Source organism: Hippichthys cyanospilos, chromosome 12 (assembly GCF_059441005.1).
Source record: "Hippichthys cyanospilos isolate Australia breed blue-spotted pipefish chromosome 12, RoL_Hcya_1.0, whole genome shotgun sequence".
In the NCBI taxonomy this organism is placed as follows: Eukaryota; Metazoa; Chordata; class Actinopteri; order Syngnathiformes; family Syngnathidae; genus Hippichthys; species Hippichthys cyanospilos.
The window spans coordinates 13727686-13829671 of record NC_142380.1 but is presented as its reverse complement, the minus strand read 5'-3'; the positions used below and the strand labels follow the sequence as shown (position 1 = coordinate 13829671).

The 101986-nt window shown below is 39.5% G+C and overlaps 5 protein-coding genes across 10 annotated transcripts; 4 read left to right on the top strand and 1 right to left on the bottom strand.

The window, feature by feature from the left end:
* The first annotated feature begins 10084 nt into the window (after positions 1–10084).
* On the top strand, positions 10085–56594 carry dab1b (DAB adaptor protein 1b). 2 transcript variants are annotated; one of them, XM_088429212.1, is made up of 15 exons: positions 10085–10359; positions 32793–33396; positions 40891–41030; positions 43840–43938; positions 45927–46058; positions 46527–46646; positions 47012–47050; positions 48234–48299; positions 49262–49321; positions 50841–50888; positions 52098–52212; positions 52608–53228; positions 54416–54543; positions 54864–54968; positions 55288–56594. In XM_088429212.1, exons 2-14 carry the CDS (start codon positions 33327–33329, stop codon positions 54951–54953), a joined length of 1728 nt encoding a protein of 575 aa, XP_088285338.1. In that variant the 5' UTR covers positions 10085–10359; positions 32793–33326; the 3' UTR covers positions 54954–54968; positions 55288–56594. The 2 variants fall into 2 exon arrangements, with proteins under 2 accessions (XP_088285338.1, XP_088285339.1); XM_088429213.1 differs by lacking the exons at positions 48234–48299; positions 49262–49321.
* A 1663-nt stretch (positions 56595–58257) lies between these two features.
* c8b (complement C8 beta chain) lies at positions 58258–63582 on the top strand. The gene is made up of 13 exons (XM_088429211.1): positions 58258–58276; positions 58462–58581; positions 58772–58919; positions 59690–59837; positions 60571–60712; positions 60781–60913; positions 61277–61474; positions 61545–61785; positions 61944–62072; positions 62149–62312; positions 62787–62940; positions 63233–63304; positions 63380–63582. The coding sequence occupies exons 2-13, from the start codon at positions 58511–58513 to the stop codon at positions 63532–63534; spliced, it is 1755 nt and encodes a 584-aa protein (XP_088285337.1). The 5' UTR covers positions 58258–58276; positions 58462–58510; the 3' UTR covers positions 63535–63582.
* Positions 63583–65179: 1597 nt separating this feature from the next.
* Positions 65180–70167, bottom strand: c8a (complement C8 alpha chain). The gene is made up of 11 exons (XM_088430228.1): positions 69957–70167; positions 69729–69843; positions 68344–68491; positions 67911–68058; positions 67309–67498; positions 67060–67242; positions 66707–66947; positions 66476–66607; positions 66032–66189; positions 65528–65753; positions 65180–65392 (listed from the first exon to the last, which is right to left on the bottom strand). Exons 1-11 carry the CDS (start codon positions 70061–70063, stop codon positions 65241–65243), a joined length of 1800 nt encoding a protein of 599 aa, XP_088286354.1. The 5' UTR covers positions 70064–70167; the 3' UTR covers positions 65180–65240.
* Positions 70168–70607: 440 nt separating this feature from the next.
* Positions 70608–81999, top strand: LOC148414983 (uncharacterized). 4 transcript variants are annotated; one of them, XM_088430226.1, is made up of 20 exons: positions 70608–70745; positions 71261–71867; positions 71934–72194; positions 72287–72475; positions 72608–73145; positions 73209–73309; positions 73385–73413; positions 74601–74641; positions 74729–74773; positions 74960–75092; positions 75541–75700; positions 75790–75913; positions 75980–76011; positions 77451–77514; positions 78313–78347; positions 78579–78651; positions 79974–80072; positions 80228–80241; positions 81261–81294; positions 81407–81999. In XM_088430226.1, the coding sequence occupies exons 1-20, from the start codon at positions 70737–70739 to the stop codon at positions 81474–81476; spliced, it is 2658 nt and encodes an 885-aa protein (XP_088286352.1). In that variant the 5' UTR covers positions 70608–70736; the 3' UTR covers positions 81477–81999. The 4 variants fall into 4 exon arrangements, with proteins under 4 accessions (XP_088286352.1, XP_088286351.1, XP_088286350.1 ...); XM_088430225.1 differs by having other exon boundaries at positions 71261–72194; positions 78582–78651; XM_088430224.1 differs by having other exon boundaries at positions 71261–72194.
* A 515-nt stretch (positions 82000–82514) lies between these two features.
* On the top strand, positions 82515–96328 carry LOC148414982 (phospholipid phosphatase 3-like). 2 transcript variants are annotated; one of them, XM_088429729.1, is made up of 6 exons: positions 82515–82816; positions 89547–89704; positions 92658–92938; positions 93032–93089; positions 93267–93443; positions 94637–96328. In XM_088429729.1, the coding sequence occupies exons 1-6, from the start codon at positions 82684–82686 to the stop codon at positions 94763–94765; spliced, it is 936 nt and encodes a 311-aa protein (XP_088285855.1). In that variant the 5' UTR covers positions 82515–82683; the 3' UTR covers positions 94766–96328. The 2 variants fall into 2 exon arrangements, with proteins under 2 accessions (XP_088285855.1, XP_088285856.1); XM_088429730.1 differs by lacking the exon at positions 89547–89704 and adding an exon at positions 88943–89097.
* The last annotated feature ends 5658 nt before the right edge of the window (positions 96329–101986 follow it).

The following is a 101986-nucleotide window of genomic DNA, read 5'->3' as shown; positions in this document are numbered from 1 at the left end:
TCTTCCTTATCATTGTCGCAGTATTTTAGCCGAGGGAGGACACACTCCTGGTGATAACTCCCACTCTGATAACTAAGTAGACATGCCATGTGAAAATTTGAACTGCTGTCACCATCTGGGTGAAATTTCAGCTCCCTAATGTCCTCTTTCGATGCTTTCCCTTTGATGTGATATGACTTTGATATAAAGATGAAAAGATTGGACAAATACCACACAAGGATTAGTAACTACATATTTATTTTGGCTTTAAAAAAGTACATTACTTTATTTTTTTTTACACAAATGCAGTTGAAAAATATTTCTAAGAAACCCTTATTGTAAAGAAAAGTATCCTACGTAAGCAAATTCAATTTACGGTCATGACACTTTCATTCTGATTTTCACATTGACACATTCATATTATCATATTATTTATGAAATGTAAATATTGACTGTAGATATTTTAAACTTGGGTTAAACTAGAAATAATACAAGATAACAGATTACAAGCATAAATACAATTGTTAAGGGTTGGGTGCACTGCAAATAAGATCCTTCAGGTGTCCCATTGAAGTGACACAGTCCAACAGAGTATCAATGGAATTTCCCCACAGTTTCCTCTACATGTTGATATGATACGGACATCATGAACATATAATTAGGCCATAAATGGATGAAAGAATGCGAGGATAAGCGACTATAGAAATAGGATGGATGGATGGATGGATGGATGGACGAATGCCGCCAGACATCAACCCTATATGACATATTAAAGCAAACCAAAGGACCATAGCAACTGCATGGCAACAGATACATCAAGGAACAAACCAGTCACAACAGTAAATACAAGACCCTATTATTGCATGCAGAGACAGGCAAGGGCGGTGAGCAAATGCTTTTTTTTTTTTATTTGTGTGAAAGAGTGCCTGTCCCATTACAGGCTGTAAGTATATATGTTTTTTTTTCCAAATCATTTGTGCTACCACTAAGCAGTGAAAAGAAATATACTTTTAAAAATGTACACCGAGTACCTCCAACAATATGTCAACCTCCCCTCCATCCCAAGATTAGAGCTAACAACTAACATTGTGTCATCCGAATCTACTTGCGTTAAGATAAAATGATTTGAAAACACATACATCTGCCTGTTCTAAACAAACAAACACAAAATTCTCATTTTGCTACTGGAAAAGATTGCCAGCGTTTCTCAGACTCTAGCCTCAGTCCAAATAAGCGCATTTCTGAAAATGGACAGGCTCCCTCCCTTGTTGTCCTGCATATATATTTATCCCTTTGTCCTTCTCTTTGTGGCCGTTCTTGAACGCCTCATTCAGGGAAATCCAGCTCTCTCTCTCCCGCTCCCTCTGGATTCATTTGACACGTGTGTGTGTGTGTCTTGGGATTTCATGCTTTGAAATGCGCAATACGCTCCCACGCGACACATTGAAAAACACACTAACACACGCCATGGAAAACTGTGTAATACACTCGCAAATACACACACACACATATGCACACGAACACAAACAGACACTCACAAACTATGCAGTGCAGTAAATACAATGATAGTATTTTGACAACCCCTTTTCTCCAGAGTGGTGACAAGTCTTTTTTTTCCCTCCTCTCACATGGTTGAAATGAAATCCAATTATATGTGTAATGGCTCTCCAACTCCTCTTCTGCTGCTCTGAAGGAATCATCTTGCTTGAGTCACCACTGCTCTACCCAAATGTGCTCAGTAAATCAGTGATGTGCAATGGAGACAGATGTAGTGTGTGTCTGTGTGTGAGTTGGTGTCTGTCTGTCCTGGTTTTACTGCGGTTGTGTGGTCTTAAATACAGAAAGCCTGTTTAAGGGTTGGTAAGCTTGATGAGGCCCAAATGCTGCCACCAACACTCCCCTCCAAAAGTATTGGAACTATGTCTTGAGTCTATAGCCTTTTAGTGCATATATATATATGTATGTATATATATATATATATATATATATATATATATATATATATATATATATATATATATATATATATATATATATGTATATATATATATATATATATATATATATATATATATATATATATATATATATATATATATATATATATATATATATATATTTATATATATATATATCATATGTCATCAGACCATGTTTTTTTTAAATGGGTCTTACATTCTCTACATTTGTTCTGCAGACAGAACAAATATAAAGACATAAAGCAATAACCTAGACCACCCCAGAAAATGAAAGAAACAAAAGATAACAATTTTAGGTACTTAAAAAGCTCTTGAAATGTGCATGACTGGTTCAGTTCTTGAGCAGATTTTTCACGGTTCTACTGGATCTTGCCAATGTTTGTGCTGTGGTTCTGACTGATTTTCAGTCATTTCTTCATAGACATCTGTTTTTTGTTTTTGTTATGCCTCTAATTTGTATAAATGTAGCCTGTAGGCCAGGTGTGTTTTCCAGGCTTCTTCCCCCCAAATCGCCTGATTCAAATGATATCAGGCTTCTGCTGAGCTTTCTCATGAGCTGATCATTTGAATCAGGTGTATTGATAAAACATGCAGGATACCAGACTTTGACGACCCAGTTCAGACACGCCTGCTATAGGCAAACCCAAATCTGAAACTCTGTGATGATGGTTTGTATTTTTTATGGGAAGAAACATATATTTTTTCCAATTCAGGATGCAGTACAAAGTTGTTAAGTAAGTTATGTTACTGTCACTTCATAGATATTAACACAAATGTGGGTGTGTGGTCTCTGTCAGAAGTTCATGTTAAGTGGCAAAATGTCCCTCAAACTTTCTCTCCCTGCTACATTATGACTCATGCGTTATGGCTGAATATTTGCATATTTTAATTAAATAGCTTGAATTTAGAATTAATCACTTCCCAAGTTTATTGGGTAATTACATGCTGGTTGTCCTTGACTTGGCAACATCGCCCACCCATGAATATATTCATCGTCGTCTTTTGATGGCAGCAAAAGTTACGCTGACACTTGCAAACTTTGTCTCCTCCACTAACCCCTCAATTACCCCCCTTTTCCTTCCTTTCTGACATCATAAATCACATCCTGTCACATTATCTATGGCATCAGGTCCTTGTGACAAATTTATCACAGTGGTGTGTGGGTGGAATCAGTGTACATTGTCTGTGCATGTGTGTGTGTATGTGGGACTTGGGATTTCAGAGTACTCAGTGCACTTACCAAAATGAACAGGCTGTTTGTCAAACTGGACACTCGCGAGATGCATTTCGTTTCCATGGTAGCTTAATAGAAGTGAAGACTATCATTCTGCAATGACAGTTTCACGGTGGGCACATTACAGTGTATCGTAGTGAAAATGCACAAAAACCATGAATGTCATGAATGCAGAATATAAAACTGTGGATGGAGAATCCATTTTGTGTTTCACTCTTAGGCAGTCTACACACCAATACGACAACGGGCTGTCGTGGCCACCTGCGAACGTCACCCTGTTACTCAGGCAGATCGGATAAAAAAAATCACAATGAAAACACTGCAGCGACGTCAACTACGACCTAACGTACGCATAAAGTAGTAGTCCTCCGTTCCATAGTCGGCGATGGTCACTGTCTCTACTACTCTGTGGTGTGCATGTCACACAATGCATTGCGGGATGGCACGTCTGTAGCTTTATTTATATGCAAATAAACAGACCGCTTTCATTTTCACTCACGATGCTCTTCATGCTCTTTTGTCCAGGTAGCTATTATGTCAAAGTTGGGGTGTGAAAAAAAAAAAAAAAGGAAATTATGCTGTTCTTGATGAAGGTTTCCAAAAGGGTAGAGGTTCTAACCAGAATTGTTTGATTCTGACAAACCTTACGGATTCTTCAAGGGTTCTTTGTAACTAAGGATTCCTGTAAGACCCATTTTTTTCCACAATAATTCCTTATTCCAAAAGACAGTTCTTTGGGGGGAATTGAACACATGGGTTATTAAAAGATCCTCACCATCACATTTGAAAGTTTTCACGTTTCTGTATTTTATTGCAGATGTATTCGAAATCCCTTCAGAATTTATCGTACTTGGTCTGATACAGAAATCAAAAGTTTTTTTTTTTTTTTTTTTTTACCTCATTTCATGCCATTCATCACTTTTCTTTATCCATCAAGTCAAGTCAAGTTTATTGGATAGCCCTGGATCACCGCAGTCCGAAGTCCTTCACAGGTGAAGAGAACATCATAAATACACAACAGCATCCCCTGAACCAGTGGTCCCCAACCTTTTGATCACCACGGACCGGTGGTTAGATTGCAGACCGGTGGTGGTGGTGGCGCCAAATAAAGATCAGAAGGTAAGAACTGTTAAACTAAATCATCTCCAAAACATTATTTCGGGTGCAGCCCACGCAAAAACAGTTGATCCACGGATCGGGTTGGGACCACTGCCCTGAACAAAGCTCCCCGAAGGGGAGGGAAAAATTCACAACCCCATCTGGAAAAAATAGGGACTGCAGGGGGGAGGAGCCCCTTTCCAGACTCAACAGGTTGTAATGGATGCTAAGTGCTAAAAAAACAAAAACAAAACAAAAAAAAACAATCTCAATCAAAATAATAGTGTTTGAAGATTTTTTTTTAATACAAAAACAATCCTCATTAAAATAGTCAGCTAGAATGATTGAACAGACACCTTGTCTGTTTCTTTATATAACCAAGAGAGGAAAGGACGTTTATTTGAGGAAACTAATAAATTATGAATTTGTGGGGGTTCTTGAGAAGAATAATTAAATCATAAAAATAAAATAATAATAATTTAACAAAAGGTTATTAGTGACCCTTCCTGTGTTGGTTCTACATGAACCCCTTGAAATTCATTATATTACAGTAATGCTAAATGATATTTTCTTCCATAAATATTACATTTTTGTATAAATAATGTGGAATGGTAAGAAAAGTTAAGCATCAACTATGGTAGACAAATGTTCTTGAACATTAGGCAGTTATGCTAAAAACGACCACCGTGCTTCCAGGAAGTTTGATGCGTCTGATTTCTTCTGAATATCGGTGACCTTGACAGGACATCTGTGACTGCATGCGATTAATGAGCGGCTGTTTGGCTTTCTCACAAGTCATAACAATGGAAGAAATCTGCAGCACAAAGGTAAAAAGGAAACACAACAATCCAGTCTTTGGTCCTTGATCAGTGACTTTTTTGATAACTTATTCACTACCTGCTCACTTTTTAGAGTTCTTTTTTGAGGTAATATGACTGTATATCACGAGCAAAATGAATGGATGATAGGAGCTAACATTTGCTTCAAAGTGAAAAGATGCTTAGAATAAATTATGAATAAGGAAATTTTATTATAAATAAGAAATTACATCATCCATTTATTTTCCATAACTCCTTACTCTGTTAAGGTTTTCAGTGAGCTGGATGCCATCCTCGCTGACTGAGCCAAAGGCAGATGCGAGTCTGTAATGATCACCCATCAATCACATTGTACACATAGCGACAGATAGCCGTTCATATTCACAGAATCACTGAGTGGGAAATGAACTCAAGCTGCATGGAAGTCAGAAGAGTGAAGCGCGACACCACTCTAAAAGATTGGGCTAAATTTGCTGCACATTTAGTCAGCTGCTGCTCACAATAAGGTAATGGGCCCTATTTTTTGTAGATAGGTGCCTGTGAGGCGGGTGTAAAAAATGGGCACATTCTCGTTAGCGTGTTTGTGAATTTGCTTCTACTGCGCTGTGCCTTGATTGGCATTTTGGCATATTCAATGGCCGGGACCTGTCACATCTGGAAATTTTATGCCCAAAGGTAGACTAGATTTTAGACTAGGTATAGGACAATACCTGACTTCACGATTTATTATACAGTATTACAACTCATGTTTGACTTTTGTATTTTGGTAATTTTAAAACATCTGAATTGAACTAAGTAATTGAATTTAGATTTCATTCGCACATTTTTTCATGGTAAATGTTTTGTTATCGTAACAAATGCTTTATTGTATATTTTGTTCAAAACTAAAAAAGTGTTTCTTAACATTAAAATACGGCTATTTAGTATATAAATATACTAAAATATATTATTATATGATTTAAAAATGAAAACCTCAGAGATGTAATTTCAATACCGTGACGCCGTGAGTTTTTGCTCAAGGTTATCAGATCATCAGCCTATTATAGACTCGCTAAAACCAGGTCCAATTTGTGGTTTAACATGTTGTTTTGATGGATTTCATAATTCAAACAGATTCAGAGCACTGTGTGGAACGTATGTGGAAATGTTAGTCTACATTTTATGTAAGTCTGGTGCATTTCTCTCTCAACTGTTCCATCTCGCAACAATGCAAACACCCTCTTCTAAATGTGCCCATATTAAAATACAAAAAAAAGTAAAAGTCATTGAAAATATATATATATATATATATATATATAAAAAAAACAAACTCCACCCATATGCACAGTTAGCCTGCGCCTCATGCTAACCCTACACTGGACCCGAAAAAAATGCCTATTTTTGTTTTATGTGTCTTATTAAACTGATTATTGATGCTATAATTGTGGAAGGTTCGACCTTGGCTTGGCCCCAAAGGAGGGCCCCCATGGACCCCCTCAACAGCTTTTTGATAGGATTTAGTTCCTAGACCAGAAATAGCCGATAAAACGGAAGGTAACTTCAATAGCCCCAGCAGTGCGTGTCAAGGGTCATGTGTCATTTATCGATGTCGGGCTTCTCCCTGCAGAGCTTTTGTGAATGCTAATCACCAGGCGTGGCCATTTTACTTTTTTTTCTTGCTGGTCGGTCAGTTACAGTCCACTCCGTATGTGGACCCGTCATCGGTCCATCATTTTTATACGTTTACCCGAACTGTAATCGTCGGTTCGTCAGCCAATTTTTAACAGCACTTCCGTCATCGCTTGCATCACCAAAATCCACAACCAGAAAAAAAAAAACTTGCCCAAGAAAATACCAAACGTCCATCATCCTTTACCAAAAGCCAAAGCTGAACTTTACAATCTTCTCTTCAATTACGCGATTATCCTAATGAGCCCTTTGGCTAACGTCACCCTCTTGCAAATCCCAGAATCATGTGCAAGTGATTTAGTTATTCAAATCACATTTAAAAAGAAAACTAACACAAACATCTCTGAGAGCCTATATCATGGTATTTCAAGATTTCCATAATTAAATATATGCATTTAATGTATTGAATTTGACCTTTAGCCCATTGGATATTCCATTTTTTAATCAAATAGGAGTTTATTGTGGCTACATTTCTAACCAATAAATAAATCAACCTGTTCCCTGAAACCTACCTCTCACCATGTGGGTGCCGCACCCTCCTCTAAAGCCAACCGCCATAACGAAGCAACAACCAAAAAGCAAACGTTACCATAATGTAACACAACGACAAACTGCTCACCTCTGCGAATCGCTTTTATTAATACAGCTATATGACTCGAGGACCTATTATCATAGAAGTCGTCGGAGGCAATGCACATTCCTATCTTGATGATCTGGAACCAAAACGGGGTTATTGGTCCACTGGGGTCCACCAGTTAACCATCCATCTCTCTTCTGGGAGCCCACTAAGCATTCATGGTACAGCAATGGAAATTTTGACTGCACTAATCTCTGGATTGGAGGGAGATTAACCACCATGTGGGGGTGATGACTTTTCTCTTTATTGTGTGTATGCGTGCGGGTGTGTGTGTGAGAGTGTCTGGGGATCTGCTGGCCGTATCTTATCACGCTGCCTCATTTTTTCAGGGCAGCCATTATCATCGGCGTTATCACCACGCAAATCAAAGCCTTTGCAGAAGGAGAACATGATTAGCGATGGAGGGTGCATCGAATGTTACCCCTCCTAATTCATGCTAATATACGCAGTTGCAATGAATGAAGACGAAGAAGGGAGAAAACAGTGAGGAGGCGAAAGGATTTATGAACAAGGTGGCACAACTTGTCACAATGTGTCCTGTGTCTCTTCCAACATTTCATCTGCAAGGCTTCCTTTTATCTCTGGGCCTTGAAAATGAGGATTAGCACTCGCCTCAAAGGACCCAGCTGCCTGATTCCGCTACTGACACTGACCTCTTTTGTTTTGTTTTTTCTTTGTTTTTTTTCTAATGACCAGATTTGATGTCTACTTTTACTTGTGCTAGTGTGTGTGTCTGTTTATGTACAGTATGTGGCAGGAGTGGTGGCCACTACAGGGAGGGCGAGGGGGTTACAGAAGGGATTAGAACCCACACAACAACCCCCATTCGCTAGTAAACTGAAGTAAAAGGTACTGTATGTGTGTGTGTGCGCGCGCTTAAATGTATAACATGCTGGTGACATTACACAAAAGAGGGAAGAGGAAGACCGAGTCCATCTGTGAACGCAGTGGGATTAAAGCTTTGCTCAAACCAAGAGCTGCATGTCAATCATCAACAAAGTGTATGTGACTGTGTGTACTTTACCGTCTGTGTGTGTGGAAGTGTGTGTGTCACATCCAGTTTTTGCTGTTCCGTGGGGGAAGGGAGGACCCCAACAATGTTGTTTTTATCCGTAATCTGATGGGATGGAGAAAAGCCAGCAATGAATTTATCACACTCGGTGGATGTAAAAGTTGTCTTTTATGCTTCTTTGTAATTACGATATATATATATATTTTTTTTTTACTAAAGTGACTCATAATTGACTGACTCCTTATGTATGTAGCTACAGTTCACAGATGCATATACATAAATTAAATGTCTGTTGTCTTGCGAGCTGGCCGAGACTCCATTTTTGCATGGGTTACAGTTATTCATTTGACCAAAACAATTCTTAAGTTTTGAAGACAGTATCAAGTGAGTGAGAATCTTTGGTTGTCTCATTATTCAATTCTGACTTCTTGGACGCATGAGTCGACTCAAAATGACTTGATGGCAATCTGTAAATGTGCAAAGAATCATCACGATGTACTCCAGTCTACTTTGCATAACAAAATGACTAATTGAGGCCCTGTTTTGTCTTTTTTTTTATACATATATTATTTTATGAACTGTAAAAAAAAAAAAACGTTTTTTTTTTTCCCCACAAAAACAAAACAAAAATATAACTGCTACTCTATTGTTTTGACAGAAAGAAAGAGTAAGGGAGAGAGAGAGAGAGAGAGAGAGAGAGAGAGAGAGAGAGAGAGAGAGAACTGCCTATCTTACAGTAAATTTTGTTGACGATTTTTTTTCCTTAAAATTTCAAGTTGTCTCGAATTTTGTTTTATTTTACAGTGTTTATAATCCAAGTGTGGGGCCTGAAAATGACGTAACACATGATGAGTTTTTGATGATTTTATTGTCCAAGAACCTGAGAGTCCTGACCTTAAACCCACCAACCCAAGGGGCTCTTTCATCCACCATATATCAAGCACCATGTACATATTAGAGGATGGATATGGCAGTGAGAGATTTGCAAGTTGATCACCCAGCTATCATGATTTATTTTCGCATTTGAAGCTGGCTTGCTCTCCTACACCTTTTACCCCGCTATAGGGGGGGAAATTGAAATCAATAATGCTTATGACGAGACGACTGGACTGGGACAGCAGAGAGAAGAGACAGGAAGCGAGTGGTGGTGGCGGAGGGGACTGTGGTGGGTTGGTTTGATGGATGACTAGTTAAAAAAAAGGGGGGGGGTAATCAATTACCCTGATTGATTGGTTTTTGGAGATTTGAGAAATGAGATGGATAAATGTAATTTAAAGACCAACTGAGGGAAATATTAGGGATGAAAGGAGCGCTCCACAGTTTGTAAACATGCTGCAAGGGTGGAATCTTGTGACAAGTGGCAACTGTTCGACCCCTCCCTCTCGAGTCCTTTTATTTTTCTAAAATGTTTAATCCCCACCATCCCTTAAGGAGCCACCTTCGAGCCCCCCCACCCCCCCACCCCCCCCCCCCCACACACACACACATTATTCCCCATGCATTTTAATTTTTCTCCTGTCACCGGGGGCCAAAATTCCCCGCCCACTCCCCCTCATTTTAGCCTGAAACTAGAATAGTGAAGCCAAGAAATAGTTAATCTCTCCGGCTGCCGCTATGATTGGCCGCTGCACGCAGCGCCTCAGCCTCCTTGAATGGGAAACAGGGGTAACCAGGCAACTTCAGAGCTGCAACGGGAGAGAGAGGGAGAGAGCGAGCTAGGAAAGAAGATAAGCTTTACGCAAATTTAGATTTGAACAATAAATTAGTTTTAAAACAGCGCGGTAATGTGATTCCACCTTGTGTGCCCAGAAAATGGAATTACCAAATGGATTTTCTTGAGCACGCTCTCTGCATGCTCTTCTGTTGGTGCGCTCACATGAAGGGGACACACATATGGATTAAAACGCATACATGGGACACTCCGCTGCGAAAAGGTGAGTGACTTCCCACAATCTTTTTCCTATAAGTTATTGTCACAGTGCTTCAGGACGCATAGCACCTCTGCAACGTGTCAAGATTTATGGACAGTTGGCCGCTGAATAAAAATGGGCTGCGGGTCGATCTTCTGTAGTATGCATCATTTAGAGGCAGAAGTAAAAATACAAATCCAACCATCCAGGCTATCTGATAAATGTTCTTACTCTTTCGGATCTCTGATGTTGGATGTGTCAAGTTAAACGTCGTTCATGTGCATAAAAGCTATCCCACTTTAGTAGCCTATATACAGTAGTACATATCTTAAACATGGCCTACTGTAAGCCGTTTAATTCAGACTGTAGCTGTGTGAAATGAATAGCTACATCACGCAGATAAGATGCAAACGATTAAAGCATTTCTAAACTCCAAACACTCCTGTCCTGAAATTGAAATGAAGCGAGGTGCTACTGAACTGCGCGCAAGTATCTCAGTCACCGGTTTAGCAGGTTGAACGTGTACGATGTGAAGAAGTCACAACTTGATGTGAGGATCGACGCACGTACGCGCACAGCGGGTGAGAAAAGCTGTGTGCTCGACGACCTGTGGGTGCATGGATGCATGAATGGATGCGCGCAGCACCGCGCAGTCGTGGTGCTGTTTCGCTCAACTATGCGCAAGGCAAAGTCTTCATTGAACTGCGCAGCTGTCTGGCTCCTCTTCCTCTCTGCATTCAGGGTCATGGGTCTCGAGCGGGATAGACACCATCGTGTAGTGGAGGCGCGGGGGCGAGCAAATCAGGTCAGAGTGTCAGCTGGCGCTCATATTTGGACACACAACATTTGCTCGTGATCGAGAGTGATGTCATGCCCCCTCATGCGGCTAAATTTGACTTCTAAAGACTGGAGACGTGTGGTCACATTAAATGGCCGCTTATGTGGTGTTTAGAAATATACATTAATAAAGTATAACAGGTGATGTGCACCCCTGCTGAAATGTCACATGTCTGCAGTTGTATCCCGAGGAAGCCCTGCAAATGTCCACAACCCACCTAAATTGGATCTCTCTTTGAGCTCCTGACCCATTTGCCACTGCTTGCTGGTGCCATGTTAGGCTCATCTGCCCAAGGCCTTCAGAAACATGCCCGCTGATTGTATGTTATCCATGGGAGCGATAGGACTGTTTAATTAGCCAATCCGGGTTTCAAAATGGCCTTAGAGGGTGAAAGTAACTGCAATTGGACTGGCAACCTGTCCAGGGTGCCCCCCGCCTACTGCCCAAAGGATGGATGGATGGATGGATGGATGGATGGATGGACGAATGGGTGAGAGTACTGGCCCGCAATTACATCAACATTTATTCATCCTCTGACTGCTCCGTTAGCAAGTCAATCCCTTGTAAAGGGTTGGCTTGTTGATAAAACCACATTTTCAAAATTCATTGTTTTTATTGTATTTCTCTTATTTTGATCCTGAAATCCCGCAGCCAATCCGTCACACTTGCTAATTGCAAAATTGTATTCTTAGTTTTGATAACTGCGGCGTAATAGGTAGTGGCATTAAAGGGCAGAGTAAGTTGAATAAACCCAAGACAAATAAAGCCATGACTGGCCTGTAACAGCAGTATAACACAGCTAAAATTTGAGGTATGATTACTCAGTCCATTGGGCCAGTGATAGAAAAATTTCTTTTGAAATGATGTGAACCACTGCACTTTTGTCATCCATTCATCCATTTTCTTTAGTCGCTTCTTTACAATGGGTTGACTGCACTTTTGTCATCCATTTATCCATTTTCTTTAGTCGCTTATGTTGTCAGATAATAGATATGTCTTGGTACGGTGCAGTCAAGCTGTACACGCCTGCTAAATACATAGATTAAAATAATAACATTGTCAAATCAATACCTTTCTGACACTGAGTATTCCCATCTGCGCAAGGCAGACTTGTTGACGTAGCACTTGTATTCGATGTAACAGTTGGCAGTGACTATACACGGTAACAATTAATATCCAACAAATCTACAAAAAACTATAACACTCTTGCTGAAATATTTACAAATAGATCAACACTGACCTGACTGATATTGTTGCCCTCGTGGGTGTTATTGTATCATAGTGTTAAACCTAACCCCCGGGGCTAATACTCAATGAGAGGCAGAATGACCAGTTGAAATGCACAATTCATTACTGGACCATATGTCTATCACATGCATTGTTTGTGCTTGAGAGCTCATGGAAGAAAATGGACCATGGCCTTGACATTTACTGTGGACGTTCTTGAAGAAAACAGAGGGGCTATTAAAGGGACTGTTACTGGAATTTTGTGCTTCACTGCAGTGTTGTTGGAGCTTGGCGTGATATAATACGAGGCAAAAAAAAAAAAAAAAGATAAAACAACGTTGGCGTCAGCATTGAGAATCCGGTAACAGAGTTTATTGGTGACTTGTGCCAAACAGCCCTAAGTAATCTCCTTATTGAGGATGTTTTGCAACAGATCTTAAGCTGGACTCCCTGACTTGATTGGAGGACAATCGGCGATTGTACAATCCCCCCCCTCCGTCAGCACACAAACACACTCACATATTTTTCTGTTGTTGTCCAAGCCTGGTCTTTGCCGCATGGTGTGATTTGTGACGCTTAAGACAGGTCTGGACAAAAAAAACAGCGAGCATCACTTTTCCAGTAAGAAGGCCTTTGTCGGGTCTCCCAGTGGAAACACGTCTCTTAATTTAGCTGCTGACAGCAAAGGCTGAGAGTGGTTTGGGGAGCTATAGCTTACCCGATTAAGCCCATAATGGCTTTTTCACTTAGACACAAGAATTATAGACAAAATGGGGACAGAGAGTTTGACATTTTCTTTTCATCATGCACTTTTGGGATACTTGGCTTTTACACAGAGGATGAACATGGTAACGAAATGTTAACACTTTTCTATAAAAATGATCAAAGTTTTTCTGTCAGGTTTTTTGTACATTCATTCAGAAGAACATTTGGCTGATGAAATGGTAGCTCTGTGTGTGTTTCCTCTCCAGAAGATCTCCAGAAGATAGACAGATAGACAATAAAAAAAAAAAATGCCCATCTTTACAGAACTTAACAAAATAAAGGCATGGAATATATTGCAAAACAGGCACTGTCAAACCCTTTTGAGTTGCCTAATGTTCCATATAATTTGCTCTTAATTTGAAAAGAAAACTCTTTTGGTCATGGCAACATCACGCATTCCATAAGATGCGCTGATACTTACCCCTGTAAAATCTTATGTACACCTTGGAGTGCCTTCACGTACCCCCATTTAAGAACATTTAAAATGTATTTTACATAAAACTAAGGACTTTGCATGCAGCCACCAAAAATGAATCATAAAAGGCGCTCTCTATTTATTTTCCAAATTGTCTTGTTTATATAAACAATATTGAATACACAACATGTAAATTGTGAATGATCCAGTAATCCAGGTCCAGTAATTAGAGTCTGATAATTAAGTGATTAGGAGGCACTGCAATCTGCCATTATGTTGGGTCATGTTTTGCCGAAAGCCTCCTGTGCAGCTGCCTTGTTGTTTCCTTACTGATCACTATTTGTGCATTAACTCCACTTGAACTAGGGTCCTCTGAGATAATGTGTCTGACTAACAAGGTTACATAGGCGTGGAAAAAGCATTCGTATTAGAAAACCAGTTTTCAATGTGTCCTGACTCTTTTATAAAAGCGTTAATAACAAGCGAGATTGCGCCCGAGTTCTCATTTTCCAGTGGCCTTATCACATTTATTTAATGTATTAATGAAGATATGGCCTGTGGCGGAGGCAGGTCAGAGGTGATTGGACCTGCCCCAGAGAAACAAAAAAAGGAGATTGCTCAGATAGTGTTGCATTGGGGACTGTTGAATGCTTCTCATGGTGCAGGGGGTTGTGTAATCAACTTGACAGCTGCGTTGTAAGTTGACTATTTATCAAAAGGGTTTTTCATGGCAAAGACACAAACACCATATGCTTTGAAAGTGGCTAACCAAAAAATAAGAACAAGACACGATGAAGTTGACATACTTAAACTGCAAGCTAATTGTTGTGGGGGAAATGACAATGGCTTATTTATCGCACACAGAAGTGGCCTTGTACATTTAAAAAACTTTTAAATGAATATTTAATCTATCAGGTTGTTTGGACTGTCCTGACTCATTGATGGGGTATGGCCACAGGGCAAAATATGCAAAAATATTTCATTGTAATATTGCACACGCACACGAACAGTATACTATGATTTACGTACTATGTGCCAAGTACTTCGCATATACGTACAGTATGTGATGCGTTTTCACAAAAGTCTTGTCGTGGAGACTCATTTTGAGTAGACAAAAACAAATTTTTGACAGAGATGTCCAGTTTAGGATTTCTATAAAAACAACCTGCTTAAGTTCTCGACTTTCATTTCCAGGTAGACAAAAGGTTCAAATTGTGAGAAAGTTTATGAAAATAAGGGAATAGTAGATGATGCATACTGAAAAAAGAATGTGTCAAATTGTAAACAGGTTTGTCTCAAAACTAAGTATATCAACTTGTCAACATTCAAATGGCTGTAACTGTCAATTTTCCACATATCAATGTCTCAGTTTTCATTTTCAGATATAAGCCCCTCACTCTTTTCTACTTATTAGCAATGAAGCCCAACTTGACCAAACACTAATTTCAATGGTATATTCAACATGACACATTTATTCTGTTTTGTAATATTGAAAGAGTTAGCTCATTCTATTCGTATCAAGAATGACTTTCTCCTTTGACTTTTTTTAAAGCCTCCTTAGTTAACGACTGAACATGATTTCAGGATGCTGTTGTGCGGATATGAGGGCAACAAATAGTGACAACATCTTGTAAACAGGCTCCAATTACAGCTGAGAAGACGAGTCAGGACTTTCGACAGGCGTCAATCATGTCGCACAGCCTAAACTGGAGTCAGTGTCTTAGAAATACCAACACAAACACTGTCGAGTATTCGATAAAACATACAAAAGCCAAAAGCAATTAGCTACTTCTATTGTGTTGTTAGATTGCCAGTGATATCTGTCCCTTGTCCCGCAACATCTGGTGTGTCAGTAAAGTATCGAGCGTGAGGCCAACGGTGTCCAAATGTTGAGCATGTTGGGAGTCAGAGCCTGTCTCGCTTCCAAAGGACATCTCCAATGCATCAATGACATGAATCATCACAAGGGACATGTAACATGCCAAACCAGTGATTCATTAGGACTCAATTAGCTGGGAGGCATGAGTCGCCACACCATATGCCTTGAGCTGCCACGACAATCTGTAGCCGCTCTCCGTACATTTACGCTAGGTTCTGCTTGGCCCTGTGCAATTTTGCATCAGTGGTGTGTAGAGGCAACCCCGTCGGGTTACCGGTGCTGGGTCGTCATCTTTGTTCTATTAACACAAATCAGTAACGGACATTAAGCAGTGCGGTTTCCAGCTACCCTGCCTCCAATCCGGAAATGAGTCAAGATGACCTTCAGCTCAACTCATATTATGCCAGTTGGCACCCTGCGAAAGTCTTGAAATATTAGGCAGCTGAGCCCCACATATTAGAGATGTAAGAAACACCCTGCTCAATATCGACTAAGCACAGCATGCACTGTCAACAAAATCTATCTGTCTTCAAACCTCGTTTGTCTTCTTGTCTGTGCCAAGGTAAAAGGACCTTCTCATCGCGTTCTCACACTCGCCTTCCAGTCAGTCTTCCACAGTCTAACGTCTCCCAATTTAGATCAATGCTCTGCTTAGAACATGGAAGGCAAACACTGAGATCAATGCCTGCTGTACACATTAATATCAGTGACTTGATACATGTATTTCTTAAATTTCAAATTTCAAATTCACTCAATCACTCAGTTATCCTAATGAGGTACGGTAGACAAGCTTTATACAAAAAAACCAAAAAAAACACTAAACCAACACAACTATTTGTCCATTGTTTTTTAAATGTTTTCGTCATTCCGGGGGCTGTCAGAAAAAACTGGCAGGCGAACTGCCCACCAATACAAAACACCATATGCCATTGCTGCTGTAAATTGTGAATAGTGTGGACACACGTCATCTCTCACCCACAACCAAGCACACAGTGGGCTTCTAAGTGTATTTTTATTTTATATACTTTTTTAATTATCTTATTTGTGCATCCTGGGTGTTCCATGAAATCAGTTATCATGTCTGTGGTACAGACAGAAGCCAATGGGCGTTACGCATGTTAAACCATGCATGCTTCCAATAGGCATGTCATTTTATTAAAAAATGAAACAAAGAAGGTAATTATCACATAGAGAAGTGGTGTGTTCTCACATCTATAAACAAATGATCAAAATTTCACCCTGTCATAATGCATATTTTTTCCATTGTGTGGTTCCACTTGAATGTGAAGTGGCAAATTATCGGATTACTTTTTTAACCTCTTTTAACAATTAACCTTTTGACAACTATGATAATGAAAGTGTAAGGACAAATATGACCACAACTATTACACACAATGACCCCAAGTTTGCCAGCTTGCTCACACTTCTCTACCTTGCCACTCAACTTCTGTTGAAAATTAATTTATCATTACTCCACAGCTTAGCATTGATAGTATACCAAATTCATCCCATTAATTTATTTCAAGTAATCATTTAGTAAATCTAAATATAAATTAAACAAATTTCAATGGTAAACAGACCATTCCTAATTTATAACGAATGAAGAAAAGTAAACAAAAACACAACTTGTCCAAAAGTTAGATGAGTTGGGTCATTTAGTAATGCCTGTATCCCACACTGCAGGTATGACCAACTGGTGGGACAGAAATCAGCGATGCATAACGTCACGTGCTTCATTTCGCGCATTTGCATACCTTACTAACGTGCACCCATGACAACAACCGAGCCTGAGCTGAACTCCTTTTTCTACCCCGAAAAGTGGCTCCAAGATGTTCTGTGGCTTGAAGCATATTTAAATGTGGCCTCGAGAGTTACTGTTCATTTCCCAAGCTAGCAGACAAAACTGATGGGTTTGATACAAAGTTGAACATTTTCAGTCATTCTTTGTTTGACAAGTATGAAAAGAGCACATGAATGTAGTGCAATTTATACCTTACAAACAAGCTAATTGTGAAGCAATAGCTAATGGCCCTCTTGTTGGGTGGCGAGACAAAGTGCATAAAAAATGCAGTGGATTCCACTTGCCCCGCTTATTCCACAAACTGCGTATCCACCCCGTCGCGCTGTGCTACACCATGCCGTGTCACCACAATGACATTGCACACCGACTCTCTGCTGCGCGCCACGGAGTCCCTGGGAGGTCAGACTGCCCTTGTTCGGGACTACCAACTCACGTGAAATTAAAAAATAAAAAGTTTTCTAAATTTCCATAAACTAATATTAATCATTTGAACTTTAAGTGAATTGATAGAATCCTGACTCAAACAGTGATATCTACTTGTACATGGTTTACGGTACCAATTAACAGTAGGAAAGCATTAGCTTTTTTTGTCTTTATGTCAATGACAGAGAGAAGGAGAACCACTCGCTTTTGGGTTCATCCAATCAATCAAGGATAATACAATCTTATCAATGTGGAGTGAATTTTCTTTGTAAATATGGATGTTTTTTTTCTTGTTTGGTGCTGAATTGTGGAATTGACCAAGGCGGCAGAGCAGCTCTTTCAAGTCCATCTTATGCACATCCCATGTCTTCCTATTCTGAGGGTATTTGTTTGTTTACCGAAGCGGCTCGGACTGGCTCTTGGTTGCATATTTAGCGGAGTTTAGGCATGGGCAACAGTTGTCGCCCCGAATACTCAGTTTGCCACCTATTGATTTGCATATATAATATGTTTCAATCATCAAATTCACTTTTGATTTCTTTAAGATATTTTCCACAATTTTTCATGGAAAACTCACAGTGAAAGTTCATTATTATTATTTTTTTTTGCAATGCATTTCAAAGGCAACCGTTTTACGTGCATTCCTGGCAAGTCCATATCCCTCATGCATAGTGAGGTTTCACTGTATATGTGGGCCGGTATCATCCCATGCAGACCGTACTGAATAGTGCGCTGTAAAACTGAATATATAGACCCAAAGCAGTGGCCTAATACGTTTTGCGCGTATGTTTGATTTAACAATCTTGCCCGTGTGGATTTTCATGAATTGCTATTTGCTTGTTTCTAGACAAACCTTATGGTGTTTAAAAACAACAGAACAAAGTTGCCCTGCCAAGTGTGTTTTACTTTCATTTCTAGTGAAAGCGGAGCCTTCCTCGCTAAAATGAAATACCTCTCCTGTCACATGTGAGGAGAGCAGGAGGAGCCAAATAAGGAAATCAAGTCATGTTAGTGAAGCTCTGCCCTAGTACTAGACACGTGCAACCACCCAACTGCACTCCTCCAGCGTTTTCAGCACATTACGCCGAAATGCTCGGTTCGTGTGACCCAATTCATCAGCCTCTCCTCCCCATTCATCTGCTCTCACAGATGCACTCCACGAGGCCCCACGAGCAGCGCAGCATCCATCACCTTTGAGTGGTGAGGCCCTTTGGTTGCATCTGGTTGGCCCTTCATCCAATCCTGTTCCCCGCAGGCGGGACCGCAGCTCCATATGTGGTTGATGATTGTCATGTGGCGGGCTGGCGGCAGAAGCTGGCGCTGCGGCGGATGACACACGTTGGCTTTTTTGTGTTTTACAAAATACGTCATCAAAACCAACCTCAGACGTTTGTTTTTTCGTTGACAGCCAATTTAAATATTGGCTCTGTACAGTCTTTTTACCGCCTTACTTTTTCATCTTCACCCAGGAGGTAATTGAGGCGCTTAGTTTAGCCTGGAGGAGCTATCCAACTCAATTCTCCGCGATTCGTTGTCATGTTTACTTTTTCTCTTTGAGCAAAGTGTGTCTCTTCTTATTTGACTATTTAAAGTTTGATCATTTAAAAATGAGAGATCATTTGTGCATCTGTCCAAGAAAAATCCTCTTTCATCCTTGATGTACAAAAATATGCAGCACTACAAAAAAAGAGTGGACCAATATTCTGGACATATATTTTTTGGACAATAATGTTATGGTCTGTGGGTATTTGTTGTCTATAGGTTGGTAACAGCGTTTTCTGTTTTGGCCTTTTATTGATTTGTATTTGTCTTGTCGAGTTGTGGGCTTTTGTCCATTTAAGTTCATGTTTTTTGTTTGCCTCTTGTCAGTGTCTCATCAGTGTGAATGCATTCACCTGTACTCATGAACATGCTTTCCTCGTGTCTGCCAATCATCTCCCTGCTCCCTTGTCTCGTCAATTTTGAGTCTATTTATTTTCCTGTTTTCTTTGAGTTCTTGTCGGGTCAAGTTTATTTCAGTTTTTTTATTTTTTTTTTTAGTTTGTTACTTTTTATGCAATTTTTGATCTAGGTTTTTTTTTTTTTGCTCATCTTCATTAAAAAAAAAAAAAAATATATATATATATATATATATATATATATATATATATATATATATATATATATATATATATATATATATATATATATATATATTATTTCAAGCACACCCACCTCTCTCCCTCCCTGCATTCCGTGTCCATATCCTCTCACATCATGTCCACACCTAAGAAATAAGGTGAAATTGAAATTCTTTTGTTTTTTTCAAAACAGACAGTGTGCCTTCTAATCAGTTTCACCTCATGTATGGATGTCATACTTATTTAAAGTTAAATAAATGGTGTGCTACCCGTTGCTCAGGGTTAGAGTTTACTCCATTGTCCTTTGATTGATAATTAGTTAGCTCTACATCTTTAGTTTTCTCTATTACAGTACAGTATATCATATGGAATTGATTTTGCCAGTATTTAAGGCCAGGATCTCAGTGACATATTGTCAGGACATCACGTCATTTTGTGTTAAAAGGACATTTTGCAAATCAATACAATTGGTAATGGATTTGATCAGATTGTGTTGTTTCAAATTGTGTAAGAAATGTGTGCATTATACCATTTAGTATGTTTTTAATCTTGACTTAACAACCGTTCTAGATTTACTTTCTCGTGTCATCTTGCCTCATTTTTTGAGATGATAAATTCCCATTCAGGAATTTGTAATCAACCCTGTGATTAACATTAAACTCAGATTAAAGTAAAACGCTGATGCCTTTTCCACTCTTGATGATGGATGACATTTGATTCCCCTAGACATCTGTTCTGGCTGGATAATTTGAGCAATTTTGACACGGAACCTTCTTAATTAAGTTGAAATCACTTTTGTAGTGGCACCTGCGGGGAGAACGCTCTGTGTTTCTTGCTGTGGCGTTGCGGTGAGCGGCGAGCATCTGGAATTACGACAGCAGCCAGCATGACGTCTTCTGACAAGACCCTTTAGATCACTTCTCAGCAGAGCACCGCAGTGGGGAAACCACACTGGTGTTTTGCTCTAATCAAACATCAAGCGTGTCGTGACTCCGAAGCTTCACTCGAGCTTGTATCGGCTCATTCTTTTAGATTTATTCAATAGGATGACTTCGAGTGAAGTTCTGCAGAGACTTGTCCAATACAGCACGTGCGAGATCTTCACCTTGCCATTCTTGGGTAACTGGAAGATATGGAATATTTAATTGATCATTAGCTGCATGATTAGCTGCCAATGAGCTGTGGCCGGCGTGATTTAATCCCCCCAGTCTCGAGAGTGCGATAACATATGAGATGACAACAGTTTCACAGCCAGTTTCACGCCTCCCATGGCTCCATACGTCGCCGCAGCATAATCGCTCAAGTGAGATTAATGAGAGATGTTGAGGTGTGTTGGAATACTTACTAATGACATGCACGCCATACTGTTGTACAGTCGGATGAACACACAGAATTATACATTCATGTGGGGTAAATCCAAATAAAATTTTGTAATATGAAGGGAGTAATGCTTTACTAAAGTAATGTAAATCTGTAATGCATTACTTTTTGCTGTAATTTGGTAGTGTAATATATTACTTAGAAAAAATAGTAATATTGCACTCATGTAATGAGCGACATTCCATAATCACAATCCATATTTCCAGTGTGTTGGTGAGAGTAATATAGTAATAGTGATGTAATGCATTACATTTGAAATAAAGTAATATTGTAACGTCACTAATTACTTTGAAATGACAGTAATAAGTGATGAATTATGCATTCGAGTTTTGAAGTAACTTGCCCAACACTGGTCGCTAGTGACAATGTGTTTCTGTATAAAATTAAACACAATTTAGCAATAAAGTTCTCCACGTTCCACTTAATTTGCCCCCAATTTGAAAAGGTACTACTACTCAAGTCAAGGCATTAAAAACTTGAAATTAGGTCCGCTGATACCAGCAGAGACCCTGAAATGCCTTCAATTGAGAACCACTGCACAGAAGTACTGTACGCCATTTGGTAGACTATTACTGTCCCGTGCACTTTAAATAACCCTCATACACTTGGCTTTATATCATAAACTTGCTTATACAACAACAACAACAACAAAAAAGCAAATAACTTATGAAAAGTCTTGTTAGACATGCTAACTTTTCTTTTTATGTAGTGTCTGTCACTCCTATTTCGATCGCAGGCTCTTTCTGCCAAAAGCTGCAATCTGGAAGGAACCCAAACTGAATGTGGAATTTTCATCGCTTGTGAAATATGCTTCATAAAAGGAGGATTTCAAAGATGTGACTTCTGTGGACGTTTGATAAATAAATGAGTCGCAGCGAAGATAATCACTTTTCACTTGCAATCAAACTTGTTTGGGACTCAGGGGCTGCAGGAAATAATTAATGTAGGGAGGGTGCCTAAAAGCTTTTGGAATTTTTTGCAGTTTCATTAAAAATATCCAATAGATGTGCTGCTTAACTCGGGAAACAAACTGATAATGCTCAATAGGTATTACAATTTTCTGAAAAAGTATCCCTCATAATCCAAACCAAGTTCTGGAGTTCAAACTATGATTACATGTCAAATACTGTGTAGCGAGGATATTGTATCGTTTTCATTTTATCTTTAAATGATTTTTAAAGCCAGAGGACACTAAAATCAGAAATGATACGTTCAGCAACATATTAAAGGCTCTGTAGAGCTAAATAAGTTGCAAGCCTTTTACCAATTAGAAAAATGACTGCTTCACTTTTAATTGAATGCAACAAAATATTTTTTTTTTCTAAAATTAGCCATATAAAGTCTAGTATAACATAACTTGGTAAAAATCTTTTCAGCAGAAGTCTTCTCTGTCAGGTGTATTCACATAGTACAATAGCTAATTTAACAAGCACCGCAGCACATGCATACATTTTATTAAACTAGCTCAGCTGCACCTAATGTTTGTGTTTATTTTTGCATGTTGAATATTGTATTTTCTTGCAGTCTGCTCATTAAAAAGAAAATTGTGAAGGTGGAAAATTTGTATTGGGCATGGTTTTCTAGAACAAATGTTGCCCAAATCTCATCTCCTTCTCATGGACACAGCCTAGCGCGACATCACGTCTTGGCGGATTTGTGTCTCGTCCCATCACTCGTTGGGGGGAGTGTATCGGTATATGTGACTTCAGTCTTAATTGTACTTCCATTTTATATGACTTGTTTGCAACAACATTTTTAAGCGAGTTAGACATAAAGCATAAAAGCGTAGGAGTTGCTGTGTTTTTGAGAGTCTGCTTGGCGCTTCATTAACATTGTTTTCTAGACTGCTTTGGAGCATGTAGTTTCATATTGACTATAAAAGAACTTTTTTTTTTCCTGGCAGCATACGTGTATAATGAATGATCAAAACACAGAAAAAACGTATTAAAAAAGGGCTTTGATAGTTAATCAAGAGGTAACTTAATTCTACCTCAATAAAATGGGACAACTTTTGACTAAGCTCAAAAGGAACAGTGGATGAATGAGCGAAAAGAGAGAGGACGGGGGGCATTTCCTTCATTAATTGCTTTTAGAAAATGAAGTAATGACCCAGGCTATGTAGCTATAGTCTTTTGTAACTCATGAAAGAAAGCACGGGTGGGGGTGGCAGTTAAATAAACATGCTTCGGCCTCTTTTCACAAACAGCCATTCTGTTTGCCGGTGAGAGAGACAAAGAAAATGAGGACAGATGAGAACCGGCTCGAGCGGGGAGGGAAACATATGAGCAAAGATAAAAATGAAAGATGCTGGAGAGTCAAATCAAAAGATTACAATGATAATGAAACAAAGGGAAACAAATGAGGAAGGGCACAGTGGCTTGTGTGGTGTTTGTAGAAAGCTTCTGGAGTCCATCCAGCTGTCTTCATCTCAGCATGATAAATAGCTTGTTTCAACACACAACAAACCTAATCAACGCTGTACTAAAGACGCCGCAGGGAAGACACATCTCATCAGGTGTTTGGACAATTGGATAAAGTATTTCATGGTTATGACAGGAGTCCAGGAGTTTTGCTTTCATGGGTGTGTTTCCAGAACTTGAGTGGAATCAAATTTGAACCAAAAATAAGGCTTGAGTGCTACTGTTTCATTTTGCTATTTGCAACATAGCTCAATTCAATTTTTTTGGTGTACCAATTTTCTTCATTAAAAAAAAAAAAAAAAACTTTCACTGGAACATCACAACACCATCCATCCATCCATCCATCCATCCATCCATCCATCCATCCATCCATCCATCCATCAAAAATGTCTTCGGGCAGCAGGCGTACACTCTGAACTGATTGCCAGCCAATCACAGGGCACACATTGACGATTAATGCTTCACATTCACAAACACACTTAAGGGCAATTTAGAGTGTACATACCTACCCTGCAAGGCGGGCCGAAATCGGAGTACCCAAAGAAAACTCATGCGAGCATGGGGAGAACATGCAAACATGTGAGGTGACGGTGTGAGCCAGTCTGCCACCATGCTGCTTTATGAAAAAAACTTGTACTTCAACCAGCCACTTTTTTAAATGAAAGAATTTGCTTCATGGGATTTCTTTATACCTTTTTAGTAGAAATCTAAATCTTTTTTTTTTTTGTTGAACAAATCAACCACTGTCATTGTAAGGTCCAATTAGGCCTGTAACGTTTACATCCTGTTCATTTTCCATGCCCACACATTATATTCCATGTATGGTGTGTGTGACCTGGCTCTTCCCGTCATCATTTTTTCAAGCCACACAAAATTATAATGATCAGTAGTCTATGTGTATTTGTTAAAACTTCCCAAATTTACTAGAGGGCGACATTTTCAAACATTTTTTCTGGTCTATTATTATTTAGGCGCTGGTCTACTTTTGTCTGCACTCATACTAATTATTTTTTTCTGTTTTAGTACTCACACTTAAAGTTAACACCATGTCTGTGGTTTCTACAGTTACACTGCAATTGAAACATAACAGTAATATAAATGTAACACGAAAACATCCAGCTGCGGGGTTTTGCCCAAGGCTAAAATACAACATCATACCTAATACAAGGGTCGAGAGTGCAATTAGCAAATGCGTCCACTGGATGGCATTATCGTGCTTTACATGACTCTCAAATAGTGGATGTTGGTTCTCATTTATAACTGCATGCCTTACAAAGATAGATGATGGTTTCATTAACATTTGTCTAAATTTGACTTTCATCTCTCACACACATTACAAGTGAAACCAAGTATTGCTGAGATTGAAATTGCAAAAAAAAATCTTTAATTAGGGAATTAAAAAACTTCTATCTTGCATTTCCTGGTCAAGAGCCAATCAGAGCAAGAATGCAAATTTGGTCTGCGTTCATTGGTTATTTGAAACGCTTCCCAGAATGCTCTCATCTGCAAGAAACCTGAAACCCGGACTAAGAAAGGGACCAAGTCCTAATAAATTTCTGTATATACATATATATATATATATATATATATATATATATATATATATATATATATATATATATATATATATATATATATATATATATATATATATATATATATATATATATATATATATATATATAGGTGTATGTATGCATGATCTGATTTTGGTTTGTGCTTAGTCATTCATCTGAAACAGAATGCACTGTACTCCAGCAGTATACTTACAGACAAGCTGCTTAAAAGGGTAATGGAGTGGCCAACACAAGGGGCAGCACATTACTGCCCTCTGCACTGCTGTGGCCGAATGGGTTAACCATGCCCAAGTCTGTGCGAAGCTCCAAGGCTCCAACACTGACACAAATCTGCACAGCCAAGCAACTGTGCGGCAATGATTATTTAGCTTTCCAGCTACAGCTGCTCACCCCGAAGCAATGGGGCATCACTCTTCAATAAAAAGCAAATGAGTATGCTCCAAACATCCAAATAGATTTTTTTTTCCTCAGAGTTTTCCTCATCACCTTTTACACTCTTGACACTTGACTGTTCCATCTGAGTCAGTGACCCTCCGTCTTGTCAGAATGAGGTCAACCAATGAGCCGTGGTTAAACAAAGTGAGCTCAGATGTTGGCTGTTCCCCTACCTTCGGAGGCAAGAAAGACGGGGGAAGAAAGAACTAGGATGCATTTTGGTTTTGATTTAGTGTATAGCGCCAATCTATTGTGCATGTCTCAACTTTTCTGCTTCCAAGTCATGTTTATTTTTTCCCACTGTCATTCATCCCTCCGTTTTCAGCTCACGTGACCATGCTCTGTCCAAATTGGAATAGTCTAAAATTTGCATGGGTCACTATGAAATTTGACACAATTGAGCAGAGACACTGTGCCTTCAGCATGAACACAAATCACTTTGCTTGACTTTTCCCCTAGCGCCGCCATCTCATCAGTGTGGTAATTAGCCCATGTTAATGAAGCAGAAATGTTTTCATGCTATCATTCCACACTGTTGTTGTAAAGATGACATATTGCACATGCTTCATAGTTCTACCTATATTTAAAATTAGACATTTTATGGAAGGATTCCTAGTATTTGTCGAGCAAGAGTGGGTGAGCCAAATGAAACATTGATTCGGAGCATGTCTCACATTCAAGAAAATAATTTGAAGAATAGATGGTCTGGAGAAGTAGTTGTGTACTACAGTGGCAACTGTGTATCAGTAATTTTGCTTGCTGCAGAACGGCATGCTCTGCCAGTATTGTGTGTCACAGTTTTGAGAATTATAAACTCATAAGTAGGTCGTATTTATACTCATAAACATTGAACTTAAAATTTCTTACTTCTGCCATCCACACTTTAGCCTACTGTACTATCTTATATCTTCCATTCCGTAGAGGGGTTATACAAAAGTACCAATTTAACTACAAACATTAGAAATACATGAATATAAGTTATGACAAATTATGGTTCATGACATATAACAATATCAAACATTGTCACTTCCCTTCAATTTATCATCCTTCCTTCAACATATATCACGAATTCTATAAACGTGAAACTACTATTTATTTATTTTTTACCATCTTGTAACTTACAAATTGGTCTTCCTGACCATTTGATGGCGATATAAAGCAAATGAAGCTTTGAGGTTTGTGCATCAAATTGGTTGGATAGCTTCACTGCATTGCGAAGCTTCATTTCGCTACTTCTATTCAAAGTTTAAGTGTACTAATCTAAAACAATAATGATGTTACCAATACTGTCAAGGCAAGGAAGGAGTACTCTCAGGAATTCAATCTATTTTAAAAGAACCAAACAGCAAACAATGCACTGGTAGGAATCAAAGCCCAAAAGTGAGATTCAAGGTAACAAACCTCAGATGGGCATAAATTAATCAGCAAATAAAATAATACATGAGTAACACTAACAGAAGCAGCAAACGCAATAAACCAACAAGGACAGACAGAAAACAGGGAACAAAATATTGTGGAAGCGAAGTGACAAGACTACGAGGAGCACCTGGACAAAATAGGAGTGGCTAACAAAGCTAATTGAAAGCTAATTTATATGTATTGTATGTTTATAAGTATATACGTATAGTACTTGACATATATTTTATATTTACCATATAGCTAAATTCCAGGAAAATGTGCAAGTCTAAAAATTCTGAAGTTCCTACATGTTCATGATATCGATGTTTCAGGTTGAACATGTAACATTCTGCGACGCTAATTGATGTCCAAATTATCCAAATTTCATCTTCCAGCAAATAAAGTAAACTGCGCTAGCCCGAAAAACTCTATCTGTTACTATCATTAAACGTCACCAAAATCATCAAATGTTTTAAAATGTACAGGTTCTTTTTAAGGAAAATACGTACCTTACTTTTTAAAAATCGAAGTTGAGCATAGTCCAAAAAAATGATAAATTGACATTACAGTGTGATAAAGACTGCAATCATTTTGTAGATTGTTTATCCTTTATCACACATTGCTTAAACTTTGCTTAAAACACAACCACCATTGCATCTTTGCAACATATGACATTTTGACATTTTGTCAAACCAGGAAATTAGAAGTAAAACATTTCCAACAGTATATCTGTAAATCAGTGAATCAGCCTGTAAAGTCTGTCCTGTTATTTAAAAAAAAAAAAAACTTTTAGTTTCTCCCATTTGTGAAGCTGTCAAAATCATTTTGCTTGCATGAAACCCGATTAACCCTTTGAATCAGATGGTCACGCATGTTAATGAACTGCACATTTACGTAAAGACCCTTGTGCCAGTCCTCCACTCTTTGTCAGAAATCTAATTAGCCCAACAAAGAAAATTAACCTCAATTTTTAATCAAGGCCTCATAGAAGCTTGTAAAGGCCACAGGAGACCACCTGATTGTTGATTGTAAGGCAATGATAAGGACTAATTTCGACAGAGGAAAAAAAAAAAAATCACACACATTTGGCCTGGATATAACACTCGAGAGTGGGCCTTTGACATCATAGGTGACATAAAGTTACACAATGGGGAGAGCTACTCAGCTTGGTTGTGACAGTCATGTCCTGCTCCGTAGGCTGGGGGGCGTTTTTAAACAAAAATGACCGGCGCAAGGTGCCAAGGTCGCTCTGTTGAACAAATGTTTCATCGGCCCTTGGCTATACTAATCCTTGGCCTGGAAGTCATAATGGCCGTCACTCGGGCGGGGGCTCACCCTTCCACACAATTCAAGTGGTAGAGCACAGACGGTGCCTTGCACTGTGGCGGATGGAAGCGGAATTGACCATATGTAGAGGTAAAAAGTTCATCCTTTGCTTCTTATTGGTGACAAAATTCACAGAGGCTGAGTATAAAATCTCACTAGGAGATGGTGCAGTCTATTAAAAGGATTTTCTTTGTTAGTTCTTTCATCTTAACCCAATTTAGGGGTCATCACAGCTAATCCTCCTCCTCTATCTCATCCTCGTCTTCCGCTTATTCTATTCTAATTCCAGCTATCTGCAAGTCTTCTGTCACAATATCCAGAAATCTCTTCTTCAATCTATCTACCTGGAGTTGCATTTCGGTTAAATATGATATAAAAGACCTTTATATACAGAAGGTACTCTCGCCAGCAACGGCACCATTTAATCCCCCATGACAGCATCTCAATGAGCAGTAGTCTACTACTACTGATGAGTACACTTGTCAATGATGTTTTTCATTGGGGTGGGCCTTATGCTATTCCTATGTAAATATCAAGTTTCTGAACAATTTTACAACACCGCAACGACTCGTAGATGGAATAACAAATGTTGTTAACTTACGCACTGCCATTGCCATTGTTCTATGCCTGATAAAAAAAAAAGAATGGAAACTTCCACATTTTCTGGACTATAAGGCGCACTGATATATAAGCCGCAGCAGCAAAATATGAGCAAAAAATTGATTGTTATGGATAAGCCGCACTTCCATTTGATAGTTGTTCCATAAATTGACACCTCAAAAAGATACACACATTTGCTTGTTGGTGGCATCACATCTGGTGGCTAGCAAAACAAAAACAAATCACGGATAAGCCGCATTGGACTATAAGCATCAGGGCTCAAAACATGAGGAAAAAGTTGTGGCTTAGAGTCCGAAAAAATTGGTTATTATATATTTTTAAGTTTTCTTTTCTTGTGAAAAGACAGAATCTATTATTTCATTTGCCTGTGTATTTATTAATATTTAACTTAATATGCCATGGGTCTAGAATATGTTAAAATGCTGTAAAATTTCTGAAAAGGACTGCGAATAGACACTTGATGACACTAAGCTAATTGAGGAATGCAGTAATCTTGTACTCTTGATAGTCAATACGTAAACACTATGTATAAGTCTGTTTGGCCCAGTGGAGGTACACAAATTCGTCCCCAAATCATGAAGTGCATGACTGATGACTGTCTAATGTTAAGAATAAGGTTGGCCCCGGTCTTCCTCACAACAGGCCTGTTTCCATTCAACAGTCACGTTACGGTGTATAGATTCTGACACAGGCAGGAAATAAACATCTCCAAGAGATGGTTTGCGAAATGCACATAGACCGATAAAGACAGCGATAGGTTGATGGAGGCAAATATTGAAATGCTAGCAAACCTGAAATTGACTTCCATCATTTTTTTTTTTTACCCCTTCAGTCACGAGAGCAATGGCACTAAAATGAGCAAAAATATAAATAAGAGATGCCTTTTGTCGAGGGCTTTTGACATCCTGTAACAGTCGGGAGTAGCTGGAGGAACGAGCGATGCTCGTTAACTCTGACCCAAATCATACAAGGCAGTGGGAGCTGTTAAAACACAGAGAACATGGTGGAGTGTGGGTGACCTAGATAGCATTGGTTTTTAAAAAAAGCAGCTGTACATCACATTAAATCTCTTTCATCAAATACAATGAGGCGTGCCTTTTCCATTGGTAATGGAAACTGTTTTCTGATAAGGTTTTGTGTGACAAGAAAATACTTCTCCCATCACTCAACAACCTAATCTAAGAGTCATTTCAAGACCGACCCGTTTGCCTCCACCCGACTAACATTAGCTGTCTATTCTGAGTACGCATGGGGGGAGGCACATGGTCGAGATGCATGAGGAATACTGGTGCTGATGAGGCAACTGCAATGAGCTGTTCAAGGAAATGAAAAGAGAAGACAAGAAGATAAAAAGGCGCTGGTGTGTCTCCATTTGTGCCTCCGTATACGCGAAGCTATGCATATGTTCACTGAGTAATGGGGAGAGGGGCAAACAAACATCACGTGCACATCAGGGCTCTGTGCCCGTTTCTTATACCAGAGTAACATTTTCAATAGATGCAGACTTTCAGGAAGTGTTGAGTTCCTAATGTGTGCCTTTCATGATTGGCTTAACGTGTCAAATAAATAAGCATGCCCAGTGGAATTGAATTCATATCTGCGTCAAAACTGAGCCAAATGGCAGCTATAAAAGTGGATTCAATTTACTTGGGTTCTGGTTTTGAAATATCAAAAACTGAGTGCAGTATTTATTGGGGAGAAAGGGCTCTTTTTTGTTTTTAAGGGCGGTAGAGGATAGGACTAGGTTTTATGTTCTGTTTTGTCTTTTTTTTTTAAATGTTGTTTATTTGATGGTTGGCCTTTTGCAAGAACATACAAAAGCTGCACAACTGATTTCCAGTTTAAGAGCCTGGTTGTGAATTTGTGATCGCTTGTTATATAGTGCCGTGGTTAGATTTACCATTTAACTGCAAATAATGAAAAGACATGGCTACTAAGCCCCTACGCTACTGAGAAACAAATGTAATTGAAAGCAGCGGCTGTTTCGATCTTGTCGTCCAAGGTTACAAAGGTTTACAAACATTCACCAAACGTTCGACAGACTAACGCCTGACATTGCAACTTTGAACGAACACTATCGAATTTAATAGTTACTGCGGTTAGAAGTCGTGCATTTTCTCACCCATTATCAGAGACCTGGCCCAAATTAAAGAGAAATTATATGTTTACCTAAGACGGATCGCCAACAAAACTGTTACAAGAAATACCAACTTAGACTGTCTTTATATGCGGAGTTTAACAAGTGTACAAAGGTCAGAATCCTGGGCCACTTTGTCTTCTAAAAGAACACCAGGAACTTCCTCAAGCAGCCAAGTAGATGAGACAAAAATGATGTTGACTTTTTCTTGGTCCTGTATGATCTCCTCTTCAAATGTCCAAATTGTAGTTATCATCGTCTTCGGCTTCAGGCCGCATTGAAAGATGGATAGGCCATCCAGGGTCCTTCTTTGGTCTCCGTTTCCTTTTTGTCATGTAAACAACTGACATCAGCCTAAACCAAGACCTGTTTGTAAAAGTGTTATGGCTGAAAAATATGTTCTCTCTAAAAGAAAATGCTTCAAAAATACAGGTTAAATGTAATGTATGAGTGTGAACTTTAAAATGTGAAAATGATGTCTACAAATGATGTTCAAAACGCACAAATGTGAAATCCAAATGATTATTTTTGTTAGTGATGCCGACGCATCACTTTATCTAGTAAATATAGTAATACTACACAATGTAATTCTTATTCTGCTCACTGTAGTACTAGGTTGATGCTTTTGCTTTGCATTCAAGATTTTGAAAAGGAAAAATTTGAGTTCCACATAACTGTGTCGAATTGTGGCATGTCAACCTCACAGTTTCTGAAGTTTGAATCTCAGCTCCGTTCCACAAGTTCCATCCAGTTTAGTTCATTAATCCAAAAACATGCTGGGTTAATTCAAGACTAAACAAGGAGTGTCAAACAATTGACCTGTGTGCCCGAACAGACCAATTAGCGCTCATTCAATTTATTAAAAGTAACCTTGGTTGCTACTTTTGTCTCAAGGAGGTAAAACTGAGAACCACTTAAATGACAATTTACCACCAATTTATGACAGCCTGAAATTGTGTACTACTCAGGATTTCACACCTGATTTTGATGCACATGTTGAAGGCTTAAATATCCCATGTTTCAAGAGCCTGTTGTGAGACGATGAATATTTACAGTAGATTCATTTCAAGACACTGCAATGTCAGTAAACCCCTTCATTTCAAAATAAGAAGCTTTTTCTCACGGTAATAAACTATACTACAGAATGAATATCAGGACTCTTTGGGCCTGGTTATGCTGAAGAACCTGCTCTCCAACAAAGACGTCGTCACCATGCCAACAGAAGTAGTGACAGCTGTAGTGGCAGTTTGGCTTTGCGCCATTGTTAGCAGTGGATGATTCAAGGGCATTAAAGCGAAACGTAGGGACTCCGATTTTAAGACGGCCTTGCCAGATTCTCTGATATTTCCTTTCCTCGTGTGCTGTAGGCCTGATCTTTTAAAGAAATAAATAAGTCTTGGCCTGCACAGAAGCACCAGTCATGCTATAATGTTCAGTATTTACTCACTTACTTACAAGAAGCACGTAAAAATGTTTCACCATCGCTTTCCTGAGCAACATGCACTTGCAAATCTTTCATTAAGGATTGATGATCCAGTAGAGTTAATAACATCTTTGTTGATTTGTTAAATGGTTGCTCGTCATGTGTCATGTTAAATTAATCTCATCATCAAGAATCGAGTGGCAGGTGGCAGTTGAATTTTGAACCACCTCCACTCCGACGTTCACATTGTCTCCTCCTTCATCTCCTTGCAGGGTTCAGAGCCAGTGACTGTGAGAGGCTGTCGGATCACATCTGATGTTCTCTCTGAGGGAATAATAGCCACTCCTGACCTACTGTGAAGAACAATCTTTGATTCAATCAATGCCGCCGCCGCCTCCCTTGGGGGGAATTATTCCTGAGCAATAGGTGAACATTCAGAAAAGAGCAACAGTCGACCATGTGATACTTGACCTTCAAGGAGGCTTACTCCAGAGGATGTCGAATCAGATCTGAAGCTTTTCTCGAGAGGATCACCAAGCTCATCAAGCTCTTCATGTGTTGTTTGCTAATGCACACACATCATGGCCAAGTGAACAGGGCTATTTATCAATGCTGGATCTTCATTTGCAGAGGAGTACCAGGCATCACAGCATGAATATGAAATTGATTTTTCCAACTGTGAAGTGCACGTAAGATTGACGGAAGAAAAGGAATTCAGCTCTGGGAGTTGGCGTTGAATTAATTAGCGTGACCGCGAACCCATGGTGGACTTGCTGTGAGTCGGACGAGGGACTCAGCAGTGGAGGATGTCAGCAGAGGCCGAGCTCCAGCCGGGTGTCAAAACCATCCAGAGAAAGGAGTCGAGGAGGATCAAAGGTAAATCTTACTCGTTACTAAACCAGAACGCACTGATAACACATTGAAACAATTAAAAGGGAATATTTTTGACATATGGGGTGACAAAATCCAATTTTGATGTGTGGAGTTCAATCTCAAAGATGGTTCAATTTGAAAATGAAACGATTTGATTCAATATGATTCAGTTCATCTCGAGAGGGTATCGTGCAATGCCGTTTGTTTTCCTCTGAACGTGTGCCGGAGAAATCCATATAGAAGATTAAGACAAGCCCAAACTAGACTGTAAAATAGCAAACTCAGACCAGCCAAGAATGACTCTTCTTGCTAGCAAGGGACAAGTAAGTTCCAGTCTCGTGTTCACATTCGCTTCAGAGCTGTCAGAGCTCATCCACACCTGCTTGCATTTTTAGTCAGCAAAGCATTACACAATCCAAGGCATAACAAAAAGCCCAACTGCAGATAGTCAGGCGCTGTTGATCTAATCCAACAGTTGGGGCAAAGTTCCCATTCACACTCATGTGCGTCAACAGCCCTATGTAAGGAATGGGATGAGAAGGACAAGGACTGGATAGATGGATTGTAATACAGAAAATGTATACATAATGATAACAAATTAATGTATGATTTCTTTCACAATGTGTCAGTACGGTAAATGTGCCATATGCTTCCCAGATGTATCTCCTCAATAAAAGATGATCTGATACGTACCTTTTTATCTGGGCAGGCATTTGCTAAATTACAATCGGATTCATAGGAAACCTGGATTTTTGCTTTTGCAAATGCATGGAAAGTCCACCTGATGATAGTTATTTCAAATCTATTACAAATGACAGTAGGCAGTGCGAGTTGTTACAAAATGTAGTAGAAACATCCTTGCAAGATAAGACCTCAGTTGATGTATCAAAAAATTGTTTGAAAAGTAACGTCTTTGGTAGGGGTGGAAAGTGTCACACCTGAACAGCGTATAATAGTAGATCAAATAGTGTCTTGTGATGGAGTTATTGCACCTTGAAGTTTTATAGTGAATACAAATGTCTAATCCACCAAGATGTAAAAATTCAGTCTCGACGAGCAGTGATCCTGACAGTTTTAACTTTCTCCTCTTCGGCAGACAGTGAAATCTAAAAGCAATGTTTGAAGAGTGCTAAATAATTTTGGACTACACGGCAAGGAGCTTCACTCAGCCAAGCTCGCCGAGAGGCTCTCCGTCTCATCCCAGGGATCCAGATGTAGTAACAGCTATTCCGTGTAGCCCCGGGCTTCGGGTAGCGGCATGATTTAGGTGTCACGGACAGGGTAATTCACATCCTGTCGCTTTGATGAACAGCATACGTGATGTAATAGGACGAGGCATTCTTCGAACAGTTCACTCTGAGATTGAAATGAGAATGAACTGACTGAAGGGAAGAGGAAATAGAACAGTGAAAAGCGTGTGATTCAGGAGGACGGGGAAGTGAGCAACAAGAGGAGTCTTTCTCATTTGCCTCACTCACTTGACTTTAGCCGCTCTCATTTTTACTCATTTTTCCATCCGTGAATAAAAACCACTCCAGTCAGTTCAGTAAATCCAGCTTGTGCATCCTAACTCTAACAAGGCCGGGGGGCCGAGTCCTCAGTGGCTCTTTTACTGGCTCTGTTGGCCTGCTTAGTTAAATGGCTAGGCTGGAGAAAGGCTCATCGATTTGAGCTAAGTGGAGGGGGGAACGCGCACGGGAAGACGGGCTATTATACACATAGCCATGCGGCTCATCATAGGGGTCTCTCTGCCCCTGACTCTAGCATGTTAATCACATGTGCTGCAGGGAGCGCTGTTTCAATTCACTAAGATGCTATTGAGATCCATATAAATGGAAATGGAGCAACATAAATGGATGCACTGCTCGCGGCAGACGTGCGCATGCTGGCGCAGGTGAAGGACGCTATCAAGGATGATGACACATACTTAGACAAAACGTATAGTTGGAGCGATGAGTGATTTTAGAGCATATGAGTCACGTTTCCTTGCCCTTGTCCAGCATTTAAAAAAAACGGTCGCAGCGAACAAGCATTGTATCTGCACATACTAAAGAATGCATTCGATGTTTGTGATGGAATGTAAAATGAGAAAGATTGATATGATCTGGCATGGCAAACATTTTAATGTACACAAACTGTATTTACCTTACCATAGAGCTGTGTTTGTATAACCGTTCACTCTTAAATATAATATTCAGAGTAACACTGTGCTGCATGAAGAAAAGCCTCATGCATTTGGGGCATGTCCACTCAGTTCAATGCATGTAGTTTATTTATGTCTTCTTCCTCATTAGCAGAAGGGAATTAATGAAATTAGGTTAATTGTTACTGTCCGCTAGTCAGCCATGCAACTCCAAAAGTGTCACACAAATAGATTGCTCAACTCCCTTGTTTTGAGAAACATTTCTGCTCATGTGAACATTAGACACAAATTAATTAACAACCATAGGCATGGCTATCATCAGATTGTAATTTAAAAAATATATTTAGGCTATTCTGCCGTTTAATCTTATGTTCATTCATGTGCCATTGACCATTGAAATTCTGTTTAGTAACAATTGTAGCATCTGTTAAACTAACTGTATGACATTTAGCTTGAATACATTAACGAACTTTCCCCAGACAACGTTGCTAAAGCAACAAGCAATTTTCTTAATAAGTCTACTTTCATTTTACTTTGACCTTTCTCCCGACAACATTGCTAAAACAACAGGCAATTTTCTTAATAAGTCTACGTTCATTTTACTTTCAGCCAACTTAATATGTTTTACATAACTTTTGGGCAAATAATTTAATACTTAGCCCTCAATTGCTGTGAATCAAAGGTTTTTCCATCAGTGGACAAAATTGTTAGTGAAATGGGGTTGAAGAAAGAAAAACACAAAATGGTCACTCAATTAATACTAAAAACAGTTATGTATGCTATAAAAACAAACATGGCAGCACCCTTAATACATGATTTTTGATTGCACAACATTTCATTTGATCACATCAATCAAACAACTTTAGTAACTGGCACCAGTGGTCAGGTTTTGGCCAGCTTTAGCAAACATCTCCAGCTGTCTCTAATCTGAAGGGAGCCTTGTCCAGATTGCCTATTTCATCTTCTCCTACAGACGTTTGATAAGATTCAGTTATACATAAAGCTATTTGACAAGTCACTTTAGCTCTATACCTAACAGATGGAAAAAAAAAATCATATAGAAAAAGGAGACTCTCTACCAAGGGTCTTCAGTCCAGGTCCTGAAGGGCTGGTGTACGGTGTGTTTAGTATGTTTTCCTGCTGCAAGGCACTTGCTTCAAATAAACGGGATTATTATCTAGCTTCTGCAGACTGTACTGTGTCTCATCATTTGAATCAGCTGTGTTGCAGCAGGGTGACATAAGAAACATCCAGGACGTTCACAGTTGAGGGCCACGTTTGAAGACCCCTCCATCCTCTTCACAAAAAGTTGACCCAAGAGTGCAATGCGTATCCATTTTATTTTTTGTACTAAATATGGACAGTATACTTTAATTTTACTTTATGAATATGATATATCAACTCTAAAGTAATATGCTTAAGGATACTTGGCTTGTACTGAAAAGATACATAAACATCTAAGATTAGGTACCTTAATACTAAAACGTATCGTAATTTTCTGCCGCAAGGTGCTGATACTGCCTAATCTAGTATATTGGCCCAATTACAGAAGAAGGAAATGGCCATTGATTCATCCATTTTCTATTGCTGCTTCCCCTCACTAGGGTCACCGGCTTGCTGGTGCCTATCCCAGTCATCTTCATGCAGTAGGTGGGAGAAACCAGATTATACAACGGTTATTAAAATTGCATTGGTTAAAAACAAACTACCAATCTAGATAGGTGATATTGGGTAAATAAATTAATAGAGCGGTCAAATTCTGACCAATCAGGTTGTTTAGGAACATGGGACAGTAGGACCAATGTGCTCAAAAGTAGGCCAAAATTTTGACAGGTGCACAAGTGGCATTGAGAATTAAATTGTTTGAGTAAAGTTAAAATACTGAGTTAAAACTAATATTATTTTTGGTTAGTCCAGATTCATTATCTGTTAATACCCAAACTAATGTCTGTCAATTGTCGTTTTTTTTTTCATGAATTTGAATTTAAGTAACGCAATGTCAAGTTGTCACAAACTAATGTCTGTCAATCGTCATTTTTTTTTCATGAATATGAATTTAAGTAACATAATGTCAAGTTGTCATCCGGGCTTTCAGAATAAAAGCAAACAGGGTGCAAAATATTATTTGAGAAGTTACTGCTCTACATGGTCAAAATAACGTAAAGCTCAAACCTGACTGCCATATATTTGCATCAATAAGATAATGCACCTCTCTATCTGCAAACAGAAATGCTTTACGCCAGGGTCACCAACGGTAGCCCGCGAGGATCAAATGAATAGGCCGCAGGCCTGTTCTACAAATAGCTCACAAGTGATAGAACAATGTGTTTTTCTCTGAATGTTGCAAACAATTATACATATTTCACTTGATTTACATATTTACTATAGCTGTTCCTTAATTATTGTGAGAAATCATTAACATAATCTTCACATAAACTATTGCCCTTTGGATAAGTCAGTACCAAAAAGTACCTTCCACTTTCAAAAAGGCCCGTGATCCCTGCTTTTCACTCTCTCCATAGCAACGGCTGCTTTCTCAATGTACAGTAATCTGTCCAATTGGGATCAGATCGCCCAAGACATATGTCATTGGCAAGCCCGAGCAGGAGCGTTGAGGGAGGCTGGGAGGGAGGGAGGGAGAGGATGTGTTGAAGTGTAAAAAAGACACACAGGCAAACTGAAGGTGATCTATCGTATCAGAAAAAAAAAAAAAAAATTGTCTGTCTTTACATCCAACTATTTTCCATTTACAGTGATTTTTAGAATAACAGCGCGGAAAAACTTTGCATCAATTCATCGTAATATTTGCTGTTTTGATAATGTACACAATACCCATCATTAACTCGGTAAGTGTGTACAATCTATCATATTTAACTCTCCGTTAATTTTCGCTAGAGGAGCCCGCTGCCTGTAAAAGTGTGTCTGTTTGCTGAGGCTTATGAAAGTTATTTTGTTTGCATGGGGGAGGCAGATGGCAGGGACAGATTTGCCTTCCTCAATCATCATCCATTAGACATCTTTACTGCTGCTTAAATGATATGAGGTCAGAGAGGACACATAATGACTGTTGTCATTTAAGTCCCCTGCAGAGATTAACTCGCATTGAATGTAGCGTTAAGATAACACAGGAGGCTTTGCCGTGGCAATTATGAATAGCTAGAAGGGCAGTTTTATTTTCACACAAGGAGACAAGCAGACACCGGTACATGCTCACAGGGTGTCAAAGGTTAAGCTTCCTCGAAGCCCATTTCCCCAACAAAAAGTTTGCCGATGCCAAGAACTTATATCTGGAGGGACACTTCTGACACTCCATCTGCTGCCATCTGTCCCTTCGCTGTCCCCATTCTAGTGTGGTAAAAGCGGTGATGAGAAAAGCCCCCAAACAGTATGGAGGAGCATGCCTAACTGTAATTCTTCTCTCTGTGGTCCTATTCCACAGCCAGTTTGGCTATTGTAGCATTTGGTGAGAGCTTTTACTGGCCGGCTGGCTTTTTTTTTTTCTAGCTATCCAACTGTTTCACAGCGTTTTTAACCATTGTTGGAAAGGGCAGCAGTTGTGGCACAGGTCTCTGTTGTGCTCTAACCTCTTTCAGACCACCAGGACTTCCCATGCCAGGCGTGCAGTGCCGTGTTAGGATACACTTAGATGCAGACCAACAGTAGACAATACTCGAGGCAAGCCTCTGTCAGGCACATTATGAGAATCAGGCTCATGGGCCAGAAATGTTGTGAGGACCATTCAACCTTGGGTAATTGGAAATCCCCCAAAAAAATAAATAAAGCCAGAGCAATATGTGTCACCACACCTAACACACACACATACATACATCCTTCTTTCTCGCAGTATGTGACAACATGAAACAGCATGCCTCACAGCCCCTTAGTCTTCAAATACAGCACCCTCGCTTGTCTTGATCTGCACCCAGAGCACGTTGCACACGAGTTATGCCGCTGTGTCAAGACTCTCATTCAGTATGCAAGGCCTATTTTTTTTAGAGGATCTCCGCATAAAGCCCTAAATCTCTCCTGAAGTGTTATTAGAGGAAATGGCACATTGAATGTAAAGAAACAAATGGCACAGAACATCTGGTTAAAGCTCATCGGAGGGAGCTGTTCTGAATCGGACTGATGGTATTTAAAATGCAACTGGAGCAGCATGCATTTTACAACACATTACAGTATGAGTCAGTAAAATTGGGATGGGATGCTTAATACTGTATGAATAGACTGTGGAGCCCTCGTACAAAGGATTGTTTGAATGAGGAACAGCGGAGAGTATTCTGTTTCATTTGCATGCTTTCCTGAAGGATTAAAGCAAGAGCATGAGCTGCATGTACTGCAAATATATGATTTGTATTGAAATTTCTCTACCTTTTTCATGTGTGCGTGACAAGCTGCGTTCACTGTTCGGTACATTGTGGCGGTATTTAGGACTCATCATCCTTTGGCAGAGAAACAAGTCAAATTAGGCCGAGATTTGACATTCACTTGCTTAGAGACTTTAATGACTTTAGCATCATCTAGCCCTCCCCCAACGTTTGGAGGATTGTGCCCTCATGAATTAATGAGAGAGTGTGCATAGCCAAGACAAGCGCTTGCATTAGACCTAAGACTTTGCATGTATTTGAATAACACAGATAAATTCCAATTTTTAATTAAGAAATAATATCTTCTTCAATGAAAGAATGAAAATGCAGAGATTGAGAAAAAAAAGTCTCATTACCATGTATTGATTCTTATTTGGAGTGGGCGTTTAAACTTTTGATGCATCTTAAACAAGGCACTTTCCCTCTCTCATAAGTGAAGTGCTCGTGACCTAGAATAGAGGGAGAGAAGGGCCTTGAAACCTGTTCAATTCTCCAAGGTTGCTCAAACCCTTGAAAAATCTCTGTGTGCATAAGGAGGGGGTCACCAGTGTGACGAACCTGGCACAGGTTATGTGGAAATGTTTTTGACACTGATAAACACACATGGGTTGTAGGGTTCATGTAATTACATTGATAAATCAGCAAACAGCTCAGTAAAAATGAGAATCGGTGTCACTGTCATGTGTCAGTCATCATCAGCACGGAGGGAGGGAGGGACAGAAAAATGTAGACACACTTGTAAACCAGCCCATCTCTGAACTCTGCCTTTACCGAAGGAATCTCTGGTCAGGAAAAGTTGTTTCAAACTTCATAAGGCACCTTTGGGAGCTTAGGGTGAAGACAGTAAACCAATTTTTTGCTTCATTATTTCCTCACTCGCCACTAATTTATGATTCACTCTGCATTTCCTGTGCTATAAATATTTATGCCGGAGCGGCCGACTCATGCACCCTGTCCTCTCCTTCCCTCTTTGTCTTCTCGCCGCAGGTCAGGACCGCACCGAGGCAGGGCTTATTAAGCGTTTCCGTGGAGATGGCGTTCGCTACAAGGCCAAGCTGATTGGGATTGATGAGGTGACAGCAGCACGCGGGGACAAGCTGTGCCAGGACTCAATGATGAAGCTCAAGGTGCAGACTTCAGTCTCTGTGTGTATGTGATTGAACTCTTCCCGGCTCACTCAGATTTGGAAAAGAGATGTGTGAGCATGTCTGAACTGTCTATTAAATGAGTAACAGGCACTGCCTTCTCACTTGCAGTTTACGTTTCACTTTAACACTCTACGGAACAGAAATGGAAAGAACATATAAAAAGTAACCCTTTTTGGGCTGTATAATGCTTTGGCAGAGTACATTTCATCTTTGTCAAACTGACTGTTTGACGTCATTCTTCCCCTGAAAAGTTCCTGCATATTGTATCTGACAGACCAGATAACAATCCATGACCCCCCAGCAAGAATTGGTTGAAAACAAACTGAAAACATATCACTTGTGCACAACCAACAAACATCTGAATCTGGTTGAAAAGTGAAAACTGAACATATGTGATTTTTAAGTCGTTAAAAAGATGCTGAAGGAATCAACTGGATGTTACTGTAATATATACCCTGAATGGCGATCCCCTATATTCAAAGTCAGTGGACTTAACTGCTTTACTGTCCAGCTGCAAGCGTTTCCTCTAGAGTGCAAGACGCTGGCAAGCAGGCATATATGAAGTGGGATCCGTTTTGTTGAACACAAAATTATCCTGATTAGTTTCGGTATTAACGCTTTCATTCTCGCAAATTAAAAAAATGAATACATTATTAGTAGAAATGAGAAACACTGATTCCTCCCTAAATCAGATAAATCACAAACACATTTTTGAAGAACAGTAAATTAGACCTCATTAACCACAAATCAATTTTCAACAAATTTTAGACAAAATCTGAACAGCACAAGCTTAACACCAATTTCAACAGCTATATATATATATATATATTTTTTTTTTTTTTTTTTTGCAAAACTGTGACATTCGCTAGGCTAAAAATACCCCAGTTTTAGAGGACTACATTTTAATTAAATTCAGACCACAGTAGGCTAAACATAACAATCATGAAAAACTATTTTTGGATTAAACTAATGGGCTAAATGTGCGTGACTGCAGTCAGTCCAGCGTTTTCACCCCCAATGCGGTTGCCGGTATGTGAAAAGAATTGAATGTGTCTAAACTGGTCAAAAATGGTTTGGGACCACTGGGCAAAATGTTTAACAACAAAGTTTTCAATAATTATATTTGGACTCCATTTGACGAGCTAAACAGACTCTTTTTGTCAACAACTATTTTTGGACTAGCTGTGGGCCAAACTGGACAGGCTAAACACAACCTAGTTTCCAACGACTATTTCTGGACTAAGTCAAGCCTAAAACGGACTGACCACATTTTTTAGCCCAAAGGCCAAGATCCAAAAGATGTCTGATGCTGCGTGGGCTGTGACTAGAAGTGGTAGAGCCTCTCCAATCCCATATTCACCCTTGCTAGATAAGCCTAATAAAACAATTTTCTCTGACCCTAGATCTGACATTCCAGCATTAACCTCTATATGACACCAGCAGTGAGGCACAAACGGTCAGAAGTAGTCAATACAGAACTGCTATTATCTGGACTGGGGATAAAGGAAGGGACAGGATCGCTATTGAGCTGTGCTTCACTGCCATGAGTCCTAATCCACCAAATGGAGAGGGCGATGGCTGATTGACAGCAACTATCGACTCTCCCACTGGTCAGTTACTTGTGCTGTTATTTGGGCTGTTCCCCACTGCTTCTAAGAGGAAACAGATATACTGCACTAGAGATGAGTTTTTGGAAATGGACTGCCTTTTATTCACAATAAATTACAGCAGAAATATATTTCAGACAGTGTGCTGGTTGTGTGCTGTTGTGTTATAAATAATAACAGTAAACTATGCCTTGCCCCAGCCCAGATTATAATAGTCCTGAGTTCGACCTTTCTGGGACTGAGACAAGACTCAGTAAAAAATGCCCTTGATTGCAAAACGAGACTGAGACCTTTAAAAGTCAAGAAGCAAATCTGAACTTCAACTTCAACACTATATAGTGGATCAGAATCTCTTCCGTGTCATCCTGAACTCAATCATCATAGTATCACCAAAAAGAGCCCAATACACTGTCAAAACACAATTGGGGAGAGTAGGATTGGCAAATACTGCATTGAGAAATGCTGCGTGTCTCTTGTGTGTCTCTCAGATGAAAGAACTCAGACTGACCTGCATGTCAAATATGAGCTGAGCTTTAAAGTTTTGAGGAGAAAAGGAGGGAGATTACAAAGGAGGTTGACCATTTGTTAACGTCACTGTGATTTTGTCAGACATTAGGCAGGTCTTTTCTTCTCTCCCTTTTCTTCTCCAGCAACATTTGTTCTATGAAAGACACATCAAGCACGCTGGTCTTGTCAAAGGGAACATAGTGGAAACGTTAATGGTATTTTTTTTTTTTTTTAATTAGAGTCTAGCTGTTCCCCAGGGTGAAAAAAACAGACTTCAAAGGATGGCTCGGTTGTTCAGTCAGCATTATGCGCGAATTGCTGAAGCGAACTGGTTGCTGCATTTTGTCAGCAAATCACTTACTTTTGTCAGTTAGCACTCACGTGTGTCACACTTAAGTGCAGCAGAGCCTCATAAAAAAGATGAGGGAAAAAGGACTGCAATTATAATACAACTCACTGCACAAGGTGATGTGAATTCCTGTGAGAGATACTTCAGAAAAGGCGTCAGAAAGAACAAGCTGTCCTTTCACACTTTATGTAACCGCTGTCACCCTATCCTCCAATGTCCCTTCCATCGCCCACTCACCTGAGTGGAAAGCTAGCAATGAAAACGTCCCTCATAGAGAGCTCATGTGCATTCATCATCTCCCGTCTATTTCTTTTATCTCCTGCAGGGCATGGCTTCCACGGCACGTTCCAAAGGGGAGCACAAGCAGAGAATCTTCTTGACGGTCTCTTTTGGAGGGATCAAGATTTACTGTGAAAGATCAGGGGTGAGTATCAAGTCAGCGGAGCTAGGTGCAGGGGTATTTACTCATCCCAGCTGCACCGGGAGGTCTCTGCCAGATGCTGCACCGGGACGCTTTTCTGTAGGACATCCAGAGGGCAGATGTTTGCACACTTGGCTACACAATGGTTGCCAGGTCGGCCATCTTGTGAGCTTGGCATAAAACAACATCCTGCAACACTGGGGAGAGATCATTCACAAGGTTATTCTGATCATTACTCTCATTGGCACACTGGACCGGCAAAAAAAATCTACTGGCTCATGAGCGATGGTGACAGATCTTTGGCAGTAGCTATCAGAATTAAACTTGTTGAACTTACATCCCAGTAAGACCAACACTATGCTCAAGGAGGTAATTCAGATCATCTCGGCCATGCCTGCCCGCTAATGATGCAACACAGTGCAATGAGCAATATTATGGTAATGTTAGGAGACGGGCTCTTTCTACCTCCATCTTGGCCTTCTTCCCCTTTGGCGAGCTCACAGGCCTGCTGTTCTATTACGGGATGATTGAGAGGCCTGACTCAACCACCCACCCGCCTCCCCTCATCCTGCGGCATAGTGTCAGCTAGATAGGCCCACTCTGCTCATCAGAGCTAACTGATAATTAGCACGCTGTTCCACCCCTTAATGATCATTTCCACTAATACTAATTACCCTGTGGCTCCACCTCAGCTGTGCTAAACTTATAATTATGCAGCATTTGTCCCATAGATTTCGACCCCCATGCCACAAACCCCTACCTCCGTACCTCTATGATAATATCTACTTTGTGTATGACTGATGTGCTAATGACGCGCCCGCCAACCAGCTCAGCACGTTTGACAATCCTATTTGTTGTTTGGGAAATCATGTCCCCTAATGCTCGTCGTTTAATTCACTGATTACTGGCGGTAAATAACACTCCACAGTCAATATCTCTCCTGAGTTATTATGGAGGAAACGTGGATCACTACCGTGCAGGAGGTAAGCGTTTTGATGGATCCACTTTATGTAAAGCTGACATGATTCTATGCTGAATGGAGTCGTATTAGGTTTGTATTCTACATTAATTCAGGCATCACTTGCTGAAATTGTTTAAGATAAAGCTCCATCCTTGCGCCTGAGCTTTTCTGTGCACATAGTGGGTAAAAAAAAAGTGGGTGCACAATGATCTGAGCTTTTGTGTGCAAATGTGGGTAAACAGGTGGGTCTGCTTGGTTGACAGCATCCCCCCTTTCAAAAAAAAAGAAATCTAAAGCCCATGGGAGCATGTCCCTTGGTGTGACAGGGCTTTAAACATGAAAAAACAAGACCTGACCTGGCACCAAATTGAGGTTCTGCACATCTTATACTTGCCGCTTTTTCACCATTCAGTATATTCAAACTCATTCTTACCCAACATAGAAGTTCAGTCAAATTTTATGTAATAATTTTAGATTTCAATATATCCCTTAGACTGCGCCTAAAACTCTTTGTACCAATGCATTATAGTAATTTTAACACCTCATATTGAACATATTTGTTTAAAGACGTTTGAAAGTGAAATTCACTCTTTCACTCCACTTTATTTCAGTTATTTTTTAGGCTTCTGCTGTATAATGGAAAACTAAAAAGCCATGAAGAATAGTTGCATGTTTCCTTCAAACAAACAAGAACAGAAGGCCACATTTTTGGGTGCATAGACGGAAGCCTTTGAATTCAGGCAACCTTTTTGCAGCATTTTGACAGCACGTATTTGTTGATTCAATCCATTTTTTTTTTCATTAAATTCAGCAGTCATTCAGCAAAGTATACCGAATGATTCTGTTATGTACTGAGTGTCCAATCACAAATCTGTAGACATCTACAGCCTGATCAGCTGACTAAAATTAATTATTCATTCATCTGTGTATAATTATTCTGATCAATTGCACTCTGTACATCCAGACACTGTAATTGCATAAATGCACTTGTTGACAAACCTAAGAAATAATAGCTGTCTCTGTTGTCCAGGTACTCCAGCATCAGCATTCAGTCCATGAAATTAGCTACATTGCCAAGGACACCAGGGACCACAGAGCCTTTGGCTATGTTTGTGGAAAGGAGGGCCACCACAGGTTTGTCGCCATCAAGACTGCCCAGTCGGTGAGTTGAGTGATGAAAGCACTTGGCACCTATACTTCTGCAATATGTATATATAGTGCTAAGCTTTTCTATGTCCCATGAAACATATTTATTTGTGGACACAAAAGATGCTCTGAATTTGTACACTAAATGCAATACCATCTATTTTTTGCCAAATACCCAATTGGTTCCAATATTCCACAATCAGATAGTTTTTCTTTTTAATGTCTTGACATGCTCAAGTATTTTTTTAACCATTCAAAATATTCAAAACACCCTTTAGTAAACTGCAATAAACTGGTTGACCACTACATCCACAATAATAAACAAATTGTGGAATGAAGATATTAATAAACTGCAATATCCAACGTAGACCATATTAGCATAGTTGCTTTCCTCTCTTCTATTTCCAAGATCCTCCTCTTGCCTGGATGAACTAGATTAATCCCTATTTCTCACACAATCTTCGATTTTCACTCCTGTGCACAGGCGGAGCCTCTCATCATTGACCTACGTGACCTCTTTACACTCATCTACGACATTAAGCAGCGGGAAGAGATGGAGAAAAAAGCCCAGAAGGACAAACACTGTGAACAGGCTGTCTACCAGGTAGGACTAATATTAAAAAAAGAAAAAAAACATGATTTCATATTCAGAGGCATGACTACACATAATTTTTGTTCACATAAGATGCTGTAAATCTCCTTTGGATGTGCACAAGAGACAATGTTTGTCTATTTTCTGTACACTCACACCTTCTTTGTTCCGAACATCTGCATAAGCTCTTGAGCTTCACATCAGTGTCAAGGAAAACTGATCCTCATTTGTATAGTGCAACGTTTGAAATACAACTCATGAAAAATTGTGTTGTGTATTGGCACTAGTTGTAAAACGTGAGATATGTTGCATGTTCATCCTTATCCTTATTTCCACACAATTTTGCTGTAAAATGTGTCGTTCTATCCTACCCCCAGACCATCCTGGAGGACGAAGCAGATGATCCAGTTTACCAGGTAGGTTTGAAGGCACACATTGCAAAGAAGCCTCATGGCTTTCTTGCTTTGCCACAGCTTCTCTATACACCTTGGGAATTGGAAGGAATTTGGTTTTTCATTTGCATACTTTATCTCGTCATTGATCTGTTCAAATGAATGATTCAATACGTTTCATCAACCAGCGACCCTCAACGGACCATCTTTGCAGACAGTTTTGTTCAACCATTCAACGTCCATTTGCCAGTGCGATGTTGTAAAACCATATTTTTTTATGTTGATTTGTGTCAATGTTCCAGTTTCTTCCAAAGATCTGCTCCCATCCAAAATTGTGATTTTTTTCTCTTTTTTGGCTGCACTTGATTTTATGTTTCTGTCTTTCTGCTCACACTGAATACAGACAACACTAACTCTTACGCTGACCTCATATGTCCAAACACCTCCCAAATCATCTGTTTGTTGCTCTTGAATATCTGCAAAGTCATTTGCAGGAAAGTTGGTTGACTAAATTCCAGCTACGGGGGCCAGGGACTCAAAGGAATACTGTAGATCTCCATTTTTAGAAATCAATTAGATACTGATGATGGTTTCTGGCACATTCTGCAGTTAATGATGACTATTAAATTATGCTTTTCATTGTTTAAAAAATAGCCCTTTGTAGAATATTAATTGATATATAATGCGAAGATAATTGGAATTCAAATGGGTTTGAGTAATCACATGGTTTGTGAGGAACTGTTTTAAACACCTAATTGAAGCAAAATCTTGTTTCCTATTACTCTAACTGAACCTGCCATCTTTTGATTTCAGAAATTAAAGTATTTGTTTTTACAATTGATTCAATTTGAGGAACAAGATAGATGAAGTCATGAATTTTCAGAGTTCAATATGTAAGCCTCATGTTTCTATTGACCTCTGGTTACAACCTCCGCATTGCTATGAACTGCTACCTGACTTATTATACTTGTGCTCTTTCCCTTCCCACCTTTTTTTTCTCTCCTCATTCCCCCTCTCTCTTGTGCTCCACTTTCTTTTTTACACCATCCTTGGTCTCTTTTCACTCCCCACTTGATACCGCCCACACCCCGCTCCCCTGTGTGCTCTCATTTATTCTCATCACCCCCTCATCATCTCCCTGTATTTTACATGCAAACCTGCCGTGTCTCCCCCCACCCTCTCTACACTTCTGCACCTTGTTCTGTAGTATATAGTGTTTGAGGCTGGACACGAACCCCTCCGTGGCCCCCAGTCAGAGGAGAGCGTTTATCAGGTACAAAGACAAAGCATCGCTCCTTCTCTTCTCCCTTTATTATATGCCCTGTGATAGTTAATGATAGTACTAGCAGCAAGCGCCTGTCGAGCTCATCACCTTGAGACATTTCTGCAGATTCAGGTTTTAAAGCGGTGTCAAAGGGTCTTTGTTTTAAGCTGAGAATGAAAAGCAGTGAAGGAAGTTTTTGTTTGAGATGTCAAGTGAAAAATCCTCACGTAGCGTCCAAGAGCCGCAAGCGCAGTCAAGGTCAGTTTCATCAATGTGATTTAGGCCTTTAACTTTTTTTCCCCCTCTAAGACCATTTGAAGAAGCGGCCAAGACTTCAGGGACCTGTTGTATGGTTTAATTCGACACCCTCCTCCCAGCCCTCCTTTCTCTCTGCTGCTCTCCGCCTCCTCCTCTTTTTGCTTCTCTGTATCTTTCTCTGAAGATGAAAGATGCGGAGAAAGAGAGCGAGAGAGATTAATCACTTGCCATGCCATTTGATCTGGCAGTGAAACAAGATCAATAGACTCGGGGAAAAAAACATAAGCAAAAGTTAACCAGCACAGGGAGAGAAGAGAGACGGGTGGAGAGGTTAAAAGCGACAGCTCGTTCTCGTGACTGGGAGAGAAATATTAGCTGAGGCAATGTCTTATTGTCAGATAAGCGTTACTCTTGCAGAATAACAATAGGCTTTCTTAATGCTCAGCCAACATCCTCAGCCATTGTTTGCAATCAATATTGATTTAACTAGAATTGATTCAGCAGCCACTACTGTAGAATTTGCATAATCCCATCGCTACAAAAGATAAAATAACATAAGAAATGGACTGAATCACAATGGATGTACTGTAGTAAGCCTTTTGTACTTGAGTCGTTTCACTACCTGATATTAAACAAACAGTCCGCTAAAAAATACAAGAAAAGCACTGTTGCCATGTTTATTTACATTTGAATCGACCTCCAATCCAATGCAGGTCCCAACCAGTCAGCAGAAGGAAGGGATCTATGATGTCCCCAAACGCCATTTCATGACTGTAGGTGTTCTTTTATTTTTATTATTTGTTTCTATACACCTCCACCTTCAAACCTCTCTTTAGGATCCTCTTGAAGACAATCTGATAGCTGATTGGCGAACCCTGGACATGACATGCCTGCAATTTCACAGGACATTAGCGAGGCAGCCTCCAAAATGTGGCACAAACCAAAATCGGACGCAGGTTAACTGGATAAATAAGTACAGGGGAAGTCGGTCCCATATTCCTTCAGAGGATGACAATGCGAGGTTTGTCGGTGGGCTGTTGGTGGATTGAGTTGCATGCCGTGTAGCCATTAGGTCTTCATGTAATCCACCATCAAGCTTCCCCTTAAAGAGAAGCCTTTCATTTAAGATAACACCGAAGGCACTTTCCTCTCATTCGAACCAAAAAAAAAAAAAAAAAATTCCATTTCATCCATCATGCAGCGATAACCTCTCCAGTTGCTTGGAAAAGCATTTCCTTTAGTTTTCTAAATAAGAAAAGTCATTGCACAGTTCTCTCTCTCAGCACTGCGCTTGTGCTTGTTGTTGAGCATTATCAAACAGATAACCTGCCCCGGCCCCTCACTATCTCACTCATACAGCGTCATGCTAGTATAAGTAGCAGCGACTCCATATCTCTAAGTGTTACTGCTTGTCTGTTCATTCAGTCGGAGCTTTTCGAGAGCCGAGAGCTCCCCTGATGTGTGTCAGTGCCTGCAGGGAGAGACCTCGGTGCACACTTGTTTACTTCTCTTAACTCGGCGTCATTCCTCGAGCCCTCGGTGGTCACAAAAGTGCAAACTGTGAGCTCGGCTATGTCAAAGAGGACATAAAAGACCCGTTTGCAGCGTCACTGATTGCTGGGATGTCTTCCATGTCTTTCTTTCTTTCTCTCTGTTCTGGGACTGTTACGTTTCCACATGCAGCACTTTATTTACAGCATGCAAATCCTTGTGTTTTCTGTGCTTTTGTGGTGATTCATTGTTTGCTTATGCATGGCCCCGGATACATTTCATGCAACGTAGCTCTTCCATAGCTTTGATAATAACTGTGTGCCCCCCCATCGCCCGCCAGGGTCAAACCTGCTTATAATGTGGCCTCTTTAAGTCGGGTGTTTCCCGGAGCGCCTTGCCTCATCAATTCCTCTGTCTCAAGTAGATCTGCTCAAACGGTAGCATCAGAATTCTAAAGCAGGTCAGACTCTCATAGGACCCTTTTGATTGGCAGACACAAGAATATCTAATCAGGGTCTGTTTTATGGAACTGAATAGCCCTTTACCCACTCAATTATAGCAAACCATGAAAAGCCCATTCAAGATCCATTTTCTGATAATGGAACAAAGGAATCGTAGTTTCTTTCCATGCACAGCACAAATGCCTCAGTGAATAGCTGTCTCACCCCATACCCCAAACGGCCGGCTCCACCACCACCATAGTCTATGTGATGATAAATGTAAGAATGTATGACTATTGAATTTCAATTTCATGATGTGTCACTGTACTTTTTGCCACCTCTCCCTTGGTTTGTTTCACAGAATATCAACCACTTCGATCTTTTCGGGGACATGTCCACTCCTCCCTCGGTTAGTACTGCCCACGCAAAAACAAACACCACGGAGTGGTGTTTATACACGTTGACATTTACATTTGTTCTTCATTGTTATGTGCAGGAAAACAAATGATTTTATTAAAGACGAAGCCCAAATTAAATAAATAAATAAAAACTGCCAGCACAAATAAAATGGATTGTTGGATCTTAGATAATTATTGGATCCTACTACTACTTTCAGACACCTTTACCTTGTACTAAAGAAAATAGATAACTGTAAATTTGTACCTGGGGTTGAAAGTCTAAACTGTGTAAAAACATATAGATATGTCTTTGGGATTGAATGAGTTAACATTCCATTTGTGAAATGTGAAGCTAAGCCTTCTTGTTTTTATCCATCTCGGGGTACGGCCATTTTGCCACATTCCCTCCACTGAAAGAGGAATGTTTTTTAAGGCTCAGATATAGGCCAATCATGACTCAGCTTGCAAACATCACATGACCAAATTCAGAACGCAGGTGTGATGTCATTCGACATTACCTAAGCCACTGAGCAACTATAGCCCAATCCCAATACCCACACTACACTCTGTGGTCCTCATTGAAGTGTACACATAGCCGAAGTGCACGTAGTTAATGAGAGCGCAGATTACAAGAATGTAAAAATTGCAGAGATGTTGTCATTTCATCTTTTTCCTTCTAATCCACATTGAATTGTGGGTAGTACGCTTTAGCAGCGTGCCCATAATGGTGACCTCAGCTGAAGTGTGGAACAAGGGTGACAGAGCACTTACGAGAATTGGGACACACTCGCTATTTCAACGGGAATCGCAATTGAGGGTGGAAGTGTTGGTATTGGAATTGGACCTATTTTGTTGTTTCCAGTTAACAGCAGGTGGCAAAATGTCCACCCTCAGAGATGGGAAAAAACAGGTAGACTATTCATATCCCGCTGACACAGTAATTAATCAAAATGATGTGTTTAAAATAGTCTTCTTTAATAAATAATCTTCTTTCAAACCTGGCAGAAAAAGGGGCCCATACTACCCTTTTCAATACACACTGTTATAGTCATTATCTTTGGGTAAGAAAGATGTCTTCCCAAGCTGTAAATGTCAAATGTATAAAAAGGAATATTCTGACGGTGCATGGTACATACATCTGGAACTACTGCTGAATAAAGACAAATCAGTTGACTTTTGCGCGACTTTGAAAGTTCTCAATGCGCCACGCTCTCTCTCAGATGCCCCCTTCACCTGCCAACACACTCGACCCGAGCAGGAGCAGTCGCCAGCAGCAGCAGGCGCACAATCCTGCCGAGATGTATGCTCCTTTCAGTCCAACATCTGTGCCATCAGGTGAGTTACCTAGACCAAAATATGAAAAAGTATCAAGCTTAAAACAAAGCGTTTTTGTTTTTATTTGAATTAAGTAAGCTCTTTACTAATACTGGAATCATCAATTTACCTAGATAATGTATTTGCCCGCGTACTGAAGGAAGCATGGTGACGTAGTTTATGAATTACTGATATTTTCTAAGCGTTTTCGCAAATGATGCTCATTTGTGTATAATGAATTGGGCTAATGGACTAATGGAAATAAATCACAGGAAAGCTGCACACAAATGCACATTGACTGTGATTATTTCTTTGGAAAAAAAAATTACAGAGGTAATTTAGCAGGTTGTGACATAAATGTTCCCCTCTCCTCCAGCTGTAATGTGCATCATTTCCTTCTCTCATTTCCTCACCAGGTTATATGACCATGGGCCCGGTGCAGGCGTCCCAGTGGGCTCAGCAGCCATTTCCCGGCCAGACTCAGACTCTAGCATTCCCCGTGCAGGGGCCCCTGCAGGTGGCCCAAGTCCTACCCGGAGGTCAGCCCCTCATCTGGAGCCAGGCCAACATTTTTCGAGCCACCCAGCAACAATGGGCGGCCATGGCGGCGTACGTGCCGGCGCAGACGGTGGGAGTAGGGAGCCACGCCATCCCGGCCGCCATGCTCCAAGGCTTGGTGCCCATTACCACCGTGTGCCCGCAAGCCTGCGACCTATCGGCCCCCTCCTCGGCCATCACCAGCCCGCAGCACACGGCCGACCCCCTTCTGCTTCAGAGGCAGCTAAGCCTGGGGAAAGACGGGCTGGGCGTGGACTTGGATGCGGGGGAGGGCCCGTCGACGTCAGGGGCGGGGCCCGGCGGGGTGTCGCTGAGCAGGTGTGCGACCCCGAGCCTCGCGGGCGGAACCGACACACTGGTCTGCAGTCATCTGCTGTCGCCCCCTGCTGCTGCCGCACTCGAAGACGAAGGCGCTGACCTTGATTTGTCTCGGATGACCTTGAGCCCCGGGACATCCACATCGCCATCTACTGATTCTCGTGAGTGTTTTGATTGTTAATTGTGCAGGCTTCATCGTCTGCTTGAAAAAGAAGTTGCCACACTCTTTCTTTCTTTCTTTCTTCGTCTTTTTTCTGTTTTTCTTTCTTTCTGTCTTTCATTTTTCTTTTTTCTTCATGTTTTTGTTACTTTTTTTCATCTTTTTCTATTCTATTCTTCCTTCCTTCCTTCCACAATGATATAAGATAATGCTGATTTTGTTTGCATGTTGCCCTCATTATCATTGTTTGTCCCAAGACCAAGCAAACCCCTGGCAAGACATTTGTTTGCACATAAGCACTCGGTAAGGTTAAGTATACTTGGAGGAAAATAAGAGGCAATGACATGTTGTAAAGGCCATCCAATAGTCCACTTACATCCTCTTCTTTCTTTTTTTTTTTCACAAATTTGCATAACACACACTACTTTCACAATTACACTGAGACAGCGGCTCAAGAGTTCACTTGGCTGTGTTGCAAGAAAGTTGCACATAGTAGTAGTAGTAGTAGTAGTACCAGTAATTAGAACCTCGCTCTTCTATATTTATATTTTGTATTTTAAATATTAAATACATATATTTTATATATATTTGACTAATTAATTAAAGATTTTTTTTTTATTTCTTTCTTGTGAGAGGGCATGAAATTATGTATGGAATGTGCTATTATGTATGGAATGTGCTATTATTCAACCTGACCACAATTCAATTAATCAATTGAAATCTGATATTATGTACTTGGAATCAGAGTTTGGAAACACCTGCTCCCTCCAAGCCACACATTTCTTTTGTCTTTATTTTTGTCAATCTCCGTGACCTCTGGTAAACTCTTCTGGCTTAAAACGAAAAAAAAAACAAAAAAAAACATTGTTTTCCCCATTTTATAATACAGTACATAAAAGCAAATGACTGTGTTTGTGTTTTTTTTTTATGTTGTTCTGCTTGATTCCAATCAGATGCTGTGTTACACATTATTCCTGAAAGACTATAATATTTATTCAAGTGTATAATTGAGGAAAAAACACGTACACTTTATTTGTTTATTCATCTAGTTTTTCCATTTACTCTTACATGACCTTGAATTGTAGGGGACAGCAATTTATTTGACTTTATGCTTATTCATGGCGATACTTTATAAATACATTGCACTTTCTCTGTGCTTCTTCAGTTAAAAACGTTCTCATTTTTCAGCATCCACTCCAGCTCCTCAACAGAGCTCTTCATCAGACTGCCCCCCCAGCCAAGAGAGCATCAGCACAGCAGACCACCCTCTCATCGAGCCCCAGGGCAACTTCACTCATGCCAAGGAAGAACAATTGGTAATACTCCAAATCCTGTAGGGCACGCATCTGTCAATAAAACACAGGAATTTGATTTAGCCACATACTGTAATGTTCCAATCCATCATTGTCAGACGGATGGTCTATTCCTGATCACACCATGTTCAAAACAATGTAGAACATATGTGAGGCCAAGTCCAAATAGCACAGAGGTTACAGAAGTTCTGGAAAAAAAAATGCCCTGGCAATTCTGGAGACAAAAGTAAAATATCATTTTTCTAGCTTGCTCACAACACAAAAACAGTTCTTTTCAAATGTGCGGCTTGAAATTAATAAACATATAACCTTCCTTTTTCTAGCACTCTGCTGTCGCAAGGCCAGACTCTCCATTGTCCGCTGGAGCCAGTGATCCATCTGAGGATCTGGCGTGTCCACAGGAAGACAGCTAGAGAACATAATAGAGGGTATTTCATCATTCTTGATTCATCTACCAAACACTTCCCTTTGTATCCTTCCTATCCACTCTTTTCATCTCTCTAATTAGTCTCTCGCTTACTTTATTATACTAGTATTCTACAGTCTCGTTTTTTGGTTGATTTTTTTTTTTTTTTTTTTTTTCACGGATGGCTGTTTTGCTCCCATTTGGAAACAGTGTTACATGGAGTCCATACCGCCTACCTGCATTTTCTCCCTTTCACATGCCTCATAAAAAAGGCTCAATGTCGCCATCTGAAGTTCACATTTGTAATGACGTTGAGCGTTAAGACTGCTCTTCTTTTCTAGGAAATGGAGGCTGTGAAGGTCAAAACAGAAGCTTGAAAGAGCAAAAAACAAGGGGGGTGGCGGGTATGGTTTGCTATGAACATTTCTAATAGATTAAACATACATGACTTTTTTTAAGGCTAGTTTTCAAACTAGCTGGCCACATAATGAACCCTCTCCAGGGTTAGCAGCCTATGGTACTATCATCAAATCAAGTAACCTTTCAGCCAGGAAGTGACCTTTCATCTTTGCCCTGAAAGTGCAGCATGATGCAACTGCACTTATGCCTGTGAGGACGACTCAAATGGCTGTGATCATGTAATAAATCACTTCTCACTAATAAATATTTTTTTCAAGAGGAGCAGTGTACTACATGTTTGACCTTCACTCTGTGGACTGCCACCAGCAAAGACTGAGAAGAATTGTGTGCTGATTGGATGATGTTTTCATGGCGTCGCCATGTCAGTTCTTTCATCCATTTTCATGAGCCAACTTTGTGTGGATCTGGCTGGCTCAGCTGTGGATAAAAATGGGTGTTTAGGTCTTAAAACACCAACAACATTTGTGTTATTTTATCAAATGTCAATTGTGGCAAACAGTTCTTTCCTGGTTACAATCATCAAAAACTGCATTAAGCATTACTGTACAAGTCAAATCTGACAAACTCTTTATTTTGTAGGGGAAAAAAAAGAAAAATCATCCTAGCGCCCAAATGTTTGCTTCTGTGCCATAAAACAGCGCTCTTGGATGCACCTCAGCCTTGACATCTGGGTGTTTGTTTTTACTCTCGCTGCCATTTTTCTTTTGTTCTGAAAATGTCTTTGTTTATGTTTGGTTTGTGAAATATGAACTGTGAATCTGTGTTACATGCTCGATCAAAATAAGGCCTGCTTCAACTGTCACGCTCATTTTGAGAAAAAGGGTTCCCGCACTTGAAGAAAACTAATGACGTCTGCAGGTCTCTTCTATAAAGGGTCACCAGTCTTTTTTTCTGTTAAATAACTGACTGACTCCTAAACATCTGTTTGTTGTTTTCATCTTCTGCTTTTTTTAATACTGTATGTCCACTCCACTGGAAAAAAACGCTGAATGAATTTTATTTATATCAATCAATAGAAATATCACTATAAACTGCTAGAGTTACAATTTAAAACTGTACACCCTGCTTGTGTAAGAAAACATAAAATAGTCCAAAATATTTTGTAAATTTTATTTATGGATTTAAGAAATATGAAAAAGAGAAAAAAAGGGACTTTTGTACGTCTATTCTCCCATACACTGTACGTGTGCCACTGTTAAGTCACAAATAAAATATCATGTGATTGCCATTTGAGTTCATTCTTTGATGTCCTTTTCTATCTCTTGATGGCTGTGACCAGCCTGGACCACTTTTTAGAGTGGAACTGTCATTTAGAATCTTGGGCTAGCCTTGATCTAAGCAAAGACATTTGTATTATATTTGTGCTTGGTTGTAAACCTTTTGCAACTAATGAAAGCGCCATGATTAAGATATATCACTCGAGGCTCTATTTCATCAACATTGCATCTGCACCATGACACTGCAGTCGAGGAGTGTGTTTTTTTTTTGTTTTTTTGTCAAACACTGGCACAAGGTAGACAGCAGGTCGATGCAATGTACTTTATTCATAAGTATCTGCCTCATGCCCAGTGAGTCATTGCAGTATATTTTAAATCAACCGACTGGGCAGCACAGCTGCAGGAGGGGGGCACACGAGCGATCAGGGATGGGGCCAGCCTCCTTCACGGCACAGATGTGCTTCCATCATGATGAGATTCAAATGCTAAGGAGAGGGCCGCAATTAAAGGTAATGAAATGTGTCGCTTTAGTTGGCCGTGGTTAAAATTGGCCATGACCACTCCCACAGCGGCACGGTTCTCCTTCTAGAACACTTCTAGAACACTTGTGTGAAACTCAAGACCAGCTGGATGGATCCGGCCCACCACAGCTTTTGCTGCAAATCATATGTTGACTTACAAATTACGATACAAAATTGCAAGTTGTCTTTACTTTTAGTACAGCTAAACTATTGCAAACATTTTTTCGAACAATCCCCCGTTACGATGAATTTTTAAACCGTTAAACATTTCATTACTGGTTTCTGATTTTAAAACTAGTTATTAATCCATTTACTGTGCATAGGTGACAATAAGAGGTAAACATACATTTGTTCTAAGTTAGCTCACTGTCATAATGGACTCTGTGAGAAACCGTAACTACAATGTGGCCAATGGCAAAAATGAGTTTGATCGTCCTGCTCTAGAAGATCTGACAGCCTGTGCTCATCTAGAAAATCGCAAAGATAGAATCAAACCCAACCTCTGCTGTGCAAAGTTACCCCACGCATTGTGCATTATTTACTCAAGCTACAAAAAAAGCCCTTTGTGATGAGCAAAACACTAACTCTAAAAAGAGTGAGCAATTCTTTCCATTGCTGTACTTGTTTGTTAAAAATATTAAAATAGTAAAAACAGTAAAAAGTTACATTTATTGTATTATACAATTATTTATTTTGTAATGTCAGTGTTCCATTAAGGTCATTTAATAGAATTACCAGTTAAAATATTCCATATTCCTTAACGTTGGTTTGTTACTTGCTTGATATTTGTTTGGTAGTTTTAAATAATTATAATAATAAATTAGCTAAACTGCAAATGCTTTGAAGTGAAAATTTCAAAGGAAGATGATAATTATTGCCATGTGGGACTTAGCAAGTGACTACATAGTGTTAGTTCTCTGAGTAAATAAAGAGCCATGGGATTGTGTCATTCTGTAAAACGAGTGAGGCTAAACAAAGTTCAAAGGCCAATCGTGCAATCAATATTTATTTGTCAACACATGTTACAGGAATGTACTTTCTTACAAAGTGCTGTTTTTTCCTTCGTTGATATTTTTTTGTCCACAGTGTATGACACATTTATGTCTCATTCATAAAATAGCATTGATAGAATGTGTAGTATAACGGAAACCTAGCCCTCCTGAACTCATGAGGTTGGTTCAGTCTTTACACTTGCAAATATTTTGGAACAGTCTTTATGTCGTGAAACAGAAATACATTTTTGTAATTAGCACGCTATGCTAGCCATTGGTCACTGTTCCTACAGGTACTAAGGTATTGTGAATGTCTGCCTTGTGCTCCACCTCTGTGTCTGATGGTGATCTGTGTGTTTACATAGAGCTTAGTATTATCATCTGGCTGTTCCCTATCTGCCACAACACCCCAATATGTTTTCTGCGTGCAGACTCACTTTGCACTGCTGTCTCCTTACATCTACACTCAGCTTGTTGCTTTCAAGGTAAGATGCTTTCAAGTTGATATACCGTTGTTTATATGTATTTTCATTTTTTGATTACAAAGACATTTGGTTGCAGGTGTACTGATATGCAAAAGAGTCACGAAGCTACTCCATAAAATGATATTCAAAAAAGATATACCGGTAATCATAAAGCATTTGACGTATTGTACACACATTTTATTTTTCACAGTACAGTTGATGTCACATTAGGCAACAATGAAGATCTGAGAGTCCGTGACGCTCGCTCTGTTGGTGACCAGGCACTGGTTCAGCCAGTAGACTGTGTTCTGTCAGAGTGGAGTCCATGGTCACGCTGTGATATTTGTCAGGCAAAAAGAGTAAGTAACACAAACAAAAAGACAAGTAATGGAATAGATTCATAAAAATATGCCTTAATCAAGATTTTCATCATCTCAATATCAGTTAACACAGTTATCAATACTGCTAAGTCATAAAGAACTTCACTGGAACACATAAGAGCTACACAATACACTCCGTCACCAAACTGCATTGAGTACAAACCATCATACTAAAATTATCGCACATATTAGTGTTTCAAATGACCAATATTTGTGGTGCTGATGTGCAAGAATCTAAATTAAATAATCAACATTGTGAGAAGCAGTAACACTTTTTACTAACTGAACATTTGTTTATTAAATGAGAATTCTCCAAAATACATACAACCCATGCATCAGAATGATCGGATCCATATGGTCAAAAAATATTGCATATCACTAGAATATGTGGTTTGGTGTTAGCATGGAAACAAGATGAATAACAATCCTGGTGAAATTTAAAACACACACACACTAATAAAAGTAGGTTACATTGCACATGTACAGTAGATATGTCTGTGTGTCAATACATATGTCGTTATATCAATTTTCATATGATATGGAATGTTATTTTTGTGTGCTTCAACTCCATTGCTCCACCTTAAGAGGCGGCTAGATTAAAAGCTTTGACACGACAAGGTGAAAACAGCCAACTAATGCAATTTCAACTTTTATGAAACTTGAGTCCCCCATAAGAGCTCCTCTGCCACCTGCGCAAAAGGATTTTTCTGTCTCCCCTAACTGTGTTTCTCTCTGTCAACTGCACCCAGTATCGCTATGCCAAATTGAGCCAGCCGTCACAGTTTGGAGGAGAGCCGTGCCACTTTCATGGCAGGGAGGAGGAAGGCTGTGAGGTTCCAGCACGTTACACCTGTAACAACATTCCACTCTGTGAAGGTTTCCTTTGCAGCCAAACAGGCAGGTTTTGCTCACCACCTGCAAGTCATACTCTAACATCCAGCCCCATCATTTGTCTTATCAGATTTAGCGTTTTATATCCTTGAGCTATTGTGTCTGTTTTTATGATGTTCTTATTGTTTTGTACAGCACTTTGGTCAGCTGTGGCTGTTTTAAAGTGCTTAACAAATAAAGTTGTATTGGATTGGATCATATACGTGACCTTGGGCACCCACTTTTGATCTGCCGCATTAACATCTCAAGATTGGTTTGATTAATTAATTACATATCATAATGAATTCATTTCTTAATTTTCATTAAAAGCACAAGGACAACTACTAAAGAAACTACAGTGTGAACTACTAAGAAAGAGAAAGAAGAGAAAATACCTATTGTACAGTATATGGATTGCAAATGTTATACAATGTCACAGTTATGTGGTGATTTTGCTTGCAAAAGTGCATGCGGGAAGCAGGGAGGGGAGGCAGAAAATATACTCCTGTAATCGTTTTATTTTCAAAACGTTAGATAAAGAATGTTCAAAAAATAAAGAACTAAATTACCAATGACGCAAAGTAACTAAAACACATGTACAACCTACAGTACATACCCTATCTACAAATACACGTGACATGATGGTGTGTACATTATGCACCAGGAGGTTGTTTATGGACAACCAAATCAAATGAATGCTATGTTTTTGTAATACTGTACTTAAACTCTTCCTTAATGCCATAACATACTCTCCCTGCAGGTCGCTGTATTCCAAGAACGCTAAAGTGTAACGGGGAGGATGACTGTGGTGACATGTCAGATGAAGCAGGATGTGGGATGAGTCAGAAGCCCTGCAGATATGAGGCTGAGGAGTACTGGGGCATTGAGAACCTAGCCAAGGGGTCGGTAGTCATTCCAAGCATCGTATTTCTCAGACACCTAAATCTTAGTCCTTTTTTTTTTCTTCTAGAATCAACATTTTGAATAGCGACCTGGAAGGAGTTGTTCTTGATAACAGATACTATGCTGGCAGTTGTTTACCTCACTACATTCAAGATGTCCGATTCAGGAAGCCATACAACTTGCAGCAGTACACTCTGCAGGTACACGTCAGGAATCACTCATATGGCATTCAAATGAAAAGTCATCATGCTGAATTTATATGAGCTTTTTAATACCTTTGTAGGCTGCTGGAGCATGTTTAAGAACATTGAAAACTATCGATGTTGAGATGTTGCTACTTGTTTGTTTTTAATTCATATTTTAATTGTGCATAGTTTAATACTTTAATCAAGTAATCCCTCAAGCAAAAAAAAAAGACTTGAAGAGAATAGATTCAAAGCAAGTTGTATAAATTGTTGCATCTAAAAATTTGACTGATAAACTTCTTCATCTGTCTACCTTCCAACTGATTCATGCCAATGTGTTTGTGTATAAAAATAAATAACACACATGTTTCTTCACAGACAAAAGGCTCCTACGATTTTACTTTGGATGCTTTTGAGTCATACTCAGACTATATGGATCACACCATAAAGGAACGGATGACCCAAACCACTGTTTCCGTTGGCTTTGGCATTCCAGGTATTTTTGAATTTGGTTTCAACAGCAACAAAGCCAAATACTCCAAGTCGATCCAGAAGATCCGTCGGGCCTCCGGCAAAGTGAGTAGTCTTTCCTTGCCAAAACACCGATGTATTCTTCCAAGTAATTAATAAAAATCCCAATCATCAGACTTATAGCTTCATCAGGGCCAAAGCTGAGCTGGAGTTAGCCCAGTACATGCTCAAGTCAGACAACTTGATGCTTAGCACGGAGTTCCTGCAGCGGCTTCGCTCCCTGCCTCAGGCCTACGTTTACGGTGAATACAGGCAGATCTACAGAGACTACGGTACACATTATATCACTGAGGCTGCCCTCGGAGGCGACTATGAGCACACCATCATCCTGAACAAAGAAAAGCTTGAGAAGACAGGTAACTGAGGCTAGTGGTTACCACAAATCAACTTATGAGACGCTACCCCTTCTCATGGGGTTTGACCTTTATATCACCGGAATTAAATGAGTCATTCATTTTCAATACATGTAGATTGCGCAAATTCTAACTCACTGACGGACCTTTTCTTTCTCTAGATTATTCTTTGTCAGACTACAAATCATGTACGCAGTCAGGACTTAAAGTTGGTGCCAACATCTATGGCGTTTATGTGTCTGTGGGATTTCAAGGTGGATCCTGTGACGGCCTCCTTAATGAGATGGGTGGTAAGATGTAATGAGAACATGCGCTACTCTGTTTTTCGAAAGATACAGTAAATTCAATTCATCTGTATTGTTCCAGAGGAGACCTCAGATGGTAGCATGGTGGAGGACACCGTAGCGGTGGTAAGGGGGGGTAGCAGTGAATCTATAACTGCCTTGGTTTCTCAGAAACTGCCATCCCCACAATTGATGAGGCTATGGGGCGAGGGAGTGCGCTTCAATCCAGACTTCCTTCGCAGAACGGTATAACCCTATGTAATTCTTTAAATGGTAAACTGACACTTATTCTGAAACTTACTCTGAAATTATTCTAATTGTATATGTGTGATATTAGAAGGTATAAAATATGCAACACAGGAATACATAGTTAACCTTAATTTGAATTTCTGTATTACAGCTGAAATTAAGTCACTTTGTTACTCTGCAACAGAGTTGAATTATCAATAAATATAAGCTTGCACTTTCATTTGGAATGTTGTTAAATTAATAGCAGTATCTGTGCACTTTACACTTCATTAACTAAACTCAACACATTTGGAGAAAATTGGCTCATGTTTTTAACAGAATTGGCATAATCCCTCAAGGCAAAGCAACAAACAGTAACAGTAAACAGCAAACAACGCCAAATGAAAAGTCTTCCAAATGAAAACTGTCAAGGTTTACTTGATGAGGGGTTTCACTTGTCGCTAATTCCAAAAGTCTGAATTTCCTCATTAGACCCGACCTTTGTACGAGCTGATCTCCTCCAGAGACTTCACTCAGGACACCATCTTGAAAAGAAATCTGAAACGGGCCCTGTTTGAGTACTTGGAAGAGGCCAGCTCATGTCGTTGTGCTCCCTGCCGCAATAATGGAGTGGCTGTACTGAAAGGTATCCTCGTATTGATTATCACGTATTGAGCCTTATCTAATAATTGATGCTGCATTAGTTTATGGTACAGGTAAAAAACAAATATCCCAACCTTAGAGGAATTATACCATTTGAAACCTCAATCGTAACTGTACTGTTCTGCCCTGTCAAGCAGAGGTCAGCAGTGCTTCACTAACTTTGTAAAATCAATTACTTAAAATGTATCCTATTAAGTCTAACAGCATGGTTCCCTATGTTTTTTTTAAGTGATTTTGAAAAGAATGCTCAAACTATTTAATCTAATCCTCAACAGGCACCAGATGTGACTGTTTGTGTCCCGTTGGCTACAGCGGTCGTGGCTGTGAGGTCACACACAGACAAAAAGGTTAGCTCATATATTATTGGTATTGTTTTACTTGGACATGTTGACACAGCGAGACGCGATGATATCATTTGACAGATATTGCCATCGATGGCAGCTGGAGCTGCTGGGGTGCGTGGTCCTCCTGCAGTGGAAGTACAAAGAGCAGGAGTCGCCAGTGTAACAACCCCCCGCCCAGCAATGAAGGCCTGCCATGCAGGGGCTTGCAGCAGGAGTCCACTGAATGTTTTTAAACTAGCCCAACTTGCACACATCTAATAAATTTCCATCTGAAAAAGCTATTGAATAACTTTTTCCTTGTGTAGCTACTATATTTTCCTACAATTAAGATTTATACAAATACACAGATTTTAAAAATGTAATCATTTGATGACCAAATTGCTAGTATGTGATTCATATTTCTAGCTTTTTATTTTGATCAGGCATGTGACGATATCTACCAAATGTTCCATTCCAAGTTAACGTTTGCCAATGAATCCAAAGTAAAAGCTGCCTTGTCTCCTAGCCGATGCCCTTTTTTACATAGTAGGCTTCCAAGGAAATATTTTTTTCCCAATTTCATCTATTGAGATGTTAGACCTACTCAGATTTTAAAGCGTTCAAATCTGAGATTACGTACCTTACCTGACCTGCTATTGACATTTATTTTCTAGTGGTCATTTAACACTTTCTGAAAGTTCCGGGTCAATATTTTATTCCTAAAGTGCTGGTTGCTATGGACATTTGATAGGTGAATGTGCCAAAATTTAAACACATTTTCCTCAAAACTAGAGATTTCAACTTGGCATCATTCTAAATGCTGTGATTTCATCAATTTTGGAGCTAACATAAATAAATAATCTGAATTATAATGAATGATACTTTGCCTGCCTTCCCATGCCCAATGATTTCCTAACTATAGTACGGAGGTCTAATAGGCATGTGTCTCTTTTTGGGCACAAACTTTTCTTTTTCAGCACATAACACACATCATCAGTGCATCAGTGTGCTAAGCGACCACTAACTCTCCCCGCAGCCCCAAGCAATACCCGCCTTCCTCCAAGTCATTCCCCACAATGCAGTTTTTCATAAAGGTACCATGTGTAGAATTTAGTGACTCATCATTTAGTTACTCATCCTAAAAACCCATTATAAATTTCTATAACACATAAACAAATGTGTTCTATCACATGAACATTTTTTTTCTATAATCGTAGTCCTTGTAACCATTAATTATATTATACGGGGAGCTTTTGGATGACAGTTTTCATGTTGTGTGCAGCCGAGTTTCTGGTTTGTATGCCAAATGCAAATAAAAACAGAAGAGGAAAAAGAGGGAAAAAATCGTAAATACGTACAAGGAAGAGAATAAAAAGTAGAATGACTAAAAAGGAAGTTGCGGAGAAAGAAGGGGGAAGGGGAACATTACGCTGTATGTAGCACACAAGAAAGTATCGCGATGAGGCTTGACGATCGATCGGTTTGGGAGTTAGGATTACTGCATTTACTCTACGCATTTGAAGTCATCCAACAAACACAAAAGAAAAGCCAGCAAAGACATCACAATACGTGCAATTCAACAAGAATTCATATTGGAGGAAAGGGCCGGGTAAAAGCAGCCATTGTGTCTTCCTTGTGTCCACTGCCTTAAAGTGTGGTGTTGTAGCCTGTTGCTAACCTCCGTGTGCCTGGATGACTGTACATGAAGTTGCCGTCCTGCCTTCTACTTGACTGGTAAGAGTCAATTTTGTATGCGTCTTATTACTGCGCAGAGCTTGTGTCAGAGGTCTTTCCAAAAAAATCTATTCCTCATCCCAAGTTTTTACAAATTAGCACAAAGAACATGTACATTCCATTACTAAAAGAACCGCAATTGCAAATTGTTTGATTCAGGCAGCACAACTGTATTCATTTTATTTGAAACCTTTAGAATTGCAATTACACAATAAAACATGTACTTTCAACAGCGCTGCGATTGAGAGGAGGAGCCTAGGCATGTAGCTCCGCCTCCATCAGGTGCAGGATTATTACAGGCCCTAGTGCGCTGTTTCCTCCCTGATGTACAAGCAGACCAAACTCCCCAGCAGGACCATGACCCATCTGTTCCAGTTCCTGTGGGCATCCAATCAAAATGTAAATAGATTGATAGGTCACAGTTAAGTATCACATTTTTATAAACACATCATTATAATACCTATTACTATAGCAGAGTAAAATTATGCAATAGGCTACTTCTTATTGTCTCACCAACTCGCCGAGTGTCCTCACAGGCTTCTCCTTGGTAGCCTGGTTTACAGATGCAGCTGCAGGATGTACCAATGAGCACAGGGATCCCATTATGCCTGCAGGGAGCGCAGCGACAAGCGCTGAACTGCTGCTGATACTCTTCCAGCCCCCTCTGGAGGTTGGCCAACCTGGCTCCAACTTGATCAGATGCTGTGCTGAGGCGCACAAGTTCATAGATTGGCATGACCTGGCACGGTTGGAAGAGACAAAGTGGCAAAAGAGAGAGGTTTTCCCAACGTTTTATCATATCAAGTGTAATATTTATTTTTTTCTTTTTCTATTGCACAAAAGCCATACCATGGACAAATGTAAGCATAGATGCAAAAAAATGAAAACTGCGTATTCAGTGACACCTTCCTCTATAATTCATATTGTATTTAGTTTTGCTTAAAGATTATATTTAAATAGCTACAGGCTCACTCAGCATTTTTCAACATACTCAATTTTAATCGGTCTGACTCTTACCTCATGTTCAACGACTGTCGGGTTGTATTTAAGACTTGCTCCCCACTTGCGGTAGGTGTCAGGATCCCTGATGACCAACAAGCCACTGCTGGTGTCTGTGTAACCACCCTTCACCAGTGTGATAACGTCCTTAATCACAGCAGAACCTCGGTCTGTGACTTTAGACCAAAGCAAAAATAATAACATTAAGTTAAAAAGTCATTTTAAAGTAACAAAGCTCAATATTTTTGTAAGCCTTTAGCCATTCAATGAAACAAAACAAAGTCGTAAAAGGGTGCTACTAATAAACATTTTGAACATCTTTACATATGTGTATCTTCGATGACACAACAAATTCTATTTCCTATGCCTAGTTTATCCATTAGCAGTCTCATTGCATTCATCTTCTGATTCTGTACTTATGTATATCTTCTCTGGTTTTTGAAAGTCCAATGCCTAACTCACCATGTAACGAGGGTCCACCTTTTTTACATAATTCACCCCCGACTGTGAGATCTGCCTGTCCGTACTGGCCGATTGGACTGCTCAGTCCAATAGAGGCACCTATGCATGAACCAGCCTGTTTCCATTCAAGCTCTATGTAGGGATACATAATGATTAAAAAGGCCCACATCAACATCAACATAGAGACAACATGTGTACTCTAACATGTTTAAACAAGAAGGTCCACCTTACTTGATTCAGCCATGGCTGTTTTGTTGACCACCACCACATATTCCAGTGTTCCTCCCATTGATCCTTCAGTAACATAGTGGGTGCCAAATGAGTTGAAGAAGCGGGAATACATGCCAAAGTCATATTGCTCAGGGAGTTCCATCAAGGACAGGTAGAAATCCTCATGGAGCATCAGCCTATTGCTTCTCATCTTGAAGTGAGCTGTTTCCACTTTGGACCAAAGCCTGATGAAGCCAAGATCCTGACAGCAAAAATTCTTCATAAGTGATATTTTAGGAGCCAGCTCACTGAGTGCGCTCATTTGTACTTGATGTTGTGTATGACGACATGTAAATGATTTAATATTACAGTACCTGGCTTTTATACTGTGATACATTCCTTAGAAACTCCGATTGCTTACTTCCACTGAGTCCGACTTGCACATAATAGATGCCAACTGAGATGCCTGCATTGGAGGATCTCATAGTCTTCCTTGCATTTAACAGGCTCACCACGTTACTGTAATATTCCTGAGTACCCTCTGATGTGGCCTCTGCCTGCATAAGATAAAAATTGCATTACCATGTATCTGCTAAGCTGTATGGCACAGTAAATCACAGTACCACAAAGCGGTAGGCATGGTAGTTGTAAGGTTTCCTGTAGTTTTTTTCATCTTCGTTGTAATGCAGGCTTTCACAAAACGAGTCGTAGGTCAACTTTCTCCATTCACCATTATACACATATTGACATTTTCCGCCAAAGTACTTTGGGTCAAGTACATGATTCACAAACTCTCCAGTCAAGACATTGTAGCTGGAACATTAGAAAAACACAAATATGAGTATAGTATCATACAGTTCTCTGTTATTATGAGCCAAAGAAACAGTTGACAGCATTATGTAAGCAAATACAGCATGCGAAGACTCTAAACATCTTCAGCCAATACGAGTGTCTGTTTGATTCCTGCTTGCCAAAACTTGTGGAACACAATAGTTTTAGGAAACGACTGCATATTTTAACAGTAATTAAGTTGTGTACACTGAAGAATTTTCCAAAAGATAAACATCTTTATTTGGAATAACTTAGTGATGGTCTTTGAGCTGTAAACAAATTGCTTAAAAAAAAAAACAGATGGACTGCATTGAAATTTTTTTTCTGCTTCCTTTTTTGTTGACAGCAAAAACCATTGCATCAGTTTCATTTATCTTATAGTAAGAGTGTTTACCCCTGTGTGCCACGCTCAGCCCCAGGGATGGTGAAGAGAGTGGAGCACTTGTCATGCCTCCGGTTGAAGACTTCACAACCCTCTTCATCCGAAAAGTCATCGCAGTCTGCCTCTCCATTACAGCGAAGAGACTGGCTAATACAGCGTCCTGCAGCATACAAACAAAGGCCAATAGTTTAATTTATCTAGCAATTAGGAAGAATGTTCAGTGATTGTCCCTTTAAAAAAACACCTTCATAATTATTAGATCTATGCTGAATTTTCAAACAGATGGATAGCATCTTGGTCATTGCCATAGCAACCACAAATTGTCTACACTTAGCTATTGTTGGAGCATTTCTTAAGCATCTACCCCAACACTCTAACCTTTTTTTCTGAAAACAAACACTCATTAACACTGCAGGTTTGAATTGCTGACATTGATAGAACTTGCCTGTTTCTTTGCAGGTGAAGCTCTCACCACAGTAATCTGGGACCAAACACTGTGCCGTTGTTGTTGGACATGCCAAACTCTCCCACAGCGTCTCGAGGCATGGCGTCCCTCCAAACTGCGATGGTTTCTCCAGATATCGGAAACGGAACTGAGAACGATTAATTGTTGAGGAGGATTTAAAGGGGGTGAAATGGAACATTCTGATGTATTGATGTTGTTTACTTTTAAAATGACAACAGACATGATATGATTGACAAATTACAAAAAAAGCCTCTAATTTTTTTGGCAGCCAGGTCTGGAGGTGGGTTTCGCTGGCGAGCGCTTGGTGGCCAGGCCAGGACCCATGGGGCCCGGTGTCAGAGAAATCTCAGAAAAGAAGACTAGGACAAGCCTAGCTGCTTAAACAGCAAAAAGAGTAACTCAGACCAGCCAAGATTGACTTTTCTATGCCGGGCATAGGGAAAAAGCTTGGGCAAATGTAACTCGTGGGTCTTCCAACGCTAGTTTTTCACTGCCCAGCCGTCCCCCCCTGGCTTTTATTGAGCAGAAGCATAGCAGATTACAAGACACAACAAAAGAGCCAGCCGGGCGCCACCGGCAGTTGGGCCAAGGTCCCGGCTAATACTTTCGTGCGTCAACAGCTCTATCTAAGGACAGGGTCAAGATGAACTAGGACTGCATAAATGGGTAACAATGAACTAAGCACATAATGATAATAACGTAATATATGATTCCCTTCACACCCGGCCAGGAACAGCCCGAAAAGGCAAAGTGGGTCCCCCTCCCACAAAGGGAACGGGTGCAATAGAAAGCTGTGCGGCGGCAGAGTCAGGGATCTTGGCACACCAATCCCCTGCTACAGAAGCTAGCTCTTGGGACATGGAATGTCACCTTTCTGGCGGGGAAAGACCCTGAGCTGGTATGCGAGGCCAAGCAGTTCTGCCTAAAATAGTCGGATTTGCCTCCACTCATAGCTTGGGCTCTGGTACCACTCCTCTCAAGAGGGGTTGGACTCTCTTCCACTCTGGAGTTGCCCATGGTGAGAGGCGCAGAGCAGGTGTGGGCATACTTATTGCCCCTCGACTCAAGTTGCTGCCCCCATGATCCAATGCCAGATAAGCGGAAGATAATGGATGGATGGATAGATAGATGGCATGATATCAGCAAATATGTTCGTCTTTTTTTTTCTGCGATTATTAGAGTACAAGACTTGATTTCATTTTGATTTATTCACCCCCAACTTGGTTGACAACCAACTGCCACAAATAACTTTCAAGTAAACAAGCTTAGGTCTAAAGTCTAAAGCACATTGACAGCACAACATTGAATTATAGTTGTAAATGGCTGTGTTATTCCTTCTATTCAGAATAAAATTTCCACCGTACCTTTTGGTCTGTGCAAGAATTACATGATGTCCATGTTGACCAGGGCCCCAGTTTGCAGTTCACGGGTATTGGTGTGTTTACAGCTCTCGCTAGCCTTGCAGCAGAAACACTGGTTCTGGAGGGGGGGAAAAACAAAAACAAAAACAAAAGCAACAACAAAAAAACATCTCTCTTCTCAATTCTTCTCAAGACATTAAAATCTCGAGAGAATGTTATTATATGCTGTACCTGTTGTGTGTTGGTGTCCATTGTCTCATGCAAGCATACACATTGGAGCTGAAAATTATGGAAAAATGCAGCAGACAGAAACATAGGAAGTGAATTACACTTTCCATGCTGATATTATCAAGCTAATGTTCAAGATGTAAATGGAGCATCTCAGAACAGCTGTTGTCATCCCGTGGGTCTTCCTTCCTACTATTGCAGTCTTGACCAACCAAATGAATCATTGATCAAGAGTAAACAAAAGCTCTTACAACAGTTGGGAAAGTTCAATCATCACTCTTTAAAAGCAAAACCCAATAGTGACATGTGATTCTGGAAAAAAAATTAAAAGTTTGGGTTTAAAGCAATAAAAAAAACTTCATTTTTGACATTTGAAATGTGCGACTCGCGCGATTTTATTTATTTATTTATTTTAACCTTTTTATCCTAGTGGAAAATATATATGAGTCTAATGGTGTGCGCATTTTAGACTAATAACAGTTTGTGGATGTAAACTACAAGAAAATTGCTAATTCTCACGTTTAACCCTCCATCCTCATCTCCCAAAAACTCGAACGTCTTTTTTCGGTTTGGAATCGTGAACGCGCACGTATACAATGACTCATATTACGCATGCGCACCAATGAATCAGCGCCTTCAAATTGTTTGTATTAGCATCTTCGATGATTAGCATCGAAACTCCGCTTGAAAGTTGCCTGCAGATCTAAACTCCACGGACGACGTCAGCGCTCAGGCTGCATTTCAATGCTCAAATCTGAACAGTTATGAACAAAACGAGCTACAATGGAAGAGGTAAGCAAATGTTTTTTTGTTTTTTTTTAATCGTCCTATTTTGTAAATGTGCGTTCTTTCTTTTTTTTGTTGCTATCTATGTGCAATGTGCTATCTAAAGTTGAGTAGGTGGACCACTATCGTAGTGCTTCATCGTGTCATTTTTTTGTATCAACATAACGCACATCCAGATTATTTTAGCATGACACATATGCCAGATACAGATATGGCACTCCTATTTATTTATTATCCTTTTCAAACAAATGATTGTGTACTTTCCTATGCAAGTATAATTAATATTTGTCTTTATTAGGTTTATTATACAGTTTCCAGCATGATTCGCCAACCAACCTAAAAACCACCTAAACCACCTAACCACCTAAAAACTTAAACATTTACTTACAAAACATTCTTGATAGGTTCTTATTTGAGCGAGGGCGTAGAAATTTCCAAGAGCCAGTATGACTACCATATCCCATTCTTTTTTTATTTTTATTTTTTATGTTGATGTAATTTGTATTTCCCCCCCCTACCAGGAGAGTCAAATCAACTTCAAAGCTTTGAGAGCTAAGTTTCAGGAGGAAGCACTTCTGGCTCAGTCAAAAACCACTCGACCAGCTGTACCAGAAAAACCCAAACAATTTCCTCCTGTTGGTGGTCACTGTAGTTCAGTGGTTAGCAGTAGTTACACTGCCATAGAAAATAAGACAACAGTGGTTCCAAGAATTATCTTCAGAGATGAATTGCGAGCTTCTGGCGGGAAGCGCCCCATTTTTTTTCAAGCACAACCTCCGCAAATCTCCCCTTTTTCTCAAGGAAGTAATGTGGACAGCACAAAAAAGCAGTCCTTCAAAGAACGACACATGCCTCGGGTGCTTCCAATCCTGTGTTCTAAAGATCAGAAGGTTGACCCGCTACCCAAAAAAGAGTCACAACAAGAACAAGAAACTGCAAAAGAAATCCCACAAATGAAAGTCAAGAATAATTTTTTGCTTGCTCTGAAGTCTTCTAAAGCACCAAAGTTCAGCACAGAAAGTGAAGAGGAACCTGCATATGCTGAACTGACCACCAGACCTTCCAGTGCTCCTGGTAAGCTGCCCTCTGTGGAAAAGCTTACTTCAGAAGATGGTGTTTCGCTCCAAGGTGACCTATTAACCGCCGAGCGCCGCCTCTCCAGTCCAGATGTCTCAGTCAGTCCTCTGTTAGTAGACACGAGTGTCGACTCTGACAATCTCATCATTAGCACCTTGGAGAGGGCAAAAAGAAAATTCTCCCGGCGACAAGTATTGATTTCCAGCAAATCCAGGAGTCTGCATTCTCCAGACTCTGTCTCAAGTGAGAGAACTTTGTTTTCACCACAGAAGAACATAGAAAGTGTGGAGCCTGACCTTCCTCCTCCACCCGTTGGGCTCCCACATCTTGCATGCATCTCTGCCCGACCTTTCTCCAAAGTCAATACGTCAGCTCAAAGTATGTTGGAAAATTGTTTTGTCATCGTATGCATTAACTCACAGTACTCAAATATTTGTATAATTATGATTTTTTTTTCTCCTCCTCCTAAGAATCTGCAATGATTAAACACTGCTGTCAAGATGAATCTGAAGGTCCTTCTATCACTGCTGACCTTCATTCCCATTCGGCTCCTCCAAAGAATCCTCTACCTGACTTGAGGTCACTGGGGCCAAAACCACTAAAGCCTACCAGACCACCATCAGTTTCTCTCACACATTACCAAAAAACTTCAGTTAATGGTGTGTTAACTTTTTTTCCTTGTTTATTCTATCCTGGCGTCACTGTATATAATATATTTTACTGCTTGTTGTATTTTGCATATTTGTGGTGAGAGTGGACATCTGCTTAAGTGCTGATATGTCTTTTCATAGAGGTATTCAAAGATCTCAGCCAACAGCCAATTGAAGGTCAAGAGCCAGAAAAACTCATATTCAGTGCTGTCCTGGATGCTCCTGTGTTTCCGGACTTTGAGACTCCCGAGATGGAGCCCATAGAGAGTGAGGCTGTAGATATTGCCGCTTTAGACCGAGAGGTTCTAGATTTGGGAGGCCTTGGCTCTGCACCTCCTGTGCCAACTCACTGTGGAGTCCCTGAATCCAAGCCTTCACAAAGTGACACGTGTACTTCCGCAGGGGCCAATGAAAGCTCTGTTGTCCAGCTACAGCTGAACCTTGGCAGTCTCAACGGAATACCGCCTAATCCAGCCAGCTTCCCTGAACCATCAAATCTGACAGAGTCCATCACACATGTGCGAAGGAGCCAGAGTGAGGCCGTGGTTGTTACTCCTCCTCCAACCTCTTGTGCTGATGAGGCCGAACTGTCAGCTGCTGAGTACCACTCTGCCCGAGATGAAACTGAGCTCAATCTGCAAGCAGCCTCAACTAATGATGAGACTGACACACATACAAGGTGAGTCAAGAAGAATTTTAGCTGTTGTTTGTTGTTTTTTTTTACATGGGTTGTTTGTTTCAGTGAACAAAACTATGAGTGTGACAACGTATATGAAGATGTGGAAAACATCAACAAGTTTTTCTTGTGCCAGAATTCGCGCAAGCAGAAAGGCAGTTTGAAGAGTAAGGAGACTTTTGTAAATCTTTTTTTTTTTCCAAAATAACCTTTGCAGAACTAAGGTTGACCTTTTCTTTTAGATCCATATGCGGATAACAACCTTCCTGCGGTAACTTTTTTTTTTTTTTTACATCTGATTTGTTGTCTTTACATTACTTACATACCAAAAGGATTAGAGTCACAAAAGGAAAAAAAAATAGCAGGTTTCTAACTTTTTATCTCAGAATTATGGCCTTTTAACCCCTGGGTTAACCCCGGAGATTTTTATATCGCCTGGCCTTATAATCACAGAACTTAGGCTGACTTTGAATTGGTCCTAACATCGTCAAATGTAAGTATATATTTACTTTCACCCCCTCAAAATGTTCATTAGCATCAGTCCTATACATACATATAAAAAAAAGTGACTGCACTCTATATATTTATGAAATTAAAATAGGAATATTTATTATTTCATAATTAGAGTACTATCACTTTTGAAGACTTTTGCACAATGGGAGTCTAGGCTAAGCCAATTGTCAATTGCTAGCGCCACCTGGTGGTTTTTCGGTGTTAACAAAAAAAACTCTATTGCTACCCATTCGCGAGTTGCCGTTGAAAGGATTAATGCAAAACTTGGGGGAAATGCACAATAAAACAATTGATGTAGGTTTTCAATATGTCCTAAATTGGCAATACAGTATTTCCAAATTTCAATGGCAGTAAATGAGCCCGACATGGGCTAAATTTGACACCTACAAGGTGTACCTCTTGGCCTCCCGTTTGTAAGCATTTAGAAGGGACGACAGCGTGGCATATGGAAATTTGTCATGTTTTGACAATCTATGCAATATTTCAACCTCCTAGTGTTTTTTTTTTTTTTTTTTTTTGCGTGTGCTTTTCCTTTGATATCAAACATCAAAAAGCCCGAGTCGGGTCAACATTTTCTCCCATGGGTTAAAGAAAGAATTCAACAATGTGTGTTCTCAGAATGCTCTCTTTCAAGTCAGGTTTCTGACTATGGTATTTAATTTATCTTTACTATGTATCTTTAGAGTGAGGATTCTGATTTTGAAAACAACATTTTGAAGGATTGAGACTTTTGAATGAATGAGAGAACTCTGAATTTACAGTCAAAAGTCTGACTTCTCGTATTAGTCACAATTCTCTTTCAATCAGAATTCTACAATATTCAGACTTATGACATTCAGACTGTCAGAATATTTCATTAAACATAAATAAAAGAGTCAGAAATCTGGCTTTAAAGAGAGAATTCTTAGAATAGCCATATAAATAACATATATTGTTTACCTGAAGAAAGAGGAGGCGTCTCATAACGTTTGGCCACGGAATCCATGGTATGTCCCGTTTTAATTGACACACTTTTCCTGATGGAGGCCTGCCTTTAATTGATTTCTTTTTTTCTTCTCTATGCTGATAAACAGGGGCAGCATATCAGGAGAACATTCATCCCATAACCATGCCCACGGGTATGTTGCGCATCACTCCCTCATGCTTTCAATAAAATGAGAAGTTGTACTGCAACTTCTGTACTTCTATCAATCTTACTGGCATATGGTTCTGTTCAAGCTCAACCAATCGTGCTTGTAACAGATAATGGAAAACAAGCCTTTTGTTGCTGCTGAACAGTTTTTTTTTTTGTTTTTTTTTCTCAGTAAGGAACGGCAAAGTCCCAACACCACTGACTATAAAGAACTGAAGAAGAGGGAGAAGCAGCGACTGGAGAAGGAGAAAAAGGAGCAACGAGAGAGGGAGAAGAAAGAAAATGAAATGAAAAAGAAGTTCAAAGTAGGTCTGACCATTACTTAGTAATACTTTGAACGTCGTTTTAACACTTTGGCATACTGTAGTAATCAGAGCCATTTACTGAATTGTTTTGATGAGAGCCCTTTCATCAGGTTATGGAATTTATTCGGGTGAAGGCCTTCATTTAAAGCACTGATTTTCATGCGCTGTGTCTGCTGTGGTGACTGTATTGGTAAATATGATTACCGTGACATAGTGGGCCCACCTGTTACATTTACCAGAAGGGTTAAAAAGAGAAGCAACTATAGGGGTACCATTTATTTGTTCGTGCACCTAGAAATTTGTCGATCTGAGATCGATTTGAGTGGAGGTCACCACATTTTCTTTTAAATTATTTACTGCTTTTATGACTGATATGAAGACCAATCAAGCAAAATATGAGTTGCATGTAGACACCACACTGAGAAGCTTCTGATGCGCGTCTCTCCAGGTGACAGGCGATGAAGAGCCAATGTACCATGCTAAGGTGATGGTGGCTAATAAAGTCCGCAAGAATGACCTGCCTGTTAAAAGCGGCGACACAGTCAGCATCATTCGTACCACTAACTGCCCCAAAGGGAAATGGTTGGCTCGGGATGCAAGCCACAAATGTGAGATTAAATGCCCACAAAATTTCACTATAGACATTGGTTGTTCTTTTGAGCCTTTTAGATTCTGTGCTCTGTCCTGGGTTTCACAGATGGCTACATCTCAGTGATGAACGTGGAGCTTAATATCAAGGAGATGCTGGAGCTCAGCAAAAAAGCCCAAGCAGCTGGACGTGGTGGCAACCTGGATGGAGACACCATCAGCATTGGCAGCAGGTGCATAACATGGAAGCGTCAGTGCGCATAGTGAAGCCACTTTTGTAATGATTCTTTCTTTTCCAGATCCTCAAGCCACCTTGTAGTCACAAGCAGTTGTGAGTATCATAATCATATACCGACCACAATCTGACAGTATAACCTTGAGCGAAAATATCACGGTATTGAAATTAGCTCTAAAATATATAATTTTTCATTCTTTTTTGCTAAATAACCATTTTCTACATGAAAAGTCTTATTTTTAAACAAAAACTACAGCATTTGTTACAATAACAAACGTTACTTATTAAACTAAAATAAATATGCAAATAAAATCAAAACAAACCAATGGACATATACATGAATTCTTTCTGATTGACCATGTCCAATTTTAACTGAAATGAAATATGAGAAAATATGAGCACTTTGTATAAAATAAGTATAAATGCACTATAATATTTGATTTAAAATTGGTATAAATATACAATATTTTTAAAATTAATTTGAAATTAACTAGTTTATTGCAAATCAATCATTCAACTATGTGTATCAATTAATAGTACAATGTGGATTCAGTCACCTAATTTTGACGAAAGTCTTTTTCCCCGTGCGCGCACACATCCTCACATAAAACACGCTAGCAGTCTCACTCGCTCACACACTACTAGCTCGTAGCTTACACGCAACTTAATCTGCTCTTTTTCGAAAGTCGAAAACTTCCCAGACAGCCGACATTGTTTGTTTGTTTGGATGGAAGGAAAGGTTTGATTGGTTCGCCTTCTTGACCCGCACTTTAGCCCGGTAGACTGCTCGGGACCTACCTCAAATGATAACACATAAAAAACCTCAGTGAAAGTAGCATATGGTAACATGTTAGCCACGTTACCCGCGGTGGTAGTAGCAAAAAGCTGCAGTAGCAAACTTCCTGTAGTAATGAAGCCGTCAAACCAGGAAGTGAACGATCAGATGGGATGCTGTAATCGAAGACTACTCATGTATGATGCACAATGAGAGGAGCCTCCCACTGCACGCTGTAGTTGCCAATTAAGGCAGACAATGTGGGAGGGAAAAAAAAACAAACTGGTATGAACAGTTTTAATATGATGTTAATGTGTGTGGTTGTTTTGATTGGTGTACTGTACAACTGCATTCCAAGGGAGTATGACACAACTGCAAAATAAAATAACTTTTTTTTTTTTTTTTTTTAAATCTTGATAACTCTAAGAGATTAACAATCAACACCAAGCACTGATTTTCAAAAGCAGAATGTTACTTGTTTTGTTATTTGAATCCCCAAACATTTATTTTCTTCATATTTCTTGCGGCGGGGACTTAAAATTTGGCTATGTTGGAAAAAGTCTTGTGCGAATATGGACTTGTGTGACGAAACACAGTTGCACTAAGCTTGGACGAGCCCCAAATGACCTAAATACCTGTCTACTCAAAATAGTTGGCCTATAACGATTTTTTTTCTTTTTTTTCAAATAAAGACTTTCTTGGTTGGTACCCCGTCATACCTCTACGGACTGCTTAATCATAGTCATTTGTTTTCCCACAGTCACCGACGACAGTGAAGAGTGGGCCTGTGAAGATGAAACGCTCTCAGCCTGCTACGATAGCCAGTAAGGCGATAATTCCAATATTTCTCTCTTTTTTTTCTTTTTTTTTTTTTTTGATGACCAACTGAGCCTCACAAAGCACTTGCATGTGCAGTAGCTTTTGTTATGCTGACTTTATTTATGCAACAACTTTTATCTCTGCTCCATTTGGTATGTCCAAGACATTTTGAGTTTTAGGCTGAAGACAAGTCATTTTTATAATATTTTCTATGCTGCACTACTCATCAAAATACAACATTATGATTATAACCTTTTGGAATATGCACAATTCAGCCCATAGTAATTAAGGCATGCACAATAATTATCGACCCAATAATGGTATTTCAATGGTTTATTTCAATTTTGCCAGTTGATATTGACTGGAAATGGCGTGAGTTGCTTAGCGCTTGGATAATGACCACGGTTGTCTTTTTTTTTTTTTTCTGATTTTTGGCATGGGGTGTTTGACAGCTGAGCCATAATTGGTCATTAGCTAAGCCCTGAACAGCTGTGATGTCATTTTTATTCAACAGCAAGTAACGAATGGTCGCGATGTATGAAGATGGGTGGATCATGATGTTCTATATTACTTATTGATATAGCCTAAGTGTTTTATACTTTCTTTGTTCTTTTTTTTTTGGGGGGGGGGTGAGTTCGATGAAAAAAAAAAAAATAAAATAAAATAATAATAATTAGAACACAGAGCTAATAAATGTTCTCTTTTGGTGCCCTGGTTTGAGTCAGATTTTAATAGTGCAAAAAATACACTGTCCAGGGTAAAGAACGCTTGAGTGCACTCTAAATGTGTTTTTTCGTTCGCAGCATGCCCCATCAAACCACCTCAATGCCTGAAATATGTAAGTACCTACGATACCCATGTTTAACATGGGGACATCAAGTGTTTCCCCTAATGACCTCTTTCAAATGACAATGTGATCACTGTGTGTAGTAATGTACAATGTAACAGAAATGACTCTGAAGTGGATGTTCCTTTCTCCCACAGTCCTTTGTTCTGTCCCTTGCTCGTTCTTTGTCATTGCCTCCGTCCTTCCCTTCACCTGCTCCTCTCTGCCCTGTCATTTTGACAGCAGGTGACCTTACTAACAACCAGAAACCAGTATTGACGATGCGCGATGCCAACCTTGAGGATCTGCACACCCAGTAAGACAAATGTGCAACATGAATGCAAATGCTGGAGAAATGGTTAACCAATTGGCTATTTGGCTTGAATTAAATTCCTTTTGGTGAAGTAAAATATTTCATATGAAGTAAAAGAATTCCTATTGTGGATGGTATATGTACTTCATAATTGGAGTACATGTTTTTGAACAAAAATAATGATCACGAAGTGGAAGAGGTATCAATGCCTTTATGCATACGGTATACTGTATACAGGTAGTTATGTAAAGAGCAGTCACATTTCAAAGTTTGTCAACATACGCATTACCTTTTGGTAATGTTCAGCAAATACGATTTCAAGCAAAATACCGGTGATCAATCTGAAAAGAAAACTAGAACATAGATGTAATTCCCATAAATAAAATATTTAAGAAAAATATTACAAGATATGAATAAGTCAAAATTTTTGAATAGAGCATTACTTTTCAATCACCCAGGTTTGAAATAAACTGCTTTGCAATCTCTATTTTTAACTTTTTGCCTCATATGTAAACACATGCAATTGCTAAACTGGGAACCAACCACCTGCCAATGATCCCAAGTGTTTGTTTTTTTGTTGTTGTTTTTTCTCTTTGAAAGACAGTTCTTGTCCGTCACTATCACATATTCGTGACGTCGATTATTCTGTCGATTATTCCTCTGGTTAACCAGATGACATTTCATTTTGCGATCAAATTTATTGCAAAACCATTTGCTTCTCATTTAGAGTTTATTTATTTGTTATTTCATATAGTTAAGTGATGAAACAAATAAAATAAAAGTATGCTACATGAAGCAAGGCTGTACTCAACAATTTTTTCAAAACTGGTTAATCGATGTTTTTTGATTAAACAAGGTTATCAAACAGTTTTCACAAAAAAATACATCAAATACCTCTGAACCTAAAATTTGAGGATTTTTAAATTACCCAGTAAATAATGGCTCAAAACACTCAAATCACTTATTGAAAAAGTTGTCGATTATATTGGTAATTGATTACCGGTAGTTTTTGATCAATTTTGACTGCTCTAGGTGTTAATTTGTGTTCAAGAGTGCTGCTATGTTTTGTTTGACCTCATCCATGATTCATATGAAACAATTTCCACGGTGTAGGCCATACATAGTTCATGTATTGCTCTGTGGGGGGAACAAAGGTGTGCAAGTTTATGAAGGCCGCACGTTCTATTGTCATTGCAATTTTGCCTCGGTAAACGTAGTCAATTATTGTAGCGTCATTGAGAACGTATGCATGTAAGATTCAGTGTGTTCATTTTGGAGATGTTGGTTTTGAGGTCTTAGAAATGTTGTGTTTTCACCTTTTAAAGGAAAAGACAAGAAGCCCTGCAGAAGCTCGCCATCTTCTTTGAAAACGGCAAAGAAGAATTTGCTGACATTCCTGATAGTGGAGCTCCAACCCCTACAAAGTATAATATTCGTTTACCTTAACCGCAAGTGATGTGTTTTTAGTGAGAATTACCAACATGAGTTTTTTTTCTTTAATATGTCTTTTGCAATGTGTATTCATCAACTTTTTTTTCCCCTATTTCTCTCCCTATTTTTCCTGTGCATTGATCCCAAGTGCTGACCCACCAAGTAAGTGTTTTCATGGCTCCACTGTTGTCACCACTGTCTATCCCACTGATATTAGAGATGCTTGGAGGAGGCTACAAAGCAATCGTTTTCACGCTTTCAAGCACCAAGATTGTTTGAAGTCTTGCCTGTGTGAACATACCATAATCCTTCAAATATAAGACACATTTTTTCCCCAAATTGAAGTCCAAAATGATGGGTGCGTCCTATAAACGGTAACTTAAAGATCGGCTGCATTCTTTCAAAAATTACCGTAACGAGATGAGCTCGAGTGTGGAAGCTATTTAGCTGTTAGTAGCCAGTGCCTGTTGCAGCTAACAGCAGCTCATGCTAGCTGAAGTTGTCACGGGATTATTTACAATAAAAGAAATGAGCAGACTGAACCAACAGCCGAGTCAATTCTCGTTCATACACAGGAATATTACCAAAACGAAGAGCTTCATGTAAAGGTTATGTTTTGTCCAGCTGATTCAATTAAGAATGGTGAGCGAGGGAGCGGTGTCCACTGGTTAGAGAACATGGAAAGGTATTTGGTTTGACTCCTTTATTAATTGTGGTCTTCTGGCATAGATACACAACCATAAACTTGGTGGAACAAGAATGGTGCCCAACATGGAGTATTTATGGCAAAATAAACTTGAGCTGCGTCACGAGGAAAAGTGAAATTGCTTCAAGGGCATTCAACGTTACACTGGCAAAGTTTGCACTGAATGCTCACAAAGTGGGAAATCTGAAACGCACTTAACCTGCAACAAATATATAAGTTACAGATATGGACACAAGAAAATATGAAGAATTTACAAAGATGACGTTTACTCTGTTTTGCTATTTGCATTATCGACAAACTGTTGGTACGTCCTATACAGGGTAACATAGAAAAAAACAGAATTGGACCCTAAAATTAAGGTTTCGTCCTATACACAGATGCGTTTTATATTTGAGATTTGAGAAATACAGTATATTTTAGGGCATGGTGTTTCACGGAATCTGTGTAACTTTTCTGTCCCGTTTCTTTTGTCCAGACTTATTGTGTGCCGTTGAAGAGCTTCCTTATTGGTAAGTGTTTATACCTGAAATGAATCAAGCTATGCTATGCGCACCCCCACCCCTTATTCTTGCCTCTGGAACATTGAGTAAAATCTCACATGTTTTTCATTTTGGTTGACAGTGAAAAAGAAGTGGACTTCTCAGAGCTGGAACTTCTCCCTCCACCGCCTTTATATGCAGACACTGAGTAAAACCTCTGGTTTAGTTTGATGCTTGTACACTCTCGTATCTTGTGTGTTTGCAAACTGAGATGGGGGGTAAAAAAACTTCATCCCTGGCCAATTAAAATAAGCATACTGAATGAGGCGTTTTTTTATTTTCATTTTTTTTTTTTACACTTGCTGAGTTTTTCATGTGGGTGTTTTCACATTGACGATGCATACCACATCTGGATCACATTGTTTGTTTTTGAGTGTTGGTTCACATTGTTTTGTTGTTTCACAATACAAGGCTCACAACTCTTCACATCCAGAAGAAAGCATGTGTTTTTACAAATGTGGGTTTTTTTTTTATTCCATTTTTGTTTTGTCTGTAGGTTGAATGTAACACTCTAATGCCCCACCTCCGTTCATAAAGGATGACAGTGGCACATGCATATTTAATTGCTGCTATTAGCGCCAACTCAAACCGAGTCAGTCCACACATTGATTAGCAATTTCAAACCTACAGGATAAATGAGCAGCATGTCCATGTCTTTCATCCTCAAAGACACATTCACAAGGAAGGATCAACACTGTGTGTTATGTAGAAGTTGCAGAGAATGCCCCATGTCAGCCAAAACATTGAATTTTGCAATAAAAATAATAGAATCATCATGCCTTTATGATTTTGGTGTGAGGCACGCAGCAACTGCAATGCATTTATAGTGCCAAATTAATATGTATGCTCGCAGTTAAAACGAAATTTGTAAGTTAATGATTTCTCTGATCAACTTGTGGACTGTTATTGTATTAATACACTGATTTTAAAAAAAAAAGATGTGGACTGCTCAACATTGTGTAATTCTGTAGAGTGCAGATGGCTTCTTAAAAAAAACTACATTATGTATAAACGAAGCTCTCGGGTATATAAAGTATGAAATCATATGAGTCGGAATTCGTCTCGAGCCCCCCTGGGAGGGACCCTCCTCACATGTATCACCCAAGAGGGGCGGAGCCAGAGGAGTGGCTTTTTTCCCCCTCGGTGGGCAGTTAACTTTCCAAGACTCCCACCGTCACCCTCAAAGAATCACCTCAAGGATGATCGGACGGTCCTCGAATACAGCGAGTAAGATTTATTAGAATGCTAACGATTACTCACTAGACATAGGAGAGTAAGACTAGACTACTCCTCAGCAGGAGGCCAACAGCATCGACAAAGTGCATTCCCATTGATTTGCAGAACGGAACGAGTATTTAAATGCAACGCTGTTTGATTTATGAGAAAAGTATGGCAGCCGAGACGAAGAACGGCGGGACTTCTTTGAGCAACTGTAAAGACCACAGCCGGAGAAAGTTACTGGTTGGAGTGGACCTCTTCTGCCTCTTTTTAGGTAAGACCCACTTTGATCCATTTCGCCATCGAAATACCTGAAGAAACGCTGTTGCACGTCCGTTAACGGGACGCTCACAAGTTGTGAGGCCAGTTCATTACTGCCACTGCGTAGAGTAATTGTGTCACCTAACAGTGCGTTATTCATTTTAATTTCCGGATGATTTTTTTTTTTTTAATCTTTTGTAGGTTTTTTTTTATGAATTCGAAAGTGCTGCTTCTTTGCATTGAAGTTCGCTTTCTAGTAGTTATGGTTACTGCTGTTGTAGTAAAATGTCCTCCTTTCTGCAAATAGCAGGCTTTCTAAAAATGAAAATGTTGTTATCCATGTTTAATTTAGTCAACTTAATGAAGTACTTATGTTGGCTGATATTTTGTCCAGTCCTTTGATCTCACATCAAAGGCATTATACATCAAAGGGAAAGCGTTGAAAAAAGGCATGAGGGAGCTGAAATTTCATCCAGATAGTGACAACATCTCAAACTTCAAAATGGCATTACCATTTATTTATCACACTACCAAGAAAGTGCTAAATTGACTAAATATTGTGAGAATGATGTGGAAGAAAAAGTTACAGCTTAAATTGTGTTTTTATAGCACTGTTTATAACTCAAAGACTGGTGGGCTACGTTTTTTGATATGCAAATACGATGAACAGACTGAATTTTTTGCTAAAATACCAAAAATGCAAGTAATCTCTTATAGAAAAAAAAAAAAAAGTGTGACTAGTCCAATTATCAACAGGGCAGATGTTTTAACATTTTTGCACATATGGGTTTTACCATTTATTTATTTAATTTTTAAAAATCTGTGGTTGATAAAAATCAATTTTAAACAGTTACCCTTAGGGCAGATGTTTATTTACGTTTACAGTAAACGTTACTAAAGATGGTGCTGACTTAAAATAAAAATCAAAACAAAGATACTGTTCGTGAAAGTTCAAGTTTAGTTTAAGTAAATATCAAAGTAACAATAGGTGCTACAGTAGTTACTGTATGTATTTCTTTCACTTTTTAAGCCACGATGACACTGAATGACGAGAGGAAATCCATGGTGTAATGCGCTGCTGGGACACAGCTCGTGGCCTGATTAACCCTGGTTGGGTTGACCAGGTGATGGTGTTTGATGATCATGGACCAAAACACTCTGTGGCCCTGGGTTCATCACTGAATGTGTCCAAGCTGCACCTTATTAGGTGTTTCAAATAACGCGAGGAGATCCCTGAATTTTTTGTTAAAACAAAGATGTCTGTTGGCACAAAACAAAAACAAAAAACGCAGATCTGAAAATTTGCCCTATGCTTTAAAAAAGTCGTTTAAGTTAAGAGTTGGAACTGTGTCTTGATTTTGATGCCCAAATTTTTTCAACTGAAAATGAATATTGCCTCTAAATATTGGTTATCGGCATCCTTGACTACAAATAAACGCCGGCCCTGTTAAACGTATCGATCTATCTCCGTTTAAATCTGTAAGCATTTTGTCAAAAACGTAACACTGATGTTTGCGCAAACAATTTTTAATGGAATATAATTCCAAAATGACTTAGCTGTAAATTTATTGTGTCCATGTAGTTTTTCCACTTATTTTCAAGGTCTCAATCACGCAACACCTCCAAAGAAAATTGTAGCTACAATATGGCCCACGACGAAAACATAGAATAGAATGAAATGATTTTATTGGCATTGTATGTTGCTTGTGTATAACAAAATTGGGAGCGCTGTTTTAGTGGGCTATAAATAGGAGCAATGAATGAATAAATATTATTTAAAAAATAAATAAATTGGTTTTACAGAGTGCAATTGCTACTTACAGTCCTGTCACCTCTTATGTCTCTTAAGTCTGTTTGGCCAGCCTTTTGAGCCCTGTAGCGCCGAACCTTCAATTTGAATCATTTCCCCCCAAAAAATAATGCTCTGTATGGATACCGTTATGGGAGCGCTTTCTTTTACAAGAGCCGACAGAAGGTGAAACACTTTTGTAGGTTATTGTGATACTTTGTTCTCCTCGCACCTGAATTATACCTCCGCTTTTACTTATGTTTTCCAGAATCTCTTACATTCCTCGAGGCAGGAATTCTCTTGATGTGCACATCTGGCATTATATGTGTTGGTGTGTATTTGTGGAGTAATTAAGGGAAGTGGTGAAAGGGTCAACGGTGTGTGCGTAGGCTGGAATGTTTCTTAGCACTGGTTCTATGATGTCAAACAGCTGCAAACACAGGCTTAAGGTTGTCATTGTGGCCGAAACACTTATTTTCAGTCTACAGCCCTCTTAAAGGTGTGTTCCCCCAGGCGGCCTACACTTTATCTATTTTTACTCATTTAATTTCTGACCTCATGTCACCACATGTTTTGAATTTGCTCTGCATTGCTGTGATTTTCAACCGGAGGGTAGTGAAGTGCTAGTCAACAAGAGTAGTAGAGCTCTATGTAATGGACTTCTGATTTAGGCAGGTCTTGTTTCTTCAGATTTTGCTGATAGTAATGACAAGTGAAATATAAAATCTCGTGGCACAATTTATTCAGTCTCTGTGTTAAGATGCACTTATATCTGGCATATTTTTATTTATTTTGTTTTTGGTTAATGCCAGTTGAGAAACTCCGCTGTAGAACTTTAGTTTTGCCTCAGCACGCGTCATATTCAAGGAGATAAAACTGGTGAAACTGCATGGGAAAGTGATCGTAGAACTATTGTTAAAACAATATCAGATTTACAGGGCAAACAATCTTAGTTTGTCTCCGGGGAGGGTAAATCCCCATGATTTGTGCTGTGTGAGCGGACCTCCCCACAGTGAAGCTTGTCAACAAACCAGCAGTGTTTTTTCTGGCGAGACATGTGGTTTAAAGGGCCACAACCACAGGGAGGAAATGGTGGACCAGAACTTGTAATCACCGCTCCTTCAATTCTCACTCTCTGATTGTACAGGAGTTCTTGGATCTGCACTCTAAAGGGATCACCCACTTATGTACACTGGCCATCAGCACTTATGCTCTTTTCAATTACATTGGAGTTTCCCTCTGTGTCATGCAATTGGACCTTGACAACTTCATAAACACATCATTTGTAAGCCACAGCAAATGGGTTCCATGAAATCTTAAAACATGGATAGCCTTTGAATGCCAATTTGACACTTTGGCTTTAAGTAAAGCTAAGACACATGGTTCCTGCAAGGGATACTTTTTTTTTTTTTTTTAATCTGTCTGAGCTCCCACATTTCCTACTCGCGAGACTTAATTGACTGAGTTTAATTGATCGGTAATGGAGAAAAATGTAAATTGATTCATTTTTTAGAAATAATTTTGAATGGGATGGAACGGCCCCAAAATTGCATCTACCCGTCTTTTAGTGCCAGTGTTGTAGGAAAGTAGAGTAATGATGCTGCCCAAAGCAATTGCCATGTTGTGCATACCGTGGATGTCATAGGTGTCTGGAACAGATTAACGGCATCCCCATTCATTCCAATGGGGAAAGAAGATTTGAGATGTGTTTCGGTTCAAGATGAGCATTGTCATGTACTTAAAACAGCCATCGAATCATTTTTTTCTCATGGGGCATGATAGGATTGACTTGCATTCAGAATCTATTGTGAGACTTATTGTCTATTGTTATTCTCTATTGTGAAAACTCAATAGGAAAATTACTAGGAAAAATTCACAGCAAAAAATGTGTCACAAAATGCATAGTTTTGGACTTGACTAAGCAAACACTGCACTCAGTTGAAAGCAAATAATTAGTACTTTTCCTGTGACACGGGAACTGTGAGCTACATACTGTATGTTGTCGTGTTGGACAGACAGGGAGCAGGTTGTGTGGGCCATGCACAGTAAAAACAACTGTGTGTGCGTGTATACCACAATTACCTCAGACATGTACACATTTCTGCTCCAGACAGTGAGGAATCCCTGTGCATGGAAAGTGTGTGTCTGTTTATTTGAATAGTCACACCTCCTTGGTATTTTGGCAAATCCTCCCAAATATGTAGCTACAAGGCAAAGGACAAACAAGAATGTGTGAGACATGAGAAGCAGAATCCAGATTTTGATGAGAACATTGTGTCACGTTTAATTTATGTACATTAAATTAGTGTTGGAAAGAGAAGAATTTAAATGACGCTCGATGTTAAGAGTAGACCAGACAACGTTGATTTATTTGGCTTGCCTGGGCTAATGCGAAAAACCTGCTTGCTGACTGTTGTTGGTACTGGCAGGACGAAGACACCCCCTTCCCAAGCTCGGCTTTTAAGAGTGGGAAGGGGCGTGAAGGGAAAATCCCAAGATGTTGCATGCACTGCTGATGTTGCACTGTTTAGACGAATGGAGAGTTTGCAGGGTTAAGAAAAAAGTCCCCAGATGAGTGTCAGAAAAACAGGAGCTGACACGGTCTTTGTGTAATTGGGGTTTTTGCTCGTGACCCGTTAGGTCATTTACACGCTTTAGATGACAACCCATCCGTTACATCATCCATCTAATGTGACTCCTATGTGACAAAATTAATTTATAGAAAAACATATGGTTGGGTAGCGCTTGCTTGAGATCAGATAGAACAACTAAGGTTGAGAACAATTGTATATTTGAACGGTTCCAGACATTCAAAAGCCCACGCAGATTTGGCTGAGGATGGTTTAAACTCCCTGCTGAATTTGTTTAAGGAATGTGAATGAAAACAAAAACGTGCATCAAATCTTGCTGAAGGGAAGGCCAATGCTCTGCAGTTCCCATCAGTCAGTTCTGTAACACAATCGCAATGCAGTTAGACCTTCAAAGGCCGGTCAGCTGTGTTTGTGTAGATTTCATTTAATTTAAAGGGCTCAGAAACTCAATTGTATATTTGGGTTTGACAAAACCCCCCCTCCCCTTCCCACACTCACTCACTAGCTGACCTCTTCATCTGAGTGCTTTTAACCTCAGTTGTAGACGGAGCGTGGATGTGTGGCACTTAATGAATTATTCAAAGAATGACTTGAGAGCGTCAGCGTCAAGTTAAAGACCACTTTGAAGCTATTTGAAAGTGTTTTCCAAATCTTGGCTGCGCCAAGAAGACCTCTCCTGGGAAAAAGTCCTCACTCAGGTTTCAAAGTCGCTTCACTAGCTGCATTTAGGTAACTTGAAGGGGAAAACGCTGCCAAATTCCCAAGTGGTCTGTTTGCAGTCACCAGATAGATAAGATACCTCTCGGCCACTTAAGGTTGCAAACGACACTAAATGAATCAGACACTCCACAGGCATCCATAAAGTAGACATTTTCAAGTGCTTTCGAAAGCATCTGCAGGAGAGAAAAGGTGTTTTTCGCTTGTTGTTGAGGACCAAGGTTCTTCTTTATTAATATTTCTTTTTTTATTCTAAATGTCAGCTCAGCTGGATAGTGATTGATAAAAGTTTCAAGTTCAAGTGATTTTCACTGTCCAATATGATCTTTTATCAGGGCTTCAACTAACAGTTGTTTTAATAATGAATCTGTCAATTAATTCATTAATCTGATTTAAAGAGAAGAAAAACACAAATTCCATCGCTTTGTTCAACACTAGGACATTATTTCCAAATGATGCAATAAAGTCCCGATATCACTGAGGGGGCAAATATTGTACATATTGACGAAATGTCGTGGAGGTTGTGAATGGTTGCCAAAAATTCGGTAAAAGTTTTAATGTCTTATTTTTGCAAGGCAATTTTGAATAACTAACCCTTAAAAATGTCATGGCATTGAATGAATTCTGACAAGATCAAAACAGTCGCTACCTTCATCAACGCTCGCCAATGTGTGCCCCTGGTTTGGTTTTTAACAGCTCACAGAAAAGGGGAAAACTGTTTTTTTTGTTTTTGTTTTTTTGAGTAAGACCAAATGTTTGTGTTATTTTGATCCAGCGTAAAGATGTATGAGCTTACATGAATGACTAGAGAAAAAGGAAAGTATTTACAATTGAGAGGCTGATATTCTGAAGATTTGGACAATTCTAAATCAAAACAAGTAATTATCAAAAAAAATACATTTCTTTTATCCTAAATTTGATAATGGATTAAACTTTGATTCATAGTTGCAGCTCTAATTTTTTTTTTCTACACTTTCTGTGAGCATATTTTACATCATGCACTGATGCGGTTGTTCACTGTGTTGTTTGTCCAACTACGCAGTGATGCTTGTCGCTGTGTTTTTGCACAAATCCCCCTTTCCACCTTACCAGAGAGGATTCTTCTGCAATGACAACAGCATCAGTCTTCATTATAAGAGCAGCACAGTGTCCAACACGGTGCTCACAGCAGTGGGGGCCACTGTGCCTGTGGTTTCAGTAAGTTGTGTTGTGGTGCAGCTGGGGAATGGTAGAACATGCATCGGGATGCTCTCAGTTCACAAATTGGCCTGGCTTAGCTCATTGAGGCCCGCAAAGGTTGAATTAGCAAACACTGGTTTTGCGGTGATCCTTCCTGACACCTCCAAGTTCGCTTCTCTATTTTTTCCATTTAGATGTCGAACTTTTTTGAACATTTAAAATCTGTTTAAAAGCAACATTCATTCAATCAAAGATGTGTAGATTGGCCACAAAATGAATTGAGTTAGTCCAGATGCTGTTCTTTTGTTACCTCTTGCTTGTACCTTTGACCTCTATGATGTGCATTTCATTAACCCAGCTCCTCCATCTCTTTCTTTACCCCTCATCCCCTCCCCTTCACAATCCCCTTTGTCCCCCCCCCCGCCCCCTACTTTCTCCATGTGCCGCGCACTGCATCTTCATAATAGCTGGCCTGCCTTTCTTGGTCATTGAGACCAGTGCTGTTCAACCTTACCGTAGAGGGTTTCACTGCGATGATGAGTCCATCAAGTACCCAGCCAAAAATGGAGACACCATTAGCGATGGTGTGCTTAGCGCTGCTGGCATTCTTATCACCATCCTCTCTGTAAGTCCGCTCACTCACTAATGCTATTATCACCGTCATCTATCAGCCACCCTCACTGCTACTAGCAGCACCTACTGACAATTGTGTTGATTGCATTTGTGTGTAATGTTTGTTTGTTGTGATGTTATGATGTTTTATTTGAAAACCTGTCTGCCAAATTACAGTACACAAATCCTCAAACACATCTAGTGTCAGGAGAATATCTTTCATCTCTCAGTACACAGTATGCTCTACATGTTGGACGTCACATCACAATAAATGATCTAGCCCATGTCAATATATGCATATTTTTAAGTAATATTCTAGTCTACAGAATTTTGTATAGATGATGTTAAACAAATATTGGACCTATGCCCTGGAACAGGCCCTATTTGAAATATTTACACTCTAAGAGGTAGGATGCATTCAAATGCAGTGAGACATTTCACACTCAGAGAGATTATAATGCTAATAATAATAATAACAATAATTGTTAATGATGTCATATTGTTATTATTATTGTTATTGACTAAAAACATTGTTTCACGTCCTGGGATTAAACTGCAAAATATTTGTTCTTAAAAAATATATTTGAAGCCTTGCATTTTGCATTTTAAAATCGCAATAGGAGGAAAATCGCAGCGTATACAACGTAAACCTTAACCTAAAGAGGTTCTTTATAGAGAGAGGCTGTTGTGGGGATATGTAATTGTATTTAAATGTTCCCGACTGTAATTGTTAAATAGAAATTGTGACAAACAGCCCAAACGAGCACACTAAAGTGCTAATAATCTTATGTTTCTCAACACTTAAAACTGTAACTTAAAAAAAAACAAAACTCTCAGTGACTATGTTCTGACCTTCTTTTGTTATAGCCAAACCAGGAAGCCCCGATTTTTATTTGTCAAACACATCTTTCATAAATGTACAGTATGCGCGTCATTTTTAGAAAAGGAACAAAAACACCGCAATTTTCTTGAGAAGTTCAAGACCTTTTAAATAAGCCTCATATTAGCATCTCACCCCGGTGATTGTCTGTGGTTTCAGCGACACATTCATTATTCACTCACACAAGGGCAACCTGCCCTCCTTTTTTTCTTCTTCATAAATCGGCTCTCAAGGCTTGGCTGGGAGAAATGACATTTTAGGCTTGTTCATTCTCCTCATGGGCTACCCCTCAGCAAAGTGTTTCCCAGAATGAGGCTTATTTCTGCACCCTCTTCAAGAATGTCTGATGAAACCTAGATACTAACATGAAAACACTCCGACATGCCTCGTGAAACCAGAGCCCTTCTAGAGAGACGGGAAAAACAATCGTGGCCCCCGATGTGTGCCTGCTGGAGTCTGCCCTCCAAAATTTGACCCGTTGCCTAGCTCAGCATTTCTGATGATTAAAAGCAGCGGTGCTTCCCCCACTCCCTCCCATCTTTCCCTCCCACTCCACTGCTCATTCCTCCTCAGACTTCCTTCCTTACTCCCCATTGTTTGTATTTAACTTTACTCATTCTCCTGTCTCCTTCCCTATCGTCCGTACCCCGCACCTCATCCTACATACACACACGTCAAGTCTCCTTGCACTTGGACTTGTGTTACTGGAAGACAACAGCATCCGCGCGGATCTGAGGAGGGTTAGTCCGTGAACAGCTGTTGTGAGTTAAAGCCATCCCCTGCACCCCTTAATTCCGTCCAACATGTCTATCGTCACTTCGAGACAGGGGTTTATTTACACGCGTTCAAAAGTTACAAGTTTGCCCCTTGCATTGTCGACATGTTTTCTCAGGTTTAAAATTGAATGAATAATAACACAATCAAACAGAAAGTTGCCCCTTTTTAGACCTCTAGGAGATATAATTACTATTAAATTATAGATACTTTAATAGTGGGAAAATCACAGTGGAACCCCAGGACTGAACATATTCTGAAACGTTGACAATTTTCCTTATAGGAATAATAAAAGTGATCTGTTCCAGGGTCTAGCTTTCCATTATTAAACCTTTTGACTGTACAAGCAATGTTTTAAGTAACCACTTTTTTTTAACATTGTTAACTGTCGTACATGTGGAAAAACAAACAAAAAATGTCGTGCAAACAGTAAAACAAACTATATAATCTTAAAAGCTGAAGTCAAGTAAATTTGTTTCTTTTCAATAATATATTCTATGCAGCCCCACTAGTCTAAACATGGAATTCTGATTAATATTGCGTTTGTGGAAGATGAATTAAAAAAAATCTACGTTTCGTTCTATCTCTCCATTTTAAGAGGCGACCATTTTGCCTCTTGCTGCCAACAGGACATCACAGTATCTCAGGACTCAGTTAATGACCAATGATGACTGACTTATTTTCTGAGTTTGGTCATGTGACTTTCACAAGTGACCTGTGATTGGTCATTAATGTGATGCCACCTTCAGTTGACAGCAAGTGGCAAAATGTCTACCCCCTGAAATAGAGAGAGTGATGATTATGGATGAATTTTGCTGATTAATTCATATTCCCTAAACACAGGTTCAATCAGAATACCTTTAAGATCAGTGGAACTGCAAAGCGCATATTTTTGTAAAGAAAAATGTTGACATTTGACAAGTGTGCAATATGAAGGATGTGCCCCACTCATTTTAAGATTAAAATTCTCAATCTTTAGAAACAAGTGCAAACAGCGATTAACCACTGTAATTAGTAAAACACTCGCCTTTGACCACAATAATAAGTGGCAATTCCTATTACAATATTAGTCTCATTATGTCCCATAGCTCCAAATGTGCATTCTCTAAAAATCCTTTCTACACTTGTCAAACTCTCTCGACAAATTTAACATCTTCCCACGATGATTTAAGTGTGAGAAATATGAAATGACGACGACAATAATAATGGAAATTAGTTATGGTCCAACTGCAATAAATGGTTTAAAGTATAAACACTGATGAGATTTGGGCATTTTCCACAAATGATGATCAATTTTGCCATGTTCCATCAGATCATCATCGGCGAGAGCTACAGGATTTATTTCCTCAACGAAGGCTCCAAGTCATTTGTAGGGAATCCCTACATTTCCGCCCTGTACAAACAGGTGGGGGTGTTTGTCTTCGGCTGCGCCATCAGTCAGTCTTTCACCGACATCGCCAAAGTGTCGGTGGGCCGCCTGCGCCCCCATTTTCTTGACGTGTGCAAACCTGACTTCACCACCATCAACTGCTCCCTGGGGTATATCACCGACTACCAGTGTCAGGGACCTGAGAGCAAAGTCCAGGAGGCCAGGTATTCACCATAACCAAAGATCACCGTGCACATGTCGGTCCAAAAAGATCCAAGTAATGTTGACTGAAGCCAAACTTGTCATTTTCTCCTCAGGAAGTCTTTCTTCTCGGGACATGCTTCCTTTTCCATGTACACCATGCTCTATCTGGTGGTGAGTTACTTCTTTGTTTTCAATTTCTGGATTGATCTTAAATGGTTGTTTAGTAATCCCGCTGTGGCCTGGATACCTCACAAGCCCCACAACAAACTTCTCAGCGTCCTATTTGCGTTCTAAAAAACGGTTTAAAGATTAAAACCAAATAAAGCTTCAATCCTGTCTTTTCTACAGTTTTACCTGCAGTCTCGTTTCACCTGGCACGGAGCTCGGCTGCTGCGGCCGCTGACTCAGTTTACCCTCATCATGATGTCTTTCTACACCGGCCTGTCCCGAGTCTCTGATCACAAGCATCACCCCACCGATGTACTGGCTGGTTTCATTCAGGGTGCGCTTGTGGCCTACTGCATTGTAAGTTCTCAATGGCAATGTGCTTGCATCATTTAGTAATAGAGTAGATTATCAATATAGATGGATAATTCAACTGTAAGGTATTTCAAAAATAGGTTTAAAATAGGCAGATAACTAACTGTTCTCGGTTTATACAAGGGTTGGGACAAGATCAAGTATGATGAGATCACACATTGCACGATGGTAAAACAAGCCGCCAAATGTTATGAGAAGGCCGGCCAACTTCAAAATAGTATAAATAGATTATATGGACACAAACTCCTTAGTAAGCTTTTACTTTAAAGTTGTTGGTGGCAGCGTGCCGTGACGACTGACTTGACTGACACTGCTGATCTGAAGTCCCAAGTCCCCATATGAACAACACAATGTTGTTCTCAAATCACGTTCAATTGTTAATTTAAAGCACTAAAATACACTTAGTTAGGCTTACATTTTATTGTATGGTGGCTGTGCCAGTGGTTTTTGTTGCACTTGTGAAGAAACCAGGCTGACTCAGTTGTATGTTTTGTGGGTCTGGCGTCACTTTGTTTCTTTGACCAAAATTGATGGGTGAGAGTTGTTTAAATTCTTACAAGTTTATTGTTAAAAAAAAGTTGATTACTGCCAAATATTAAAAGTTGGTCATTCATAATTAAGTGGAAATGTGTTATTTCAGCTGTGGCTTAAGAAAAAAGAGCCTGACTCTCCTTTCATGCTTTCATTTGCATGCAAGATTGTTATTTTTTTTGTAGTTAGCTCAATATAAAGAAAACATTTTGAAACCCGGTATAATCACATTAGGCATTCATGTCATTTTATATTAAGCATTACAAAATTTGTGAACTCACTCATTAGATATCTTTTCCAATGTGATTTTTGTCCAGTACCATCACTAGTTTATACTGTATATACGTACAGTAATCCAATTTAACAAAATGAGATGAACTAGATTGAGTGTGACATTTTTGTCGACGTTTGTCAGAGGTTTCAGCTAAATTTGACATGAGACTCTGATTGAAAGATGACCAACATTCACTTCCGTAAAATGATCAAATTTGTAAATTCTCAGTTCATTGACTAAACCGTTGCATTGTTTGTATACACATAAATGAGAAAGGGAAAGCATTCCAAAACCAAACCCCGCTCAACACATTGCATTGCATGATAAAGACACATAAAACAAAAATCACTGACTTATTTATTTCCCCCCCCAGGTGTTCTTTGTATCAGATCTGTTCAAGGCCAAAGGGAGACGTTCAGCTTTATCTTCGACTCCTGTGAAGAAAGACCTCGTCCCTCCAGCGGACATCAGAGAAAGGAGCAATCATCTAATCATGGCATAGCATGCACTGCAAGCTGGCCATTTATAAATCACTCTGACAAGACACTGCCCCCACAAACTGGGATTAAAAGAACTCCAACAGTGTGGAGGAAGCAGACAAACGAGCCATCTAGGATCATTCCCTAAGATGACAAAAGGCTGCGGAAACAAAACACAACGATAACGTTCTTTCTCAGTGGAAACAGGCTGGCGTTTCTCGGGTCTCGCGACCAAATTCTATGTCGCGAGAGAGAGAACAGATCAGCCTCCTTTCTCAAAGACATCACCTTGGAGGCATCCTCCCTCTGTCAAGGCTGTTCCATGAGCACGGGCGAGGAATAACAGCTGCGTCCAGCATGCAGGCAATTATCCTGCCACTCACTCACTGTGTGGCTGATTCCAAGTTGAAAACAAATTCCTTGAGTTTAGGAAGGATGTCGTATTACTTTATATTTTCATCATCAATATTCAAATTATAAAGGAATGCTTGATTTCTAGCACTATTTAGATAAACTCATTAATGGCTGTTACCACTTGAATGAAGTGAAGCTTTTGGAAAGCTTTGTAAGCATTTTGTGTGTGTGTTTTTTCAATGTCGTTTCGGATCAAAGGTGCACATGAGTGAGAGTAGGTAGAATATGCAGTATGTTAGATTTGGGCCTCATTCTGCTGGCTAGGACGAGTCTCCCACTGAGCCATTTAATGAAATGACCGTCTGTTACATGTACCAGACGTGTATGTTTGTGTGTGACGGAGAGAATATTTGTGAGTTTGGGTGGATGCACATGCTTCCCTGTCTCCATATGGTGTCTATATGTCTTTTAGCGTTTACAGCCTGCCAATGTGCCTCTCTGTCCAGCCAGAGATGGAACACCTGCTCGTGGAGACTTAGCACTGTGGAAAACAAGCGTCACATGCCGCGCGCGTACTAAACTGTTTCTAACCCGAGTGATGATTCGCATCGCTGACAAATCCTGTGACAACATACTGTATTTTTCACAGGCATTTATATACTTACTAGCCGGACTGGGGACTGTTTAGAACAGGTACCAAAGCACAACCACGTAACAGTAACATTGATGAGTAACCCTTTAAAGGATTTGGCACATTGTAAACCACCTCATAAAGGTTTTTTTTGCCCGTTATTGGATTGCTATATTGGCTTTTTACACATTCAAAAGGTTTTTCATGCTTTTTCTTTTTTGTACGAAACAATATTTTGAACCACTGATTGGAAGCTTCATCTTATCTGGCTTGTAAGGAACCATTTTTTTTCAGGATTTTCTTTCAAACTTATACTGTGTCAAAATTGTATGAACAGTACATTGCTATATGTTGTATCATTGTCTATTTTTGTCTGTTGTTGAAGTACCCACTAGGACTTTTTGTCTACACCTGTGTAAATTTTTGTTATGCTGCTTAAGGAGATGAAGACCATTGTGAATTTTGCGAGCTAAATTTTTTTTTTTAAATAACCTTCAGTACATTTCTCTTAAAAGTGCCTCACAGTATTTTTGTATTGCCAATGTTGTACAATGACACTAAAGGATGTAAACATGTCTTGAATAAAACACACAAAGATCAAGAGCTGTCTTTGATCTCTCTTTTTTTTTAACTCCAGATGCCAAAAGAGGTGAAAAAATAATAATGTGGCTTTTACACTGTGATTCTATAGCGTAGCAACTTTGCGTGTGATGGTGAGATCTGGGCGTGGGTCGACGGTGGACTTCCATGCTCGGCTTCCTGTGGGGAAATAGTACACATTCCAGACTATAAACCCTCTCCCCAATGGCCCTCTGGAATAATATAGACTCTGCATAGCTATGGCAGAGTGGCCGGGCACGTTTACTTAAGAGAATACAGTATATGCTAGCAGCATATTTTATTACACAGTAGAGCTCTTCAGGTTATAACTGGGTCTTGTATGCCCACATAATGACCTGATGTTTGAAACCTGCACGTTCATGAGATGTGCCAAACTCACAGATCATTCTGCACGATACTCAGAAGCAGATTATTCTTGATTGGTATAATAAGCCGCAAAGTGTGTTTCGTGTGCTGTGGCTTAACCTACTTTAGGTGAACGATAACCTGGATCTGAGCACAATAGCATGCTTAGCATGTAGTCTTTGCTTGAGTGGATTGTGTCAGAAAACTTTCTGGACTGGTGTCACAAAGAAAGCTTTTTCCCGTCATTATGGGACAGGTGACTAACCAGAATTTATACAAAAACACTTTCTGGCCTTTGTTGTGTTCAGTGCGTGAGAAGAAGTAAGAATTGCATGAAGGCGCATGTAGCATAGGGTGACCAGACATCCTGTTTGATACTGATTTTGAGACTTGTGTCATGAGTCTTGACTAAATTCGTATTGATGCGCTTGTTTTTGTGTTTTTGGTTTGGTTTGTTTTTAGTCCAGCAAGTTAATTGTTTGGGCCGTGCATATGTCAATCACACAGATGTCATAGCAATTTATACATAAAGCTACTACGTTCTTCTTTTGTGTCGGTGAATCATTAAAGTGGAAGCCAGACCATAGTGAGTTTAGCTTTCAGGCAGCATGTTACCAAAGAGGGACAGTGCGGTATGTTGTACCAATTAATTTTCAGTTTTATGAACAAAGATTTAAAAACAAAAGAATGCTAACATCCAACAATGAATAGCTACTTGGAGAAAGAAAAGAACCTGTGAACTGTATTCACACAGTTGACCGGAGATGCCTTCAATTACTTCACACAAGTTAAATAGCACTAGGTAGGAGGAAATAGTTTTATGATTTATTTCAGAACCCAAAGTAAGAATAGCCATATAGCCTCACCAAATTGACATTTTCAATTTCAATGTTTTTAATAGTTTCTGGTGAAAATTAACAGCATTTTTCATTTTCTTCCAACTTGTCCCTATTTTTTACTTTTCAAAATCTGGGCACCCAAATGTGGCAGAAAAAGCTAGGAAAGGTGCACTGAATTCAAAGAGGAATCCTTTTAGTTTGGATTTGAAATATGTCTTTTGAAACACCAATCCTGGAACCTGACACACCATATATGGCAGGTTGTTGAATTCCTAAATTCCTTGCAATGTTCTGCAAATGCCCACAGCCGGACATGTTTGTAAACCATTCAACCATCATCGAGGCAAGATCTCTTCCAAGATATTACCGGTTGTAATTGACAGTAAACGCAACCGCACGCATCACCTACTTTAACTAGTTGATGGTCCATACAGCCTTCCGATATAACACATATTCAGCTGGATCCGATTTTCTTTTGCTGATGCAAAAAGACTTTCTTGATCTTAAATGCTTTAAAGTGTAATAACAGGATCCTTTTTATGTTGTTGGAGGGAAATCTGTTGTTGTTTTAGCACCAGTTTAAACCCTATTAATTATCCAGCTTGATTTACACTGCCCTCTATGTATATGTTTTGAACATCACAAACTCATTACACTTTATGTAAGGGAATGTATTGGAAATGATCAAAGCGAAGAACTTGCATTCAATAATATAACTCAAAACCTCCTGAAAGTTTGGACAATCTGCTCTTAGAGTCAACATGAAGCCAGTCACAGGGTTTTATGTCATGTGATATGTTGACAGACGTTATGGGGTCATTTGTTCTTGCATGGATGGATGGATGGATGGATGATTGGATGGATGGATGGATGGATGGATGGATGGATGGATGGATGATTGGATGGATGGATGGAAGTTGAGAAGATATTGGGCACACTCATTGGATGCCCTTCTTGATAAGTGACCTCATTACAGTTGGACTTGTTTTCCTCCCTCCCAGAGCACCACGATGATGGCTGGTCTCACTGAGAGCTTTACTCTTAAGCTGTGCCAAGCGCTGGCATTTTTTCCGGGTTCTTTTAAATCCATTATGCTGCAAGATTTGCAACTTGAGTACTGCACTACATCATACTGAGGGCTGTTTGTAGTGTCTAATAAGGCAGCGTTTCCCAATCTTAACTGAGCCAAGGCAAACATTTTATAAGAGAGAATTTTCACAGCGCACAAACAAACAGAAATGTCACAAAATGGGACTTATACTGAAATATTGATGTTCTTGTCTCAATTTAATGTTCTGCTGGATGAATGCAAAAGAAATGTTATCCGCAGTTTTTATTAATAATTTATAGAATAATCCATTTTGAAAATATTAGATAGTGACAGACTTAGTCATTATTGAATTCACCATAAAGCAGTTGAGTTAAATCGGGTCAAAAAATTGCAGCAATCTGTTTACAAAGTCTTTCACGAAGAGTGTATGACAAATGTGTCATTTCTCCCGTATTTTAAAAAATGAATTTTGAAGTATTTCATCTTGAGAGAATTTTGAAAAATATAACCGAGTAGTGTATCATGAACAAATATTCTTATGGAGGCCCGTTCCTGCCACTTATTTTTGTCCTATCAGATATCAGCTTTTATGTATTGCTACTGTATCTGCCCAATGCCTTAAAAATCCCAACAAATCAGGTTTCACATGTTCTCAGCAGAACCTGCGAGAATACTTGTGATGTTAGCATTTTCCCTTCCTGTTATTGTTTCACATCTAATCGAGTGGGATCCATTGCATAAATGTGCATGGTTGAAAAGTTGAATCTCTGCTCAGCACAATTCAGTTTATTTGAAATTTTATATTCTTGTAGCATGTTCTTGGATAAATGATGGTGCACTATTTTACTGTATTTGAGAAATTATTTGTTTCTCTGCCTTCTCTACTCTGTCTTTTGCAATATTCATCCTCCTTTGTGTCAGTCGAACGTAAACATTATGTGGAGGACCGAATGTCTTCCACCATAAGCTTCCTTAAAGCAGATTTGAACTCACTGTGTGATTAGGGCTCAGATTGTAAATACCACAGTATGCTATTGACTATTTGACGCTACCTTGTGAGTCTCCTGGGCCTAATAGCACCATTGTAAACATGAGATTGTGAAAATATTGACTACCCTTTGTATGCAAAGTTGTTTTGTAGCGTCTGTTCATTTTTCAGTCAACCGTCCCTAACCCGCAGAGGATGACCGAGGCACAGCCACATCAACTTTCGTTACACATAAATGAGAAACATGTTCAAATCTAGGCCATATAAATATTTAATCTAATTTTGCAGAGCTCTCGTCTTAATTTAGGGAGCACTTGCACACGTGATATTGTGTTACATGTTTACCCTCAGCATGCTCCCAGAATAACATCCCTCCCAAATTCCACAAGCTTTATTTCCTCAGCTCAGAATGTCTTGAGTCAAACTTCTATCTGAGATTCTTTTTTATTTTTATACTCAGAGGGAGAACTATGTTTGTGTGTGTGTGTGTGTGTGTGTTTGTTGTGTTGTCCTCTTTAAGTACCCTCTCACATTAATCACTCAGAAATACCTCCAACATTTGCTCATTGTTGGAAGCATATTGTCTGCAAACAGTAAAACTTGTTTGTTTTCCTTTCTACTATTGTCTGTTTTACACCACCCGAGGATGATATTATCTGATGCCACACAATCTGATACAATACCTAACACAATACAAAGTGATACAACAGGATAAGATCAGACAAATGGATATGGCCCGAAGCATTACAGAACAATATATCCCGGTACAAAATAATGATAATGATACAACATGATACCAGCAGTGGAGTGGATTTGATACGGGGCTTTTTTTACCTAGCTTGATCCACCAATTAGTACTACCATTATGATGCCTTTATAGAAACCATCAACACTATTCAAATGCCATGCAACTGAGCCACGTACAGCACATCATCAGGAGGATTTCAAAAATCACTTCATAGAAAATCAGAACATAAAAACACAAAAAGAACCCACCACTGACTCAATCTCGGTGAAGTGCAGTCAAAAGTGAGTATGTCTGCAGGGCTAACCACAACACCTCCGGGCTGCCTATCATGACTTTACAATCCATTAATCATTGTGTCTGGGTGATGTAAAAATGGGTGATGTAGGAAATGAAGTCAAAACCTTTCTCTACAATATGCCGTATGTGCTCACACTAGTCTAAACATGGTATTCTGAATGATATTGCATATGTGGAACATGAAAGAAGAGTAACATACACAAGTTATACCACAGTTGCTCCGGGCTTCAACAAGTAACAAACGTCACAGTTCTACACTCGAAAAGGCGGGAGCAGATACGAAAAAACAAAACAATCACGGATGAGGTGAAGACAATTCAATAAAGGGAGAGACAGGTACGTTTTGTTTCTCTATCTGTTTCTCGCTCTTGCTTGCTCGGAGCAAGACAGAGAAACGTTGCGGGCATACACAAAATGCCATGGCAAAAATAAAACCTCACCATTCCACTCTTCAATGTACAGTGTTTGTAATGTTTTGGCTCTGGTGTGACAGCCATTTCAACATGGACGATTCCCTTGCAAACACTAACGTTAAATATGCCCGCTGTCTGTGACGTCACGATGTTCCCTTAATGCGTATGCTGGACAGTTTTGGGCCTTTGGCATTCAAAAGTGGTCGCATTTATTTGGAAATGAGAACAACCTCACAAAAGTCAAAGTCGTGTAATCAGCAATGGTGGATTTCACTTGTTAATTCACATACCACATTTTAGATTAGTGGGGGTGGATAGAACATATTTTTACAAAGAATGTTTTGACTTTACCTCCCCTTTAAGGGGAGAGCAGAAAACATTATCAGTTGAATATGAAGGTAGAAAAACTTCAAATGAAGCATCTTTTAAAAAAATATAAATTAAAACAAATGTAATGCCCAAGTCTGATTGCAAATACAAATGTTGCGCCTTTGTGACAGGATCAGCATATTTTTCTTTCTAAATCAAGGGAAAATTAATATGAACGTGAAGCATTTATTTTTGCTGAATTGTGTTATTGGCACTCTATATCTTTCATGTCCACAGTGGGAAATTTCCAATCGCTCACATCATTCAGTAGTATCTTAGAAGACGGCAAAATGCAGACTACACCCTGAAATTGTCACCAGTCATTCACAAGGCAAATACTGTATAAAGACAGAACACCATTCACACCATCAGCATCAGAAAAAACTCACACCTGCTACACAAGTCAAACAAATGACCAACAACATCTTCAGCAACTTCTCGACAAGACATATTTATTTGTATTTTTGCAATATGATTGCCAAAATCCAACAGTAATACTGTCAAGTAGTAGAGATTTTTTTTAGCTTTTTTGTTTTCATTTTTTTAAACAAGAAACAAGATGCAATGAATTTGGGGATTTTTAGTTCA

Bases quoted from the DNA above. Each gene is read 5' to 3' on its own strand.
- dab1b (XM_088429212.1), top strand. From the start codon at position 33,327: ATGTCAGCAGAGGCCGAGCTCCAGCCGGGTGTCAAAACCATCCAGAGA. The intron at 41,031-43,839 runs GTGCAGACTTCA...TATCTCCTGCAG, and splicing joins ACTCAATGATGAAGCTCAAG to GGCATGGCTTCCACGGCACG. The intron at 46,647-47,011 runs GTAGGACTAATA...TCCTACCCCCAG, and splicing joins GTGAACAGGCTGTCTACCAG to ACCATCCTGGAGGACGAAGC.
- c8b (XM_088429211.1), top strand. From the start codon at position 58,511: ATGTTTTCTGCGTGCAGACTCACTTTGCACTGCTGTCTCCTTACATCT. The intron at 62,073-62,148 runs GTAAGATGTAAT...GTATTGTTCCAG, and splicing joins CCTCCTTAATGAGATGGGTG to AGGAGACCTCAGATGGTAGC. The intron at 62,313-62,786 runs GTATAACCCTAT...TTTCCTCATTAG, and splicing joins CAGACTTCCTTCGCAGAACG to ACCCGACCTTTGTACGAGCT.
- c8a (XM_088430228.1), bottom strand. From the start codon at position 70,063: ATGGAAAGTGTAATTCACTTCCTATGTTTCTGTCTGCTGCATTTTTCC. The intron at 69,844-69,956 runs GTACAGCATATA...CCCCCCCTCCAG, and splicing joins TGGACACCAACACACAACAG to AACCAGTGTTTCTGCTGCAA. The intron at 65,393-65,527 runs GTGAGACAATAA...GGATGCCCACAG, and splicing joins TGAGGACACTCGGCGAGTTG to GAACTGGAACAGATGGGTCA.
- LOC148414983 (XM_088430224.1), top strand. The intron at 75,914-75,979 runs GTGCATAACATG...TTTCTTTTCCAG, and splicing joins ACCATCAGCATTGGCAGCAG to ATCCTCAAGCCACCTTGTAG. The intron at 77,515-78,312 runs GTAAGGCGATAA...TTTCGTTCGCAG, and splicing joins TCAGCCTGCTACGATAGCCA to CATGCCCCATCAAACCACCT.
- LOC148414982 (XM_088429729.1), top strand. From the start codon at position 82,684: ATGCAACGCTGTTTGATTTATGAGAAAAGTATGGCAGCCGAGACGAAG. The intron at 89,705-92,657 runs GTAAGTCCGCTC...ATGTTCCATCAG, and splicing joins TTCTTATCACCATCCTCTCT to ATCATCATCGGCGAGAGCTA. The intron at 93,444-94,636 runs GTAAGTTCTCAA...TTCCCCCCCCAG, and splicing joins CGCTTGTGGCCTACTGCATT to GTGTTCTTTGTATCAGATCT.